At 33.6% G+C, this 142,067-nt stretch overlaps 1 protein-coding gene across 1 annotated transcript; it reads left to right on the top strand.

Moving 5' to 3' along the window:
* The first annotated feature begins 60,232 nt into the window (after positions 1-60,232).
* LOC135134845 (uncharacterized) lies at positions 60,233-132,669 on the top strand. The gene is made up of 2 exons (XM_064063699.1): positions 60,233-61,072; positions 132,029-132,669. The coding sequence occupies exons 1-2, from the start codon at positions 60,355-60,357 to the stop codon at positions 132,409-132,411; spliced, it is 1,101 nt and encodes a 366-aa protein (XP_063919769.1). The 5' UTR covers positions 60,233-60,354; the 3' UTR covers positions 132,412-132,669.
* The last annotated feature ends 9,398 nt before the right edge of the window (positions 132,670-142,067 follow it).

The raw sequence follows: 142,067 nt of genomic DNA, 5'->3' as shown, positions 1-142,067 counted from the left end.
CAATACATGATAGTCGACAAAACACATTTTCGTTGATTTTTCGTTCTCGGTTTCTTAGTATGTAGGATATCCTATATTTGAAAAATATACTAGGCAAACGGGAACGAAAATAGGACATATTGGGGAACCGAAGAATAAACGAAAATCTATTTTAGTACCCTAGTACACCATTTGTACGATGATCCAATTTTGTGGTCCCCTAGTATTATCCTATGAGCATAGGACATACCATATACTAAGGAACCGAAATCGAATATACATATATACATACTAGGGGACCACAAAATTGGATCAAAAATACGATTTCTCCAATTTTGTATTCCCTGAATATATCCTATGTTCGATATCAGTCCCGTAGTATTTGGTATATCCCATGTTCATAAAATATACTAGCAGACTAAAATCGAACATAGCATGTACTAGAAGACCACAAAATCGGATTATCGACCATCGATCATAGTAGGGAACCAAAAGTCCGATTTCTCAAATTTTGTGATCTCCTAGTACATCCTATATCCTATGTTTGATTTCGTATTCATAGGATACACTAGCGGGCTGAATATGAGCGTAGGATATACTAGGTTACCACATAATTAGAAAAATTGGATTTTCAGTCCCCTGGTTTGATCGATATTCAATGTTCCGTTTTTTTGAACATAGGACATACCTATACTAGGGTACCACACACTCAGATACACGACCATAGAACCTACTAGGGGACCAAAAATCTGATTTTTCAAATTTCGTTGTTTCTTAGTATATTCTGCATTTGTGGGACCTACTAAGGTACCGAGAACGAATATAGGATAGTCGACCAAAACATATTTTGTTGATTTTTCGGTTGCCTAGTATATCCTATGTTCGTTCTCGGTCCCCTTGTGTATAGGCTATCCTATATTTATAGAATATACTAGGCAACCGAAAACAAACATAGGATATATTGGGGAACCGAAAAATCAACGAAAATATATTTTAGTATCCTAGTGTGTGTATGTATGATGACCCGATTTTGTAGTACCCTAGTATCTCCTATGAAGATAGAACATACCATATACTAGAGAACCGAAATCGAAAATGGAATATACATATTAGGGGACCACAAAATTTGATCAAAAATACGATTTCTCCAATTTTCTATTCCCCCAATATATCCTATGTTCTGTATCAGTCCCGTAGTATTTGGTATATCCCATGTTCATAAAATATACTAGCAGACTAAAATCGAACATAGCATGTACTAGAAGACCACAAAATCGGATTATCGACAATCAATCATACCAGGGAACCAAAACTCCGATTTCTCAAATTTTGTGATCTCCTAGTATATCCTATGTTTGATTTCGTATTCATAGAATACACTACAGGGCTGAATAGGAGCGTATGATATACTAGGGGACCACAAAATTAGAAAAATTGGATTTTCAGTCCCCTGATTTGATCGATATTCAATGATCCGTTTTTTTGAACATAGGACATACCTATACTAGGGTACCACAAATTCAGATATTCGAACATAGAACCTACTAGGGGACCAAAAATCTGATTTTTCAAATTTCGTGGTCTCATAGTGTACTCTACATTTATAGGACCCACTAAGGTAGCGAGAACGAGAATCTATTTTAATACCCTAGTATGCCATTTGTGCGGTGAACCGATTTTGTAGTCCCTTAGTATATCCTACGAAGGGACTACCATATACTAAGGAACCGAAATCTAAAATGGAATATCTAATATTCATAGGATATACTAAAGAACTGAAACCGAGCATAAGATATAGTAGGGAACCACAAAATTTGAAAAATTGAGTTTTTGGTCCTCTGGTATGATTTATATTCGATAATCCGGTTTTATGGGCCCCTAGTATGTCTTTTGAATATAGGACATTAGGGTACCACAAATTCGGATACTCGACCATAGAACATACTATGAGACCAAAAATCCGATTTTTCAAATGTTGTTGTTTCCTAGTATATTTTACATTTATAGGACCTACTAAGGTACCGAGAACGAATATAGGATAGTCGACCGAATTACATTTTTCGGTTCCCTAGTATATCCTGTGTTCGCTCTCGGTCCCCTAGTATATATGCTATCCTATATTTATAAAATATACTAGACAATCGAGAACGAAAATAGGATATATTGGGGAATCGAAAAATCAACGAAAATCTATTTTAGTCCCCAAGTATATCCTATGAAGATAGGACATACCATATACTAAGGAACCGAAATCGAAAATTGGAATATACATACTAGGGGATCAGCCGACATAGGAAATACAAGGGGACCAAAAATATGATTCTTCCAATTTTGTAGTCCTCGCATATATCCTATGTTCGATGTCAGTCCCGTAGTATAGGTATAGTATATAGGCCATGTTCATAAGATATCTTAACAGACTGAAAGCGAACATAGAATATACTAGGGGACCAAGAAATCGAATTATCGACTATCGATCATACTAGGGAACTATACTCTAAATTTGATTTCAGTCCCATAAAATATAGAATATCTATCTAATATTCATAAGGCATACTAGGGGGCTGAATGTTAGAGTAGGATATAGTAGGGGACCACAAAATTTGAAAAATTGAATTTTTGATCCCCTAGTATGATCGATATTCGAAGATCCGTTTTGTGGACCCCTAGTATATCTTATCAACATGGGAGACACTATACTAGAGTACCACAAAATCCAACCATCAAACATAGAATATACAACGAGACCGAAAATTCGATTTGTCAAATTTTGTGGTCCATCATGTTCGATTTTGGTCCCTAAATATACTATGGAACCACAAATAAACATAAGGGACGAAAAATTCGATTTTCAGAATCTGCGGTCCCTTGATATGTCCTATGTTCAATTTGGTCCCCTAGGATGTCTTATGTTCTCGATGACTTGAATTTTATGAAGCCCTAGTATGTTCTAGATCACTATATCCATTAAAATAGGCGAAAACCAAAGCCGCTTAATCTGTTATCTATTGTGATTCTTTTTAGTGGTCCTAAAAAGAATCAATTTGCTTTTTCTTCTTTTATTGAACTAGGGTTGTCTCGAATTGAATCGGCTGCCCTTAATTTGATTTGATTTGATTCAACCTGACTCGACCTGACTCAGCTTGGCTTGATTCGGCTTGGTTCGGCTTCTTTTGACTGACCTGAGCTTAGTTTGACTTGTCTTGGCTTGGTTTTATATTGCTCGATTTGGCTCGGTTATACGAGTTGACCTAACTTAACTTTTTTTTTGCTAAAACCCTGAACATTTTTATATATATTTTTTTATAGATAATCATACTAAAAAAACTATATATGGAAACACTGTCTATTTTAATGTATGTATCGACATTAAAACAAAGAACAACTCTGTTGTTAGTAGGTGCTAAATGACTCGCCATTTATTTCGTGACAATAATGAAACACAGGTTTTCTGTGGAACTGGAATTGTATGACACATTAACGTGTTGTAGACATCAAAATTAGGTTCAATTTTGCCAATGGATCTCATAACGAACTATTTTACGAAAAAATTAGTTTGGTTGCGGCAGTAACGATTCAAAGGCGCATCTTACAGTATTCTTTTTAAATAAAGTTGCTCAAAAAGACCGTGCACTTTTCCTCGACAATCGCCTCGTGTTTATATACAAGTATATAAACTTGGCACGCTGCAAATAATCCGTCTGTGTAGAGGCCATGGTGTTATTGCGACCGCCCTAATTAAACCATCCGTTTAACGCGTGTCATAACGCAAAATTATAAGATAATAAAAGTACCATGAACAACACATTTACTACTCCAAATCCAATATAGCACCGTACAGATTCGAAGCTCTGGATGGTTAATGGTCCGTTTTATTAGACAATCAAATTCCGAAATTCTCTTAGAAAAATAATCAAACAGTGGAACGTATATATATTATTTTTAACTGCTTTTTAAATGGTTATTGATGTAAACAGAGAGTGACGTACTTCCGGAGTTGTTTAGGCCATCAGAGCGACGGAAACGCAGCAGTCTTCCACTTCTTAAGAAAATACAGACGCTGGTGTTCGCCACGGAACGCTTTGTTGGATTTATAATTAAGACTCGACCGCGACACGTGTGCCACTTGCCGGAGGGTAATAGGGAGGAAAATTTACCGGCTTTTCCGGATCAAATCGAGCCGAAAACGAGGCATTGTTGGACCGGAGGACGAGAAAAGGGCTTAATTCGATGTAAAAATAAAACAGGAGCGGTGGGAATAATGGGCTCGTTGAGGATGAGTGGTGTCGGGTTTCCAAAGTAACGCACAGTGGAAAAAATTGGCAGCTGATGTCAGGATGAGAGTCACTTGAAAGAAAACGTTTTTTTTTTTAATTTCCACTAAATCTTACGTTTTTTAGTGTTGGTTTATTACATACCAGTTACCAATTATCATCGGTTCATTAATTAATGGGAATAGTGCGCAGTAAAAGCCGAATTTAATGTTATGCTATATAATTTTTGAAATTTCAAAATGGAGATCTAAGCTTGGTATGTTTCAATTATTATACTTTTCAAATTGTACTTCCTGTGAACAATCTGCAGTGATTTTATAATTCGTAAGGTCTGCTTTTACAGAGTGTATGTTTGTAGAGAGCTCCTGGTGGTATCGGACTCCTTTAATAGAAGCTTCCTGGAGAAATTGTATACCTCCATAGGTATGTATTTAAAATTGCCCTGTGCAGGAACTAAAATTAAGACAGGACGAAGTATAAAAGCTTCGTTTTAGTGCATTCCTCTCCGGAGAAAAGAAGAATGACCCCGTTCGATCGCATAAAATTTCTGGCCACTTATCACTCCAGAACTACAATACAATAAATCAGAATGTAGCAATAAAGTATAATTTTAATCAATTCCAGCTAAATTATACCCTCACTCGACCCACTGACGTCAGAATAAATGTAGTTCGCCCATGATTTACCAAAATTATCGTCTTATTAAGTGGCAACGTAATATTTGGAAGCTCTCTCCACTTAAAAAAGTATCGTATCCCGTCCACTTAAGCCGTCGAAAATAGTTATTTTATAAACAAGTCGGCTTAAGTACGTGCACTTGAACAAAGTGGGCCACTTCTTTGCATATGGTTATTATAATTCATTGGCGTCCAAACATTGTACCTAGTTTACGTGAGTAGGAATCACCTCGACGAACGATGCCTGACTCTTAATTTATAAATATTTTCCATACGAAAATATTTCGATAGTTTATTATTTCGGCAGGACGTCGAAAAACGCCGGAAATTGGAATAGAGGCACTAATTCGTGCCCATTTAACCGGAGAATAAAGAACACGAGGCGACCGAATAAATTGATTCCGCAATTTCGTCGGATGCGACCCCACGACTCTCTCTTCCACAAAGTATAGACAGAATGGCATTTGATTGGCCAACAAAAAAGTTTGCTCAAGTTATCTACCGCTGCGAGGAGGGGGTGAGGGGCGAGGCGGGACGTGGAAAGAGCGGATGATCGGGAAAAGGAAATTTTACACGGAGAAATAAGTGGCGCAGAAGAACTTCCATTGAACCAAATAAGTACATTTCAATATTAAATACACATTTTTTTTTACTAAATGAGGATAAAATAAATTATAGTTCGTCAGAGAAAGATAAAGTATTGGGTCCTTTACTTTGGTAAAATCGTACCTTGTAGCAAGACCAAGAGCAGACACTGCAAGCATAGGCACCGAGTGATCGGATTTATCATTTAAGTTTTTATGTTTGGCTGTTTAGACTATAATTTTATGGGTTTTCTACAGAAATAGCTGGAAGCAGTGACACAGATGGAATTAACTAGACAGAATTCAGATCAAGAATAAGATACTGAAGTTGTTAAATCTGAAAATGTGCTGATGTGGTAAAACTAAAAATTAATCATCATAATATAACGATTTTTTTCGGAACTGAGGAATAGATCAGAAATTTTGATACTGACAGAACGAGTTAAATTTTATTTAAAAAAAAATGTCAATGGACACCTGCGACCTAGTTACACACTTGGATTTTTTTGCGATAATCTGAACATCTAGGGTAAAAACTCAAGGTGGATTCATAAACCACAAGTACAGGAGTAATGTTGTTTTAGAAACTTTCCCATGCAAAATTTTGTGGTAATTGGATTTTTTTTTCCCGTTTCTTATATTTTTATGTTCATATGCTGGTCACCTTGTAATATTATTGCGACAAAATTTGGACTAAAATAGACAGAAAAAAATCCGAAATCTATAAAACTAACATTAAATAAAACAGTTAGGTGCACACAAAATTTATAGAAAGTTTTCCTTATTTTAATGCTCGCTTTGAATTTTTATTGTTAAAGCTTCATTTTATGTCGAATTTAGGCAGAATATCTTTTTATCACCAATACAAAATTCGCTATAAATTTTTGAGAAACTGTCTTGGATAGAATTTTCGGTTTATCAGATTATCCCCAATTTGAGTTTGAGTTGAGAATGCAACGATCAAATACATAAAAAATCCATGGCTGTCTTTGATCCCGTTTTGGTTGCTCATTCTGTATAGCTTTATTAAATTTTGAAGTGTCAGGGCAAGTCTTAAGACCTCTATTTGACCCAAGCTACAGGAAATTTTTGTGTACGACAAAGTAATTGTCAGTGGATCGTATTTATTAAAAAGTTATACACAGGGTGGTGGCTTTATTTGATCAACTGGTGTCAACTCAAAAATAGTAAAAGACAAAATGTGTTCTTATAAGTGAACATACTTTATGTCTTTTACGCTCTTTGATAGCTTCGGTGACTTATAAACCGCATTATCGAAAAAAAGTCGTCTAGCAGACCATGGAATTTATTTTTTAAATAATGATCTCAGCTATTTGACACCTCATTTGACAGTTATTTTACCGTAAGTGTCAAAGTGACCAGGGAAAGCACTGATGTTACCAACATAACTTTTTTTACATGAACTTCCAAAGCTTGCTAGATGATTTTTACTTTCCGAGCGTAGTCCGTCGGCCGTCTTCTTATACGTTTTTTCGACCTTTCATGACCCCTACAGTACAAAGGAATAGGTCTACCGTTTCCGTCTGTCTGCCGTCCCGGATTTTTATTAGACAGATAATCTCCGAAAGTACTGAGTCGATTGTTGTCAAATTTTGTATTTATATTAGGAATATCATGTATGGTAAAACGCTTACCAAAATTTGTCTAATCATCCCCACCAATAATAAAAAATAATGACATCACTTCAAAATCGTACATAGTAAATGGGTTTTAAATTATATAAAAGAACATAGTCCTACGCATGTAGTTTATGACTCCGTCTTGAGTAATTACCTGAAACGTCCAGATTTTTGGAAAACAAAAATCCGAATAAATTCTATCCAAAATGTGCAAAATATGATGAGTTTTTAGTTGTGATTTATCATTGCACTCATATTTTTTAGATTAGAGGATATTTCATTTGCCAAAATTAGTTTTATCTTAGCAATTACTAGCCCCGCCCACCCACCCCCTGTTTCCTCAGAGGATTATATCATTTGCCAAAATCAGTCTTATCTTAGCAAATACTAGCATTTTAGCAAATCACATACCTTTTAAGAAAATAGGGGGCGGGTGGGCGGGGTTAGCACTTGCTAAGATAAGATTTATTTTGGCAAATAACATAATCTCTGAGAAAATAGGGGGCGGGTGGGCGGGGCTAGTACGTACTAAGATAAGACTTATTTTGGCAAATGACATATCCTTTGAGAAAATAGGGGGCGGATGGGCGGGGCTAGTACTTGATAAAGTAAGACTGATTTGGTCTCTATTAATCTTGTACAAATTTGTTAATTTTAAAAGGTGTTAAATTGCAAATTTCCATAGTAACGAGTTAAATTCCTAAATCTGATTGGGTGTTTATTTTTTCTGTTTCATTATACTTCAGGAGCAAAAGTTCTGTTGAAACAACTTGAAGATTTTTCTTTGACAGAATTTTCGTCTTGTCAGATTATTATCGTCAACTTTGTAAGTTTTAGTTGAAAATGCACCAATCAGAGACAAACTTTCAAAAATTCATTACTGTCTTTGATCGTGTTTTTTATTGCTCTCCATATAATATCATTAATTTTTGTATTGTCAGGGGAAGTCTTAAGACCTCTGTGTCGTCCATGCTACAGGAAATTTTCGTCTACGACAAAGTAATTGTCAGTGGATCGTATTTATTAAAATATTATATACAGGGTGGTGGCTTCATTTGTTCAACTGGTGTCAACTCAAAAATAGTAAAAGACATAAAATGTGTTTTTATAAGTGAACATACTTTATGTCTTTTACGGTCTTTGATGGCTTCGGTGACTTAAATACCGCATTATTGAAAAAAAGTCGTCTAGAAGACCATGGAATTTATTTTTTAAATAATGTTTCAGCTATTTGACACCTCATTTGTCAGTTATTTTACCATAAGTGTCAAAGGGACCAGAGAAAGCGTTGATATTACCAACATAATTTTTTTTACATGAAGTTCCAAAGCTTGATAGACAATTTTTTTCTCATGTAATAATTGTATGAAAATTTCGAGGGCAAGACTTTGTCAAGTTACGATATCAATTATGGTCCTTATTGTGGAACAGTCACATTGTAAATTAAAAATTGGAATGCCTAAGGTAAAAAATTAAGGCTGATTCAAAAACCACAAAGACTATGCCTTTTTAGAAATTTTTTGTTTTTATGTTCATATGCAAGTCATCTTGCAGTATTATTGCGACAAAATTTAAACTAAAATACTTAGGAAAAAATCCGAAATCTATAATACTATCAGTAAATAATACAGTTAGACCTACACAAAACTTATAAAACGTGTTCCTTATTTTAATATTCGTTTTGTATTTTTGTTTTTAAAGTTTTGTTTTGTGTCGAATTTACGCAGACTATCTTTATATCACTAATAAAAAGTGGGATCAAAGCCAGCTATGATTTTTTGAACTGTCTTGTATACCTATATATTTGGGCTTGTCAGATTATCGTCAAAGTGAAAGTCTGAGCTGAAAAATAATCAAAGACATACTTTAAAAATTCCATGGTTGTCTTTGATCTCGTTCCTTCTGTACGGCTTCAGTAATTTTTGTAGTCTTAAGTTCTCTATGTCGTAGACTATCTTTTTATCACCAATAAAAAATGCGATCAAAGCCAGCTATGATTTTTTGAAGAACTGTCTTGTATACCTATATATTTCGGCTTGTCAGATTATCGTCAAAGTGAAAGTCTGAGCTGAAAAATAATCAAAGACATACTTTAAAAATTCCATGGTTGTCTTTGATCTCGTTCCTTTTGTATGGCTTCAGTAATTTTTGCAGACGTAAGTTCTCTATGTCGTTCAAGCTACAGGAAATTTTTGCCTACAACAAAGTAATGTGAGTGGATCGTACTTATTCAATAATTATATACCCTGTATGGTCAATATATGCATCAACTAGTGTCAACGAAAAAATAGTCTTTTATGCTGTTTGACAGCTTCAGTAATTATGACAATTTCTATATAGTGTGGTGGCGCCATTTATTATTAGTCAGCTACTAAGCCAGGAAATCTATTTTTTAAATAATAATGTTAGTATTGCATTTACTTAACACTTTGTTCAGCAGTTATTTGACCGTAACTATCAAAGTAACCAAGAAACATGTTAGTCTGACCAACATAATTTTTTTAACATTAAATTTCAAAGCTTGCTAGAGGACTTTTTTTCTCGATTCTTGAGGTAGTTGTACAATTAATTTCAAAAATTTTCGATGGTAGGGTTTCAAGTGAAGATATTAATTTTGCTTTTTATTGTGGACACTATAACACATTTTTGCATAATTTAACCAAAAAAAATCATTTAAGCATTTTTAAGGAAAAATATAAAATATAAGAAAATTATCAAAATATCATTTATAAACGCATTCATAACTGTTAAATAGGTAGGCAACCAATAATTCAGGTTGAATTAAAGATTGCAATCAACTTCATGGAGGCGCTAAATTCTTATTAAATATGGATTAACAGATTTTCCAAAGCCAGCTTGATGTATGATATTTTATAATCTTGTGTAAGTGATTTCATAAAAGTTTTGTGTTACTCCGCCACATACAGGGTGTTAAAAAAACTGCGCATCATCTCTATAACACGTTGTTCAGGACCACTTATGGAACCGAGAAAAAATAATTCAAACATCTTTTTGTCCAAATGTAGTTTTTTTTTTAATTCCACCATATTAATAATTCACTACTTTGTGCAAGGTATATGAAATCGAGTGCACTATCATTATTCAAAATAATTTTGGAGGCATCCTGTCTTTATTTATTTTATAACATCTCAAAAAAAAAAAAAAATTGTTGAGGATGTCTAGCTCGATATTTTGTTTTTGTAAATGAACGTCAAACTAACGTAAAGAATGTTTTAATAATTTTTCTCCAACTTAGACTTGTGAATTTTATCATGTATCGTTGAGTTGGTGCACAATTTTTTGAACATCCTGTAGATTATCAGACGGAGAATTTGAATTTGAAGCTACAGATAACCATGAATTTAAAATCCGACTAAAAAATGTGCCGAAACTTGCAGATCATAACGACTTAGAGGGTATTAAAATTGCTACAGTGTGTATAAAAAAAGATATGGTTCCTGGCTGCAACTTACTAAGGTCTAGTCTACATAAAAATGTTTAGCAATATTTCAAAAATTTCTCCTGTTGTATTAGTTAATTTACATTTAAATCTGATAAATTAATTACCTATATATATTGAATGAAATAAAAAAGGGGTTGAACGCTCTTCTTCGTGTCTCGTCGGTCCTGATAGTAACATAGTGCGTACCCATAGCCGTCGGATAATCGTGCTCAAAGCTCTTCCACTCATCTAATTTTATTCTTCCTTCTCTTTTTGCGAAACTACCCGAACAAGTCCTCTTCCACCCTGCTCTCGAGCTATCGAAGTTGTGGCGAACTCAAGAGTCCCTTGATTGAAGCGTTTTCAAATAAAATCGGTCGCGTTCGACGAGCGCTATTACGCCCTGTTAGAAGCTGTGGTTACGGCAAATTGATCGTGATTCAAAAGAAAATACGATTGGCCGAATTCTTCTCCGCTCTTTTTCCTCACTCATTAAGTAATTTGGAAATTAGGACCTCACCCGGACATTGTGACCGGAATTTTTGATATTTTTTTCCCCGTTCACTCCAAACTCGTTATTACTGATTTCTTCCGATTAACTTGTACCACTTCTAATGAAAGCAATTTTTGTTCGGGGAATTATTAGTGGCCACAACGCACGAAACGATGTTTATATAAAAGCTGACTTAAGCTCAAAATACGGGAGAGTCTGTTCCTTGAAACCTGAATATAACTCAATATACACTCCCGCTTTTAATGTTACTTAAACATATAAACATTCTTTAGCATTCTGTTCGGTACACTGGTAAAAAGTGCTGGCGCGCGTGAGCGGTTGTTTGGAAGGTGAGCTAGTGTGTGTTAAAAGGTGGAGGTGTTAACGTTCATCTAACAATAATTAAAAGAGAGGCAAAATAAACGATTTAATAATTTATTTTGTGTACTTGGATGGGGAGCCGACTGACACTGATGACCACCGCACCACGCTTTTATCCGGCTGATTACAAAAATTGGATTTCTGGGCCGAGTGCACACTCGACCTACGAACTTTTCTAAAAGTTATTAAATTCGTCGAAAAAAATCTGCTCAAGCCAGTGTTTGAGAACTATTAATTCCTGTTCATTTTATGGTAACCTATATTTTATTTCTTCATTTTTATCAATTATATTTTTGCTTTGTTAATATATAAATTTTTTTAATACTCCTAATTTGTTGTGATTTTATTTTGATAGAACTACATGCTGCGCCATTTTTGTGACCTTTTCTAACCGCAATTTTCAAATCTTCGTTGTGAAGTTCCGTTAAAATATAATTTATAACATCACCGGCGTAAGACACAGTGCGTGCTTTACCTATAACTCTATAGTTTAAATGTAGTCTAGATATAGGTTTCAAAGTTGGCCTGTATATACTTAGGTATTTCGTAAGACTAGGTTGACCTTAAATTTTCAAAAGATTTTAAAAAATATCGAAACTGCATATTAATTTCCGATCAAAATTTACAATATATAGTTAGTTTCATTGATTTTGCTTATATTTCTTCAACAACTTGTGTTGGTAGATAAAAATACGGTGAAATTAAAAAAAAAACTTTAAAAACTTTTATTACCTACATTTGGAAAAACGGATTTTTTAAATTATTTTTTCTCACCTCCATAAATGGTCCTAAACAACAAGTCATAGAGTTAATGCATCATTTTTTGAACACCCTGTATATGGCGGAGTAACAGAGCCCCTATTTTCTCAGAGGATATCATTTGCCAAAATCAGTCTTATCTTACCAGGTACTAGCCCCACCCACCCGCCCCTTGTTTTTCAGAGGATATACCATTTGCCAAAATAAGACTTATGTTAGCAAGTACTACCCCCGCCCACCCGCCCTTTATTTCCTGAGAGGGTAGTACTTTCTAGTACTTGCGAAGATAAGTCTTAACATATCCTCTGAGAAAATAGAGGCGGGTGGGCGCTGCCAGTACTTGCTTAGATAAGACTGATTTTGGCAAACGGCATACCCTCTGAGAAAATAGAGGGCGGGTGGGCGGGGCTATTACTCGCCAAGGTATGACTGATTTTGGCAAATGCTGTGCCCTCTGAGAAAATAGAGAGGAGGCAAAGAAAGGTATATTACAATTATTCTATTCGGTTTTAAATTTTATCTAAAAATTCTGGATGTCTAGGGTGAAAATTCGACGCCGAGTACAACAGTATCTCGTTTTATGAAATTCAAAAAACTTTTAATTATAAATTTTGGAGATGACGTCATTAAATTGTTGGTGGGGATAATTAGCCAAATTTTGGTTAGTATTTAACCATCTGAATCAAAGATAGCTATGGATTTTTGAAAGTTTGTCTTCGATCATTGCATTTTAAACCCAAACTGCCAAAACTGATGGCAAGCGGCCAAGACGAAAATAATATCAAAGACAAATGTTCAAAAATCCATAGTTGATTTTGACCACTTTTTCCTATTATTCTCTTGGTACAAAGACGATACTAGACGAATTTGACATATTCATGAATTAAATAAAGCTATGACAACAAAAATCAAAACAAACATTAAATAATGAAAATATTCTACTTAAATTTTCGGTGCATTTAACTTTATTAGTTAAAATAATATTCTTGTTGATTTCGAATTTTTTAGGTATTTTGTCTACAGTAATATAACAACTAACATAGATGAACATAGAAATGGGAAAATAGTATGAGCGAGCGGAGCGAGCGTTTTTTACGAAATAATTTTCTGGCAAGCGCAGCAAGCTGTATTGACTGAATACAACCTCCACAGCAATAATATGCATAATAACATCAACAAATTTTACAGTTTCAAAACAGAGTATTTATCATGTATAGAGAAACTTTTTAAATACTAAAATTTGTCTAATTATCCCCTGCAACCGTTTGATGACGTTACCTGAAAATTTTACATGTTGAATGCTATTTAAATTTTTTAAATAACACTCTTGTACTTTTGGTTTAAGAAACCGTCTTGTTTTTTTACCCTAGAAAAATGTATAAAAACATTTTAAACCGACTTGAGAATAACGTTAACCAACTACTCAGTAGGTGTCACGGGTTCGATTCCATCATGGGCTACTTTTTTTTTCTTACATTGTGACTGGTACACAATAAGAAGCAATTGATATTGTAACTTGAAATTTTTTGCCCTTGAAATTTTCTAAAATTAATGATACAACTACCACATGATCGCGAAAAAGTCTTCTAGCAAGTTTTGAAATTTAATGTTAAAAAAAATATGTTGGCTGCATCAACGTGTCTGCAAAAATTAATAATAATATAGGGAGAGCAATAAAAAATACAATCAAAAGCAGACATGGACTTTTTGAAAGTTTATCTTTGCTCGTTGTATTTTTTATCCAAAATTTCAAATTGATGGTGATCTGACAAGACAAAAATATATCAAAGACAAATCTTCAAATAAAGTGAATAAAATAAAGCTGTAACAACAAAAATCAAAACAAACATTCGATAATGAAAATAATTTGGTGCATATCAAACTTTATTATTTAATAATATTTTTATTGATTTCGGATTTTTTTAGGTGTAGTGGCACAATAATACGTGGTAGTAAGCGAGGAAAGATAAGCTCCTCCGTAGTCTAGTGGTAAGGACACCCGCCCGGCAAGCGGTAAACGTGCGGTTCGATTCCCAACGGAGAAGCAACATTTTTCTTCGCTTACCTACATAGGTATTTGGTTTAAAGTAATATTACATCTAGGATATGAACATAGAAATATAAGAAATGAGAAAGTAGTATGAGCGAGCGGAGCGAGCGTTTTTACGAAATGTGCTAATTTTCTGGCGAGCGCAGCGAGCTGTGTTGACTGAATACAACCTCCACGCAAATGAGTAATATCAACAGGTTGCATAATTTTAATGCAGACTTACTTAGTAGTTATCATGTTTTTTCGCATAGTAATATCAACAGGTTGCATAATTTTAATGCAGACTTACTTAGTAGTTATCATGTTTTTTCTTTCTCTTTAAAATAGTCTATTTTCAACGATACAATCAGATCTCAAACTCAAACATGTTTCACTTGGTAATTTCTTGTAGAGAAATATGGACTTCGTAATTAAGCCCCGCCCCCCCGTCTCACCACGAATAAAAAGCTTGATCACAAGAGAAGGGGGCGGGTGGGTGGGGCATAATATTTGGCTTCTTTGTTTTAATATATACATTTTTCTTGCAACAACATGATCCTTAAATTATGGTCATTTCTTGTAGAGAACTATGAGTCTTCTAAATAAGCTCCGCCCCCCGTCTAACGACAAATAAAAAAATAATCGCCTAATTGAGATGGGGGCGGTCGGGCGTGGCTTATATTTAGCCTTTTTTTTCTTAATGTACGTACTCTTGTTTTACAACAAAATATTTCAAGCATGTCTACAATATTAAATTTTTGTAGACAAATATGGACTTTGAGATTAAGGTCCGCCCCTCGATCTAACAACAAATGAAAAAAGATCGAGTCGGGTGGGTCGAGCTTCTTTTTCTTGACATAAAACATGCTTTAAGCATTAGTAAGGTTTTGCAGAAAAGAAAAACGGATTTTACAATTAAGCTCCGCCCCTAGCTCACGACGACTAAAAAATTCATTGAGAAAGGATCGAGTGGGCGGGGCTTATATTTTGCCTTTTTTTAAATACATAGTCTTTTCAAAACAAGAAACATAAAACATGTTTAGAATGGTAAATTTTTGCCAACTAATGTGGATTTTGCAATTAAGCTCTGCCCCTCAGTCTGGCAACAAATGAAAAATTCATCAAAATTGAGCCAGGGGCGGGTGGGCGGGGCCTAATCATTGGCTTCTTTTCTTAATGTAAGTATATAGTTTTCTTTCAACAACACGATACATGAAACATAATTCTAATCCCAAATTCACCATTTGAAATTTTAAGTATTTTATTGTTGAAGCAAGACTATGTATATTACGAAAAAAATCAAGGGATAAACCCCACCCACCCGCCCCACTTCAATTGTAATTAATTTTTTTATTCGTCGTGAGACGGGGGGCGGTGCTTAAGTGCAGAGTTCATATTCCTCTACAAGAAATCATCATGTGAAATATATTTTAAGTATCGTGATATTGAAAAAAAAAAATTATACATACTAAGAAAAAAACTCAAAAATTAGGCCCCACCCACCCGCCCGATCTCAGTTGTGACGAAGTTTTTATTCGTTATGAGATCGAGTCCGTATGTTTGAGGGATAATTGTATTGTAAAAAATAGACTATTTTGAGAAAAAATCGGGGATGAATATTCTTATTCCTTCAAAAGCAAAGGGAGATCAAGAGAAGAAAAAAAAACTATACAAAAATAAATGTTTTACTATTCAAAACCCCAGTTTTCTGCAAATTTGTAGCGTAGATTTGTAGATCTGGCAACACTGATCCCCACCAACACTTTGATGACGTTACTTCAAAATATTTGCTGAATGGTATTAAATTTTCTAAAACAACATACTCCTGTACTTTAGGTTTATGAATACGCCTTGATTTTTACCCTAGGTATACAGAATTGAGATTGTCTAAAATTAATTATACTGGTGTCACATGATCGAAAAAAAAATCACCTAGCAAGCTTTGAAATTTAATGTTAACAAACTATGTTGTCAACACTAACGCTTTCTTTGGTCAGATTATCGTCAAATAATTGTCAAGTGTTAAATAACCAGCAGTTTTACATTATTATGTAAAAAATAAATTACATGGCCTCCTAGATCACTTTTTTTTTAGAGCATATAGTATTTAAGTTACCGAAACTATCAAAGAACAAAATGAATACCTCAATGATCTCCATCCGAGGCCGTCAACACGCTTTGTTTTCGAATTATCTTGTCAAAGTCTATGTTCCACAATTTTTAGTGAAATTTTAGGCAACTTTCTTAGAAGCTCTATTTTTCAAAATGATATTTTATGAAAATTTTGTGTTTTTTTCGAGCACAGATTTTTTACAGATTTCAATTTAAAGAATTTATTTTTGGTTTCATTTTTTAGAAAGTTCCAACCAATTTATGACATTTTTTTAAATGTTTTAAAAATATAAACTTAAAAACTAATACCTCGAAAATTTTAGTCGGGGGTCATTACCGCGCTATGTTTTTCGAATTACCTCGTTGATATCCAGATAATCCAGAATTTTTGGTGGATTTTTAGGCAATTTTTCCAAAAGTTCAGTTTTCCAATATGAAATTTTTTTATTTTCGATTTCATCTCTTCGAAAATTTCTACTACTTTTCCAGAATCACCAAACTACTACATGACAATTTTTAAAAATATTATTATTATTATTTTTTAATGAATATCGCCATAATCTTTCTTCTTCTTAATATGAGGTTTTTTGAAAATTTTGACTTTTTCCGTGCACCGTCTAAAATTATCCAAGGGATTTCTTGAAGATGTCAAGGTTCTAAATTTACTTTCGGCTTCATTTCTCCGAAAATTTCTAATATTTTTCAAGAATCGCAAAATTAAATAAGGCTATGGTGATCATTAAAAATGGTTATCATTAAAAATAAAATTCGCAAAATTAGATTTTTTGATTTTTCGGAAAAGTTGGATATGGAATTTTGTTGTTTTTTTAATTTAACATCTTTCATATTTTTTACGATTTCCATGCCACCACCACCACCCTGTATATCATTTTTGAATAAATACAAATTACTCACCATTATTTTGTCGAAGGCAAAAATTTGGTGACTTGGATCACAATAATCACAGAAATTAATTAAATTGTACAGATATATGTAGTAATAAAAACACGGCCAAAGACAGCTATCGATTTCTGAAAGTTTGTCTTTAATATTTAACTCAAACTTTCAAATTGAAGGTAATCAAGCAAGACGAAAATTCAGTATATCAAAGACAAATCTTTAAAAATCCGTGGCTGTCTTTGGTCGGATTTTTTATTGCTATCTTGGTATAGAGGTGTTACGAAATCAATGATTCTTAAGAAAGATATACTGCGAGATTTCGACATGTCCTTATATACCGGGTGTCTGGAAAATAGCTACTTTTATTAAAAAATTCTTATGACATAGATTACGAAAAAAACGTAATTTTATAAGAGTAAAATTGGCAACACTGCACGCACCTAATGCTTGAATAAGCTCCGGCTTAGTACTTGCTAAGATAAAACTGATTTTGGCAGATGACATACCCTCTAAGAAAAGAGAGGGTGGGTGGGCGGGGTTAATACCTGCTAAGATAAGACTGATTTTTATCAAATGAGATACTTTATAAGAAAAAAGAGGGTGGGTGGGCGAGGCTAGTACCTGCTAAAATAAGACCGATTTTAGTCAATTTTCTGGCGAACGTAACGAGCCGTATAATTTTTTTTATTAATTAATTTATTTTTTATATTAATTTTTTAACATTAACCTTGTAAATAATCCCCTACAACATTGGTGCTACTTTCTAGTTTTCTTAATTTTTAAAAATTTGATTCTATATTTTATTTTATAATTAATAGAGCTTTGAATAAAAAAATTCCAGAATTTTTAGGCATCCATAAACTTAAAATAAACGTAGGTACTCATAAAAAATAAAAGAAGTCAAACCTTTAAACGTTGACATACATAGTTAATTGTAGTTATCTACAATGCTACTGCGGTTTTGCTGAATTTATAGGAGGTCGTAATTTTAAAGAATTCTCAAAATCAAAGTTTTAACGTTGCATTTATACAGAAACCGAAAAAATGAAAAATGTGAAAACAATTTTAATTTATTGCGAAAATTGGTATTGAATATTGATATGTGCGCAAAAACAACGAAGTGTTAAATTGCTTTGACAAGTCATCGAAACCACATAACATTTCCAAATCGAAATAACCATCATCTCCACGCTCCCATCGCCCGAAAAAAGCCCCGCTTTCCCAACAACAGCGTACAGTAGCAGAGACAGATGACTGACGGATTGTTTTTACTGCATTATAAACAAACGATTGCATTACCGCTCACGATCCACTCTCTATCTATCTCGCTCTGTTCCGATTCCGGCTAATTCACCCACACCGTTCCACCAACGAGTGAATAAAATGTATTATTAGGTTAATATAGTGTTTAATGGGCCTGGATGTGGTGGATTGTTTGGGCGGTTTGAAATGACCGCGCTCTGTATAAACATATAATGGGAGCGCACAGCGCTGTCCAAAATTAAATCGTTCGTGTTGAGGATGTCGTAGAACAGAAAAAGTGACACGTTTTGACAAACCGTCGCGATTTGTTTGAAGGGAGAATGCGAAATTGAGTAGATATGTGCACGTGTTTTCGAGAGAATTCTACTTTTTATTTCTTGTTTGTTTTTTCGTCGAGAGCGTTGGTTGCTGGTAATTTTTTAAGCGAAATTTATTTATTCATCCTCTGTAAAGAGCAGGTGACGTCATCGACGTAAATCTAGTTTAACGCAGTGTTTGACACAATGTAAAATTTTTTATTTTGTACCTATTATACTGAGCTGTGTTGCTCTAATTTCCATTTAATTTCTTATTTACTCGAACTTGTGCTAAAAGCATTTCAAACAATTTGATTTAAATGGATTTTACGAGGACGTGAATTATTTTTGTTTCTTGCAGCAATCTGCACTAATTTATTAGTCAATTATTGTGTCGTATTTTGATCATGCATATTTTTATTTTAATAATTTAATGAAAAATATAACGTACTATTGTGTTTACGAAAATAAAACGTTCTGAACCTCCGAATCTGAAAACTAGCAGAACTGGTGGTAAAAAATGGTGACTGAGGCGACATCTGTAGGTATTTACAGGTTTCTAAACCGTTCTGTACAGAAAGGTCTTTGGTCGAAAATTTTTTTATAAAATACTTCCTGACGTCTTTTTATATATTGTGTCTACTAATCTGCGTACAAATTATCCGCACTGGTTAACACATATTGATTAGGAATTGAGAAGTTTGACTTCTAGTCACGAGAGGTCGCTCTCCAGAAATCGGTCTCTTCAGGATAATAGAACACTGTAACTTAGTTGGCAAAATTACAGAATAAGTTTGGATTCAAAATAAAAACATTTCTTTTTTTTAATTAACCCTCGGATGCCCAAGCTATTTTTTTTTACATAGACACCTAAGCTGGGTCAAATTTGACCCACCCTAATTTTGCTTTAGATTTTATTATTTCAAGTTCCAATTGCCTATTTATTATGTATTAATGAAAAAAAGGTCACAAACAAAAGTTTTTGTCATTAATATCAATAAAAGAAATATTTGTTTATAAAAAACAACAGTTAGTATTTAAGACAACATACCAATAAAACACTTAAAATTCGATAGTTTTATTGTGTACAGTTTTGATAGATTTTTAACAAATCTATTGTTATTTGTGTCTTGCAACAAAAAATGACGCATTGTCGGCATTTGTCAGAATATTTGTTAGCATTACCGACATAAAGCCCACATTTTTCTCTTTTTTCGTTTCTGGATTCTATATCCTTGTAACTATTTTGGTATCAACTACAGTGCCAATTACCATTTATACACCTCGAGGAACACAATTAAATCCATTATCCACCCGTCTTTGAATGCGAGGCTTCACTAGCTGAAGACCGAGCTCTTTGAGAAATTATCGTCTTCTTCAAGAAACACTTGGTCTGTAAACTGAGTTTTACATTTTATATATATAATGTATGCATTAATGGCCGCAAGATTTAGGAAATTCATAAACCAAACAAAAGGCCATCTTTTTGTTTATCTATTACATGACTACTCATTTAACAGCTTGTTAAAACATCTATAAGTTGAAGACCCAAAGTCGGTCAAAATTGACCCACTGCAACAAAAATGTGATAACTATCATGTAACTAAAATCAAGTGGCGGAAAGTATTCACATATTGTTGACAACACCAAAACAGGCAAAAAATAAAATCCAGGAAAAAAAATTTAAGAGATTGAAGAAAAGAATCACAAAAAAGTGGTTCGTGCAGGCTTGGGCATCCGAGCATCATTCAACGCAAAAAAAAATAAATAAACACGGCAGTTTTCGACAATCTCAAATAGTCAGTGGTTAATTCTGATCAGATCTCACTGCTACTGAATGTTTTCGTTTAAATAAATTAATGTAATAAATTGCTCACTATTTTTTAACTACGTTCTAATATTTTGTATGTAAAAAATTAAGGCAGTAGTTTTTTTTATTGTATGTCTCTCCCAGAAAAATTAATTGGACAAGTCATTAACAATTTTAATTTATTATGGTCACACTGTGAGATTCCATTATCAAATTTGGGCCACAAATAATTAAAACCACCTGTAAATAAAGGCGACAAAATATTAATTGCCACAGTAAAAAAAACAACAAGAAATATAATGAAATAAAAAGAAAAATATACCGGGTGTCTGGAAGATGGCGGGTTTACTCTCCACTACGCTCTTAATAATCAACTGGTGAGTCTGGGAAATATAATAAAAAAATTCCATCTCACATTTTGTAGTCAGTGTTGCCAGATCTACCGATTTACGCTACAAATTTACAGAAAAGTCATGTTGTGAATGCTAAAACTTTTATTTTTGTATAGTTTTTTTCTTCTTTCGATCTCCTTTTGCTTTTGAGAGAATAAAAATAGTCTATTTTCTACAATACGATCATGCCTAAAACATACGGATTTTGCAATTGAGCTCCGCCCCTCGATCTCATAACGAATAAAAACTTCATCCGAACTGAGATCGGGCGGGTGGGTGGGGCCTAATTTTTGATTGTTTTTCTTAGTATGTTTAGTTTTTTTTTAATATCACGATACTTAAAACATATTTCACATGGTAATTTCTTGTTGGAAAATATGAATTCTGCATTTAAGCCTGGCCCACCCCTAAAAATCCGCCAAAAATTCTGGATTATCTGGATATCGACTAGGTAATTCGAAAAACATAGCACGTTAATGACCCCCGACTAAAATTTTCGAGGTATTAGTTTTTAAGTTTATATTTTTAAAACATTTAAAAAATGTTGGAACTTTCTAAAAATGAAACCAAAAATAAATTCTTTAAATTGAAATCTGTAAAAAATCTGTCTCGAAAAAACACAAAATGGAGATCATTGAGGTATTCATTTTTTCTTTGATAGTTTCGGTAACTATATCATCTAGGAGGCCATGTAATTTATTGTTAACATAATGATGTCGGCACTGTGGTTATTCAACACTTGACAATTATTTGACGATAATCTGACCAAAGAAAGCGTTGGTGTTGACAACATAATTTTTTAACATTTAATTTCAAAGCTTGCTAGGTGACTTTTTTCTCGATCATGTGATACCAGTATAATTAATTTTAGAAAATTTCAATTCTGTATACCTAGGGTAAAAATCAAGGCGTATTCATAGACCTAAAGTACAGGAATATGTTGTTTTAGAAAATTTAATAGCATTCAGCCAATATTTTGAGGTAAAAAAAAACCTGAAACTGAAAAATTCCTCGAAAATTGTTTAGACAGAACTTCTTCTATTAGTTCCCATTCGCACTCTACCAAAGAAAATACAATTAACTCCGCCCACCCACCCCGCCTCTATTTCAGCGATTCATTTTATCTAATCCGAATGAAAGGTATAGTTCTCAACTAAACAGTGTTAAAATACTGAGAGCAGCGTGTGTGGGCGGAGCTAATACTTGCTAAGATAACACTGATTTTGGCAAATAACATACCTTCCAAGAAAATAACGGGTGGGTGGGCGGGGCTAATACTTGCTAAGATAAGATTGATTTTGGTAGATGACATATCCCCTAAGAAAATAAAAGGTAAGTGGGCGGGGCTGAAACTTGATAACATAGAACTGAACACTTGAACAGTATTTAGAGTAATCACTGGAATGAAGAGGGGGTGAATAGGCGGGGCTATTTATTGCTTGCTTATAAAATACTCTGTTGAAAAAAGTTAAACTTAGCCCCACCCACCCACCCGTTCCCTCGTTTTTTTCTTCTGAAATAAGAAATAAATCTTATAGCAAATAGTATATCAAAAAAATTACGTTTAGCGCTTTTTCTACGTTCGATTAGTTCCCATTCGCACTCTACCAAAGAACATAAAATTTCAAAGTGTTGGTGCGGATCAGTGTTGCCAGATCTAACGATTTCCGCTACAAATTTACAGAAAACGCAGGTTGTGAATACTAAAACATTTATTTTTGTATAGTTTTTTCTTCTCTCGATTTCCCTTTGCTTTTGAGGGAATAAGAATATTCATCCCCGATTTTTTCTCAAAATAGTCTATTTTTTACAATACGATCATCCCTCAAACATATGGACTTTGCAATTAAGCTCCGCCCCTCGATCTCATAACGAATAAAAACTTCGTCACAAACTGAGATCGGGCGGGTGGGTGGGGCCTAATTTTTTATTTTTTTTCTTATTATGTATAATTTTTTTTCAATATCACGATACTTAAAACATATTTCACATTATGATTTCTTGTAGGGAAATATCAAATGGTGAATTTACGATTAGATTGTTTCAAGTATCGTGTTGCTGAAGACTATATACATTATGAAAACAAATTTTTCATTTGTTGTCAGATTGAGGGGCAGAGCTTAATTCCAAATTCCACATTAGTCGACAAAAAATTGTTTTGAAAAGACGACTACGTATATTAAAAAAAATGGCAAAACATAAACCCCGCCCACCCGATCCTTTCTCAATTATGACGAATTTTTGTGGTCGTGAGCTGGAGGCGGAGCTTAATTGTAAAATCCCTTTTTTTCTGCAAAAACTTATAAAGTAAACCATGTTTTAAGTGCTGTGTTGTCGAGAGAAAACTATATATATCAAGAAAAAGAAGCCGCAATGTTAAAGCTCCACCCACCCGACTAGATCTTTTTTCATTTGTTGTTAGATGGAGAGGCGGAGCTTAATTTCAAAGTTCATATTTACTATTTTAAACATGCTTGAAATATTAAGAAAAAAAGGCTAAATATAAGCTACGCCCGACCGCCCCCATCTCAATTAGCCCATTATTTTTTTATTCGTCGTTAGACGGGGGGCGGAGGTTATTTATAAAGCTCATATTTGTCTACAAGAAATTATCATGTTAAACATAATTTAAGTATCATGTTGTTGCAACAAAACTGTATATATTAAAAACAAGAAGCCAAATATTATGCCCCACCCGCCCGCCCCCGTCTCTTGTGATGAATTTTTTTATTCGTCGTAAAACGGGGGGGGGGGCAGAGCTTAATTACGAAGTCCATATTTCTATGCAAGAAATTATCAAGTGAAACATGTTTGAGTTTGAGATCTGATTGTATTCTGCATTTTTTGAATTACCAGTTTAAATTTTTTAATTTTTAGATTTTGCACTTTTGAATTTTTAGAGTTTTTAATATTTCGTTGCTTCACCTTTTAGATTGCTTCTTCCTATTATTATTCCTAGATTTCTCAATCTAACTATAAAATCGAAAAATTGAAAAATTCAAGAGTTGATAAAAGTTTGAAGAACTTAAAGCAAATTCGAGAAATTGGAAAATCGGAAAACTAAAGAATATTTATAAAGTCAAAAATGGGTGCTATTAAAAAAAAGATCAGTCAACACAATATAAATAAACGCGGTGGAAACAACTAAAAATTAATTATCAAAGAAAAATAGACCTAAAAATTACCAAACCAAAAAATTAAAAGTTCTAAAAATTGTAAAATTGAAAATTATAAACTGAAAACTAGAAAACCTAAAATCGGAAAACTGTAAAGTCGCAAAATTGAAGAAACAAAAATCCAAAAACCGAATAAACGATCTAGAAATCAACAAATTGAGATAACTGCAAAATCGAAAAATTGTAAATTAAAAAATTTAAAAATCAAATATTGATAAATCAAAATTTTGAAAAAGTGTTCTTGAAAAATTAAGTTCTGCTTCTTTGCCAAAACACAACTGGATAGTTTTAATTCACCCTCAAATAAAGACGTAGCCTCAAAAAATCAATAGTGGACTTACCTGGAGCCAGAAAATTGTCTTTAAATATTATCAGGAGCCTCAAAAATTACAGACGGTGCTAATGGATTTTTTTATTTGATAATAAGGCTAAACTTTATATCTATTTCCTAACCTAAGATGTTAGGACTAAAATAAACCGAAAACTTCGACTGAAAGTTTGAGATTATCCACGAGACAGCTGCATTAAAATTTACCAATATAAAAGTATATTTTTGCGCTAGCTACTTACAAAACGAAGAAAGTAATTCTAACTAGAAACTTCAAATAATTACCGCACCTCTCTCTAAAAACATAAACCTTTTAAAAGATAAAAAAGCAATTAAAATTGAAATCAAACACTCCAGCTGAAGAGCTACCGTGAGAAGAAATATAATCAGCAATGAATATATTCCATTTTAAGATCCCTCATATCCATAAATTTGGATTAACAGGAAAGCTCTTGCTTGCTACTTATTTAAACTTAATGGATTTGTAATAAGCACACATCCACAATTTCCAATCAAAACGATTCAATTATATGCAAAACGCAGCAATATCAATTACATCTTCCGTTAGAAAAAAGATTCAATCATACATCGTACCCACAGTTGCCCACGTACACAATAATTTAAATGAATTATTAGAGCTCAGATTAATAATTATTGTAATGACACCTATAATTATTAATTAGTTCAGGTACGCAATCACGTGGAGTGTGCCTTGTGCTGCTTACAAAAGAATTTTAATTTACCTCCAGAGACGAGAATGCCGTAGCGTGTGTATTGCTGGTTGCCTGCTTGTCCAGAAGCGCGTAACGTGTGTATTATTATAATTTTGTTTTATAATAATTATGGTAATACATGATTTATTTTTATTTTACGTTATTCTGAAAATTAATAACCTGAAAAAATTAAGACACAACATGTATTACTGCTTCGTGTATTGTTAGTTGCCTATACTTTCAGGATCAAGGAACAAAATATGTATTTGCGGCTTCTCTAATTTTTTTCTGACAACGAGTAATGCACTTTTAGAAATGTATTTTTATTTTTGAGTGTTTTTCATAAGGTGTTAAATTTTGCGTTGTATATTTATAAGTTCGCCTTGAATTCCTCATCTTTCTCTCTATCTAATTCGCCAATCTCTAAGTGCGCCTAATAAATAACCGTTAAGATTAAAAAGACATTGAAATTTGCTAATTTAAACCTCCGGACAGCTGCTTGGATGGAATCCAGAATAAACGAGGCCCTCCTTATTAACTCGCATATGGCACATACGGTACCATGCGTAGGTATAGCATCCCACAAGCACTTTTGAAACATTTTAATCGAAACGTTACATCTACACGTCATCTAGTTACAAAGCATGCTAAAATTATGCTGTTTACAACGTTGAAAACCGCCAACCAACGACAAAAATCTCTCTTCGCCATGCTTGTCTGCCTCCAAACGTAATTTGTCAGGCTCATTATTGTTGGGTTTAATTACTAAACGAGTACTTTTCCTATGATACGTCTCTATAAATCATTTAAAGCAAGCGACAGGGTCTCGACAACTGACGGATATTTGTCTAATTAAAACAGCGGCGGCGGTGAGACAAGGGCGACGGTTTCCCATCTGGCCACAATTAGCTATTGGAAAAGGCGATTAGCGACTTCTTGGTATAAAGGAGGATAATGATTGCCGGGTTGAGGATTTATTGCATAATTTGGATAAATTGGCGAGACGAAGCTCATTGGCAAATCAATTTGCTTTCAAATGTCAGGAAGCTGAGATAATTGGGCAAAAAGTGGAGAAGAGGACGCGAAAAAGCGGCAAAGAGCGCGGTGGTCTGGAGTGGGTAATTAACTTAGTTTAAAAGCAGTGTTTAACTGGAGATTTTTTGCCGGTTTATAACTGCGCCGATAACCGAAAGTTCGATACAGAAATTCTAACGGATTTTCACGTTTTGAAACCCCCAAGTGAGCAAGTCTAACCATCAAAGAACAAATTCGATACACCAAAACCTCCTACAACTTTCTTTTCGAGTTCTCTTCCTGTATCAATTAGTTCATGTTGGGTTTTCGTAAAATGAAATTCAAAAGTGTAAGTGTTTTAAAAATTGTTTAGGCATCGTCTAATAATAATTTGTGCCTTTTTTTTTTAAATTTCCAAAGTCAAATCGTTTTTAAAGGACAAGTAAGTTTAAGAAATGGACGACACACAAAGGCGTTTTTCAAATAGAAAACGGTCAATTGTTTTGTAAAGCCTGTGGGAAAATTGTAAGTATCAATTATTATTAATGTTGCACAATTCAAATGGAAAAACTAGTTGTGAAATTAATTTCAAAAATTCGCATAAACTTACATCAGTCTTTGAAAAATAAATAAATAAGTAAAATGTGCTGTTGTTGCCATGTTCTTTAACATGAAAATACTGACATGCATAAAACAAATTTTACTAAAGATATACTAGACCAACTGGGAATATTACCTGCAGACTCAGGCAACGAAAATATTGGAAAAAACCCAGAATGTAAAAGTGGCACATTTTATCAACGAGTCGTTAGGTAATTCTATTAATTACTAAAAAAAAAGCCATTTTCCTCGGATCGAATTAAATTAACTTGGACTTGCATTAGTGTTCAAATTCGTAAGATCAATCAGATTGGTTATATTTACCAATGCACGGTTGCGAGCTTGTATTAACATTGTTGCACACATAGTAAGATACAAACGCAAAATGTAGCCCCGCCCACCCACCCGCCCTATATCAGTTATTTTTATTCGCTTGCAAAATCGTTATTTCTTTAAGAGAAATTAAAAACATGTTTTTGAGTATTATGTTGTTCAAAGAATAGGTACTATGTATGTATATAAAGAAAAAATTAATTCGTTGCTAGACCTAGAGGCGGAGTCTAATTGCAAAAGCTATATTTCCTTGCAAAAATGCACCAATTTAGCCACGTTTCAAGTTTCTTATTGGGAAAAGATAGCCAAGTGTATTTAGAAGAAAAAAGGCAAAATATAAGCCCCGCCCACCCGCCCTATCTCAATTTTTTTTATTCATCGAAAGCCCAGCGGGCGGAGCTTAATTGTAAAATCCTTATTTTTCCTACGAGAAATTAAAAATATGTTTTGTACAAAGAATACCATATATATTAAGAAAAATTAAAGCCAAAAATTAAGCCCTAACCATACCTGACCTGATCTAAATACGTAGTAATGAAGTTTTCATTCGTTGCCAGACCTAGGAGCGGAGCCTAATTGCAAAAGTCATATTTCCTTACAAAAATTTACCATTTTAAACGTGTGTTAAGTTTATAAGGATAAGAAAAATCATCACAATTGAGGTAGGGCGGGTGGGCGGGCTTAAGTTTTACCTTTTTGTTTTAATATGTGTAGACTTCTTATTACAACATGAAACTTAAAACATGTTTAAAATGGAAAATTTGTATAAGGAAATATCGATTTTGCAATTTGGCTGTGCTCCATAAGTGTATATTTCCTTGCAAAAATGTACCATTTAACCAAGTTTCTTGTTTTGAAAAGATGACTACACATATTAAGAAAAAAATTCAAAATGTAGCCCCGCCCACCCACCCTCTCTCAATTGTGATGATTTTTTTTATTCATTGTGAGCCAAGGGGGCGGAGCTTAACTGCAAAATCCTTATTTCTCTACGAGAAATTAAAAACATGTTTTTGAGTAGGTACGTATCGTGTTGTTCAAAGAATACTACGTATATTAAGAAAAAATTAAAGTCAAAGATTAAGCCCTACCCATACCTGGCCTGATCTAAATACTTACGTAATAATGAAGTTTTCATTGGTTGCCAGTTGTAGGGGTTGAGCCTAATTGCAAAAGCTATATTTCCCTACAAAATTTACCATTTTAAACGTGTTTTAAGTTTCTAAGGATAAAAAAAATCGGCACAATTGAGATCGGGTGGGTGGGCGGGGTTTATATTTTGCCTTCTTTGCTTAAAGTAGTAGTATTTTCTGAACAACACGATAGTCAAAAAACATGTTTTAAATTTATTGTAAAGAAATAAGTATTTTGCAGTTAAGTTCAGCCCCCTTGCTTCACGGCGAATAAAAAAATCATCACAATTGAGACAGGGCGGGTGGGCGGGCTTAGATTTTGTCATTCTGTTTTAATATATGTGGACTTCTTTTCACAACATGAAACTTAAAACATATTTAAAATGGAAAATTTGTGTAAGGAAATACCGATTTTACAATTAGGCTCCGCGCCATAATTTCAAAATCCATATTTCCTTACAAAAATGTACCATTTTAACCATGTTTTAAGTTTCTTGTTGTGAAAAGATGGTTATGTGTATTAAGAAAAAGAGGCAAAATATAAGCCCCGCCCACCCGCCCTATCTCAATTGTGAAAATCCTTATTTTCTACGAGAAATTACTATGTAAAATATATTCTTAAGTAATCCTGTTATGCAAAGAAAACTAAATGTATTTATTAAAAAAGAAAACCAAAAGAGAAGCCCCATCCAACCGTCTCGATCTCAATCGTGATCAATTTTTCACTCATTGTTAGACCGAGGGGCGGAGCGTAATTGCAAAATCGATATTTCCCGATACAAATTTACCATTTTAAACATGTTTTAAGTTTCTTGATGTGAAAAAATGGCTATGTATATTAAGGAAAAAAAGACAAAATATAAGCCCCGCCCACCCACCCTGTCTCAATTGTGATGAATTTTTCATTCGTTGTCAGACCGAGGAGCGGAGCGTAATTCCAAAATACAAATATACCATTTTAAACATGTTATAAGTTTCTTGTTGTGAAAAGATGAATAAATATTTATTTTTTTTTTTTGGAATTTAAATTTTATTTTGTCAAATGTCGAATTTAACATTAAAAAAACTCTAAACTGGCCCCGCCCACCTCTTTTTCTTTTTCCTCAGTCATTTTATTGGAAGACGACTTGGTTTTGCACTGATAATTAATGGAATATAAACAGAAAGGGTAAAACTAATCCCTTCCACTCCACTTTTAAATTTCATTGGCTTATTTTATTTACTGTGAGATGAAGATTGAATTTTACTTTGACAAATGTTTGAATCTACAATTATTGAAACAAATTTCAAAGTGGCCCCGCCTACCCACTCAACCATCCAATTGAGATGGGGTGGGTGGGCGGGGTTTATATTTTGCCTTTTTGTTCTTAATATGCATAGTATTCTTTGCATAACACGATACTCAAAAACATGTTTTTAATTTCTTGTAAAAAAAGAAAAATTTTGCAGTTAAGCTCCGCCCTCTTGGTTCACCGTGAATAAAAAAATCATCACAATTAAGATAGGGTGGGCGGGCGGGTTAACATTTTGACTTTTTGTTTTAATACATATATGCAGACATCTTTTCAAAACATGAAACTTAGAACATGTTTAAAATGGAAAATTTGTATTTGTATTTTAAACATGTTTTAAGTTTCTTATTGTGAAAAGATGGCTTTGTACATTAAGAAAAAAAGACAAAATGTATACTCTTAGTTTTTTTTTTTAAACTATCATTCTTGCAGTAAATTTTGTTTTGCTGTTGCAGGATGTTGGAAATTGTATTGAGCGATAAGTAGAATTTTTCCTAATTTCTTTCTTGATGACTTCCAAAACATTACCAGTGCAAAAATTATTTTTCTTTAAATAATCTCTCAAATTACAAAATATTTGCTCTACTAAAATTGCTATTTGGAACGCGTTTTCTGAAGCGTAATGTAAAGCACCAGTTTTATATTCTTTTAATGCCACAAATTTTGCATAATTTTCATTACAATTCTTCTTAGAGACAAAAGCAACAATACATTTTTTGTAAAAATTTTGATTTTTTGTCAAGCTTGTAGCAACGTAACTTGTGCAACTGTACAAAGCATTTTTTCTCTCGAAGAAAGTTCTTTTTTCTTCAAATTCCAATTTCTAGGTAAAGCTAAATTTTAAAAGTTTTAAGTCATATTTAAGTTGAATGGCCGAATTTGGGAAAATACATTTTGTTAACAATCTTGAGAAAATCTCGATGTTAATAAATATGACTATTTTGTTTCGTTGAAAAACAAGTTTTGCAGAGCATAACCCCGCCCACCCACCCTATCTCAATTGGGATGATTTTTTTTATTCGTTATGAGCCAAAAACCTTATTTCTCTACGACAAATTAAAAACATCTTTTTGAATATCGTGTTGTTCAAAGAATACTGTGTATATTAAGAAAAAATTAAAGTCAAAGTTTAAGCCCTATACATACTTGACCTGATCTAAATATGTATATCGTAATGACGTTTTCATTCGTTGTTATATCTAGGGGCGGAGCCTAATTGCAAAAGCCATATTTCCCTACAAAAATTTACCATTTTAAATGTGTTTTAAGTTTCTAAAGATTAAAAAAATCATGACAATTGGGATGGGGTGGGCTGTGTAAAAAAATGATGGCAGCTATGTAAAATATGAGTGTTTCGGTGAAGAAATTATTTAATGGCTTAATATTAGTGGGCATCATTATCTCTATCAAAATTTGATTTTCGTGGAATTAGTGCTGTCAACCAGAAAAATGTCCCCCCCCCCTCTTACTTCAGGGAATTTTCCTTCAGGTTGGTAGCACTGAACACCACTGCAGTTTGATTGGTTGAAAACCCAACCTCAACGGCAACGTAACTTAATTCATGTAACATGTTTGGCTCACGCCTTAAGTTTAGTAGCTGAAGTTATTCGGAATCAATATGAAGATGGATCAAAGCCTTCCGGGAAGCCTTACCGGATTATCCATTGCCTCCAGAACCTGTTCTGACAAGAAGGGGTTCATGGATCGAAGCGGCATTTTATTATTGAGATCATTTTAACTACATAAAAAAGGTTCGTTTATTGATATTCATGATTTTGTTGTGTAATTTTAAATTAAATGAAACATTTTAGGTTATTATGGAATTTGACTCTACAGTGTCGAAATGCATCGCCGATGCTCAAAACTATTTGCTACAAAAGCAGCTCGAACATAATTTGGCTTATACAAAAACCCATTTTACTATCTTAAAAACAAGTATAACTAGATTAGAGACCATTGGGCTGACCTTGAGTCAGTCTGTTGATAGATATATTAGAGCAATTGTATAAACGATTGGAAGATACCCCGAGGGGAGTAGATGATGTTGAGATCCTTCTATAGGTATAAAAATGTCTTAACAAACAAAAGGAAAAATTTTTCTGTCGAAAATTTAGAAAAATATCTAATTTGTTATGCAAATTTTAAAATGCCTATTTTGCAATTTTTTGAGCCTATTTTAGGGCCTATGTTGTCTTTTTTTTCTAGCCCAAAGTCCGTTCTTTACTATATAGTAAATGTATAGTTTTGGAAATTTCATTGTACAATAGCAAGAAATATTTAGAACTTAAGTTGTCGCGTGCCGGTAATCCCCAGATGTTAGAAAGCATGACCATTATTTTATGAGTACAGATACCTGCTAAATGTTCTCAGACAAATTCGAGTGAACTGGTGTGATCCATAAATATTTCTTACCATTGTACTACTGTCCGTCTCGTTATCGTCAATAAAATTTTATGGGGTAGAATGAAATTTCCAAAACTATATATACTTGTGGTTTATTAATCCGCCATTATTTTTGCGTTTCTCCCAGTCTGCAACTAAAGCAACAGTGTATTTTTGTCGCGTATTTACCGTCTTCCAAGTGCCATCTTCCGCCATAAAACGTCTAACAATCCATCGTCGCAATATGCATTTGAGGTCACATGACAATATGCAATAAATGTTTCATTATTACCTTTTTACGACGAACATAACTTTTAACTTAAGTATAAAATTATCGGTTGTGCAAAACAAGTAATGACTCGAAACCTCATAAAGAAATTTTTCCTCCAGCAAACAACCAACGCGAATCGACACCACCCTTGTAAACCAAAAGACGCAACCTTTCAACGTCCAAAACCATCCCACCTGCTCTGTCCACTTTTCAATTAGTTATTCCTCAAATTAAATTAGTCACACCTCCGATGCTCTAATGGTCCCAGTATTTCGTGAGCAATTAACCGGACCCACCACAAAAAATCCCCATAAAACCCAATAAAATTATCATTCTGAAAATTTTTTCCCTACACCGAATCGCAATTAACAAATCAATAAACCGAATTTAATTTAATTCTGTACATAAAGGAATTAACACCAGCGGCTCGCACAAAGCTTTCCAATCTAGGCAATAAAGCCGCATTATAAAACTAAAGCCCCCTACTTGTTAGCATTCTCTGTAATTACCCCCCCTCTCCCCCTCCAAGACGACCGTCCGTCTCGCTCTGCCCTCGCGCTCGCGCCTCCTCCCTCTCGCTCTTCTCGTTCGATGGGCGATTCCTTTATTTAATGGAACACCCAGATCGAATTGGCGGCGTCTTTGAACGACGATCGACCCACGTGACGTCATTATAAATTCGGTATCGCGCGCACCGCAACGCTATCTAGGTGGGCCATGCTTACGCAAGGAAAAAATCGACGAGGATTTCGGCCGATTTATTACGGAATTTGTTTATGATGTGACAATTGGACCGGCGGGTGCCGACAAAGGGCCGAAACGTTGGAAGCAGTAACGAGGGTAAACATCTAATCACGACGGAAGGGTTAAGGGTGATTTTTTGTCAAGAAATTGGCTTGATGGCGAAATGGCTTGTTTGTCAAATTGGTACTTTAGTGGATGGTGGATAAACATTTTTGGTTTTATGGGACGGCTGGGGCGTTATACGAGGAGGTCCTTGAAAAATATATAGTAAATAAATCTGAGAGGAGTGAGAGGGTTTGGAACGACAAAATGGACGGTAATGGGGTTTAGCCATGATCTGGAATTGTATGTTAATATTTGTGTAGGGAAAAATCGAACACCTACAACATTTATTATTTTGTTGGTGGACGATTCCTCCAGGAATTATTTTTCTGGAGGAAATAGTATTTTTGCTATTTTATTAAACGGAACTTTACGAATATTAAAAAGCCATTTCTGAAGTAATCGATAAAATAAATCGATGTACACTTTTTCCGCGATATCCTGTAGATCTACCCAAAAAAATATATTACTAAGGCACGGCACTTGCGTTCTTGACAAATAAAATCGATTAAGGTAAAAGTATCCGGTGTAATCATCGGCTGCTAATCACCATATAATTATCTTTCATAATAATTTATTGGAGCAGGCAAGATAAAATATATTGATAAGGAGCATTAGCATTTAATTATTATCTATCAGAATGTTATTATACTGAGAAAGATTGCAGAAGAATTTTGTATTTTGTTGGATATTCAAAAGATTGACTAAAAAAATATATACATATAATCCCAAAAACTAATACTACCTCTAATAATTTTTTTCTCAGTGTAAAGTTGCAAGTTCAAGGACTTTCAAACATAATGACACATTACACACACAGTACACCTAGAAGATTTTGCCTGCCACATGATTACTCCTGTCACCACCCCCTCCCCCGTCACGTCACCCTCCACACCCTATCAATCCAATTTCGGGCACAATACAGTCGCCGAGATCACAAGAAGGCTTACGTCGGAAATGAGTGACATACGAGCATCGCTAAACAGCTGAGCAGACAGGATAGCCACGCACTCCATGGCCGATTTAACGTAACAAATGAGTGTCGTCTCTTCTTAGCCGACTGTGTCTGTGTACGGCACCGCCGAGTTATTTCTTGTTTTTGGACCAATTAGTTGAATTATTGTTTGAAGACATCGCGCTGATCGTCGGGATGTTGAGCACGTGTTTCATGGGTCCCATAGATACGACCAATGGTAATTACCGTCTGGGATATATATAACTAAGTGGAGCTAGATGTTTCTGGGTTTTTGACAGTATAGAAAATTTTCTTCCAGTGTGGTATAAGGAAGAAACACCAATTTCCAGTGTCCATAACTCCCACGACTTTTTTAAAAAAACTTCAAAAGAAATTTTAAGTTTGCAAATTTCTCAGCTGTCAACGCTGGCTAATTTATTGTTCCCTGTAGAGTAGGCTGTTAGACAAATTAAAATTTATATTTTTTTAGATAATTTACAGTTCGTAGAATATAGTGATTATTTTTAAAAAACACTTTGAAAAAGGTTCAACAACTTAAGTGCACTTAACACAATGTTCAAGAAAATCTTTTCTCAGTGTACTAATGTCCGGTTAGTGCTCATCAAGCAATTTCAGCTCTAACAAGCAAGCTAACTCTAAGCAAGAAGCCGTTCGATGGAACGACTAAAATCAACACTTCTTGCACCAGATCCGCTTCATGGGTTTTCTATAGGGCGAGTGTGCTCGCTTTAATAACATGTGAAGGAAGTGCACCCATTGATTGTCGCTAGGTAATTTCTAACATCCAACGATCTTGTTCTTTGGCTCCTTTTTCCGTGAACGCTCTCGGTGATGATCAATCTATTCGAGTTGATTAAGTGATTTACTAAGAATTTATGTAATTCTGTTCCAGCTATTGTGTTCTAAAAACGTGTTCTGGCTTTTGAAACGCGTCTTAATTATTTCTGCACATTGTGGCCTTTTGTGGGTGAAATTGGGAGTAACGTGTAGTGTGGGGGGCGCTGTTAGATGGGTTTTAGTTTAATTATCGAATTTCAAGGTTGTCAAAAGTGTTGAAGTGCAAAAACGTGCGGGTTAGTAGCAATTAGCCAAATGGAGCGGATTAAAAATTTCCAGGAATTGTAGCAGGTGTTATTTAAATGTTTTTCTATAATAACAATGTCGTCAGAATCTGTGCACTATGTGATTATGATCCCATAAACACATCCATTGTATTGTTTAGTTTATCGTTCTAGAGCTACAAATTTATCGTATTTTAAACCGCTTGTCTATGTAGGTAATCTATACAAATAAATTAAATCGCGCATTACCATTTTTCTCCACTTTGACAGTATAATACATATGTAACAATTACAAAACCAGACCTGGCATAATTAAGAAATTTCCATAGAAAGAAACAAGACAACACGATTAATCACCGCAGAATTATTAACAAATGTCCCACGACAAACCTAATAATAATAGATCGCTCCAGTCATTAACAAAAGTCAAATTTACCTAATAACATTAGACTTGCAAATAACCAAATAAGGAGAAACGAAAATCAGAAGCGCCCTCGCACTATTTCGCCATTATTAAAATTCGTGAGAAGGGACAATCAAAGAACGGCGTTATTTGAACGTGTTTCGTATTAAAATGAGAATGATATAGCGTGAAACGGAGCAGTAAAGGCTACTAAAGGCCATTACCGACACCGTTCCTAAGAGGTACCCCGAGTATTTGGATAAAATTAAACTAAACACCAAAATCACACTCGTAACATCGCCACGCTTCCAGATATTCGAAAACGTGCTTTATAAGAGAAATTAATTAATTTAGCGTAAAATTTGAAGGTATGTGTAATCGGGTTTTCAATATTTATGCGATTATTTACAATTACAGTGAGAATTAAGTGTGAACATATTTAATTTCCATTAAATTAGTGTTAAATCAGATTAATTTTTGCATAAACTTACAACTACTTGCATATGTGCGATTTGCGTACAACTTAATAATTCGTGGATGAGTTATTGCTTCTGCGTTTCCAAGTTGCTGTTGCGTATCTAAGCTCTTTATTACTTATAAACATACATGTATCAAAAAAGCGTAACGATGTTACGTTTACGGAGTTAAAATTGTTGCGAATTTCAGGATCAATTTTATATGTAAAAGTTCTGTTGTAATTAACAAACAATAGACAGTGTCGTCATTAAGGCACGATTTCATTAGTTCGGTATTCGGTGACCAGTCCGCCAAGCTATAAATTATGCAGACTATTTTTACGACCACCGATTAACATAGAATGCTTTAGTTTCGAAATGTTTACAAAAATGTCGCAAAACAGGTCTGCAATAGTTTTGTTTGGTGGAGAAATTTAAACGAATTAATGTAATCGCACCTTTAGAACCACATTTAAACAAAACAATTGTGGAATAAATTTGAAAGCTTTAGTTGTCAAAGATGATTCAAATAACAATATTTTTTTGTTCAGGTAATGATGAAAATTGTTATTTTTTTCAGGTTCCCTGTAAGAAAGAAACGGATTAGCGAGGTCGTGAGTTAGAAGATTTCAAGTAAACGAAAAGTTTTTAAAAGAATTTATGTTATTACATCTTGTAAAACTTTTATGACTTAAGCGACTTAACCCAAACCACCTTTATAAGTCAGACTGGCTATTGTAAGCTTTGTGGACCCAAACCGCAAGGATTATTACTATCCATTGTTGGCATAATGGAGCTGTGAACTGAGTTACGTAATACAATAGCCAGTTTGACTTGTAAGGGTGCTTTGGCTTAAGCCGCTTAAGTCATAACAGTTTTACAAATGAAATGTGTATGTCAAATGAAATTGATCCTGAAAAATTGTAGAATTCAGCACGACGGCGCAACAGCGCACCACCGTTTAATTAGGTCCCACACAAACCATATCTACCCACCTCGATCACCTGATTCGACACCTTTAGATTATTATTTGTTCCAGGATTTGAAAAACAGTATTTTTAAACAATTAGTAGATACAATTGAAGACCTAAAAGTGAGAATCATACAAGAGTGTGAAAGTGTTTCGCCGGAAGTTCTTACTCGAGTATTTGAGAATACGAAACGCCGAGTCAATTTATGTATAGAAGTTGGGGTCAGCACTTCCCAAAATTGTTGTAAATTCAGTTAAATAGGTTACTTATCATAAATAATGATTCATTTAAATCGAACGAGGGTTTAGTTTAAGAACAAAAGTGAATTACTGTTGAATTCATTAAAAATTGTTTTATTTAAATTAAAAACTTTGTCAAATTAGGATCTACTTTCGCCAAAATCAAAAAATCACTCAGTATTAGGACATTATTTAATTTGCAAAAATACAAACACCAAATTTAAAAAATTTGTTAAAATGGGTTTGGAAAATAACAAAAAAAAACTGACGTTGGATAATCAGGGTTCTCGATTGAGCTAAAAACAGTGATGTTTACAGAATTTCGTTCCATAGACGTTCGCTCGTGGAATGTAAGAATCTTATATTTCTGAAAATTATTTTAGTTTGAATCTCTGTTTTAAGAGTTCGTTTTTATATTACAAACTTTATGAAATTTTCTTTTTTAAAATTTCTCGTACTAATTCCAACAATTTTTGATCTTTGTGATATTTTATATATTTTTTACGTACATATATAGATTTTACGTGGTTTTTGCTGGTAAGAATACTATCTTGCTCGCTTTAAATAATGTTTGTTTGTTATTAAGTTGACATTTTACAGTTCGGAAAATACAAAAAGGAAGGTTTCCTACATTTCTTCAAAGAATATTAAACGGATTTTTTTTTTAATACTAGAAAATATATCAAAAATTCTTAAATTTGTGCTATAGTAATAATATTTTAATTTTTATAATTAGTTTCTAATAGAGCATAACAAAACATGAATATTATGTATTTGTGCAACTGATGAATAAAAAGTTTTCAGATTCAGCTATGGAAATATTTTTCATTTCTTTGATTAAACCAAACGCGTCGAAATTCAAACTTGTCAAATGGGTATTTCAACAGACAATTCTAGAAAACGGTTGGAGCTATCAAAGAAATGAGGAAGGAAGTGACTTCTACCTCTCGAAATCGACAAGAAAATGTTTTTAGTTCAGTTTTTCAAATTTTATCTTTGGAAAAGTTGTCTAAAAATCCACAAAAAATTCTGAGGTATTTACATCCCGACGTGCTGATTCCAAAAATATAGCGCGTTTTTGTTCATGGAACATTGTCGAAATTTTCCGTTTTAAAGTCAAATTTTTTAAAAATTCCAAAAATTTCGATGTCTCAACGACCAATTCTGAAAAAACGGTTAGTGTTATCAAAGAAACGAGGCCGGAAGTGACTTCTATAGCTCGAAATGTACAAGAAAATGTATTTAGTTAAGTTTCAAAAATGATCAAAAATTGAAATCGAAATCGAAATTTGAAGTAGGAGAAAAATCTTACCTTTGAAAAAGTAAAAAATTCTGGAGTAAGTATACCTACCTATAGATCTCCACCTCATTCCAAAAATATAGCGTGTTTATGTTCATGAAATAACATTGTCGAAATTTTTATTTAGCAACATTTTCGAAATGTTCGGGATTAAAGTAAAATTTTTTCAAAATTCAAATATTTCCGTAAATATTTCAACCGCTGATTTTGAAAAAACGATTGCATTTATCAAAGAAACGACGCCGGAAGTGATTTCTACAGGTCTAAATGTACAAGAAAAAGTTAAATTTCAAAAATGGTCAAAAACTGGTCGAAATTTGAAGTAGGGGCGAGTATTGGAAAAATTTCACCTACGAAAAAGTTGTCTAAAAATCCACGAAAAATTCTGGGGTTTATAGATCTCGACGTGCTGATTCCAAAAATATGGCGTGTTTATGTTCATCGAGACACAATGTCGAGATTTTCCGTTTCAAACTCAAATTTTTCAAAATTCCAAAAGTTTCGATATTTCAACGGATTATTCTGGAAAAACCGTTGGAGCTATCAGATATCGACGTGCTGATATACAACGAATAACATTTTCGAAATTTTCATGGAGCAATATTTTCGAAAATTTTTCGGGATTAAAGTCAAATTTTTAAAAAATTCAAATATTCAACGGCCGATTCTGGGAAAATGGCTGGCGTTATCAAAGAAACGAGGCCGGAAGTGACTTCTACAGCTGGAAATCTACAAGAAAATGTATTTAGTAAAGTTTCGAAAATGGTCAAAATTTGGACAAAATTTGAGGGAAGTGTGGAGTATTGGAAACATTTCACCTTTGAATAAGTTGATTAAAAATCCACAAAAAATTCTTGGGTATATAGACCTTGACAACCTGATTCCAAAAATATAGTGTGTTTATATTCATGGAACACTTTAGAAATGTTCAGTTTTAAAGTAAAATTTTTTAAAAATTCCAATAGTTTCGATACTTCAACGGCTGATTCTGGAAAAACGGTTGAAGTTATCAAAAAAATGAGATCGGAAGTAACTTCTACAGCTTGAAATCTACAAGAAAATGTATTTAGTTAACTTTGGAAAATAGTCAAAAATGGGCCGAAATTTAATTTTCAAAAAGTTACCTAAAAATCCACAAAAAATTCTGACGCATATAGGTCTAGACGTGCTGAATTAAAAAATATAGCGTGTTAATGATTATCAGGCAACATTGTCGAAATTACTCGAAATTTTCTGTTTTAAAGTCAAAATTTTTAAAAATTACAAAAGTTTTGATATTTCAACAGACGATCCTGGAAAAGCGGTTGGAGTTATCAAAGAAACGAGACCGGAAGTGGCTTCTACAGCTTGAAATCTGCAAGAAAATGCTTTTAGTTATGTTTCGAAAATGGCCAAAAATGGATCGAACTTTGAAGTATTGGAAAAACGTAATTTTTGAAAAAGATATCTAAAAATCCACAAAAATTTCTGGCGTGGGTATATAGATGTCGACGTTCTGATTCGAAAAATATAGCGTGTTTGTATCCATCGAGCAACAAATTTCTCCGTTTTAAAGTCATTTTTTTTTTAAATTCCAAAAGTTTCATTAATTCAACGGACGATTCTGGAAAAACGGTTGAAGTTATCAAAGAAACAAGGCCGGAGGTGATTTCTAAAACTCGAAGTCTAAAAGAAAATGTATTTCAAAATGGTCAAAAATGGGTCGAAATTTAAAGAAGAGAGAGAAGATTCGAAAAATTTCACCTTAGAAAAAGTTGTCTAAAAGTACACAAAAAAATTCTGCGGTATATAGATCTCGACGTGCTGATTTTAGAACTATAGCGTGTTTATTTTCATCGAGCAACATTGTCGAAATTTTCCGTTTTAAGGTCAAGTTTTTTAAAAATTTAAAATGTTTCGATAGTTCAACAGCCGATTATGGAAAGACGGTTGGAGTTATCAGAGAAATGAGGCCAGGAGTGACTTTTACAACTCGAAATGTACAGAAAAGTGTAATTTAGTTAACCTTTGAAAATGCTCATAAATTGGTCGAAATTCGAAGAAGGAAAAATTTGATTTTTGAATAATGAAAGCCGTCTAACAATCCACAAATAATTCTGGAGTATACCCCAGATGTGCTGATTCCAAAAATATAACGTCTTTATGTTTAACGAGAAACATTGTCGAAATTTTCCGGTTTAAAGTCAAATTTTTTAAAAATTCCAAAAATTTTGATGTTTCATAGGCCGATTTTGGAAAAATGCTTAGAGTCATAGAAGTAACTTATACAGTTCGAAATCTACAAGAAAATGTATTGAGTTAATCTTCGAAAATGGTCAAAAATTTGTCGAAATTTGAAGAAGAAAAAATTTAATTTTTGAAAAAATTGTCTAAAAATCCATATCAATTTCTGGAGTATATGGATCCCACCATGTTGATTCCAAAAATATAGCGTATTTTTATTCATCAACCAACATTTTTTAGAAATTCCAAAAGTTTCGATATTTAACCGCTGATTCTGTAAAAATGGTTGGAATTATCAAAGAAACGAGGCCGGAAGTGACTTCTACAGCTCGAAATTGACAAGAAAATGTATTTAGTAAAGTTTCGAAAATGATAAAAAATTGATGAAAAATTTCATCATTAAAATAGTTGTCTAAAAATCCACAAAAAATTCTAGGGTATAGGTAAGTGTGTTTAGATTTATGGAACAGTCGAAATTTTCATAAAGCAACATTTTCGAGATGTTCTGGATTAAAGTCAAATTTTTTAAAAATTCAAAAATTTTGATATTTCAACGGCCGATTTTGAAATAACGTTGGCGTCTTACTTATAAAAGAAACAAGGCCAGAAATGACTTCTACAGCTTGAAATCTACAAGAAAATGTGTTTAGTTGTTTCGAAAATAGTCAAAAATTGTTCGAAATTTGACTTTTTCAAAAATTTAATTTTTGAAAGAGTTGTCTAAAAATACACAAAAAATTCTGGGGAATGTAGACCTCAACCTGCTGATTCCAAAAATATAGCGTGTTTGTATTCATCGAACATTTTCGAAATTTTCTGTTTTAAAGTGAGATTTTTTAAAAATTCCAAAAATTGGATTCGGCAATGAAAATATTTTTCATTTCGTTGATTAAACCAAACGCGTCGAAATTCAAACTACTCAAATTAAATTTAAAATAAGGTTCTGTTTGTTTTCCGACTCATGATTGAAGGGTTGTCTAGGGTAAAGGGGCAAAAACTACAAAAAATTCATTTTAATATTTCCAATTTCTTGGCACTCACATTTGGGGGGTTTAATCAAAGAAATGAAAATGATGTAGGTATAGCCTACCCAAATCTGAAAATTTCTTAATCACCCTTTATAAACAGCGATTTTGTTTGTGCTTCACTAATGTATTTTTATTTTTAAGAATTCCATCATCAGGTCCTTGAATAGAAAATTGTAGGAATTTGAAGAAATTTTTTTAATAAAGTTTTCGAGCAATGTGTTGTAAAAATCCAGAAAAATATTTTAAAGAAGAAATAGCTAAAGGAAGTTGGATGGATGAACAAACGAAATGTAAATGAAAGAAATGAGGAAATCAATGAATGCAATAAAGAGAACAAAACGAAGAAAAAAAGACAGGAAGGAATCCAAAAAACCACAAAAATTCAAGAACGTTGTAACCAAATGTTACACTTAATGAACAATGGACCAAAAAAAAGAACACTATTACACAGCAAAATGATTGTATCTGAAGCTAAGGCTTAGAAAATGTCTGCAAAATTATCTCAATTATGATGAAGTGAGAGAAGAATACACAGAAAGTCTGAATTCCTCAAGTAAGGAAAATAAACTAAAGTACGTGTATCACACTCTACCTTACCCCACCTTCCCCTAGAAATTCCTGCAGCACCGTATTGATGACACTACCACACTAAACATTTCCAGCGAAAAATCCTCCGTTCGTCCATAATTAACATTAATCCCGAAAACGCAGCATCATTTCAAAAAAACCGCGAAACGGCACATCAAACGCGCCGAAGCCTCATTGTGTGTTTTTCAGAGCGTTTTTTCCTGAAATTGCCTCCATTTCGCGTGCGACATCCTGCCTTGTTTCTCATCGCAATTTTCGCGGTCGCTGCCCGGAAAAATGCCCGGATTTAGGAAGGTTGCATTTCCGGCGTATTAAATAAACAAAATTGGAATCGCGAGATTGGTTTCGTGGTTAATGATCGGAAAAATGCCGCCCGGGCCGTTTATAAAATCATTTAGAATAGTAATTTTTCGTAATACGAAAGGCCACCTACGCTGCTGTTAATGTCTCAATTATCTCACTTCCTAAGTTCGGACGAAATTATAGTGTAATTTTTTGGGCCGAGGGGCGGGTGCTCGGGCCCATTTCGGAAACAATTCCGACACGGAAACACGAAATTTTGTACTAATTGTTTCGGGTGTTGTTTCGGAATGTCATTATGGGGAGGGTGGTGGGTTTCGACGAAAGTGAATATTATAGGTGGCATCTGCCAAAGGACTAGATAAAATTGCGTTTTTAAACCCAGTGAACGCCACATTTTTTCTATAGTTATTAACTGAGTTTCACGTTCGTAGTTTTTATATTCTTTTAATTCGTTTCATCGAAATTGAATAGTCTTCCGAAAATCGCATGACCGCCCCGAAATGCCCTTAAATAAATTATAATCAAGGACCCTAATGTAAACTAATTTCGTGTCATTAGCGCAGTTTTTTCCTTATCACCGACATTGCGTCATGTCTTACACTATTATTACGCGCCGCCAAAGTCCACTTTATAATATACATAGATCGTTAGTTTCTGTATTATATTAGAATCGTTTTGGTAATGGATAGACATCGAATTTCATTATCCGATCAATTCGCTGATAAAACCGTTTGTACCAATTCATTTGATAGTCAAACAGATAATTTATTTAGGGGTGGAATCGAGTCTTGTGGCTTTTTCTCTTCTGCGTAAATCTTATTATGCGATCTGACAGTGGCCTTTAATTCGACCTTTGAGATGATTGTTGCACGAATATACAGAGCGAAATTACACATCTCCCTGCATAATTCGTCGGTAATATCCAGCCATCAAACAAACAAATTGCATGTATATTGCCTATCCGCTCGACTCGTACAAAACTAAAATCCCTAAATTATGCCGTAATTTGTACAAATACATATGTAGATCAGATAAAACAAATTGATGGTGCAGTCACACTCGACGCTTGTTGGACGAGTGGTGATAGTAAATGAGGCGAATATCCTTCTGGGTGACTGTGGGGTTTAATAAATGACTGGAGGCCGTATCGGGGGATGTAATATTAAATGTTCGATTCATACTGTTATTATAATAGATTGAGGACTCGTAATTATCGGTGTTTGTTGCCCAATGACAATTCTTGATGGCGGAAGGGAGCAGGGGCCATTGCGGTTACCCTCGACGATGGAGGGAGGGCTCACCCTGATGGGTTTACTTAATGCAGACGATTAAAACTGTTATAAAAAAAATAAAACTCTTGGATTAACTAATTAACCATCCTGACATTAATTAAAATTGAATACCTGAACAAATTACCCAGCAGCAAATTTTGTAAATGAGATAGCTACATAGTATACGACATTCCCTTTTAACACATTCCCAAGTGCTGTTAGACCACCATAACACAACCTCCCATAAAAAGCAGACACCAATTAATATTTTCTTTATGTATCCTTCCACCTGACAATTAACAAATTAAACGCTTCCTCCGTCACTCTAAACCTTGCCTCGAACTCAACACATGTCTAATCTTCGCGTCGAACAAAATCAAACCGAAATAACCGCAACACCCAGAGCCCCAGCGGGCCGTAATTGCCGAAAATTAAGCCGCTTCCTGCAGTCGACAGTTGGAAATCCGTCTAAATATAAAAATAAATGACACAAACAATTAGATACGGAGATGTTGACAGAGCTCAGTGAGACTCTTATACAAAACACGTACCCAGCCCTTATACCGGGTGTCACTCGCCAACAATATCTCTATTAGGCCATTGTGCAGCCAGTCTATTAACTTGTATTTAGGTGTCGCTTTTGTGAACGCGCACCCCACATTTCAAATCTGTTTTTAAAAAGCCGCCGGAGTATTGGAACAGATTGGCAACGGGAAGGGTTTGTTTACTTTTAATTTATAGGTGGAGGAAGTGGACAAAACAATTTGTTTTTTTTTTATTGCTTCATTTAATATCGGGAAATTTCATGGCACTACTTTAATAGTATTTTACATTTTGAATAATTAGGTAATTCTTATTTTGGGGCTTTGTTTACTGCGCGTCCAGGATTAAAATATGTTCCAAATGATTGCAACATAGTAAAATGTCACTCAAAATCTTGTCACTAAAGAGCGGAAAATCTCTTTTTCTGGGTAAACCATCAAATAATAAATTTTATTGCACAACTAAGTACGTATGTATTTTTTAAAACAATTAAAACACCCGTTTACAGACACCGACACAAGTTGTCTCTTGCTTTTCTAGGAAGAGCTTTGATGTGTTAAATACACCAATCCCTCCTGCAATTTTTTCTTTTTGTATGAGCGGATTTAAGTTGATTACAACAAAAATCTACCATTTCAAACATGTTTTAAGTTTTTTGTTGTCGAAATACGTCTTCACAATACATATTAAGAAAAATAGGGAAAATATAGTCCCGCCCACCCACCCTATCTTAATTGTTATGATTTTTTTTATTCGTTGTGGGTTAAGGGGGCGAAGCTGGACTACAAAATCCTTATTTCTGTACGAGAAATTAAAAACATGTTGTTCAAAGAATGTTATGTATATTAAGAAAAAATTAAAGCCAAAGATTAAGCCTTCTCATACCTAATCTAAATATGTAGTAATGAGGTTTTCATTCATTGGCAGATCTAGGGGCGGAGTCTAATTGCAAAAGCCATATTTTCCTACAAAAATTTACCATTTTAAACGTGTTTTAAGTTTCTAAGGATAAAAAAAAAATCATCACAAGTGAGATGGGGTAGGAGGGCGGGGTTTATATTTTGCCTTTTTTTCTTAATATGCCTATTATTCTTGGAACAACACTATTCTCAAAAACATGCTTTTAATTTCTTGTAAAGAAATAAGTATTTTGCAGTTAAGCTCCGCCCTCTTGATTCACGGTGAATAAAAAAAATCATCACAATTGAGATAGGGTGGGTGGGCGGGCTTCCATTTTTCCTTTTTGTTTTAATATTTTTAATACTTAATAAACTTAACAATAAAACATTGTGCTTATTTTTGGAGAGAAACTGCAAAAATGATATTCCTGAGGAATCAACTTTAAGAAAAAATTATCTGTTCCAAGTTTACGATGACGTGTGAACTTTCTATCATCAGGTGCTTGACTAGAAAATTGAAGGAATTTGATGAACATTTTTAAATAACGTTTTCCAACATTTGGTTGAAAAAATTCATTTTAAAGAAGAAATAGCTAAAGGTAGTTAGACGGAGAAACAAACCAAATATAAAAAAAAAAGAAATCATCATTGAAAGCAGCAACATTTTCAGAGAACATAGTATTCTTTGAATATCACTATACCTACTACTCAAAAAAATGTTTTTAATTTCTTGTAAAGAAATAAGTGTTTTTCATTTTAAAGAATAAATAGCTAAAGGTAGTTGGACGGAGGAACAAACCAAATATAGAAAAAAGAAATCATCATTGATTGCAGCAAAATTTTAAGAGAACACAGTATTCTTTGAATAACACTATACTCAAAAACGTGTTTTTAATTTCTTGTAAAGAAATATAAGTATTTTGTAGTTAAGCTGCGCCCTCTTGATTCACGGCGAAAAAAAAAATCATCACAATTGAGGTAGGATGGGTGGGCGGGCTTACATTTTGCCTTTTTGTTTTAATACTTTTAATACTTAATAAACTTAACAACAAAACATTGCGCTTATTTTTGGAGAGAAACTGCAACTAAGAAAAAATTATCTGTCCCAAGTTTACAATGAAAGTTCACACAATACGTAAGTATTGTGTGAACTTTCCATCATCAGGTGCTTGATTAGAAAATTGAAGAACATTTTTAAATAACGTTTTCCAGCATTTCGTTGAAAAAATTCATTTTAACGAAGAAATAACTAAAGGACGGAGGACCAAATCAAATATAGAAAAAAGAAATCATCATTGAATGCAGCAAAATTTTCAGAGAACATAGTATTTTTTGAACAACAGTATACTCAAAAACATGTTTTTAATTTCTTTGTAAAGAAATAAGTATTTTGCACTTAAGCTCCGCCCTCTTGATTCACGGCGAATAAAAAAAATCATCACAATTGAGGTAGGGTGGGTGGGTGGTCTTATATTTCGCCTTTTTGTTTTAATACTTTTAATACTTACTTAATATACTTAACAACAAAACATTGCGCTTATTTTTGGAGAGAAACTGCAAAAATAATATTCCTGAGGAATAGAGATGTACCGACTATAGTCGGCTTTGTTAAAACCGGTTAAAATTGGTTTAATCGACCGAAAATTGGCGTCAAAGTGTAGATAATCTTCCGCTAGTTACGATTCTGAAATCGCCGTCACGATATCTGGTCCAATAAACACGCAAAGCGAATTCAAAATTTCCAAAAATTTTCCAAAAAAATGGTTAAAACTGGTTAAATTGCCCTAAATTGTGTTATTCTTTATTTTTGTACTGAGTTACTACAAAAAATTAAATGTTAAAATTATCCAAACAAATTTAACACATTTTTTGGAAAACAAAGAAACTTTAGTTATTCCTTTTATTAAAATAAAACAGGTTTTAAGGTAGTCAGAGAAAAAGAAAAAAAAACCCACTGTCTGTTGCATTTATAAACCGATTTTTGCAAAACGGAACAGTCGGCCGACTATAGTCGGTACATCTCTACTGAAGAATCAACTTTAAGAAAAAATTATCTATAGCAAGTTTACGATGACGTAAGTATTGTGTGAACTTTCCATCATCAGGTGCTTGACTAGAAAACTGAAGGAATTTCAAGAACATTTTTAAATAACGTTTTCCAGCATTTCGTTAAAAAAATTCATTTTATAGAAGAAACAGGTGAAGGTAGTTGGACGGAGGACCAAACCAAATATAGAAAAAAGAAATCATCATTGAACGCAGCAAAATTTTCAGAGAACACAGTATTCTTTGAATAACACTATACTCAAAAACATGTTTTTAATTCCTTGTAAAGAAATATGTATAAGTATTTTGTAGTTAAGCTGCGCCCTCTTGATTCATGGCCAATAAAGAAATCATCACAATTGAGATAGGGTGGGTGAGTGGGCTTATATTTTGCCTTTTTGTTTTAATACTTTTAATACTTAATAAACTTAACAAAAAAACATTGCCTTTATTTTTAGAGAGAAACTGCAAAAATAATATTCCTGAGGAATCAGCTTTAAGAAAAAATTATTTGTTTCAAGTTTTAGATGACGTAAGTATTGTGTGATTGCATATGAACTTAAGATTGGGAACATTCTAATTTTTGCTATTTTATTTATTTAGTTATTTCACATTGTATGCTTTTCTAGGTGATAATAATAGAGTTAGAACAGATATTGGGGTTCACAATATTTGGACAGCAGTAGATGAAACTACAAATTCTAATACGTTGCAATCCTTGTAGTGGGAAAATTATCTGTAGAGGCGGCTGGTACATACACCACATTTACTGGTATCGAAAATATTGGAAAAATGTAATAGTAGTACGTTTTAACAATGAGTCGTTAGGTTATTAATTATTAAAAAAAAAACATTTTCGCGCACTGATTTAAATTAACTTCGACTTGCAACGGTGTTTAACTATACAGGGCTTTTATAAATGATTCTAAGGGCGTAGTTGGCCATGGATTTCTAAAATCCCGCTTCGGTGAAATTATGCCCGTGGTTAGGGTAAATGTGTACAAGAGTACGCACTTAGTGTAAAACTGTCAACAACTTTTTAATTTTTTTGGATAGATAAATTTTATGATATGGGTTCGTTATATACATGTTTAGAGATCAGATATATTTAATTGTACGCCCCAACACCACTATATTTTAAGAGTAATTTCAATTTTTGTCAAGATGTGTAAATGCGCACTGTTAGACAGTTCATTGCACAAGAGTGCGCATTTGAACGCTTATGAGTACGCATTACATTTTATGAAAAAATATTTGTTTCTAAGGTGAAAATAAATGGGAATAAGTGACTACAGACTACACATAAAACGGGAGACCTATTTCTTCGTACTCTAGGGGTCTTGAAAAGACGAGAAAACGTAAAAATAGAGAGTCGGTCGACGGACTCGATTACAACACGCTCAGGAAGTAAAAATAAAAAAAAAATCACCATAACCACCACCCCACAACTCGAGAAGCAGTACAAAGTAGTAGAGTTAAATAATTCATTACCGTATGATATGTATCTCCAAGACTATTAGACTACATATTGCAAGCAATGCGCACGCTTATACAATACCTCGCTGCGCACTCTTGTACATTTGTACATAACCTAATGTTTTCAAAGTTAAAAGCTTTTGATGGACAGAAAGTGTAAAACTGTTAGTGTATAACGACACCTTAAAAGTTACAACTAATGAAAATTATTACTGTAAAATAAAAGAACTGGTACGTACCTTACAAAAAACTAAAACCATGAGCGGTAAAAATTACATCCACACAACGTGTGAATCGTCAGTACGACCAAACTATAAACTATATTCAGGTCACTTTTGCACCTTTATCTCAGGTTTAACATTAAATTCTGAATGGTATAACTTCATCTTACCCAGATGGCACTAATAAGCAGAAATCATCAGTGCGTACTCTTATACATATGCGCACTCTTGTACACATTTACCCTATGCATCATTATGACAGTTCTCACTTGTCACATTAATGTCTAATGTCATTTGTAACCTGTCATTTAAAGTCGTCGTTTTTATTGTTTTAATATTTTTCAAGTGCGTATTACAGTAATTCTCGTTGATCCAAGTTCAAAACAACAAAACAGTAATTTTCAGAACTCTTGGTGGTTGCGTACGAACATTTTGTGTTGGTGCTAGGAAGCGAAGACTGTGAAAATGGTTTATTCTGTTGAACAAGACACTTTCATTGTTATGTGTTGTTATCGCAATGGGACTTCGTAAACGAAGAGTATGTGTATTCTGTAACCGCTTGTAAGCAAGAATATCTGGCCAAATATCGTGATTTAATAACTCAAGAAACATCGTTAAAGGCCCACATTAGAATGTGATTAACAGATTTGACTTCAACTGAGGATATTGTTGATGATTTGAGACGACTTGAGCAGAATTGAACAATTGAACAACGGATCCAAAGTATTGACGAAAGGATGCTACAGAACATTTTTGAAATTAAAAAGAGAGTGAAGATGTGCCTTGAACAGAACGATGAACATTTTCAACATTTACTGTGATGTTTAACCGCAATAAATTTGTTTCTTTTTATCGTCATGAATCAATTTTATTTTTTTAAAAACATATGAAGCGCTAAGGCAACCAGTGATACACATGTGTGTGTTCCATGTGTGATCTTTGTCATGCGGCCTTGGGCAGTTGGTACGGATTTCCGTACAGCTAAATCTGAGAGGCGGCACGTTTACATGACCTACTGCGATCCTATAATCATTTATAGAAACCCTGTATATATTTACCAATGCACAGTTGCAAAATTCCATTAAGATTGTTGCACAATTAGGGCAAACTTTCAATTTTGCTAAGTGGTAAGGTGAGTAATCTGACGTAAGCTGAACTTAAATTTGGTCTGTGACCCAATTTCTGAAATGATAATATTATTTCAAATATAATATTTAATACAGGTATATTACGGCCAACGGGAATCAAATACGAAAACCTAAAACTTCTACTGACGGATTCAAGTAACTTGTTTGGCTGGCGCTTTAAGTTTAGTAGCTGAACGGAACTAATAATGATCCCGACTATGGTGAAAATTGCCATAAGTCTGATCTACTTCCAGAAATTTTAAAGGTAATGGAAGAAGAGTTTAAAAAAAATGGTCAAGAGCGAAGATGAAATAGCCCACATTGAAAGACAAACAGTCTTTCAATGGATGGAAGAAAGAAGAAAATTATGAACTGCCTCAATTTTGCTAGAGTTTGCAAACGAAAGAAAAACTCTAATTGTTCAAAATTAGTTCAATACATATTGTATAAGTCACAAAACATAAAAGCTAGGTCACTTGGTCATGGAAAACATTTCGTATTGCAAAAGTCGAACTTTAGTTGAAAGAAAAACTGTTGGATATTGAATCCTGTGGTTTGTTTATTGACTCCAGACGGTCTGGTAAGAGCAGATCAAATTGTAGAGATTAAATGTCTTTATGCGGCTTACAGATTACAACTAACGCCCGAAGAAGCTACCAAAAAAAGAAAATAACTTTCTAGCGGCAAAACAAATCTGGCGAAATCATTATTAACAAAAAGAACGACTGGTATTACCAAATTCAAGGACAACTTCACATTACCAGGAAAAAAGAATGTATTTTAGGTGTGTGGACTGGACCACAGAAAATGAAAGTGGAGTATATTTCAAGAGATGAGGAATTTTGGAAAATTCAGATGGAACCAAAGTTAACGAGTTTTATACAAAGTGTCTTCTACCAGAGCTTGTAGACCCACGCCGTATTAATATTAGAAATATGTATATATTTATAATGCAGCTCAGAATGCGTTGGATCCATAAATTATTCTTACCATAGGGGTGGTGAGGTGGACGTTTTTGTGACATGCGTTTAGAAGTGAGTAGGTGTTGACAACAAGGGCAAGTTGTCCGTTCTCAAGGACGAACTCTTAACTTTAGTAGGTGAAGTTATCCGGAATAAATATGAAGATGTCAATGGTTTAATTTCCAACGTAAATAAAGTATTTTTTAAGGCTCGTTTGAGGATCCAAGCCGTCCGGGAAGCTTTCCCGGATTGTTCATTGCCTCCAGAACCTGATCTGACAAGATAGCGTTCATGGATTGAAACGTCAATATATTAATGCGATCATTTTGACGATATAAAAAGGGTTTGTTTATTGCTATTCATAATTTTGTTGTGTAATTCTAAATTAAATGAAACATTTTAGGTTATTACAGAATTTGACTCCAGGACTCCAGTGTCGAAATTCATTTCCGATTGTCAATACTATTTCAAACAAATAAATTGGCTTATATAAAAACCCATTTTACCATATTTAAAAACAAGTATAACTACATTAGAGACCACTAGGCTGACCTTCAGTCACTCTATGGATATAGTAAAACAATTGTATGGACGATTGGAAGATACCCCGGGGAGAGTAGGTGAAGGTGTACCAAGAGCTTAAAATTGTCAGCAAAGTATTACAAGCCGAAAATGTAAAAAAAGATTTAAAAATGAAACCCATTGAAATTTCCAATTATAAATATTTTGCTTTAATATCGGGCGATGTTGAGAGATCCTTCTCTAGGTATAAAAATGTCCTAACAGACAAAAGGAAAAATTGTTCTGCCGAAAATTTAGAAAAATATTTAATTTGTTGTGCAAATTTTAATGAAGATTAGGATCGCTGATTATGTAAAATAATAAAATAAATATACAGGCTTTTAAAAACCAATTGTACAAATCAATTGAAATTAGGTACAGAGTACAAGAAGTTGTGCTCTAATTATTCGTCAAAAAAAAAATTTTTTTTGCTTCATTTGTTTTCGAGATGGAAGCTCAACTTGATTTTTTTTTTATACCGGGTCTCTGAAAATTGACGGAGTAACTCTCCACTGTACTCTTAATAATCAACTGGTGAGTCTGGGAAAAATAATAAAAAAAAATCCTTCTCACATTGGTAGAGTTATAATGATTATAAAATTGGTTCTTTTGCTACGTGTAACAGCTAAACAACACATTCATATCACAATAACTTGTCGTGACCATGTTTAAGTACCATTTCAGTCAGCATGTACAAAGATATGGTTGTGTGTTGTATGTTTGCCTGATATAAAGCGAAGCATTCATTAGCAAAAATCGAGTAAGCAGTTAAAAATGTTTGACGTATAAAAAATTATCAAAGTTTTCAAAACCCTTGATCTTTTGAGCTTTTAGTATTTTATTTTTTACGAATTTGAAAAAGTCTTGAGTGCTGCAATGTTTGGGTACCCATGGTATATGATTTTGGGAGCCCATGGAGACTTAGTTTTGTAAATTATCTACAAGAATTTTGGGGGACTTTGGTGTTTTATTTTTGGAAAATTCTGACCTGACCTGTTTTGAATTAATTTTGGGACCCCGTTGGTCTTTTTTTTGAAAAATTTAAAACAATCTTTAGGTTCTCAGCATACCTGTTTGGAAAGAATTTGAAAGTTGTTTGAAGCCTCTAGTGTCTTTACTTACAATAATTTAATTAAATGTCTTAGAGGATACGTCATTTGCCAAAATCAACCTTATCTTAGAAGGTACTAACCCCGCCCACCCACCTTCTCTTTCCTTAAAAATTGGTCTTATGTTAGCAGCTACTAGCCCCGCCCACCCACCCTCTCTTTTCTTAAAGGATATGTTATTTGCCAAAATCAGTTTTATCTAAGCAGGTTACTAGCCCCGCCCACCCACCCTCTCTTTTGTTAGGGGATATGTTATTTGCCAAAATCAGTTTTACCTTAGCAGGTACTAGTCCCACCCACCCACCCTCTCTTTTTTTAAAGGGCATTTCATTTACCAAAATCAGTTTTATCTTAGCAAGTACAGATGACTAACTTTTACAAAATTATTAAAATTTGGTAATTGAGGAACAATTCTCTAAGTCTAAGCACTATATGTTCCCGCAACAGCCTTAGGTATGCCTCAGAATTTAAATTTCCGTCAATAAAACTGTTTGAACTGATTTTCTACTAACATTGTGATTCGGCGCTAATTGTTGCACTGACGTTTCGGGATTTTCTGTTGTGTCTAGGAAGACATTAAGGGCATTTTCATCATTTGTAGCATGTTTTGGCCTGCCAGGTTTTGGACGTTCTTCAGTTTCAAGTAGATGTTATTTTAAAATTATTTTCAAAGGTATATAACTATGACATCTTTCTTTTTTCATTTAATCTTATTTAAAATAATTAATTTTGCCACTACAATCACAAGTGAAATTACCTCACTTGTGCTTTTTCTAAACTGTATATAGATATATTAAATTACGGAAAATTATCATGCGTGCTAATTTCACCCGTTTTCCAAACTTTCTCTATCCGTTACTTAAATTACAGCTTAAATTACAGATATTTTGAGCTTTTGTGCGTGAAGCAACCGTTAAGTGTGAAACCTAGAACACAAATAACACACTTCTAAGCCAAATAATCCAACTTTGCATCTGTCGCACTTTCAAATACGACATGCAAACCAACACATTCATCCAACAATCGAATTCCTCGGTGCCACACAGAATTATTTAATTAAATTAAAAGTGCATTATAATTTCCACAAAGCTTATAAAATCGGCGATCAAGCCCCCATTGTGTTCCCGTAAAAATCTCAACGTGCTAAATGTCTGTCCATTAAGCCTCAATTAAACCGTACCCATCCATAATTACCAAGGTTGGCAATCACTTGGTGGATTTTTCCTGAAAAAGCCCTCAATTTACATAAGCCGAGAAGGAGGTGCTTGCGTGGGTATGCGAATGTTGTAGAGGACGTGTCAGGTCATTAAGCTCATGAGACGTGTCGAAATCGGCTTTTCGGTTCATCCTCCACAATATTTTTCCACGTCGACTTTGGTGGCAGCTGCACAGACAATAAAAGGTGTCTTGCTTAATTATACACGGCCCTTCGGACCTCACACTATGATCACGCCCTGGAACGGCCCTAATACCTTACAGGGCGTTATTTATGCGGCCGATTTCGGAGTCATCAGTTGGCAAGCCGGGAGATGTGACGTCTACATTCAAGGGTTATTGATGAGGGTAGCGGGCAGAAAGGGATGATAAATAGGGCATGTATATTCGAATAATGAGAGGTAACACATAAGTAGTGAGAAAGTAAGGCTCATCAATTTTTTCGTTTGGGTCACTTTATTAAATTGTGACACAACGAACACAGGGGGAGATTTTTACAAATACCATAATAAAACTACTTCAGTTTCTGAAGAACTAAAGTAGTTATTTCCATTTTCAGTACTTACCTATAGTTTAATTTAGTTTAAGAGAAATATAGTTTTAAGTTTGACGAACATAAAATTAGATAAACACTAAGATAAGTAAGTTAAGTAAAAAAATAATAATTTTACTTACCGGTTGCTTAAATGAAAAATTCATCAATTTTATTTCAATAAATATTAAGACGTATGTCTATATTAAACCGTAAACTTAACCTCACTTTTTCATATAATAAAATTAACACTTTTCAATAACTCTGTCAAATGTCAGTTATACACAGTACTATGGACTAATAAAACACATAGATACGTTTTTCGTTTTTCGTCACGTCTTCTTCTATCAAAAAAATTACGTCAACTCGATCACTTTTTCAATTGAACGCCCCTTATAATTTTTTCTACTTAATTTAACTTACTAATTTACTTCGCAAAGAAAGCTTTCATATATTTTTTTGTATTTAAACTGAATGAAAAAATATTTGGACAAAGTTCTCAAGATAGACAAAATTGCTTAACAAAACAATTTTGGCAAAAAGTAGGTCGGAACTTGAACTTAAAAATGGCAACTAAGCTCAATTTAGGTTATGTTAAAACGCGAGATTGTAGGCAACTCATCACAACGTAAGTTGTATGCTCTAAGAACCGACCTACGTAATTTGGTGACGTAACGGGCAGAGAAAATTATATCAGAAATTTGAAACATCGCCTGGTATTTTATTCGAAAAAATTACTTTCAAACATGTAAATTTTATTTAAGTTTTTTTATCTGTATAATTCGTTCCAACTAGAGGTCATCTTAAGTTTTCAAAAAATGTTTTTCGTATGCTGTTTTATAGGTTACCTACGTAATGTCGGCGGTACTTGTAGAATCTAAGAAATAGTGAAAGAAGATTTGCTAATAGATAGACCACATACCTATGAGACCACCTGTACCTAGAAAAATTAATACTTAAGTATTAATTAATAATTAACTGTTAATTTTAAGAGATAGAATAAGATTATAATCAACATTAATGGAAAATAAATAATGTGAATAAACTACAGAAAAATTTGTATTGACTTTTTATTTCCCAAGCTTCTATGTTAGCTTTTGATAGGTGATGTTTTCTCGACATATCATAACTTCTGGAGCGTGAAAAATAGGTCTCCCATTTCTATTGTCTGCTGTTTATCGTTTATTTGTCAGTCGTTTGTCCTATATCATCTGTTTGTTACACAAAAACTACGAAACTACTGGACTGATTGTTGTGAAATTTTTGAACAATTTAAACGCTCTATCTCAAAATTTTGCTAGCTAAATCCTATTTAAATCTAATCTTTAAATTTATCTAATAGGTAGATCCTGATTTTTGGAAAAAACCCAAAAACATTTTACAATTCAACTAGAAATTACAAAATATCTCCTTTGAAATCTTGCCAACGTTTTAAGGTTATCGTAAATACTTACATAAAACTCGCTAATCTGTTTATCTCCTCCAAAAATCTGATGACGTCATCTCAAAATTTTGCTACATCAATTCTATCTAAAATGTGAAAAATAATATGAGGCTATAGACTTGTATTTTATCAATGCATTTATATTTTTTAGAAATGCTTATACAGAATGTCTCAAAAAAAAAATGAATGAGCAGTTTATTTGATTCATTAAATCAAAAACGACTTCGTATTTTTTTGAAATTTTAGAAATGTAATACAGTTATTAGTAGGTATTATAGTGTCTATAGTGTCGTATTAAACATTAAAAAATATAATAATAAACACAATCAAGGTAGATTCATAAATCACAAGTACACATTATAATTATATAAAAAGTTAAATAAGGCGATTTTAAAACACGTACTATTAAACATTTTCAAATGTTAATTTTGCCGTTTCCAAATTTAAATGTATCAAAAATACACAAGAATTTTTTACCGAATATAATATGCTACAAATTTGTTAACATTTTTATACCCTTTGTACCTATGTATTTTTTTTTTTGGTCTTTTTAATTTTTTCCTAGTAAACCCTTTTCATTTTTTTTTGATGATTTCGTTTTCACACTTCTGATTTTTCAAATTTCTGCGACCTACAAAAAATCCCACATTTGTTTTTTTTATAAGAAAGGCAAATTTGGATGACGTTCAAGTACTAATTTTCAACGAAGGTGATAATCAAGATTCAAACAATATCTGATACTCCATTAGGTATAAAATAAAAGAAAAAATGAACCGTCGACCTTCGTCGTAGCGATTATTCCGCAAAATCCACCTTCTCATTTACGAATTACGTTTCAATTGTGTCAAATTCGTCGACCTCTTCTACAAAGGCTTAAATTACAGGCCGCACTAAACTAAACCCGATTACTCCTAATGCGTCCCTGTGCCGCTATCACTCTCCCGAAAATTACGTAATTATTGTCGCCACAAAGCAACAATTTCTATCGTTTTAAACAATCGCCCATTAAAAGTAAATAAAATATAATTCAGCACGTTTATTACAATTTTATCGCTCGTTCTAAATCGCGCCGCCATTAAATCCTAACTTTCCTAATAATAGTAATAACAACAATAATTATATTCCCAGAGTACCATAGGTAAACCAGAATTTACATATTTATGGTTACGATAAGCGCTTTTCACCATTGCCCAATTATTTCCATGATAATTCAATTTTAACTGCCTCAAAATACCCACATGGTAGAACAGTGACAGTCGCCCCCTGCATTTTTCGGATTGTTTGATTGTGGGGCTCATTGTTTAAATATTATAATGACGACCTCCGAGATAAATAACCGCCATTAGCATTATTTGGTTTTTTAGACACAAGAGAGCGTGTGTGGTATTAAAATGTCCCATTCATTACTGTTAAATATGCGATCATGGTGGTGGTAATTATATATTTATGCGAAATGAATCTAGGGTAGATGGGACATAATTTATCATATGTGCTATCAACGCTTTCTATGGTGGAGGGACAAAAAGATGATGAGGGGTGCTGTGAGAAATGATGGCTGTTTTATTGGGACGTGCTGGGATACCTACATAAAAAAAATATTTATTTTTGTGAAAGAATTGAAAAATATATATTAGTCCTCAGACTGATAAATATATTCTAGAGGATCTTCATTACTCACCAGTACTTTCACTTTAAGGACTTGTTCTAATGAATAAAGTTATAAATTTTTCATTAAATAGATGCCTTAAGCCATAATCAAGACATCGTACGCCGACCTTCCAGTTTAAGACGTTATTCTGATTTTAATAACATTTGACTTCCTTCGCCTTCGTGCTTCCGAAGTACAGGTTATACAAGTCTTAATTAATGGAACATTTTATACTTAGGAAGAATATTTACTCTATAATTTGAATAATTTATGGTGTATGTAAAACCATAAAATTGATCATCATGAAAATTATTATTTTAACTATAATTAAAGTTATTTTTTGTGGAAAATAGGTGAATAACGTTAATTATAAAAGGTGTAAAAGCAAGATCTTTAGTTTAAAGTAAAATCTTCTCAACAAAAAAATCTATCAGCCACTTGCAGCACCTGTTATCAATTGCTAACGGTGGAAACGTTTAGAACGCGTCTAACTCCACAGGAATGAGGCCTATTTTTTAAGACAAATTTGATTACAGATTTTTTGAACAAATGTATCGAAAGTATGAATTTGTGTCTATTTTAGAGACCATTGTTTCTCTGAAAGACACAAAGGTTCTATGAATCCGACGTATCCATAATCCATATTTCCAAACTTTATGTGACAGCAATACAGTTCTAGACAACTAGTAGTGGATATTTAGAATTTAGAATGAGTCATCAAACAGAATAGGGGTGGGTGGGTGGGGCCAATTTTGACTTTGTTTTAAATCTTACATACAGTAAATAAAATAAGTCAATGAAAGGAGGTGGGCGGAGCTGAAATTCGCTTTTTCTACAGTCTTATAAGCAAGCAGTAGCCCCGCCCAATCACCCACTACTTTTCTAGAAAATATAGCATCTGCCAAAATCAGTCTTTTCTTAGCAAAAAAAAAACATTTACAACCTTATCTATTATTTTTCAAAAAAAGCTTAAGATGTGTGCACCAGATGATTTTAAGATGATGTCATACATTTTTTAAAAGGGATGAATATAAAATGCATTTTCAAAATTTGTCTATTAGTTTAAGGGGAGCACACCAATTTGGTCAGAGTTTTACCACTTTTACGATAATATTAAAGAACCGGAAAATAAGCTGCGTTTTCGTATTCTACTACAATCTTTGCGGATACAAAAAATCTTGCAATAAAAGTTCGACAAAATAACTTTATTACAATATTTACTTTGATTATTATTTGGAAAGTGCCGACACGTCACAATTAAATAAAGCCACTCTTATTATGTTATCTACAAATTAAATAGTAGTTGACATTAATAGATATTGTTAAAAGCAATATTTTATAAGCGTAATATTTGTAAAATAACTAATGAATTTTACAAATGTGGAATTTAATTTGTAAAACATGTTTCACTGTGGCCTAGTTCTCATTACATTTAAATTCAGATAGATATATCACTTATTACTTATTACCATGTTTAATATGGTTTTTGTTACACTTATAAATGTGAAATATAAAATAAAATACTTATCTTAGGTTCGAAAAAGATGATGAAAATAAACAATCCGTAAATATAGTGGCAATGGGATAAGACTGTTACCAAAAAAGCTGTTACATGACAACTACTTAACGTAATTCCTTACCTACTTAAATACCACGTCAAATAAATAATAAAAAATCAAATTAAAATTAGTTGAATAATGTTCAAAAAATTTCAGGTTTGCAGTTGGCCGAAATTTTAGCAACTCTGTTCGATAAAAATCGGTTTCTTCAAATTTACCTTTCTCCTTCAATAAAAAAATCTTCACGAGGACTAGATACCAAAAAACCTAATTACCACAGAATATCAGGAAATGTTGCAACAACTCCGGTGATTTATAGCCCCGAAAGGATGTCTTTGAATGCACAATCTTTTCCACCATCTGATTTATAGCCATCACTTAACTCTCCCGTTCCAAACCTGAGACAAAGAAACAGAAAAAAAATCCCTGACTGATGGCAGTATTAATATATCTGTCATTTTTTAAATTACGAAAGCCTTGGCAATTTGCCACATTTTTCCCTACCGCGCTCATCCCATGCACCCAATTAATTAGTCCCATCACCATCTGCTCCACTCCGATCCCATCTCGCCGCCTCTGATCCCAAATTTCCATAAAGTTATCCGAATTTATGAAAGCAGCCATGTCTCCTTCACCCATAAACCAAAATAATTTACATTAAGCACATGCTAAATCTTCCCCTAAAACAAAATCCCATTTATCTCCAGAGAAACAAATGATATAAACGGTTTTATACAAATTAGACACTTGATTGGTAGGCCGTGACAAGAGCCGAAATCCCCCACGCCACGCCCCCGTCCAATCAGCTCGTCCGTCGGCATTTTTACAAAGAGCCTCGCTCTTCCTGCCCGCTCGCCATTGGGGCGCATTTTAAACGGTAGGCGTGGCCGGCTAAAGAGCCAGTGTTGACTAGATTGGCAACTAGACGTTCACTTGTTACCAGATCTGTTAAAGATAGGAAGGTTTAACACGTGTCGGGTCCGATCCGCTAACGAGAGGGTTCATTCGAGAAAAAAGTGGTTCCGTAGATAAAATGGCGGCGAAAAATCGAAAGTGAACATGTGTGTGCGACTCGATGGACCAGTGGTGTAAAATGCAAGATAGCGAGTCCCTATCGCCCAAAAGTACCACCAACCAGATGTCCCCGTACCTAGGTTCCAAGTACGAGAGCCCCATTTCGTCGCGGACGCCCAGTCCGGCCCTAGAGGGCCCCAAGTTCGTCTCGGACGACGAAATCAGCGTGGGCTGCCCCAGCCCCGTGCGCTCGAGGGAGTCCAGTCCCGGATACGTCGGCTGCAGGTGCCCGGACGCGGACCCGGACCCGGAGGAGTACTTCAAGCCCTTGAAGAAGCTCAAAATGCTCGAAACGGAGCGCAGAATCTCTCCGACGGTAGAAATCGAGGAGCGGACGGACGGAGTCAAGAGCTTCTCCATCGTGGATATCCTCAACCACAAGCCCTCCAAGGCGCAGAACGCGCGGATCGTAAGGCCGTGGGACATAGACCCTGATGTTGAGGCACAGCAAAGGCTCGAAACGTTTCACAGGCATCTCAAAGTGCAGCAGTTGGCGTTGTTGAGGCCGGAATTCGCGACTTTTAATGCGAGCTACACGTCGGAAACAGGAAGTGATAGGTCCTCGAGTGTCGCGAGCGATTGTTGTTCGCCGGATATTGTGCCAGCGGCGGCGCAGAGGCACAGACAACAGGGGAAGCAGCCGGGGGCGACGCCACTGGATGCGCTCTTCCAGATGACGTCGAAGACGTTTGATTCGAGCTCAGGGGAGACTAGTGCTGGTGAGTAGAATTTTTGTGAAGTCAAATTACACCAAGAAAAAGAGTTGTTGCAAAAACACGCTGTATTGGAACGTCAAAAAACCAAATAGAATTGTGTTATTGTTTGTTTGTTTTTTTATTCATTGTGGAATTAATTTTTAATAAGAACGATGATAATCGAAAAGTAAATTATTGTGTTACTGTCTATAATAAGCAAAAAATTAAATTAAATATTCACACGGGATGGTGATTAAAATAAATGAGAACAGTAGTTTCCTCATGGTTTTTTCCATATATGAGACTTCAGTTAGATTTTGGTTTAAAATATTAAAAATGTTTACTAACGATATGAGTTTATCTTTTGGGATTTTTTTTGTGTCCAATTAATCAATTAGTCTTCGCTACTAGACTATATCTAATTGGATCTATTGTTATTTAATTGGTGTGTTTGAATAACAAACGATTTAAGTAACACACCTAATTCTGTATAGAAACACAATAACAAAAAAATGTTTTAAAGCTCCAACTGTAAGAATATCTACTTTGTATGTCTTGTATTATTGAGCATGTATATTATTATCACACTTTATTAATATTAATTTAATCTCGCAATAATTATATTCCATAATTTCAAAATATGTACACATTGTAATTTTAAAAAATACGTGTTGTAAATTATATGTATTTACGTATAACAAGTGGAAAATTAATATTTTAAAGAGTACAGTAATTTTTATGTCAATACTGTATATTTTTATTATTGTGTTCCAGAAGTTTTATATACAAAACATTTGTCAAAATATCGTAGTTGTTTTCAAAAATACAAAAAAGCGATTTGAACCACTGTTCACATTCAAACCTGCCTCCACCTGCGTCTACAACATAATGTAAATTTTTCAAATGTAACTAATATTTGAAAGCAAAATAAATGCTCCGGAACAAGTTATACTTTCTCAGAATTGTACGTAACAGCTATATATGTATAGGAGAGACGAATTCATTAAAAAATAGTAATGGGAAGCGTTTTATCTTTTTAGCTTATCAAGCCACAAAAAATTTTTGAAACCACTAGTCATTCTGTTCTCATTTAATTTAAATTAACTGTCTGCTGATATTTGCTTTAACCATTTTCGCGGAATTTTTGAAAGTGGTAAACAATGAGAAAGGTATCAAGCTTTAACACAAAACCAGACGAAAAAAAAAAAGGTTTTGGTTAGGCTTTAAAACTTCAGTTGAAATTTTTGACAGTGCGGTATACAAGTTCTATCAGTGTATTTGGTTGAAATTAAGAATGATAAATGCGTTCTGGTATTACAATATTGTTGAAAAGAAATTACTTTTAAATCTAAAATCCAGAGTTGATCATTTAATTATACATAGTTGAAAACTTAAGACTTATCTCCCATTTATTTCAAGTTTTAGAACCACTGGATCTTCTATTCTTAGCATAATAATCCATACAAAAATTTTTAATCACTTGTCTTCTAACATCTGCTGCAGTTATTGTGAAGAAATTTTTTAACGTCGTCAAAGAACGTGTTCTATGCTGTACGTTCTGTACTCTTATACTGTGCGATCAAAAAATGTGTTGTTATAGCTTGAGTAGGTTTTGACGTTAGATAGCTATTTTTGATGTAGGTAATTGACATACAAAAATAGGTGCAAAATGTAGAGCCAACTGTAAACATAAAATTTTCTTCAAAATTACCTTACATTTGCAGCTTATATCATTTTTTGCCATTTTTTTTTCTGCCTGGGGGTATACATTATTGTCTTTTAAATGATACGTATACGCAAATTTTTTTCTACAACTTGAACAACCCGGAATTTGAAGAATGAAAAAAAATTACGAGCAATTAGCAGATAAGTGTTGTTCATTATCATATACACCAAAAAATTCTACAAAGAAAAATTCTCGAACGTCGAGAACCTGTATTTTAGTTGTGGTTCAGGCTATTACCAAATTAAAAAAAACTTTACATAGCAAACCGTAATAAACCATGAAAAACAAATTTAAATTCTTGGTCAAGTATACAACAGAATAATTTTGAGCATGCAATTAAAACAACGGACTCTAGGCATCCCATAGTTCACTAAAATATAGTTGTAAATCTTTAGAGTGACTAAGGAGTGAATATAAACAACGAAGTTACCGAATCTCCGTATATTTATGCTTTCGAAGAGATATATTATTGTTTCAAAAAACAAAACTAAATCATGTCATGTCCAATAAATAAATCTAACCTTTAACGTTTCGACTTATTATTAATGCAGACTAGAACTGGAATCGAACCTCACACAAAAAAATCTCCCAGTAGCTACGAACATCATCAGGATCATTAATATACTTTAATACCTATATGTCACAAACAAGCAGCAATTTTAAATGAATGATTAAACATTTAAGTATGTCTAACCATTTACCACTGCTGCCAAAACAAACAGTTTCACGATCGATACAGTTTGATTATTTGCATAGGCAACGGTAGCGCCTAGGCAATCAACCACTGAACTACTTTTCACATTTTGAAACATTTTATCGATTTTGCACAAACATTTGTTCGTGTTGTTATTGTGAATTGTGTAATCGCTACCACATTAAGAATGTGTAAATATATACAAGAGCTTTGTTCTGCCGTCGCTTACAAACAATGCCTCGACGATTTTTAACTCACTGGATTCAATAGTATCACTGGATAATTTAAAAGTGATATTAGCATAGCAGAAAAACGTTATTAAAATATCGTTTTTTAACATCGACGGAAACAGCAGAGTCATGTTTTAATTGCTTTTGTCTGTGGCTGGTCTAGTCCGAGAGATCAATTAGGAAGCCGCCAAATTCCCTCATTTTTATTTGGGTTTTTAGAGGAGTGCCATTAAAGGATCTTAATTAGAAATTTCAATGCGGTGACGTTTAAAAAAGAAAAATCGAAATCTTTCTGCTAATTCGTAACCGGTTAAACATACAATGTTTTTTCGGTAATTTGTCGTAGGTAAGCATTAACGCTTTTGGACATGTCCTTTTTACATATTTATGTTTTATTTATGCTTTATCGTAAACCACGCCTTTCAAGTCAACCTTTAAAGTCCGTATAATTGAGGTTTTACGCAAAAACATTTGGTTAATAATATATTATTTAAAAACCCCTACAGCACTGTTCGCAAATTTGGTGTTCCAGTGCTACAAGAAATCATCTGAGTCGAATAAATCTTCAAGTGAAAATAGCGAGTTTTACTTTAGTATAATTTTGTTGTAGTTTTTCATTTTCAGGGTTTTATGTCTTATAATTGTCATTCGTTTATTCTCAGAGAAACGACTTTCTTTTGTTTTCGACAATGTTTTTGAATTTGTTGTAGTCATATGACTAAGAAACGGTCATAATTTTACATAAATTTATGATACAACCTTTAAAACTCAATTGTTTTGCACTGGAAAAAGTTTCATTCATTTATTTCTGGGATTATACAGAGCCCAAATCTAAAACATATACAGAGAAAAATGTCACAGTACCTACGTCATGACATTCATGTAATCTTAAAAAAAATACTCGCTTGAAATTCGTTTTTTATATTTTCAACAACTGAACAAAGTAGATTTTTGATATTGGAAATTTCATATGTGTAAATAAGTATAGGTATGTATGTTAAAATTCTACTGTTTGTTTAAAAATTCAAAATTCGGGTTTAAATTTTAAATAAGTACATAATAAAACGCTACCGGTTAAAAATATATGTGAATAAAATAAAAATCGGAAGTATAGTGAAAACAAATACTTGGACAGGTAAGTTTTCTATAGAATTAATTTTAAGAATAAATCTGAAACACATCCTATGAAGTTATTACAATAAGCCTAATTATTTCAAAAGAAAAAAAATTATATAAAGTTATTTAGACGCATTTTTCCTCTCTCCCAAAGGACACTTCGTTTTAAAGAAATCCAATTTCTTAGGCAAATATAGAGTGATGTTTTAAATTTCTGCTCTAGTTACCCATGACACTTGCTTATGTCATCAGTTTCAGTTTCACTGTTGATATAAACATTATAGGTAACTAAAACAGAAATTTAAAAAATCACCCGGTATAAAATTTAAGTCTTTCTATAAAAATACATCATCAGTTTTTTAATAGCGATAAATATAATATCAGATTTGGTACGTACAATGTAACACTAATAGCAACAATACTGTGTACCCAGAATATTGGAAAAATTAAGGAAACCGCTTTAGAATTAATCTATGAAACAATTCTACTAATTTTTTGGAACATCTTATATAAAAAAAATGATTTAAAGTTGTTTAGACAGAACGTCCCGAACACCTGAAGTCAAACATTCAACAAATTCAATAAAAAAGTTGACTAGGATGGGATTCCAACCCACTCGGCAGAGCTAAAGTTCAGCCACTAGCCCACAACGTACTGATTTCCCGCAAGACGGATATCGGTTCTATGAAACATGTGGCAAATATTCGGTGAACAATTTCGTAATCAAATAACAAATCAAGGCGGATTCATAAACGACCAGTTCAGGTGTAAGTTACTTTATAAAATTTAAACAATATTTACTACGCAAAATGTTGATGTGAATGGCCGATTTACCAGTTTTGTGATAGTCCTAAAGTATACCCAAAATTTCAGAGTCATCGGTTTTGAAATTCCTAAGTTCAATTGCAAATAATGTGTGTTGTATAATTTTAATTTTATTTGAAAGTTCAGCACACACAAAGGTAAAAATGTGGGTGAATTAATAAATCACAGCGTAGAAGCATATTACTTAGCAAAATTTTGAGCTGTCGTCATCGAATTTTTGGTGGGGATGATTAGGCAAATCTTGGTGTATTTTGTCATGCTAAAATGACACTAAAATTTCCTAACAATCAGTCTAGTAGTTTTCAAGATCACCGATCTCCAATATGCGACAAATAGACGACGGATATTCGGAAATGCTAATTTGACAGTCTAAAATAAAAATTTTCTGGAAATAATAAATGAACTCTTGCTTTCTTTAACCCCCAAAAAATGTTAATTCTCCTTTAAAAATGTTTCAGAAGTGCCTAAAAAAGCATTAGTTACATTTCAGGTGAAAATATTCGTTTTCATAATTGCGATTCTTATTCAAGTTGGCTCAAAAAAAAAACGATTATACAGGGTGGAATATTTTTAATACTTTTTTATTTTTTCTTTTTAATTTCCATCTTCCTGGAGTAGTTCTGACTATTAAACTTCCTTGTTGCACTGTGCAAATGCAAATATAATAAATTCAGTAATTATTAAGGATGTTGTGAGAGCATAATTATTGGTAATTATTCTTTATATTGTTATTATGATTTCTAGCACCGATATATATTCCGTTTTCAAAAAAAAAAAGACATTTGGGATTCTTTCTTGGTGGTCACAAAGGTGATATTTATAAGAAAATAATTGTTATTCAGGTGCCGCCTCTCCTTAAAACTTATCTGACGATCTGATACTAGTATGCACTGACATAATAAGGGCGTTCGTTGGTGTGAAAATTAACAACGCAGTCTGTATTCAAGATTAAATATATGTCGCAAGCATGGCAATTTTGTCGCTTATTGCACACCATATATGGTCCTCAATTCATCACCTTGCATTAAAATAACTTAAAAATTGGTGGTTATAAGTACACTTTTCGATTTTAAACTCCTTGTAAACAAGCCTTTGATGGACCAAAGTGTAAGTATATGAACGTTTTCAAAAAGGCGGCAAAACGCAAATTCACTTTCAGAGTCTATAATATACAAAGTAATTTATGTTTTCTTAACGTTTCACAGAATCCGATTTCTCGAAAAATAAACGATTTATAATCTCGAAGAAGTTGATTAGCTATGCTTTGGTCCAGCTGAGCCGGATGAAGAGCATCAGCGTGAAACCCTGGCAATCCCGTGTAAAAAAGCGATTGTAATTGCAGTGAATATTAACTGAACTGGTAGAATATCAGCAAAATTGCATCGATTTTTTACTGTGCTACTTCGTTTAAAGGCCCATAAATCTTACATCGGCGATCCGCTCCTCGGCCGCCACTCATCGAATTCTTGTCGTTTCCAAGGGCTCCTCGGCCCACGTCTCCGTTTAAAAATAAACCCGTTTTTAACCATCCTAGTCCAGTCCTTGTTATTATAAGTTATGTGTTTCGCGGCGCGTTTCCACCCGGCAATTATAAAGTACTTAGAAGTTTTCTGACACCTTGCTCGTGGGTCTTTTCGTTCTCTCCTAACGATTTCGCATTACATATGCAAATGATCGCTTTTCAGACTTTGATGTGTGTATTAGGAGCCGCTCGATACGCCAAAAATTTCCTTAGCACCGTTACACAAGTCGTGCTGGTCGCCGCCTCATTCGCCGTGATGGATGAATCTCCCGGATCATTACGAAGAAAGTTTGCCGCTTCCTATTGATCGGAGAGAGGACCTCACACGGCGGCCAGTTTTAATTTGAGGCTTTGAAACACCTGATTATTATTGACGGAGGTATTTTTATAATAGAAGTCGGTACTTTTTTTAAATGAAGTTGTTCCGCTGCTATTCGATACTTTTCTAATAAACTACATCGAATGTGCTCCACTTGTTCGATTTGGCAACCGGATTTATGGCTCCATTAAGTTTCAATAGGTCTCAAGTCGGGAATATCCGTGCCGTATCGATTATATAATTTGGCCCGAGGTGCCAATGCTGGGCTGTTTTTAGTTTCTCCCATAAATCTAAGCCACGGCGCTATTATTGAATTGTTCGATGAAATATTAAAAGTGCGATTGCAAAGATAAGTGTCCAACGATGCATAAAAAATGAGGATTTTATTAAGAAACGATTAAGCTTGATTGCTATCGCTGAACAATAGGAGAGCGAGAAGCAAATTGAAAAATCTCACCTGAGATTAATACGCGATTTTTATTCCGCGATATTCATTTATATTGTTTTTATTGACGTAAACTTCTGCATCCTGTGCAAAGGAAATTTCAAACGATTTATTTTTGAAGGGGATCAAAGTGTGTAGTAAAATCTATTAAAAACGTTATTACGAGTAAATATTGATAGAGAAATAGTCACTCTTCAGTTTAAAATTAAAACATAACCGTAAAATTCATTTAGGTTGTGTATACTTCGTATTTATGTTAGAGGTTGTTATTTTGGGGAATTATCGAAAAACTTGTGCTTTTTCAATTCGATTTTTTAAAATATTTATATTCGCTGTAAACTATGTCATGTTATTTACATGCGAGATCTAATTGATTTGTACCGCAATCACTGCGAGGTAATTGTTTTCCTAAAATCTTAATTTCAATTCAATATTAATTAAACTTAATTTCAAGGTGGACACCATCAATAATAATTAATAATTTTTCCATTTCGCTGTGTTAAAAAAGTTGAGTAAAATTATATTTTGTCAGTTTTCTAATTTTAAATAAAGTGGTTATGGGATCTGTTTATTAGCATATTTTATGAGAACTAGTCATAGCTATAAGTGGAAATAGCATCAGCCGATTTCGGTTATGTAGAACCAAACAAATAATTTCGAGCTAAAACTGAGCAAAAGGGGGCAAAAATGATTACTAAGTTAAGAGAGAAAAAAGTTTGGGAAAGGCTGCTTTATAACAGTAATAAAAACAGGTGTTCGAATAATACACCAAATAGGATATAATTAATTATGGTCAACTTTTATTTTTATTAATCCTGCTGGGATAATGAGGTTTCTACACTCTTTGTACGTAGAGTTCAAATTCGTGCTTCATATTTTTGACAAAGACATCGGATCCATAGTGACCAATAAAAAGTAGTTTTCTCTAATAGACATTCGAAAGTGTAAAGGACCACCCTTGTCACCTAGCACGCCAATTTTCCCCCACCTTCCTTAGTCGAAATTTCCCAAATACCATCTCCCGACCTTTGAAACGTCAATCTGATGGGCAAATTGCCGTGGTTAGTTAATAGATCGATAATAGAACCCAGGAAAGTGGCAATTAAACTAATTAGCCAACAACAATACCCCCGAAAAAACCCGATCAGATTACCCGGCAGCTTGTCAAATTAATGTCCTGCCATCACCAATTAAATCAAAGATCAATCCGAAGAATGCGTTCGAAACGTTGTCTTACAAGATTTTCGGATTACAAGCGTCCGTATCAGTGACTTAAGAATGTGATTAAGTTAAACTGGCGATACACGCGGAGAAAAAACGAAGGAAAGCGCCAGACTGTGACGTCGTCGAAGCGCGAGAGGACGATGCTGTTTCACATTCTCGCCGACGGTGTGCGGAGACTGTGGCCGTTCGGCCGCGGCACAGGCGCGGACCGTCACAGTCTCAGCGTTGGCAGGTATTTTTCGAGATCAAAGGTGCCGCGGATGCCCCGAGCGACGGTTCACACTAATTGGAGAGCTAGATGGTCAAAGAAGCCGATGGTACTGAATATTGAGCGTTTTCTGGCTAATTGAGTGACCAACAACTTTATATTATGCGGTATCACACACTCACCAAGACGATGGAGTTTTTGTTGTGGTGTTCTTGGACCGAGGAGCGACAATGAGAGGTCTGTTTTCGGTGCGGACGCGCTATTACATTGATTTAACACTCGAGAGCTAATTGGATATGAAGGAAAAACGGAAACCACCAAGGGAGCGGCGGCGAGGCGGCGGGAAAATGAAGGATTCGGATGATGCGATCTGAGCGATGAATGCACTCCAAGGAAAAAAATGACGTATCAAAAAAATTTCTTAAATTTCAGAAATAAATATCCACTGCAGTTCGTCGGTAAATCACAGACCACGAGTCAAAAATAAAAACACAACCACAAGCTCGACCTTTCTTTTACGACTTCACGACCTCCGTACCTTAATCGATTCCTCACTCACAAAACTCTTAAAATTCTAATGTAATGCATTCGAAAGAGCTCTAAAACTGCATCAGCTTATTAAACACCGACCATGAGTGGAAATTATCCTCACATTCTAATTTATGACTCGTCACTCCATCTAATAAATTTGTCAACAACGCATCTTTAAAAAATAAATTAATTCCGTCCAAACAGTTGTGACACAACATTTAAATTTCCACTGATGTAATTCTCAAATTCCCGCAGGTGTTCGTTCGCCCGTCCGATTCTTTCATGTCCTGATACATTTCCATCTCATAAATTGATCCAATTTTCAATTCAATTTCGGCACAGCCAAATCAGTATAGCAGAAATGAATCAGTTTTAGTTCATTTAGCCTTTCTTTGCTTTGTCAAGAAAGGCGCTGTTTGATTTGTGTCGATTTCTTAAATATTCATGTTAGTGATACAAAATATCGTGACATTTGCATGCTAAATCTAATTAGTTTTTGCCCCTATCACCTCAATTTAATTAATTGTTTACCGAAAATGATGGACTTTTAATAAAAATCAATCAGGAATCATTTTTTTTGTTAATTTGTTATTTTAAAACTTTGTGATGGATGAAACAATGTGCACATTTTGTATAAATTCCATCGGCGTCCGGTCGTATCGAACAACTTTATAAGAATGTCGCTAAATTGTCGGTTTCGCAGAAATCTGCCCATCCCGGCAAAAACCCCAGCAAAAAGCCCATCCCGGCGTGTTCCATCGATTACCATCAAACTACCATAGACACGTAAAGTACGTGTCGCGTTTAAAGTCAGTAGCGCGCCGCTCGGTACCACCATCATCACGTCTTGTGATTTTTTGTCGGCGTGATTTTAGCGTTCGGTAGCCGTACACGTAGCCCCAACCGCAATTATTTTTAAATTGTGAGAACGCGGTGGTTGTAACCGATCACAACCGTCTACCATTCCACCCGAGCGGTTACGTAACTTTCTCATGCGCCCGCACGTTCGCATTTTTCCCAGAGTGAAATGCGGCGGTTTTTCGAAAAAAAGGTCGCAGGATTGATGAAAAACTCAACGGTTTCTTGTTAACTTAAGCAGGTTGTGATTGAGCGTTCCGTGTCGGTGAGATTGTGAAACGGGTGTGCATATGCCGCTTTTATTTTTTTAAGTCGGATCGATTTGGAGGCTCCGCTGGAATTGAATTCAAAATTGATTCAATTTGTGGGATGGAGATTTAATGATATCAAAACATGGACGAATCGGATGGGTGAACACCTGCGGGAATTTGAGAATTACATTAGTGGAAATTTAAACGTTATGTCACGACGGTTTAGGCGGTGGAGTTTTTTTAGGTAACACATACAGTGTGGCCTAAAATAATTCCATTTCCTTCGCAGCACGAGAAAAAAATTCTACATTCCCATTTAGTTGAATTTTATTTCATGTTCTTTGTAGCACTCTAAATTGATATTTTACCGATTTCTTCTTTCTTTTTCTGTAATCGAGTCATTTTGTCATAAATTTTTTATTTTTATTTATTTATAAGTCGCCTGTCTATCTATTTACTCTCTGTCAGTTGCAAATTTTATTAAACAAAAACTGTCCGAAATCAATTGGACTAATTTCTGTGGAATTTTGGGATTTATATTTTTATGTAGATGTTTAAAAACTAAACAAGAATTGTTTGTTTATCTTCATCAAGAATTTGACTCTTATGTCATGATTTTGATAATCAAATATTGGGTGATTTGTTTTCAAAAAGTTTGCTTCTAAACTTATTTTTGAAAAATTCGAAAAAATGTTACCGCTACTGATATTTTGCTTTTGAAAGAATTTGGAAGAATCTTGGGACGTTTTTGTATTTTTTTTATAGATTCTAAAAACAATTTTGGGGGATTCCTGATTATTTTTGGAAGAATACAAAAGATCCTGGAGGTCCCAGTGTTTTTTTTTAATGTAAAAAATTCGTAGGGGCCATTGGTGTATTATGTACTAAAGAATTCTAAAAGATCCTGGGGATTCCTGATGGTGGTTTTGCAAGAGTTTTAAAGATCTTCGGGATCTTTGTCTTTTTTTAAAGAATGTCAAAATATTCAATGTCGTTATGTCGTATATTTAGAAGAACTCGAAAAATCTTGGAGAGTCTTGTTTTCTTTTTGGAAAAGTTTACAAAAACCTGGAGCTCTTAGTGTCTTTTTTTAAGAATGTGAAAAAATTATGGAGGGGGGGCTGGTGTCTTACATACGCAAGAATTCTGAAAAATCTTGGAGATTCTTGATGGTGATCTACATATTTTTGATCTTAAGAATCTTAGGGGTCGTGGTATTTTTTTAAAGAATGTGGAAATGTCTATATTTCCTGGTGTATGTATTTAACATGGTTTCAAAGAAATTTGAAAAAAAAAATGAATTCGAAAAGATTTTGGCCACCTGATAGTGTTTTGTTTTTAAAAAAACTTCCGAGTCCTAGTGCCTTTCTTTTCAAAAAATGTGAAAATATTTAAGGGTGTTGTGGTGTCCTATTTTTGAGAAAATTAGATTTTTTAAAAAAACTTGGGAGACTCTAATTTCTTTCTTTTAAAAGAGTGTGAAAAAGTTTTGGGGTCGATGATATATTATTATTATTGAAAGAAGTCGAAAAGATTTGGGGGTCTCTTGGCGTTTAGTATTTAAAATAGTTTTTCTTTTTAAAGAATTTTAAAAAATCGTGAATTGGAAAAGATCTTGGAGGTTCCTGATGGTGTTTTGTTTTTGAAAGAATCTTAGGGGTCTTCTTTTTTAAAGACTATGAAAATAGAATTAGTAAAGACTTTTACACAAACTTCGTCTCCCTGTTAGAATCTTTTTAAAGTATGTGAAAAAATCGTAGGATCTCTGGTGTATTGAAAGTAGTCTAAAAGATCTTGGGGGTTCCTTATGGTGTTTTGGTTTTGAAAGAGTTTTAAAGAATCTTAGAGATCCTAGTGTATTTTTTGTTAAATGTGTATATGAAAATACTTGGGGGGCAATGGTGGCTTATTTTTAGAAGAATTCGAAGAGGATTCGCTAGGAAAAGACTGTCCCAAAATTGTTAATGTGGAAGCCATAGAACACTGCGAAGTTGACCAAAGAAATCCCAAATGTGATAATCATATACATATCTAACAATAAAAAATATTCCTGTTCATTAAATAATGCTAAAAATATTTACAAATCGCTGTATTCTATATTTCCTAAATAAAGAACATAATATATTAAAATGTTTTTTATTTAAACGCACAAAAACTGTCAGGTGTGGGATTCGAACCCTCGCTTCCTTTGGAGCATCAGAGCTTAAATCTAACGCCTTAGACCGCTCGACTAATCTGACTATACTTAAATATTTTATTTATAATTGTATACTTCCTCCTAAGCACAAAGCGATGACAAACGTTCGATAAAAAGTAGTGGGGCTCCAAACTCAGGTCGAATGAGGTAAAACTGAGCTAGGAGTCCCACTATATAACTACTATCACGAGGTTTCCTGGTGTTTGTTTCTGAAAAAGTTCAAAACCTTATGACCTGGTAGTGTCTCTTTTTTTTAAAGAATATTTTATTTTTTTTAGTGTTTTGTATTTAAAAGAGTTTCAAAGAAATTTGGGGCCAAAAATCTTGAATTCGAATCGAAAAGGTCATGGAGATTCCTGATGGTGCTTTGATTTTAAAGTAATTTTAAGCATTCTGGTGTCTTTTTTTAAAGAATATAAAAATATCTAGCGGGTAGTGTCTTATTTTTAGAATAATTCAAAAAGATTAGAGTTTTCTGATTTTTGTTTATAGAAGTGTGTAATAAAGAACATGGGAACCCCTGGTGTACTTTGAGGGTTCCTAGTGTTTTGTATTTGAAAGAGTTTCAAAGATATTTGGGGGCCTCCAAGTATTTCGTACCATTTTTCTAGAATTTTCAGTATGAAATGTTAGTTTTTTGAATTATTAAAATTTTGTCATAAATGTGATTTTTCAAACATCTTGCTCTGGGATAATAACCACTCTTTATTTTTCGAGTCAGTACGTCGAAATCTGTTTCCTAGGGTTTTTTTTTAGATTTTTAGGCAACTTTTTCAAAAGCTTAAAATTTCAATGCAAGAAAATTTTGAGCTTTTCTCGAACTTTTTCGAAAATTACCTAGCATTTTTTTTGTAGACTGACCCCCAGAAGTTATTTTCGACTTCATTTCTTGTGAAATTCTTATCATTTTCCAGTAGAATCTTCAATATGAAATACGCAAATTTTTAGGAACTTCATTTAAAGCTAATTTTTCAAAAGTCTTGCTCCGGGACAATAACCACTATATTTGTCGAATCAGCACGTCGAGATCTATTTTCCAGGATTTTTTGTCGATTTTAGACAACTTTTTCAAAAGCTCAAAATTTCAGTGCATGAAAATTTCGAGCTTTTTTCGAGCTCCTGAGAAAATTATCTAAAGCATTTTTTTTAGACTTCTACCTCCAGAAGTTATTTTCGGCTTCATTTCTTGGGAAATTCCTACCGTTTTTCCAGAATCTTCAAATGAAATCCGCAAATTTTTAGCATATTTAAAAATTTCGTCTTTCAAACCTAATGTTTCAAAAATCTTGCTCCGGAACAGTAAATACGCGATATTCTTCGAAGAATACATCGAGATCTGACTCCCAGAATTTTTCGTTGATTTTTACTTAGAGAACTTTTTCAAAACCTCAATTTTTCAATACTCTCCCTTATGAAAATTTCGAGCTTTTTCGATTTACTTCGGAAATTACCTAAAGACATTTTTTTGTAGACCTCGATCTTCAGAAATTATTTTTGGCTTCATTTTTTGGAAATTCCTGCCATTTTTCTAGAATTTTCAGTATGAAATATGGCAATTTTTAGAATTTTCAAAAATTTTGTCAATCAAACCTAATTTTTCTAAAATCTTCCCCAGACAATAAATACGCTATATTTTTCGAATGAGCTCGTTGAGATATACATCCCTGAATTTTTCGTAGATTTTTAGACAACTTTTTCAAAAGTTCAAAATTTCAATAAATGAAAATTACGGGCTTTTTTCAAACTCTTTCGAAAATTACCAAAACCATTTTTTTTTTGTAGACTTCGACCTCCAGAAGTTATTTTCGGCTTCGTTTTTTGAGAACCTTGTACCATTTTACCAGAATTTTCAATACGAATTATGGTAAGTGTTAGAATTTTCAAAAATTTGTTTATTCAAACCTAATTTTTCAAAAATCGGTCTCGAAGGCAATAAATACGCTATATTTTTCGAATGAGCACGTCGAGATCTGCATCCCACCATTTTTCGTGAAGTTTTAGGGAACTTTTTCAAAAGCTCAATTTTTCATTACTCTCCTTTATGAAAATTTCCAGCTTTTTTCGACCGCACTGGAAAATTACCTAAAGAAATTTTTGTAGACTTTGACCTTCAGAAGTATTGTTAAAAATTTTGCCATACCAATTTAATTTTTCAAACTTTTGCTCCATATTTTTCGAACTGAGCAGGTAGAGATTTATTTCCCAGGATTTTGTGAATTTTTATACAACTTTTTCAAAAGCTTAAAACTTCAATACATGAAAATTTCTGGCTTTTTCGACCTCCTTCGAAAATTGCCTAAAGACATTTTTTTGTAGACTTTGATCTCCAGAAATTCTTTTCGGCTTCATTTATTTCTTATGAATGAAAATTTCGTCCTCTTTTCGACTAACTTCAAAAATTACCTAAAGACATTTTGGGTGTAGATTTTGACCTCCAGAAGTTACGTTCGGACTTATTTTTTTGAAATTTCCTACTTTCCTTTTAAAGAATTAAAAAAATCGTGAACTCGAATCTTAGGGTTCTTTGTGTTTTTTTTAAGAATATAAAAATACCCAGAAGCCAACGATGTCTTATTTTTAGAAGAATTCTAAGAGATGATAGGGTTTCCTGATATTTCGTTTTTGGAAACCTTTAAAAAAAAAATTGTCGAAAGTTGTTTCGACAGAACTTTCCTCGCTCCTAAATTACAGTGAAACATATCCAAGATTCTCGAGTGTTTATTTATCTTAATACATCGAATGAATGTCACGTAGAAATTAGTTTGATTTTAATTAATTCACAGTCGAACAAAATGATGTGAATATTATTTTTTTTTATTTTATTTTATTCGATTACAATTCTTGATTATAATTCTTATTTTATTATTATTATAAAAGCGAGTTTTTCACATTTTCGAGGAAATTTGGAATTTTTTTGCGAAAATTTGAACGTTTAACGAAAAAACCGAAAGCGGATTCGTACACTACAACTATAGAAGTATATTTTTATATAACATTAAAATTATTTTAAAATACAATTCAATGAAATGACGTCATCAAATTGTTGGTGGGGATGATTATCCAAATTTTGGATAGTATTTAACCATCTACATGATATTTATAACATACATACAAATTTTGACAACAATCAGTCCGGCAGTTTCGGAGATTACTTGTCTAATAAAAATGGAAACAGACACCAGACAGACAGACAGACAGACGGAAACCTGACACTACTTTTTTCGTACTGTGGGAATCATGAAACATCGAGAAAACATAAATGTGGCACTTCGTCCGATGGACTCGATTACTATACTTCCTTAGCTTACGCTCGGAAAATAAAAATAAAAAACTTGATAGCCCCTGGTACCTTTCTTCTTAAAAATGAGAAAAAATGTTGAGGATCTTTAACATTTTATTTAAAAAATATATATAAAAAAGATCTTGGGGGCTCATTGGGGGTGTTTTGCATTTAAAAGAGTTTCAAAAAAACTTGGAGGGAAGCTAATATCTTAATTTTTAAAGAATTAAAAAAAATCGTAAAGTCGAAAAGGTCTTGGAGGTTCCTAATGGTGATTTGTTTGGTTTTTTGATGATTTTTTTATTGGTCGTGAACCAGGGGGCGGAGCTTAATTGTATTTCCCTACAAAATTTTGCTATCTCAAACTTGTTTTCAGTTTCTTGTTATGAAAAGAAATTTACGTATACTAAAAGAAAAGCAAAATATGCATGAAACATCATCACAGTTGAGGTAGGTCGGATGGGCGGGGCTTATATTTTGCCGTTTTAAAAAATACACTTCTCTACGAAAATGTACCATTTTGACAATGTTTTAAGTTTATTGTTGTAGAAAGAAGATTTCGAATATTAATAAAGAAACAAAAATCAAAAGATAAGCCCCACCCACCCACCCCACTTCAATTGAGAAATTTCTTCTTTTTCAAGAATGTGAAAAAGTTGTAGAAAAGAATTAAGAAAGAATTCTAAAAGATCTTGGGGGTTTCTGATGAAAATTGAATTTCTCATTTTATTTTGCAAAATCATCCCAAAAATTATTATATCATCCGCTTCTTAAAAATCTTCCCTAAAATCAACTCCCAACGTAACTTATCCCAAAAATTCCAGTAATTCGTGTCACCCGGTAGTTAATTTCCCCCGAATAAGAAACCGACGTCTGGTTATAAATGCGAATTTCAATTACATTTCCTCCACCAACAGTGACAGTGTGATTACCAGACACGAACGACCCGAGAATATCGAACCTTATGTACACGTGAAAACAAAAGTAAGGCAAAAGTGTACTAAATCACTGCTTTAATTGACTGATATATTATTACTTTTCGTGATTTATCGACCGCTTGCGTTGCAGTGACCACTGAAAACTTGCACCACGTAAGTCTCTTACGTGGGTTCTCCGAACCCGGGACGGATGCCCAGAACACGCAACAGATCCTCGATAACGTCCGATATTCCTGCGCACGACCCTTAATTATTTTCGATGTAAATGGGGCTTAATTAGGTAATGATTTTCTGGTGGTGGGGAGAGGAGAGGGGGTAATTACGGGGCTCGGGATCGTAAAGTGAGAGAAGTCTACCGGAATCGGAAAGAGAGTGGAGAATATTTGCTAGAGGGTTTATGGAGTGTACATAATGGTAAAAGTAATAAGCACGTGCACAAAGAGTAATGATAAGGAACGGGGGCTTGTTATCAGTCATTAGTGACGTGAGGAACAATTTATTAACTTAATAATAGAAAGGGCGATCATTTTTAACTTCCGCGACAGGTAAATGGGTAGACTGAGGCGAAATTTTCGATGAAGATGTCAACGAGGTGGACGTTTTAAGGTCCCTTGATTATATAGTATTTAGCTGATTGTCTGTCAACCGGATGTATGTTACTACGACATTGTTTGCACGCACTTTTTTACAAAATAAGTATAACCCGACTGCTATTAAACGTCAGATTCATAATATTATACTCGTAGATCCTGGAGAAGTTTCTCGGTCGAATATATCTCTCGATAATTTTGGCTTGCAGATTGTGGACAAAGGTTACACGAGCTTCTGTTTCCATTATATTTGCTTAAAAGATGTCACGTTTATTCGTTCGTTTATAGCTTTATAATGTGGACACCACAGACTACAAAGGATTTTCTCTTGTAATTCGACCATAAAACTTTAATATGGCGAAGAATAGCTTATTTGGTCATGATGCCATAAAGCTGCTAAATGTTGCTCAAAGAATTGCTGTAGATGCGATGCATATCAAAGCAATAAAACCAGAGAATATAAACTTTTCATCACAAATGTGCAATAAATTAATTTAAACACAAACGAGTAACACGAAACATTGAACAATCGCCGATTTTTCATAATTTCAAGGAATTCACCACGGTGGAGATAAGATGATAGCCAGCGCTATAAAATATTCATAATTGTGGGTTACATAACACTAAAGTGGTGTGTCTAATGGATACTGCGGGTCCAGTCCAGTTATATCCACTCGACCGTTAGTAATTAATTATAATAATTACTTATAATTAATTTTCTCAGCGTTATAGCGTGTCAATTTTTCTCGAAATTAATGTGCGCTGCTTTCATTAGGTGTTTTTTTTAAACTTCTTGTGTTAAATTGGACATTTAAACTAATGCCGGCAAAAACCTACAGTTTTATTCAAGTCGCCCCTAGTGTTTCTCACCCCAATAATGACACACTGATACGTGCAATTAACAAAAGAGGGGTGAAAAATCGAAACGGCGCCCCTGCTAAGTCAATAAATTGGTGTTTGTGGTGATATGCGGTAATAATTTTCTTAACGTTCTGTGGAAAAAGAAAGTTTAAATTGCGTGTGTGGAAATAACGAACGCAGGTGAAATTAAAGTTTGAGTGAATGAACATGTCTTAAATTTAGTAATTAGTAACTTTTAAAACTACGTGGTTTATAAAAAACGAAATTATCAATGTTTTTTGATATGTATAATATTTAAGAATGTTCTGGAAGCAGTTTTATCAGGTAATATTTTTGTTAATAAATCGAACACTTAGAATTCTAAAAATCATCTCTCATATTTTGTTTTTGAAATATATGAGAAAATCTTGATATTTTGTTTTTAAAGTAGTTTCAAATAATCTTGTGGCCGCCTTTTGTCAAGCCTGTGGAATCTTCGGAATCCCTGGGGCTTTATTTTTGAAAGAATTAGAAAAGGTTTTGGAGGCTCTAAGTGCTTTGAGTTTGAAATATTCGCAGAGGATCCAAAAATTTTTTTTTTTTCAAAAAGTGTGAAAAACATTTTTGAAGCCCCTGATATTTTGTTTCAGAAAGAGTTTTAAATAATCTTGCGGGGCCCCATTTTTAAGAATTTGAAATGGGGAACGGTGGTGTTTTATAATATGATATAATATGAAAAATTTTGTGTCCTCGATATCTTATTTTTTGAAGAATATGTGAAAGTCTTGAGAGCCTTTGGTGTTTTTTTTTTTGTTGAAAGAGATTGAAGTAATCTTGTTCGCACCCTTTGTATTAATATGAAAAAAAAAATAGAAGCCTTTTTTTAAAAATGTGAAAAAATTTTGGGAATCGCTGATGTTTTATTTTTAAATTAATTAGAAAGTATCTTGGAGTCTTTCTAGTGTTTTGTTTTTGAAATAAATATTGGGGGTTCCTAATATTTATTTTTGAAAGAATATGAGAAATTCTTGAAAACTTCTAATGTCTTGTTTCTTTAATGTGAAAAAATTTTGGAAATCCCTGGTGTTTCATTTTTTAAAGAATTAGAAAAATCTTGGGGGCTCCTAGTGTTTTGTATTTGAAACAGTTTGAAAATAAAATAAGCTTAGGGGCTTCTGCTTTTCTTTTCAAGAACTTGAAAAAATTATTGGAGGTCCCTGATTTTTTATTTTGGAAAGAATATGAGAAAATCTTGAAGGAACCTAATATCTTGTTTTTGAAAGAGTTTGGAATAATCTTGCGCAATTTTTTTTTTTTTGATATGAAAAAATCTTGAAAATTCTTGGTGTTTTGTTTTTGAAAGAGTTTTAAATTGTCATGAGGTCTCCTGTCTTTCTTTTTAAGGGTATGAAAAAAATATTGGCAGTCCTTGATATTTTATTTTTGAAAAAACATGAGAAAATTGTGATATTTTGTTTTTAACAAAGTTTCTAATAATCTTGGAGGATACTCGTCTTTTAAGAGTTTCAAATAATCTTACCCTTCTAAAAAAAGAGAGGGTGGGTGGGGCTAGTACCTGCTAAGATAAGAGTGATTTGGCCAATGAGAAATCCTCTAAGAAAAGAGAGGGTGGGTGGGTGGGGTTAGTACCTGCTAAGATAAGAGTGATTTTGGCAAATGAGAAGCTGTAAAATTGTTCAGCTTTTTTTTTAATAAAACATCTAGGAATATCAGAATTATTATAAATAATAATTGATGGCTAATTTTTTCTTTAATTGGGATGATTTTTATTAAATTAAGATCTTCGGAATCCCTGATGTAACAGTGGCCTTTTATTTTTGAAATTGTTTGAAATAATCTCAGGCGCCCCAAATATCTTTTTTAAAAAATTTAAAAAAATGTTGGCGTCCCTGATTAACTTTTTTAAGATTATGTGAAGATCTAGAGAGCCTTTGAACGTTTTTGTTGAAAGAAATTGAAGTAATCTTGTTTGCAGCTTTTTTTTAATGTGAAAATATCTTGGGAATGAATTCCTGGTGTTTTATTTTTGAAATAATTAGAAAATATTTTGGAGTTTTCCTAGTGTTTTGTTTTTGAAAGAGTTTGAAAAAGTCTCGAGGGCTCCTAATGTCTTGTTTATTAGAAAGAATATGGAATAAATATTGGGGGGTCCCTAATATTTTATTTTTGAAAGAATATGAGAAATCTTGATAGCCTCTAATGTCTTGATTTTGAAAAAATTTGAAATTATCTTGTGGGGGCGATTTTTTTATGTGAAAAAGTTTTGCGAATCCCTGGTGTTTCATTTTTGAAAGAATTAGAAAAATCTTGGGGGCTCCTAGTGTTTTGCATTTGAAACAGTTTGAAAATAAGCTTAGGAGCTTCTGTTTTTCGTTTCAAGAACTTGAAAAAATTATTGGAGGTGCCTGATATTTTATTTTGGAAAGAATATGAGAAAATCTTGAAGGGACCTAATATCTTATTTTCGAAAGAATTTGGAATAATCTTGCGCAATTTTTTTTTTTAATATGAAAAAATCTTGAAAATTCTTGGTGTTTTGTTTTTGAAAGAGTTTTAAATTGTCATGAGGTCTCCTGTCTTTCGTTTTAAGGACATGAAAAAAATATTGGCGGACCTTGATATTTTATTTTTGAAAAAACATGAGAAAATCGTGATATTTTGTTTTTAACAAAGTTTCAAATAATTTTGGAGGATACTTGTCTTTTTTTTAAGAGTTTTAAATAATCTTTTTTAAGGATGTGGAAATAATACGTATATAGTACCCCTCTAAAAAAAGAGAGGGTGGGTGGAGCTAGTACCTGCTAAGACAAGAGTAATTTGGCAAATGAGAAATCCTCTAAGAAAAGAGAGGGTGGGTGGGCGGGGCTAGTACCTGCTAAGCTAAGAGTGATTTCGGCAAATGACAAACCCTCTAACAAAAGAGAGGGTGGGTGGGCGGGGCTAGTACCTGCTAAGATAAGAGTGATTTTGGCAAATGAAAAGCTATACAATTTTTCAGCTTTTTTTTAAATAAAACATCAAGGAATCTCAAAATTATTATAAATAATTGATGGTTAATTTTTTCTTTAATTAAGATGTTTTTTATTAAATTAAGATCTTCGGAATCCCTCTTGAAAAAACTTGGGGAACAGTGGCCTTTTATTTTTGAAACTGTTTGAAATAATTTCGGGCGCCCCAAATACCTTTTTTAAAAAATATATAAAAAAGTTGGCGTCCCTGATTATTAATTTTTTTAAGATTATGTGAAGATCTAGAGAGCCTTTGAACGTTTTTGTTGAAAGAAATTGAAGTAATCTTGCTTGTACCTTTTTTTTAACGTGAAAAACTCTTGGGAATGAATCCCTGGTGTTTTATTTTTGAAATAATTAGAAAATATTTTGGAGTCTTCCTAGTGTTTTGTTTTTAAAAGAACTTTAAAAAGTCTTAGAGGCTTCTGTCTTTCTTTTTAAGAAATTGAAAAAAATATTGGAGATCATTGATATTTTATTTATGAAAAAAAATATTGGAGATCATTGATATTTTATTTTTGAAAGAATATGAGGAACCTTGTCTTTGAAATAATTTGAAATAATCTTGAGCAAATCTTTTTTTTAATGTGAAAAAAGCTTGTGAATCTCTAGTGTTTTATTTTGCTTAATTTTTTTTTTTGAAAGAATTAGAGAAGATCTTGGAGGCTCCTAGTGTTATGTTTTTGAAAGAGTTTGAAATAATTTATATGAAAAAAGTCTTGGAAGCTTCTCAATTTTTGTTTTAAAACAGTTTCAAATAATCTGGTGGCTCTCTTTTTTTTTAAGAATGTATAAAAACTTGTAGACCACTCCCAATATCTTTTTTTTTTTTAAGAATATGAAAAGTTTTGGCGTCCCTGATATTTTATTTTTGAAAGAATATGAAAAAATGTTGAATGCCCCTAATGTCGTGTTTTTGAAAGAGTTCGAAATAATTTTGTGGGTATTTTATTTTAGTGTGAAAAAACCTTGGGAATTCCTGGTGTTTTATTTTTGGAAAAATTAGAAAAAATCTTGGAAACTCCGGCGAACGTCTTCAGCAACATTACTTGTTTTTGAAAGATTTTGTAATATTCTTGAGGGCTCCTAATGTCTTTTTGAAAGAATATGAAAACAATATTTGGACTCCCTGATTGAAAGAATATGAAAAAATCTTAAAAGCTCCTGGTATTTTGTTTTTAAAAGCATTTGAAAACAATTTGAAAAACTAACCAAAAATTTGTTTGTTCATTTCCATCAACAATTTTGACAGCTAAATTCTTTTTAAATTTTATCAAATAATGGGCTCTTATACTTGTACTTTATTAATCTGCTTTTAATCTGCTACCCTAGAGATTTGTTATCTTATCTTTTGTTAAAATATCCGTAAATCTCTTAATAACTTCAAAAAGTAGGAATAATATCATTTCCACAAAGACAAAATAAAAAGGTTCAAATTGAAATCCTTGAACTAAATAAATGGTATATTATTTGTACTAGGAGACAAACACAACTAGTCAAAAAATACATAATAACTACTGTATGGATAAAAAATGAAGCCATGGTTTTGGAAAAAAAAATTCTCATAAATTTTATCGCCTTTCATGAATTCCGGAGGCTTGTAACGAGTTGGCAATATCGTCTCGAAAAAAACACATTACTTATGAATTGTGAATTAACGCGAACTGACTAGACATTTTTTCGTTTTCTAAAAATTAAATAGTAGAGACCAGCTTTTACATTAAAAGCTTCATTAAATAATAACCTTTTATTCCAACACTTCTCGTCCCTCGACTCTAAAAGTGATAATAATTGCTCGCACTATCGCATGAACCAAAGGTAATTTGTATATAATTTACCGGTTTTATCCCATTGCACCATCATCGTTAGTGATTTTGCTGTGGCTTTGCCCCATATAATTAAAGGTAGCGATAGCGCGGCGAAGGTCTTCAGCAACATTACCGCGGAACTTTTGTGATTTATTTTAATTTCCAAGAAGTGGAAGGCGGGAACTGCCACCTTCCTCAACACATAACATAATTTATTAATATTATTTCTCACTCGTGAATCATGTAAAGCGAGCTCTTTTACCATTTTTAAGCCAGCGCTGATCACTGAACCTTGAAAATGCGGAAGGTGCAGCCTTTCAGGACAAAAATGGGACAGTGTTATGTTGCTACGGATTTTTCTATTTTGTGTCGCGTTTACGAACTAACAAAGCTTGCATAAAGTTTCTTAAGGTCTTAATTTTACTATCATTGTTCACTATTTTATAGATTTTCTTGGGTGTCTCTGCGGGTGCTTTTGGTGCTCTTTGCCCCACCACCGTGCATTTGAAGCCTGTGGTGTATTAAATTTGTTTCCATAAAATTACAAGCATGGAATGTCCTTTTAATAGGCGGCTTCTTTGATCTGACAGTATTGTGAATGGCTTCCTCATTAAAAAGTCATAAATGTGCAAAATGACACCAAACAAATACTTCAGATGTTGCGCTCCGCCGAACCTGGAGGTTCTACAGCGATAAAAATTCGTCTTACAAGCTGTTGTTTTACTGTTAATTTCTAAACATTATTTTGGTACTCAATTCAAAAAAGACAACAAGAGATAATAGAATAAGTGGATGAAGTAGGTGCTCGTGCAGCCAACCAAATGTCAGTCCTGCTGACGCGCTGCTGTCCATTAAGCTTCCTTTTCTGAGTACTCCGATTTCAATTACGCCGAGTCCAGTGAAGGTCTGCAACGCTTTCTTCTACAAGAAAATCTCTAGTAAATCATAAAAACCTCAACGAGCTACGGAATTACCACCGATGCACACCACAGAACACAGAATTCTTAATAGCCATCTTTGAAAAAAGTTAATTAATTACAGCGATTTGTTGCGGCTCCTATAATTTCCATTTATGAGACAATATTAATAAATATCTTTTGCACGTAGAGGAGGATCTTATCTCCGCCTATGTTTCTCGGAAATTAAAATAAATCAAAAAACCATCATTGTTTTTGAGCGAAGGCCGAGAATCAATGCAGCGTTTCGACTCATTCAAGAATGTCATTATTAATTTTTTGTGGAAAATGGTCGGAATGATGGTAGTATAACTGATTTCGTTTTAATGGCCCGGCCTACCGTCATTGGGTCGCCCGCGGCTGCAACCCCTGATGCCGTCTTTACGACGGGGGTTAGTCCCTACCAATTAATTGACATTAGAAACACTTTAGACGTTTTAGACGGTGGCCTCGGGCTGCCGAGTGAAATACTGAAGCCGTCAAGCAAAGCAAAAGGAGGGATTATGGCGTCTGGGTTTTATGGTACCACTAAAAATCGGACAGTTTTATTGGCGATTTATTGCTTGGTAGCATTGTCTTTGCTTGTGCTTTGTCTAATTGCCCTCTGAAGCAAGTTTACGGCGGCGACTTTCTAAATTTTTATCTTAAATGAGAATTAGATTTACGTTGTAAGGTGGGCTATTAATTGTGTGGATGATGGCGGACTTTTATTACACCCTGTAGCCGCGTCTCGGTTCTAAGTGTCTTAGCATGTGAGATGGGGTTAAGAATTCAATTTATGTCATCTTTTGCCAGAACAACTTTTTAGTATTTTAAATTTCGTTGGAGATATTCGTCGGGATCAAAATTGTATTGTTGGAAAAATTGTCCCTTGGATTGAAATTGTCTTTTTGAATTATTTGGGGTTCATTTTAGACAAATTACAGCTCTGGAATATGAAAATACAGATCTAGGTACTATTTCTCTTTATCTGTATTATAAAATTATCATGTACCTATGTTACAAAAAGGGTAATCAAAATTTGTCTGCTCATTCCCATAAAAAAATGATGACATCATTTTACTGAATAGGTACCTAAATCTGGCCTGAAATTTATACTGTGGCATGCTCTTTGTGTGTCATCGTTTAATAACGTATTATTATTTTCAGCTTTACGTGTTGGGGTTATCGCAAAAAATCTAAAACGAAATTTTAGCATTTATCTTAGAACCCACATAAAAGACTTATTTGAAATTATGTAAGAATACAGAACAGCAAGGACAGTTTATTTATTGACTCTCTCCAGGAACTTGTTGACGTCATATCAGAAAATTATTAATGCGTATAAACAAAAAAATACAGTGTGTCTCAATGATCTGACAGTGGAACAAATGGTGCATCGAGATTTTTCTATACATTCTTTAAGAACAAGATTTGATTTTAGAAACATTCGTTTTAGATTTCATTTTTTTTTAATCTTAAAAATTGACACATTTTAGTGGGCGATTCTGGAAAAATGGTAGGAGTTATCAAAGAAATGAGGCCGAAGGTAAACGAATTCTACAAAAAAAGGGTGGAAATTTTCATAAGGAATTAAAAAATTTTAGCTTATGAAAAAATTGTCTAAAAATCCACAAAAAAATTCTGGAATATACCTAAATCTTGAATTAGAAATATTCGATTTGAAGGTGTTATTTTTTAATTCTAAAATTTATCATTATCTTTGTGGTTTTCGAAAAAATTAACCCTAAAGTAACTTCTTGCTATAGATTCTACAAAAAATCTCTTAAAATAATCTTGTCGAAAAAAGGTCGAAATTTTCAAAGGAGTTTTGAAAATGTGTCGCTTTTCAAAAAGTTGTCAAAGTATCCGCAAAAAGTTCTGGGATATAGATATTATAGGTAATAGGTAATAGGTTTTATTGTGTCTTAAGAAATGATACATTTCAGCAATGTCAAGACAGTATGTCATATCGACAATAAATATTCACGTGGTACAAAACATACATGTGTATATGGACAGCATAACATTTAGCAAATATAAAAGATAGAAGCAGCACCCACTTCACATTATTTATTAAATACTGATTTAATTGACCTTATATCAGTATCATAAAGTGGGGCATTGGTAGTGACGCAATATTATCGGGTAGGCAGTTGTAAAACTGAGGACCATAGTAATTGATGGAGTTTCTACTTTTATTTATTCTCCGAAAGTCAAGGCAAATATCATCACCCTGTCTGGTGTTATAACAATGGTGGTCGCGATTTTTCGTGTAGCTTTCAATGCGCGTTTTCACATTTACTAAGCATTGGTATACATAGAGCGATGGAACTGTCAAGATTCCATGTTCTACGTAATATTGCCTCACATCTTCTCTATAATTCGCATTAGATATTATACGAATTGCTTTCCTCTGAAGTTTGAAAATTCTGGGAAGATGTGTTGTATGTCCCCAAGTCGCAAGAGCATACGCAAAATGGCTCTGGAATAGGCTGAAATATACTAATTTTTTAATGTTAAGTGACACTATACTACTGAGTTTACGTAATAGGTAAATTGTTTTTGCAAGTTTCTTGCTTAAGACATCAACATGAGCTTCCCAGCAGAGAGTTGTATCCAACGTTATGCCTAGAAATTTAGTGTGGTTAGGATTGTCTATGCCAATATATCGCGTGGAAAATATCATTGTAGATGTTTTGTCTTTGTTCAAATATAGGCCATTGCGATGAAACCAGTTCTGAGCATTTGATTGTGCAGCGGCCAGCTTTCCAGTCACAGTCGCTAATCTACGGTTAGCTGTGCTTAGGGTGGTATCATCAGCATATAATATTAGATTAACATCATCAACTGCTGCTGGTAGATTGTTGATATAAACTATAAACAGTAGGGGTCCCAAAATGGACCCTTGTGGAACGCCATACGTCGTTATTTGGCACTGTGACAAATGAGAATTATATAATATTGATATACTGATTTGAAAAACTGCGTGTTTATGGTCCCAGGGAATGATTTTAGAAATATTCGGATGATTTTGGCAAAATGGTAGGAGTTATCGAATAAACGAGACCGAAAGTAACTTCTGGAGGTCGAAGTCTACAAGAAAAATGTCGAAATTTTCACAAGAAATTGAAAAATTTTTGTTTTTAAAAAAAATTCTAAAATCCACAAAAACATCTGGCATATAAATCTTGACGTACTGCTTTAAAAAATACAAAAAATGTGTCGAGCTTATCAAGCAAAATTTTAGAAATATTTGGTTTGAATCTACAAAAAAAATCAACTTAGATGAAGGAATGAAAAATTTTTGCTTCTGAAAAAGTTGTCTAAAAAATCCACAAAAACTGCTGTAATAAAAAATATATTGAAGGTATTTTTTTAACCCGAAAATTTACAATTATCTTGTCAATTTTCCGATTTTTAAATTTTTCAATTTTTCAATTTCTCGATTAATGGATTTTTGGAAATATTAGATTTGAACGTAAATTTTTTTAATTCCGAAAATGTATCATTATCTTTTGGGCGATTTTGAAAAAATGGTATAGATTTTCAAAAAAATGAAGCCGTAAGTTCTTGAGGTCGAAATCTACAAAAAAATCTCTTTAGATAATTCTTGAAAATACCTAACCAAATAAAGTCAAAATTTTCAGCGTAAGGGATTGAAAAATGTTTGCCGTTGAAAAAGTTGTTTAAAAATCCGCAAAAAAATTCTGTACTTATTTGAAAAATATAATATGCTTATGATTCTCGAAATTTTAGAAACATTTGGTGTGAAGGTATTTTTTTTAATACTAAAATTCACAATATTCTGAAGGTGGACGAAAAATGTCGAAACTTTAATGAAAGATTGAAAACGTTTTTCTTTTGAAAAAGTTGTCTAAAAATCCACAAAAAATTGTGGGATACAGATATGGACCTGTTGGTTTAAAAAATATATTATGATCCTGGTGCAGAAATTTTGAAATATTGGGTTTGAAGGTATTTTTGAAATCCTAAAATTTACAATTATTTTTTCAATTTTTCGATTTTAAAATTGTTTAATTTTTCAATTTCTGGATTAATCGATTTTTCGATTTGGACGATTCTCGAAAAATGATAGAGGTCTTTGAAGGAATGAAGCCAAAAGTATTTTCCTAGGATCGATTCTACAAAAAATATCTTGAGATAATTTTTGAAAGGTGATCGAAAAAATATTGAAACTTTCAGAATTGGGGCGTACTGAAAATGTTTTGCTTTCGAAAAAATTCTCAAAAAACAGTAAAAAAATCTGGGAGAGTTACATATTGAGAGTACTAATTTGAAAAATATAGCGTGTTTGTAGTCCCAGAGAAAATGTTTGGAAATATTCCATTTGAAGTTAATTTTTCTTAAATCTTAAAATTCTGAAAAAATGGTAGAGGTTTTTAAAGAAATGAAGCCGAAAGCAACTTCTTAGGTCGAAATCTACAAGAAAATCTCTTTACATAATTTTTGAACACGGCTAAACAAAGTCATCATAAGGGATTGAAAAATTTTTGGTAATGAAAAAGTTTGGTCAAGAAAGGTCGAAATTTTCAGGAGCTGGGGAGCATTAAAAATGTTTCAGTTTTGAAAAAGGTATCTAAAAATCTACAAAAAAATCTAGTAAATATATAATATAGACCTTGACGTACTGAAAATATAGCGTGCTTGTGGTCCAGGAGCAAAATTTTAAGAATTTTTTTATAAGTTTGAAGGCATATATTTTTTTTATTTCTAAAATTTACCATATTCTATTACACGAATCTGGAAAAATGGTAGAGATTTTCAAAGAAATGGGACCAAAAATCGAAACTACGAAAAAATCTCTGTAGAATAATTTTTGAAATTCGGTCGAAATATTTATAATGGATTAAAAATGTTTGCTTTTAAAAAGTTGTATAAAAATCCATAAAAATTCTTATATATAGTATCTTAGCCTACTGATTTGAAAAATATAGCGTATTTATGGTCCTCGAGCAAAATTTTAGAAGTATAATCGGTTCGAATGTAATTTTTCTAATGAAATTTACAATAATTCAATAGGCGAGCGATTCTGAAAAAATAGTAAGAAGAAATGAAAATGAAATTAACTTCTAGGGGTCACAATCTACAAAAAAAATATCTTTAGATAATTATGAAGATGGTTGAAAAGAGGGTCGAAATAGGGGAGAAGCAGGTAGGTATTGAAAATTTGAGCTTTGGAAAAAGTTATCTGAAAATCTAAAAAATTCTGGGATATAACTAAGTCTCCCCGGCGCAAGATTTTTAAAAAATCCGATTTTTTTATTCCAGAAAATTACCATAATTCTGGAAAAGTGGTAGGAGTTTTTGAAAAAATGACGCCGAAAGTCACTTCTTGAAATCTAAATCTACAAAACAATTTCTTCAGGTAATTTTTGAAAGCGGTCGAAAAAAAGTAGACATTTTCATAAAGAGAATTGAAAATTTGAGTTTTTGAAAAAGTTGTCTAGTAATAGTAGTAGTAGTAATATACAAAAAATTCTGGGGTATAGATTTCGACAATATAGCGTGTTTATGGTCCATGGGCAAGATTTTAGAAATATTTGGTTTGAAACTGTTTTTTTTTTTAAATCATAAAAAAATGTGATAAGTATTAATTTACCAATCCTGGAAAAACGGTAGAAGTTTTCGAAGAAATAAGGTAAAAGGCAACTTCTAAAGGTCGAAATTTAAGAAAAAAAAATTGTACGAAATTTTCGCAGGTAGCTGTCGAAATTTTCAAAAAAAAGGATCATTTCAAAAATCAGATCTTCGTTAGTTGCAAAGAAGGAAGTTTGGAATTTTTCTATAACATGAATTTGAAAAAATCGAACAAAGTTTAAATTTATTTACGCAGGGCGATGCAATTTACAAAATGTCAGGTTTTTCGTCTTTTACAAATGGGACACCTGTATTTTAGTGCCGATCTTGGTTTAAACTAATATTTCTTTAAATACTGGTGGTTTGAAGTTCATTATTATAATGATAAATTACGGAAAAAAAATAGTCAAAATAAACCGAACCAGTTTTGGACATCAAAAATGAGTTTGCTTAGAGAAAAACTCGAGCTGTTATAAAATATAGGGTGTTCCATTTAAAAAATATGGGAAAACCGACAATTTAAAGTGTGTAACGTTCACATTAAATACCTGGTATATTTGAAAATAATGTTAAACTGCCCTATACACGTGTTCCATTAGGCTATAAAAAAATTGTTTAATAATGGAGTAAAAAAATTTAGCGTCAATAGGTGTAAAAATGAGATTTTTTTTCGATACATCGGCAGTAAACTTGTAATCGAGTCATTTTGGAACTTCTAATCACAAAGTGAACAAAAGTATTATATTTTTAATATTGACTTGACCTAACTTGACTTGATTGACCTGACCTGCCCTGACTTATACGAGATATACAAAATTTTCTTCTGCCGAATAGTCTTAAGTAATTGTCTGGGAATTATAAAAGAAGCAGGGGAAGTAAAGGAGGGAGAAAAGAACGAAGCAGCTACAAATCTTTAAAAAGAAAGAGTAGAATTAATTTCTGAAATAAATCCAATTCGCCCTAACTACACCTAACATGTCACCGCTCGTATTTTTTCTCTCCTTGTCGTCAATTTAGTGCCCGTCCATTTAATTTAGACAAACAGCGCCGATCACCGAAGCAATAAAACGTATTCTCAAACAAACAAATAACACCTAATCCAGATTAAAGTAGTTGTCAACGTAATAGTGACATATTGGCCATAGGGAGCACCACAGCCGGATAAATCACTCGACGCGGCGACATATTAGTCGGCCCCTTTGCCCCTCAAAAACCGAAAACAACCGCAGATTGAGTTACCAATTTGGCACTACGATCACCCGATCTTCGATTCAAACTTAGTAAACATGGTACAATTAGTAAGCGATACTAACTAGTGCTTAACTATGTCTGGTAAATATCAAATTGCAATTAGAAGAAAAGGCTCGCCTTGTTCCCGCACCGACGATAGTGTGTAACGAGGCCTTATCTAATAATAGCGATAGGGGAAAAATTAAAACACACGAGTGATTTATTTCTTAATGTGGGACTCGTTACTGCGGCAAATTGTTTTCGATATTACCGCTCAGTTATTATGATAATTTATTGGCTGGCTTGCTAAAGAGCTTTTTGCGCAATTTTGAGGCGTGCGGTTGATGAATGCAGCGGGAGGATCAAAGGGCACTGGGGCGGCTTAAGACGTTTGAGTAATCGACGAGGCGAGGGGTTTTTTTTTGTTCTTGCATTATAATACAACTGAGTTTCCGAGGAGAGTTTCAACGGTTTTGAGCGTCCTGAGGTGGCTTTTCGGGCTGTTTGTTGTGTTACCTTATTGAATGCGTGGATGTACTAAATTATGTATGAGGCTTCTACACGGTTTATTTTTACATCTTACAAAGAGACCACACGAAGTCGACACTCGACAAAGAATATCAGAGAGGCGACAGATTTGAAATTAACGATGCAGATTTTAGGCGACTTAATCAGAGAGGACGTTGAGGCGAAAACTGCTTTCAGTAATATAGCAAAAAATGGTCGGAAGATCAATTTGTTGGTAAGAATTCTGTTAGAAGTGTGACACATAATTTTTTTGCGAAACTTTACAAACGATTCAACAACACTAAGGGAATTTTCTCCCAAATTTTAGACTGTTACATCTTTAGTACTCTCTGGTGCTCAACCAGTTTTGACAATACAGGTATTCATTTGGCGATTCTTGCAGAAACTTGACACCACACAGAAGAAAAATAAATGGAAAACGGAATCTTGGGGGTCCCCAGTGTCTTTTTTATTAAAAATATGAAAAATATACGGAACCCTTGGTATTTTATTTTTGCAACAACTAAAACAGATCTTAGGAACTCCTAGTGTTTTGTGACTAAAAAAGTTGAGAGAGCTTAAACTAATTTTTTCTTAATGTGAACAAATTTTGGGGAACTCTAGTAATTTATTTTTTAAATAATTAGAAAAAATCTTATGCATTCCTAAGGTTTTTTTTAAGAGTTTGAAATGTGTAGATGTTTAAAAACTAACCAACAATTTTTGTTCATTTCGACTCACAAATAATTTGATGACGTTCTTGCAATTTTGACACGTAAATCCCATTTAAATTTCCCCAAAAAATATGCTTCTCTATTTGTGGTTTATTCATCCGCCCTAATTTTTACCTTTGACATCAATGCTTTAGGAAAAATATTCTAAATTTTACGTTGTACAATTTAACTCAGAAACTAAAAAAGAGACTGAGACTCTGAAATCTTGAAAACATTGTAAGATTATATATATCGTAAGCATTGTAAATCGTTAATCAGAATGTATCTGTTTATGCCCTCCAAAAACTTGATGACGTAATTTCAAAATCCTATCTAAAATGTGCAAAATATTAGAGATCAGCTGTGATTTATCAATGCACGCGTTATCTAATTTTCTCAGTTTGTGGTAACACATTTTTCAAAATTCGTATTTCTTCTTTGGAAAAATTGATAAAGTTTTCAAAACTTGTATCGACAAGTGTTGCGATAGAGTCGGTTTGGTTACTTTTATCTTATCTCGACGTTTTATGACTCCTAGAATACGAAAAATTAGGTCTTCCGTTTCCGTCTGTCTGTCGTCTGTATCTGTATTAGACAGATAATAATCGATCTAACGAACTAATTGTTGAAGAATTTTGGGCTTGGTAAATGCTATTTAAGTTTTATAACAAGAAATCATCTTGAATTTTTACTCTAAACATCCATATTTTCTCAAAAAAAAAAACCTTAATTAGTAAGGAGTTTACTAAAAATGCGACAAAAATTCAAAAGGTTATTCCATGAGTTATTTTAAGATTTTATGTAGGAAATCAAAATTTGTCAACTCTGTCAACACTTTGCTGATGGCACCTTAAAATTTTGCATGATAAATACTATTTAATTTTTATAAACAAATCCGCCTTGAGTTTTTATCCGAGGCATATAGATTTTTCAAAAAAACTATACAAGGTGTTCACTAAACTTATGACAAAAATTCAGGAGGTTTATTTCTTGGTTAAGTTTAAGATTTTTCTTTCGATGGTAAAATTTAAAGTTGCCTGATCATCCCCGCCAACATTTTACTGACGTCACTTTAAAATTTTGCATAATAAATGTGGTAAATCTTACAAAAATCCGCTTTGAATTTTTATCCTTCTTATCTAGATTTTTCCAAAAGAAAAACACAAACTATACAGAATGTTCACTAAACATATAGCAAAAATTCAGGTGGTTATTTCTTGGCTGATTTTAAGATTTTTTATCCTTGATGGATAGTAAAACTAAAATTTGTCGAATCATCGTCACCAACACTTTGCTGACCTCACTTCAAAATTTTGTATAGTATATCTTATAAAAAAAATCCGCCTGAATTTCTACTCCATGTACCTAGATTTTTCCAAATATATTATATATTATACAGAGTGTTCACTAAACATACAACAAAAATTCAGGAGATCATTTCTTGCCAGATTTTAAGATATTGATATTGTTCAGTCTTAACTTAGTAAATACTTGCCCCGCCCACCTGCCCTTTATTTTCTTAGAGGGTATATCATTTGCCAAAATCAGTGTTATCTTTACAAATAGTAGCCCCACCCACCCGCTCTTTATTTTCTTAGAAGTTATGCATTTGCCAAAATCAGTCGTATCTTAAGAAGTACTATCCCCTCCCACCCGCCCTGTATTTTCCTAGAGGGTCTATCATTTGCCGAAATCAGTCTTATCTTTACAAATACTAGCCCCACCCACCCCCCATTTATTTTCTTAGAAGTTATGTCATCTGCCAAAATCAATCTTATCTTTATAAATACTAGCCCCACCCACCCACCCTTTTTTTTCTTAGAAGGTATGTCATTTGCCAAAGTCAGTCTTATCTTTATAAACACTAGCCCCGCCCACCCACCCTTTCTTCTCTTAGAAGGTATGTCATTTGCCAAAGTCAGTCTTATCTTTATAAATACTAGCCCCGCCCACCCACCCTTTCTTTTCTTAGAAGGTATGTCATTTGCCAAAGTCAGTCGTATCTTAGGAAGTACTAACCCCGCCCACCCGCCCTGTATTTTCTTAGAGGGTCTATCATTTGCCGAAATCAGTCTTATCTTTACAAATACTAGCCCCACCCACTCGCCCTTTATTTTCTTAGAAGTTATGTCATCTGCCAAAATCAGTCTTATCTTTATAAATACTAGCCCCGCCCACCCACTCTTTCTTTTCTTAGAAGGTATATCATTTGCCAAAGTCAGTCGTATCTTAGGAAATACTAGCCCCGCCCACCCATTGTCCATTTTCATGAAGGGTATATCATTGGCCAAAATCAGTCTTATCTTTACAAATACTAGCCCCACCCACCCGCCTTTTATTTTCTTAGAGGATATACCATTTGCCAAAATCAGTCTTAGCTAGGCAAATACAAGCGCCGCCCACCCGCTCTCTCTCAACACTTTGCGGACGTTTATATTCTATAAAAAAAAAATATTTTTTTTTACCTTACTTATCTAGATTCTTCCCAAAAAGTCCATATTATACAGGGTGCTTGCTAAAAATTTGTTTAATCGTCCCCACCAACACTTTGGTAACGTTATCTCAACAGTTTGTTTCAATTCAAATTATACAGGGTGTTTACTGAACATACGGTAAAAATTCAGGGGGTTATTTCTTGGGCTATTTTAATATTATTGGTCCTTGAGTAGCAGTCTAATTATTCCCATCAACACTTTGCTGACGTCACTTCAAAATTTTGCGTGGTAAATGTTGTTTAAATTCTATTAAAAAATCCACCTTATATTTTTACCCTGAGCATCTGGATTTTGCAAAAAAAAGTCCACATTATACAGGATGCTTGCTAAATTTGTATCGAAAATTCAGGGAGGTTATTCCTTGGCTTACTCTAAGCGTCACCTCAAAATTTTGTACAATAAATGCGATTTAAATTTTATAAAAAATCTGCCTTGAATTTTTCCTTTGATATGCAGATTTTCCCAAAAAAAATACAAATTACACAGGGTGTTTACTAAACACATGGCAAAAATTCAGGGGATTATTTCTTGCGTTATTTTAAGATTTTTTGTCCTTGAATAGTTAAATCTAAATTTTATTAAAAAAATCTGCCTTGAATTTGTAATTTAGGCATCCAGAATTTCGACAAACAAAATCAAATTATACAGGTTGTTTACTAATTCCGGCACAAATTGTTTCGAAGATACAGGGCGTTACAAAAACTCTTGAAAATGACTATAAACATCTCGGAAGCATGCATTCATTCTTCTCCTTTTTGACTGACGAACTTTTTTCAAAATATTAGGGTTGTTTTTATTGTATTACATCCCCAATCATCCGATTTCGCAAATCTTTATTTTCCATTGGAGTAGTATCCAGTAATATTTTTCAAAGAACCCCATAAATAAAAATCCAAGGAATTTAAGTCTGGAATCGTTTAGTTGAAGTTTATTCCTATCACCCCGTATCTTCCAAACAAAAACTTAAAAAATCCAAAGAATAATACCTTGAAGTTTAAGCGCATGTTTAATAAACACCGTCTATAATAACATTTTATAATAATATAAGAGTAGCGAAATAGTGGCGGTATAATGGCCCAATGGTGAGACCGTTGTATTGGTAACACAAAAAAAGCAGAAGTCATAGGTTCGATCTCCTCGTGGGTCACCTTTTTTTCTTGCAGTGTGATCAGAAATGACGGAGTCTGTTGGCAATTCTGAAATTTGAATTGAAATTGTCAGCTGTCAAGATTGACAGATTGTTGACATTTTTAATTTCCAAAATGTCTCCAAAACATAACCTAAATTTATCGCGTGTCACGATTGACAAATCTGCCACACAATTACTTCCGTTATGCCAACATAAACGCAAGAGAAGTTCACATTTTTGTTTAAAAAGTACTGCCAACAGATTTTATTTTTTTTGAAAAGCAGGCTTTGTTCGTCTGTATTTCTAGGGCGAGAGAGGTTCTCTCTAAATATACTTGGATTTTTTTTTAAATTATAAAGGATGTTTGAAAGAAACGTAGTTTTCTCTAAGAATTACACCTGAAGAAGAAATAAATTATTTCGAAACGTTGTTAATACATATAGGTAGGCAATACTGGTAATTTGGGTTTTTAATGAGCACAAGCAAAAATTGTTAGGTGATTATTAATTTATTCTTTCAAATTTTTCCAAAATTTGTTGCTGTCATCTCAAAGCGATAAGTAAATAAGAAAAAAACACCAAAATTCAGAGCGATGTGACAAACGAGATTAAACAAAAGTCAAAAATAATTACTTAGATGCTTTCAAACACAGAAATAGCATATCCAGAAGATAGAGTTATTCCCGAAAATTGCTAATGTTATATTATTTTGAAACAAAAACAAGTCGAATATTATCAAACACGTGGAAAGAATGATTGCGAATTAGATCAACACAGTATTTTGAGACAGGTGAAAAAATAAGAAAATGCATTAGTAGCAAAATTGCTAAATAATTGTCCACAGCTCTCTTGCTAAAAAAATATGGCCACATCTTCACTGCAGTGAGAACCAGCCTTAAACGCCTAGCTCATAGTGTAAAACTTTGCTGTTTAATGGAACCAATATTGATCGTGCACTTAGGATAAGTGGAATGCGAGTGGTAATAGCTTTGTAACAGTATAATTGCACTAATAAGTGTAATTATTATTAAATAATGACATCGAACTAAAGTCTGTAATTATAAACCATTTGCGATTACTACAAGCAGCTTCGCAGTAACTACCTTTTAATTTTTTTAGCAATGAAGTTTCGTATCAGTGTGTAATTATTCATTTGAATTAATTATCGATTAAAAAAGTTTGTATAGACTTCTGACATCAACGTTGCATTATCTTCCTTGTGTTCACCCGATCAAAAAAAAATCGATAACCTCACCTCATGATTTATTTTTGCGCAGTAATTGATTTGAAATTTTTTCGAAAAACTGGTAAAATTACCAGGCCAAGGATTCGCTCGCTCGCTCCGTCCACGCAGTTTCTTTCTTGGCATTAAGAATTATCGAGCTTTTGTCATCGCGAACCGCAGCGCAGGTGTACCAACTGCTGCATGACAAATCAGCGATTCTTGACGTTCGACTTGGCACCACCTAATTACAATATCTCTCCTCGAGTGCATCCATTTAAAAAGATCACATTTTTCCGAGCTCGTTACCCATTTAACCATGTACGAAATCGGTCGCACCCGATTTACCCCGTCGAAATTTCTAACGCAAGCCGCCGAGCAAACATGGCTACCGCATTAAGGGCCTGGTTTATGTTGAGGCCGACTTATCTGGGATCAAATAGGAAAGGCCGCCGAACGTAGTTGGCTCTGTTTCACCTAAGCACACTAGATTATAGTTGTTGATAAACAAAAGCACGCCCAAGCGCATCAAGGAGGCCGCCGCGACATCTGCCTAATTATCATCCGACACGAACTGTCTGCACAATGGCGATTTTTTTTCTCGTTGGGCCAATCGGCGGTGGCCGTGAGCGGTGAGGAGCGGCGTTCACATGTCCTTGTGGCGTTCTTTTGATCTTTTGGACGGAATTAATCAAAAGGAGGTTAAGAAGTCGGTTAATGCTGAGCGGAGTGCTCATTTCCTGTTGTAATGTGGGCTTTGTCTGAATTGTTTAGGCACATGTCAGACCACCGAATAGGATTTTGTTGGTAGCGAGAGGTCTCGGCGGTCACTGGAGTCAAATGGAAGTGTGAAATTGAGGCCCATTCATACCAAGAGTGTGATGGGATGATTGATGCTTATCGGGTTCAATGATATGCGGAGGTTAAGGCGGTTTAAGCACTTGTTGGAGATAATAATGGTATTAGACGTATTAGATATGGTCCAAACTGAATAACCAAAAGTATGTTTTATTAATCTGGTTGAATTTGGAGGTTCCATAAGACGAGTTTTTATTAGCAATTATTTTTTCTTTTTTTCAGTTTGGTTATTTATTCAACTTTGTATCTTTTTCACGATATTTTTTGTCCAAGAGTTTCATTCATACAAGGTGCTAAAAATGGCGCAGCAACTCATCAGTACGTTATTACAAAATTCCTTACGTCAGTTTGACGTTCACTTGCAAAAACAGCGTACCGATTTAGACAGATAGGTCAAAAAAAGTGAAAAATTAGCCACTATTATTAGATCCCGAACAATTTTTAAGTTTTTTTATTATATACCGGGTATCTGGAAAATGACGGATGAACTACCGAGTAAGCAGTTAAAAATGTTTATCGTATCAAAAATTGTCTAAGTATTCAAAACCCTAAAATGTTGGCAGTTAATTTTAGGTCCCCTGGTGTTTTTCTTTCGGATAAATTTAAAGGAATTTGGTCTTTTGTTGCTGGATAAACTTGGAAAAATCTTTTGAGCTTTGAGAGTTTTATTTTTTACGAATTTGAAAAAGTCTTGAGTGCTACAGTGTTTTTTTTTTAATTCGGAAGACTCTTAGGTACCCATGGTGTATTATCTTGGGAGACCATGGAGATTTTTTTTGTAAATTAATTAAAACAATTTTGGTGGACTTTGGTGTTCTATTTTTAAAAATTCTGACCTGACCTGTTTTTGAATTAATTTTGGGACCCCATTTTTTTTTTGAAAAATTTAAAACAGTCTTGAAGTTCTAGGTATTCCTGTTTGGAAAGCATTTGAAAGTGCATTGAAGCATCTTGTGTCTTTTCTTATAATAATTTACTTAAATTTCTTACGTCATTTGCCAAAATCAGCTTTATCTTAGCAGGTACTAACCCCGCCCACCCACCCTCTCTTTTTTTAGAGGGTATGTCATTCGCCAATATCAGTTTTAACTTAGCAGATATTAGCCCCACCCACCCGCCCTCTCGTTTTTTAGAGGATATCTCATCTGCTAAAATCAGTCTTATCGTAGGAAGTAATAGGCCCACCCACCCACCCTCTCTCTTCATAGAGGGTAAATAATTTGCCAAAATCAGTTTTATCTTAGTAGGTACTAGCCCCGCCCACCCACCCTCTCTTTCCTTAGAGGTTATGCCATTGCCAAAATCAGTTTTATCTTAGAAAGTACTGATGACTAAATTTTACAAAAAAATGATCAAAATTTGGAAAATTTTCGAATTTACCTAAATTCCTAAGGCACAGAGTTGTATAATTTTTTGAGCATCTGTATTCGCTTAAATCATGTGGATTTATTTAAAAATATCAAAATCCGAAACAATGAATAGCCCCCACATCGGATAAAAATTTAACTGCGTTTTTCAAAACCGATATTTGGAGATTTTTGTGAAATCAGGATTATTTTTTATTTCAATATCGCACTTCGTCAAAAGGTATTAAAAAAAATAATATCTCTTTAAAAGTTAAAATAGTAGGAATGACGTCGAAAGTAGGTAATATAAATTTTAATGCAACAAATTTTGTACAGCATTTCACTTGTTTTTTTAATTTTATACCGTGATCACATAATTATAATTATTTACGTAGTTATTCCTTAAAATTTACTGAGATGACGTCATCGGCTTTTTGGTTAAGGGAATATATACATATACAGTGTGACATTAATCACTAATCATTGGGAAACACCCTGTATAGTAAATATCAGAAATAAAACTTACTGAAATAAGAGTAATATTAAATATTTATTCAATGATTTTTTTCAGATGACGTCATTGATGTTCTTGAAGGTATGAATAATAAATTTTAATTAATTTCCTAAATTTTCGTAAAATTTAATAACGTAAACTTAATTTCTTGTAAGGCAACTAGTATGCATAAAGTTTAAAATTTGAATCAGTGCTTATTTGAAATAGAATTTGCTAAATAATTTTTCGAATCAGATAAATCCGGGGATTCAGGTGAAAGTGGTCTTGAAAACCTAAAACTTGACGAACAGTTTGGTATAGTGTGCCAAGAAATATGTTGTCTTTATGATTTTGACTTTTCCAAGACCCTAGTTTTCCTTAAATTAGTACCGGAAAGATAAGCCGGTCCTGTTTAAGAGAAAGATCAGCCAAATAAAACAAAGACTCGTTATTTATTACGTCTGAAATGGTGTCATAAATTTCCATCCATTAGCATTCGTTGACAAGTGTAGTAATGGAGTCAAAATCGTAAAAAGACTATATTTCTTGACATGCTATAGTTTCGGGACTTTTTTCGTATTCTACAAGCCATGAGACACGAAGAAATCGTAAAATTAAGCATTCTATACCTATTTGTTTCCAAAAATACTTCCCTTAGCTATCGCTCCAAAACCAAAAAGGCTTCATTTTTAGTTATAATTGCAACTATGAATAAACAGTTTCTGTGATTTGTAGAATTATTATAATTATTAGAAATAAAAAAGAGTCAATTGCAATTGTTTTTAATTACACGGGTGTTTTGTAGTCAAGGAACAATACACAACTTGGTTGTTTCAAGTGGAATGCCCTATATATTTTTAATTATAAGATATTTTGACTGACCTCGTGTTAGGCTGTATTATCATAATTTTTTTTTAATTCTGATGCGACGTTGCCACGTTATTCGATTTTTTTTAAAATGTTCAACAATGAAAGGGTTCACAAAAAAGCGTAATAGAGTTATTTTTAAAATGTATGTTGCAATCGTTTGTGGAGAGATAATTAATTAAAGGTTGTTGTGGTACAAATAAAATTGAACCTTAATATAGAGAGTACTCATAAAAAAACACTAATTTTTAGAATTTTCAAACGTGGATTATTAAGTTTTTTTATACAAAACCCTCTATACTTTATTTCTGCATTTTATTGTAGTTCTAAATGGAAAAACTGAAAAATCGATATTTGAAAATTGAAACGGTTTAAATTTTTTATAAACACTCTATATGTTAAAAATTGATTTAATTGATACCACAACTAAATGAGTATCTCTGTTTATCTCACCATAAAATATGACAAGATATTTTCTTATATGCATTTCTAAAAAAATCATGAAAGTTGGAATAACGTGGCAACGTCGCTTCGGAATTTCAAAAATAAACTATGGCTAGAAAGCCTATTAAGAGATTAATGCACTATGTAAAAATAATAGGTATTCCATAAAAAAAGCTAAGTTGTGTTCCATACCTCAAAAACAAAACATTCTGTATAGAGAATAATTTTACTGTATGCTATTTAAAGAGCTGTAACTTCATTTTTATCCATCTTTTTCTCTAATAATTAATGATATATCAAGAACCGCGCGCTTAGTGATTCACCCTGTATATGTGTATTGAAATAAAAATTAGCAGCATGTTCCCAGTATTTTTGGAAAATTTGATAATAAACCATGTTGATATAAAAAAATTAACTGATTTTTTTATTTTATTTTTATTAGTACAATTTTGGTTAAAAGAATTTGTAAACACCTTGTGTAAATAATTTTAAACAGTGTAATTTTTAATAAAGTAAAAAATATATTTTACTTTGTTAAAAATGACATATTTTGAGCTATATTTATGGCTAAAATTTTCAGATGACGTCGTCAATTTTTTGAAGGTGATGATTGGACAAATTTTCCTCAGCGTTCTAGGATGTTCACTCAAAGTATATACAAAATTTCGGAACTACCGGTTTTCTATCTTTAGTTTCTAAGTTAAATTATAAAGTTTCGTTGTACAATTTTGATCTTTTTTTGGAACAATTTATAGTAGAAAGTCAAGAATAAGTTAATAAATGTCAGGTGTGGACAAACATTATTTTGCTCACTTAAAATTTACTTGGCAAAAATTTTGAGACGAGTCAGCAAATTTTTAGTGGCGATAATTGGACAAATCTTGTTAGTTAATCTTGCTTATGATACTCTTAAAATAAAAGCAAAATTTCACAATAATCTAATAAAATCGTTGATAGGTGAAAAAAAAAAACAGAAATAAGTACTAATAATCAAAAAGTATAAGAAAATAAGATTTCGAAATAAACAAATAAAAATTAAATGAGCTCGAAAGTTATTTTTCTCCGGAAAGCTTCAATAAAAATCCGTCATTCTTCAAAGCTAATATTGTCTAATGAGATCCATAAATCCCGTTGACAAATGCCACTGCCACCAAAACATGCCAACCCGAATGGATCTCAAGTGTGTCTGCCCGTCCTTCGACATTTCAGCCTGTCAAAATACTCTTCCCATCCCTAAAATACGTCCCCGCTCCGAAACTTTTCCTAATTTTCTTCCCGATCCCGACAATGCCCGCCATAATTAATCACAGGACTATTTTCGTTGGTCGATATTAATTAACGGAGATAATTAGCGCAAGAAAACGCCACGTCAGTTTACTTCATACAAACCGGGCGCTGTTTTTGTGCCCATCACCCAAGAAATTGGGATCGTTAAGTTTATTAAATAATTAATTAATTCGTGGTTATTGCCTGCCCGCAAAGAAAATCGACCGAGTTTCGAGAAGAAAAGCGAACAAAAACATTATTAATATTGTCACGGAGGTGTACATTTGCCAAGCCATATCTCAGCCTGTCATCCTAATTTACGGAACGAGTTTTACAAATTACGAGAGTTAAGCTCATTCAGCGAAACTCGTATATTTGGGATTTTTATGCGGTTATGTAACGAGATTCTCGTTAATTTCGACGACAGCTGAATTATGCTTCCACAAGAAATGCCCGATAGTTGCTGCTTATTTCCGGTAAGCGGCGAAACCACAAATTCTCGTTACGATTTTTACGAGATAAATGCGTGTCGGATAGATGAAATGGTATTTCGTAACGGGGAAAAACGACACGAAAGTCGCTGAAAAATCCACGCAACGAACCTACGAATAGAACGACTTTTTGCCACGAGTGTTAAAAATGGACAGATATACGCTTCCTGCTGCCATCAGCGACAAGGAATTGTTTTTATTTTTCGCCTACTGTTATAATGGCTATAGTTATTACCTGACGAGGCACATTAACGGCCGTTAAAACGTGCTATTTTACATATGTCTAGTTGAACTTGTAAAGCTTTTGAGTAATTAATTAATTGAGAATTGCTGTTGCCTCGGTGATTATGGAAAGATTACATTAGATCTTATTATGGCTTCCTGTTTTAATTAAATTTGCATTTACATGAAGTAGTCGCTCTAATTTAATAATGCGGTTGTCAAATTTTTTCTACATTCGACAAAGTAGATTTAATTAGGTATAACGCAGTACAATGGAAATAATTAACATACTACATTTGTTTTTTGTTTTACAGGATGGACGCCATAATTGTTTCGACTTTGGTTTATTTGCACTTCATACATACATTTATTACGTTATTATTTTTCGAAATATTTCAACATTAATGTATAGTGTAAGGTATTAAAATTGATATTTTTGCCCCACTACAAGACTGATGACGTCACGACAAAATTTATTAGCTAGAAAATAAAAAAAACGTCTTATATATCACCGCACACGAAGACTTTGCACAATAATACCTACTTTTAGAAATCAAGTTTAATTGTTTAATAATATTCTACGAGAGGAAATGTTTCACATATTTATAAGCTTGCGTGTTTAGAATGTCAAAATATTAACACCACCGGTTAAGAAATTAACTAGTCATTTAAAAAGCGTACAAAAAAAAGGCGGAGTTTGATATTGTTAAGAGCAAAATTATGGTTTTATCGCCACTGCCATCAGTAATCTGGACGATCTGTATCGTGGAGCGCCAAGTCCATTATGTATTCGTATGGAATGTATATTAAAAAAAAAAACCGAAAACACAACACCCTCGCATTTTCCCAAGAATTAAAAACCGATCTCCGCAACGAACAAAACGTTGCTAGTAGTATTTAATTCAATTATAATAGCCCCACGTTGTCCATTTAATAAATACCACAAGTTGACTCAATAATTGAAACGTATCCCACTTCCACCACCTGCCCTCCGAAAAAATCAACAACAATTATAATAACTCTCACATCCCATCAAGCAATAATAATACGATTCGAATGGAACCCACCTTGGTAGCAATTACACGAAACCCCCGAAATTAGTGAAACCATCATCGCAACACAATCGAAATGAAAGTTTGTGGGGTGTGATGTCATAATTAATAAATGAAAACTGCGGTGTACAAATTACATCCGTCGGCGGTGGTGTGCGGTCGACACGATGGAAAAAATAATAGATTAAGCAGCATTTGTTAAATAATAGAATTATTACATCAACGTGTTGTCTGGTTCGGTGGTAGCGTGAGAAGTTATTGTGAATAACCGAAAACCGTTTTGCTTTATTGTTCCATTGAATGAATCTATAAACTGCTCAAAGGTATGTTGCGGTTTGGTGTTAGTGTTTGGAAAATTGCTTAATTGGAGCAAGTACGTGGTAATGGCAGGTGGTTGGGCGGATTGGCCGCCGGGAATGGAAGAGAAGAGTCGGGATTTTTGGCAATAAGTGACACGGAACATGCAAAGAAGCGGTTACGTATTCAGAGGTAGAGGAATGTTTTGGTGTTTTGTAATTATAACTGATTGCGGCAGAAGTCAGGGCAGACCACCAAAATACCAACAATGAAGGAGAAAATCTAAACTAATTTAAGATTAGTAAAGGTTGTCTGGTTAGCGGCCGTACAAAAACTATCGGATGTCCGATGACACTTGTCTAAACATATCTGAAAGATCGATGATGTACAATAAAGATAAGGAAATGAACATTTCTTGAAAAGAGTTGCGTAATTTAGTTTAAAGTTGTTTCCAAATAATAATTTACAAAATATTCAAGGAATAACAATACTTGAATTCAATTATTGTAAGTAAATAGTGAATACATTGTTATGAAAGCTTTTTGAAAAATTTAAGTAAAAAATACATTTGTTGAAAGTCGAGTCTTTCAAATAGGTCTTCGTCCGCGTTCGACAAAAACCAGCCCATCTTACATTTTCCATTCTAGCAAAAAAACTAAAAACATTCCTAACGCAAACCTGGCATAGATGGAAAGAAGGCATTCTAAAGATCGGGGAAAAAAAAAAGATTCATATAAATAGCTCGTCTGGTTAAAACGTTATCGATTGTCAAAATCGACTCTTTCAAATAATTCTTCGTCCGCGTTCGACAAAAACTAGTCCATCTCACATTTTCCATTCTAGCAAAAAAAATAAAATAATTCGTAAATGCAAACCTGGTATAGATGGAAAGAAGACATTCTAAGGATCAGGAAAAAAAAATTGGTCTAAAGAGTTTAGACAGTACTTCCCTCGCTGTCGGAAACTTGACGACTGCATGCCTATTGTGTTTTTTTTCTCATTACATTTTTGTAGTGGGAATTTAAAAAAAAATTGCGATGACGTCATCAACATTTTTGCAAGGACACGTATATCAGTTGGGATAGATGTAGTGTAATACTAAGAATAAAATTATTATATTCTCAAATTTTCGGGAAAATGAATTGGGTCGTTTGAATATTGATTTGTAATAATCAATAAAATAACGAAACAATTTACTCACGTATACCTACGTATCAGAGGCAACTGAAAATCGTGTATGTATAAACATTGTTAATTTAAGATGACAGGCGTAACAGCATACGTGAGAGCCAAACACAGAAACTGTAAACAAAACGACCGTCGGTTTTATTGCTTCGACTTCCGCTTATTATATAAAACATTGGGTTTTATTTTAATTCTTGACGGTGAAATTCACAATTGGTTGATTATAAACATGTCTATTTCACATTCGCGGAATCAAGTGAACGCATAAAACAAATGCAGGTCTGTAATGTTAAAGTCGATGTAAATAAGCGTGCTACCCTTATGTTTCAACCGAGTTTTTCCTTTAACAAATTTTGTGTCTACCAAATTGGGTTGGTTGGGGTGTAATACTAATAATGTGTTGCCTTTAATTTAATCAATAAAATAAATTGACTTCATTAATTCTTTTGAACCACCTCTTAAGAAAATCTAAAAAATATGAATGGAATGATAAATCACAAGTACAAACTCATCATATTTTTTGCATTTTAGATAGGATTTATTCAGCATAATTTAAGGGTGACGTCATCAATTTTTTTAGGAGGGATGAACAAATACATTTTGAACAAAAGTTTACCATGCTTATAATAACTTTAAAATATTCCCAAGATTTCAAAGCATTCGGTTTTGTAATTCCTGATTAAATCGATAAAATAAATTCACGCCTTCATTAATTTTTTTGAGTCACCCTGCATATGCAAATCCAAAAATATGAATGGAATGATAAATCACAAGTACAGACTCATCATATTTTGTACATTTTAGATACGATTTATTCGGAAAACTTTTGAGCTGACGTCATCAGTTTTTTGTAGAAGATAACCAAATATATTTTGACTAAAAATTTATTATGCTCTTTATAACCTTAAAACATCTGCAAGATTTCAAAGCATTCGGTTTTGTAGTTCCTGATTAAATCAATAAAATAAATTTACGCATTCATTAATTTTTTTGAGTCACTCTGTATATGCAAATCCAAAAAATATGAATGGAGTGATAAATGACAAGTACAGGCTCATCATATTTTGTACATTTTAGATATGATTTATTCGGCAAACTTTCGAGCTGACGTCATCAAGTTTTTGGAGGGTATAAGCAAATATATTTTGACTAAACATTTATTATGCTCTTTATGACCTTAAAACATCTGCAAGATTTCAGAGCATTTCGGTTTTGTAGTTCCTGATTAAATCAATAAAATATATTTACGCATTCATTAATTTTTTTGAGTCACCCTGTATATGCAAATCCAAAAAATATGAATGGAGTGATAGATCACAAGTACAGACTCATCATATTTTGTACATTTTAGATATGATTTATTCCACAAACTTTTGAGCTGACGTCATCAAGTTTTTGGAGGGGATAAGCAAATATTTTTTGACTAAAGATTTATGATACTCTTTATAGCCTTAAAACATCTGCAACATTTCAAAGCATTCTGGTTAGCAGATTAAAAATTAAATTTCAAAATGTTGTTTTATAATTTTGATTTTTTTTCCAAAAATCTGGACGTTTCGGGTGAAAAGTCGATTCAGAGTTGTAAACTACATGTGTAGGACTATGTTATTTTATACAATTGAAAACCCATTTACTATGTACAATTTTGAAGTGACGTCATCGCTTTAGTGGTGGGGATGATTCGACAAATTTTGGTTAGCGTTTTACCATCTACATGATATTCTTAATATAAGTACAAAATTTCACAACAATCGGTCGAGTACTTTCGGAGATTATCTGTCTAATAAAAATCCGGGACAACAGACGGACAGACGGACAGACGGACAGACGGACAGACGGACAGACGGACGGACAGACGGACAGACGGACGGACAGACGGACAGACGGACAGACGGACGGACAGACGGACAGACGGACGGACAGACGGACAGACAGACGGAAATGGGAGACCTATTTCTTCGTCTTCTAGGGGTCATGAAAGATCGAGAAAACGTAAAAGTAGAGAGTCGGCCGACGGACTCGATTACAATACTTCCTTTGCTTACGCTCGGGAAGTAATACATACAAATAGCTAGTCTGGTTAAAAAGTTATCGATTGTCAAAATCGTCTCTTTCAAATAAGTCTTCGTCCGCGTTCGACAAAAACTAGTCCATCTCACATTTTCCATTCTAGCAAAAAAACTAACAGTATTCTTAATGCAAACCTGGTATAGATGGAAAGAAGACATTCTAAGGATCAGGAAAAAAGATTCATATAAATAGCTCGTCTGGTTAAAAAGTTATCGATTGTCAAAGTCGACTTTTTCAAATAGGTCTTCGTCCGCGTTCGATAAAAACGACCCCATCTCACATTATTTCGCAGAATTCGATTCCGCGGTCAAAGTCATCCTTACTTATAGTAGGTAAATGAATTTTGTATGGATGATATTTTTCCGGTTAGAGTATTTTTTGAACTGAGCTTCTACGAGTAGGTACTCGTATTGTGGTTTAATACCAAAATATTTTTAAACCTGGATGGAGAAGTTTGCTTTTCACTACAAACTGACAAAATCAGACTTATCTTAACAAGTACTAGCCCCGCCCACCCACCCTTTATTTTCTTAGAAAAATGGGTCATCTGCCAAAATCAGTCTTATTTTCTTAGAGGGTATGTCATTTGCAAAAATCAGTCGTATACTTGCCAAGATATGATTGATTTTGGCAGATGAAAATGAAGGGTGGGTGGGCGGGGCTAGTACCTTTCCTTAGAAAACTAGCTCATTTGTCAAAATAAGTCTTATTTTGGCAAATACTAGCCTAGACCACCCGCCTTTTATTTTCTTAGAGGGTAGGTTATTTAGCAAGTGCTAGCCCCACCCACCCGCCTTTTGTTTTCTTAGAGAGTAGATCATTTGCCAAAATCAGTCTTATCATAGCGAGTACTACTAAATTTTTCAGTTTTTCGATTTTTCAACTTTCGAATTTTTCAATTTGTCGCTTTTTAAATTTTCAACTTTTTGATTTCTCTGGGAAAGTGGAAAAACTTTCGATTTTTTAATTTTACAATTTTGGCAATTTTTCGATTTCTCAATTATTTGATTTTTAAAAAAATCGAGAAAATAGACGTATATTTTTTTTTATTTTAGATCTTTTATTTTTTGTCACCGAGTTTTTGGAATGGAGTAAAAAGTAAATTTGACCAGCGAATGCCATGTTTACCGTAACTTTAAAACAAAATTTTGTTTCTGTTTTTCAATTTTTGGATTTTTCGATTTTTCAAAATTTCGGTTCGAATAAAAAATGTCAAAATTGTAAAATTTAAACTTGAAAAATCAAAAGATTGGAATTAAAAACTGCTAAATTGTCAAACAACTTATTAAATGAAATATTCAAAAGTTAAAAAATCTAAAAACTAAAAAAAATTAAAACTGGAATTTCGAATTCGATTTTATAAGATTTTTTTTCAATTTTTCGATATTTCAGTTTTTGATTTTCCGATTTCTCATTTATCCAGTTTTTTGATTTTTCAGTTTTTTTATTTTTAGCAAGTACTAGCCCCGCCCACCCTCCCTTATTTTCTTAGAGGATGTGTCATTTTCCAAAATGAGTCTAATCTTGACAAGTACTAGCCCCGCCCACCCACCCTCATTTTCTTTGAAGATATGTCATTTGCAAAAATCAGTCGTATACTTGCCAAGATATGATTGATTTTGGCAGATGACCTATTCTTCTAAGAAAATAAAGGGTGGGTGGGTGGGGCTAGTATTTGTCAAGATAAGACTGATTTTGGCAGATGATCTATACTTTATTTTCTTAGAAGAGTAGGTCATTGGCCAAAATGAGTCTTATTTTTGGCAAATAATAGCCCAGCCTCCCCGCCTTTTGTTTTCTTAGAGAGTAGATTATTTGCTAAAATCAGTCTTATCGTAGCGAGTACTACTAAATTTTTCAGTTTTTCGATTTTTCAACTTTCGAATTTTTCAATTTCTCGCTTTTTAAATTTGCAAATTTTGATTTGTATTTCGATTTTTGATTTCTCTGGGAAAGTGAAAAAAACTTCCGATGTTTTAATTTTATGATTTTACAATTTTGGCAGTTTTTCGATTTCTCAATTATTTGATTTTTAAAATATCGAGAAAATAGAGGTTTCTTTTTTTAATTTTCGATTTTTTATTTTTTGTCACCGAGTTTTTGGAAGGGAGTAAAAAGTGATTTTGATCAGCGATTGCCATGTTTACCGTATCTTTAAAATATCTGAAAATTTTGTTTCTAATTTTCAATTTTTGGATTTTTCAATTTTTTTCGATTCGAATAAATTTGTTCTTTTAGTTAAAAAATCGAAAAATGACAAATCGTGAAAAGGAAAAATTTTAACTTGAGAACTTGAAAAATTAAAAATCAAAAAATATCAAAACTGTAAAATTAAAACTTGAAAAATCAAAAGATTGGAATTAAACACTGCTAGTTTTTGATTTTCCGATTAAACAGTTGTACAATTTTCCGATTTCTCATTTATCCAATTTTTCAATTTGTCATTCTTTGATTTTTTAGTTTTTTTATTTTTAGCAAATACTAGCCCCGCCCGTCCTCCCTTATTTTCTTAGAAAAATGGGTCATCTGCCAAAATCAGTCTTATCTTGACAAGTACTAGCCCCGCCCACCCACCCTTTATTTTCTTAGGAGAATGGATCATCTGCCAAAATCAGTCTTATCTTGACAATATATGATTGATTTTGGCAGATGACCTATTTTTCTAAGAAAATAAAGGGTGGGTGGGCGGGGCTAGTACCTTTCCTTGGAAGATCAAGTCATTTGTCAAAATAAGTCTTATTTTGGCAAATACTAGCCTAGCCCACCCTCCTTTTATTTTCTTAGAGGGTAGGTTATTTGGCAAGTACCTAGTACCATAGTGTAAAATTTCATTTTTGAAAAAGTTGTCTAAAATTCTGAAAAAATTCAGAGATATATATATCCCTACGTGCTGACTCCAAAAATATAGCATGTTTTGTTTGTGGTAACGGAGCAATATTTTCGGAAAATTCGGTGTGAAAATCGAATTTTTTGAAATGTTTGAAAATTGCGATATTTCAGTGGACGATTCTGGAAAAACTGTGTAAGTTATCGAAGAAATGAAGCCAGAAGTGACTTCTGCGACCCAAAATCTACATGGAAATATTCAGTTAAATTTCGAAAATCGTCGAGAATGGGTCCAAATTTGCATAAGGGAGGTAATACGAATACATAATGGGAAATTTCATTTTTGAAAAGTCATCTAACAATTCTGATTAAATTCAGGGATATACGAGAGATTATCATCCTGACATTGGGTGTCCAATATGAAAAAACTTAACGGAGAAAACTATAAAGGGTATGTCATCAAAACCATGTGGAATTCTACCACGAAAAAGTTGCAAAAAAATGTTTCTGAATCGTTTTTGATCCTTAGATTTTCATATATATTTTTATAGTTATAAAACTGAAAACATGTGTAAAATGGTAAATTTTATCGCCCATACTTTTCTAAAAATGTACACTTTTAAACATGTTTGCAATTTCTTGTCGTAAAAAGAAATCTATGTAAACATATTAAAAAAAGAAAGAATAATACAAACCCCACCCACCCGCCCCTGTCGCGATTGTGATAACTGTTTTCATTCGTCGTGAGCTGAAAGGCGGAACTTAATTGCAAATTCTCTACAAGAAACCACCATGTGAAACATGTTTTTAAGTAGCATGTTCTTGAAAAAAAACTGCATATGTCAAGAAAAAAGACGTCAAAAATTAAGCCCCGGCCACCCAATCTCAAATGTGATGAATTTTTCATTCGCTGTCAGATCGAGAGGCGGAAGAAAGAAAACAGAATTCAAATGGCTCGAATGTGACAACTTTATTAAAATGTCAAAATTATGGAACTTGGATCAGCCAGAAGGTTTCCAGAAACGATTTTTTCGTATCGTGTCCTTTGAGCTGGCCCGGAGAGGTGGCGAAGTTATGCATCGTATGACGTATTATTCGTACATAATTCTTCAACATAACAAAAATTCAGTGTCAAATTTAAGACCCGAAGGATCTTCCAGTTCATCATAACTCAAAATAATACAAATTTTAGCTTAGCAATTCCTTTCAGTTCCTGTTCAAGTCCAATTAGATTTCGTTGAAAATAAAAACTTTTCTGGCTAAACGAATAGCTGTTATGTAATTACAGTCGATAAAACTTCTCGATAAGTCTTCCTAAACAACAGAAACCCCAATTACGCTCGAAAAATTGTTAGGAATTAATACTAAGTATGTTGAAATTAAAATTGTAACCAAATCTATTTTTAGTAATCATTTGTTTAAAATCTAGAGGGAACATATTGCAATAACGGATTCATTCAGTGTCTAATATAAATTTTCTTGTTGTTTCATAACTTATAGAATACAAAAATGTAAGTTTTCTCTTTTCGTTTTTCTGTCGTCTGCTGGAAATTTGTTACAGGTAATCTAACACCATGAATTAAAGTTTATCTATTCTTCCTTTCCTCCATTAGTTTAATAATGCAGCCTTAATTTTAGTTTCAAGTTAGAGGCAGTTGTGGAAGACCGAGTGTTTAATTTTAAACAAGTTTGACGCCATTAAAGTTTTAGTCAACAACATGCCATTAAAATCAAACTTAAGTCCTAAGTTTGTTTTAGTTTTCGCTAATACGTTTCCTTATTTTCCAATTTTTCACAAAAATCATCTCGAATTATTATGACAGTCAGATGAAAATTTTGGCAAAATTGGACGTCATTTTCAAAAAATCCATTTTATTTTGTCAGTTTTTTCAAAAAACGCACACTTCCTTAATGACATTTTCCCTCTTTTCAATTTCTCCCTCACCCATTAGTTTTTCGTCACCCTCCCATTACATGTCTTCTACCTAGCAATTCTCAAGTGGCTTACAAGGAAGCCCCAAGTACCTCTTCGACGACACTCCTCGCAAGTCCTGTCAACAGAAAACCCGAACTCTCAAATCCGAGTATTCCCGTTACACCAAACAACTTGGCACTAATTACCAAGTAAAATTAGCCCATTACAAACCGAAAACTCAAACCCCACCCTCTTAAACGCCACAGACAGATATTTCCTTCGTCACATCATCTCCGATGCACATGTCGACTGAATATTTTTGTCAGTTTATTAAACGGCGTTAAAACGGTAAATTATGAATTAGACGCTTTGAAATTAACTAGATTTAGTGCGGCCGCTATTTCGAGCTAGCATATTTCTATTAAAATTCCATGGGAGTTCACCAGCCCACCATGAAATAGAGAAATTATTGTCTTGTAATAATTAGTCGCTTATAAAGATTTGAAGCCGTGCGTTGTCGGGTGCGAATTGTTCGAATTGCCAACAGATGTATTTTAATGGTGGTAAATGCCAGCGGTGAAAGAAAAATGAGCTGCTGTGACAGAATGCGTGTTATTCGAACTGCCCAAATTCCCTAAACCAAACAAATGTGGCGTTTGCGTTAAATAAAATTAATCTCTTCCTAGAGATGGGTGGCGCCTGCCATGTGCGGTTATTTCTAACGCGATTTATGGACGTGCTGAAAATTCGAAAATGGAACGATTTCCATCGATTCTTTCTACGACCACATGTAGCGAAACTGTGGTCGTGGAAAAATGATTACATATTTTTATGATCTTTTACTTAATTTCTCACTTTATCGGCAATTTTGTACATTAGCAGTCACATCACGTTTCGACTACTGGAATCTTCACGCACTAATGACTCGTCTTCAATTAATTTAAATACGAAAAACGCTGACCTATTTCAAAACCAAATTAGCAAATTATGTAAACGTAGCAATTTTATGATCAAATTATAGAGAATTGAATTAGGAATCAGCATTATGGCCCGAAGCGAGATTTTCATGCTTATTAAACCAAAACACGGTCTAAATTGGCTGCCACGATGAGAAGATACAAAATATTCATATCCTCTCGACTAATAGCATACAATATAAGGATGTCGATGATAAATTCTTCAAATATGGCACTGAGAAACGATTTAATTAAGAAAATTTATCGATGTAGAGTGAAAGTTGTAGTAATTGTATCCACACATTATTATTAATAGTCTGATCGAGACAACCGAAAAATTGAACACACCGTTAAATACAAATTCGTTTTTCTGACTTTATGTTTCAACATGAGAAACGCCTTTCATTTTAATTTTTTCTCTTTGATAAGTATATTGCTTTAGAAGGGTACCGCTAAGCCTGGAGGAGCCAAAGATGTAAACAAAATTACGTTATTAAATTAATTTGTGCCTTATTTCTGCAACAGATTAGGTTTTTCGAACTGGACTGTGAAGGTTTTTCATTTCTACCAGGCCTTTCTACTCAGTTAATTACATATTTGTTCCTATAAAATTTGGTCCAAAGATATTTTGATAGAACTTCCCTCGCTTCTGAAGTACAGTAAAACAAATATCTACTATTTCTCTGAAAAATTATAAAATTTGATTTTGCGGAATTTTACTTTTTCTTGATAACCTTTGTGGAGTAAACACAATATAGAAGCTACTAGTCACGTGTAATAGAAAAAAAGACAATTGGGAGCCCCCAGAAAATTTAAAATTCTTAACAAAAGTCACTTGGGGCCCCTGAGAAGGTTTCGCTTTCTTTTAAAAAAAACTGTAGGGACCTCCAAGAAGGTTTCACATTCTTAAAAAAGATATTTGGCGCCCCTGAGAAGGTTTTATATTTTTAAAAACAACAATTGGGACCCCTGAGAAGGTTTCACATTAAAAAAAAAGACATTTGACGCCCGCGAGAAGGTTTTACATTTTTAAAAATAACAATTGGGTCCCCTGAGAAGGTTTCACATTCTAAAAAAAACATTTAGGGGCCCGAGAAGGTTTTACATTTTCAAAAAAGGCAGTTGGAACCCCCGAGAAGGTTTGGCATTTAAAAAAAAAACAGTTGAGACCCCCGAGAAGGTTTCACATTAAAAAAAAAGACGTTTGGCGCCCCCGAGAAGGTTTGACATTTTTAAAAATGACAGTTGGGACCCCAGAGAAGGTTTTACATTCTAAAAAAAAAAAACATTTAAGGGCCCCGAGAAGGTTTTACATTGTCAAAAAAGTCAGTTGGGACCCCCGAGAAGGTTCACATTAAAAAAAAAACATTTGGCGCCCCTGAGAAGGTTTTACATTTTCAAAAAAGTCAGTTGGGGCCCCCGAGATGGTTTCACATTAAAAAAAAACATTTGGCGCCCCCGAGAAGGTTTTACATTTTCAAAAAAGTCAGTTGGGGCTACCGAGAAGGTTTTACATTTTTAAAAATGACAGTTGTGACCCCTGAGAAGGTTTCAGATTAAAAAAAAAAGACATTTGGAGCTCCCGAGAAGGTTTTACAATTTTAAAAATGGCAGTTGGGACCCCTGAGAAGGTTTCACATTAAAAAAAAAGACGTTTGGCGTCCCCGAGAAGATTTGACATTTTTAAAAATGACAGTTGGGACCCCTGAGAAGGTTTTACATTCTAAAAAAAAACATTTAGGGGCCCCGAGAAGGTTTTACATTTTCAAAAAAGTCAGTTGGGCCCCCGAGAAGGTTTTACATTAAAAAAAAAACATTTGGCGCCCCTGAGAAGGTTTTACATTTTCAAAAAAGTCAGTTGGGGCCCCCGAGAAAGTTTCACATTAAAAAAAAACATTTGGCGCCCCCGAGAAGGTTTTACATTTTCAAAAAAGTCAGTTGGGGCCCCCGAGAAGGTTTTACATTTTTAAAAATGACAGTTGGGACCCCTGAGAAAGTTTCAGATTAAAAAAAAGACATTTGGAGCCCCCGAGAAGGATTTACAATTTTAAAAATGGCAGTTGGGACCCCTGAGAAGGTTTCACATTAAAAAAAAAGACGTTTGGCGCCCCCGAGAAGATTTGACATTTTTAAAAATGACAGTTGGGACACCTGAGAAGGTTTTACATTCTAAAAAAAAACATTTAGGGGCCCCGAGAAGGTTTTACATTTTCAAAAAAGTCAGTTGGGCCCCCGAGAAGGTTTCACATTAAAAAAAAACATTTGGCGCCCCCGAGAAGGTTTTACATTTTCAAAAAAGTCAGTTGGGACTTCCGAGAAGGTTTCACATTAAAAAAAAACAATTGGCACCCCCGAGAAGGTTTGATATATCTAAAAAAGACAGTTGGGATCCCCGAGAAGGTTTCATATTCCTAAAAAAGAAGTTTGACGCCCCCGAGAAGGTTTGATATTTTTAAAAAAAGACAGTTGGGACCCGCGAAACGGTTTCACATTCTAAAAAAAGGCCATTCGGGGCCCTCGAGAGGGTTTTTCATTTTAAAAAAAGGCCATTTGGGGCCCCCGAGAAGGTTTGACATTTTCAAAAAAGTCATTTGGGACTTCCGAGAAGGTTTCACATTAAAAAAAAACATTTGGTACTCCCGGGGAAGTTTGACATTTCTAAAAAAGACAGTTGGGATCCCCGAGAAGGTTTCACATTCCTAAGAAAGAGGTTTGACGTCCCCGAGAAGGTTTGATATTTTTAAAAAAGACAGTTGGGACTCCCGAAACGGTTTCACATTAAAAAAAGACATTTGGACGCTCCTAAGAAGCTTTCACATTAACAATAGACATTTGACGCCCCCGAGAATGTTTTACATTTTTAACAAAGACAGTTGGGACCCCCGAAACGATTTCGCATTCTAAAAAAGGCCATTTGGGGCCCACGAGAAAGTTTTATATTTTTAACAAAGACAGTTGGGGCCCCCAGGAAGGTTTCATATTCTAGAAAAAAGCCATTTGGGGCCCCCGAGAAACTTTTACATATTTGAAAAAGACAGTTGGGACCCTCGAGAAGGTTTCACATTAAAAGAGAACACTTGGGGCCCCCGAGAAGGTTTGACATTTTTAAAAGACAGCTGCGATCCCCAAGAAGGTTTCACATTCATAAAAAAGACAATTGGCGTCCTCAAGAAGATTTTACATTTTTTAAAAATTGGTCGACAGAACTTTCCTCCCCCATACAGCTTATTAAATCCAGCTCTTTCAAAAATTTAAAACATTTGATTTTGAAAATTTTGTTGTTTTTTTATGGCAACCATTATAAGCTAAAATAAAAATATATATCTAATGTTTAAGTAAAGATAAAGAAATGTGCTAACCGCTTGTTACAAGTGAGTTTTTATAATATAAAATTTTGTATTGTTGGCATCCACAATTTGGCAAGGACGCATGAATCAATTTGGATAGATGAATTGTAATACTAATAATAAAAGTATTGTATTATTATTATTCTTGAATAGTGATTTATAAATCAATAAAATAACGTAACAATTTAATCACGTTTGCCTTATGTAATAACAGACGTGCGATTGAAAATTGAACTGAAAATAATTTATGATACCTGTAACTTAAGACAAATACACCTATCAACCTGTAGGCGTGAGAGTGAAACAGAAATTAAACCAAAAGATGTCTTCTACGAATTGCAATAACCGGATCACAATGCCGACGGTCCAGACTTTTTTATTGCTTTGACTTCCACTTACTGAATAAAACACTGCATTTTATTTTGATTTTCGATATTGTAATTTACATTTCGTTAATTATAACTTGTCTAGATCTAGGGGAGACTCAGCATCTCCTAGTCTCTCCCTAACTATGGCCTTGTCTAGGGGTTATGAAATATCTAAAAGATATGAAACAAACAAATTGCCCGATGGACTCTATTACAGTACGTTACATACGTAGTTGAAAGTGTTTATGTTTATACATCGGAAGAATGTCACGTAGAAATTAGTTTGATTTGAATGAGCTCGTCTCCTCAAAACAGAGGATCAAAACTATTAAGTAGTAAGCTACAATCTACAAAATGCTCTGAATATCATTATTAAAATTGTTATTAAATAAAGACGTTTGTATTTTCACATTTTCGGGGATGAATTAAAAGTAAAAATTCATCACATTTTGCAAATTTTGGGTAGAATTTCTTCGGCAAATTTCAAAATTAAATTGCAAAATGTTGTTTTATAATTTTGATTTTTTTTTCTGATAAAAACTCAACACGGAGTCATAAACTACATATATAGGACTATGTTATTTTATGCAATGGAAAACCCATTTAATATGTACAATTTTGAAGTGACGTCATTATTGGTGAGGATGATTAGACAAATTGTTGTTAGCGTTTTACCATTTATATGATATAACATGATACAACAATCGGCGCAGTACTTTCGGAGATTATCTGTCTAATAAAATTATCCGGAGACGGCAGACAGATGGACAGACGGGCAGACAGACGTGCAGACGGAAACGAGAGACTATCTCTTCGTACTCTAGGGGTCATGAAAGGTCGACAAAACGCAAAAGTAGAGACTCGGCCAACGGAGTAAAAATTATAACTGTGTCACTGTAAGAGCGAATTACGAATTTTGTTGAAAAAGAATTTGAAATAATAAATTTCGTGTTATTGTGTTTAAAAATAAATAAGGAAGCCATTCGTTTTATAAATTTTGAAATAATTGGTGTTGGATACAAATTCTTGCCATAATTTTTTCAACACTCAATTCATTACGGGCAATAAAAATCCGCGATAATGAAACAGTAGCGAAAATAAACTTACGTATTTTATTTTTTAATTTACAAGTGTTTGAACTTTACGTGTCATGTTTATTAATTTTTCCCGAAACTTTTAAAAATTCTACAGTTTCAAGGCGATTTTCGCACACACGTGCAAAAATAGTCTTGACACATCGTAGATACACATTTATTAGCCAATTATGAAAATAAATTCGACAAAAACTGTTTTGAAACAGGTTAAAAGAGCACCATAAATTTTACCTTTTTTTCCTAGTCGCTGCGACATTAAAATAGAATAAAATGCTTCCAGCGAATGTCGACACTTTAATATAATTTCAAAATTGATAATAATTTACAGTTTTAAAATATACATAAATAGACTTGATTTCACAAAAAATCCACGAAAAAATAAATCTGCATTGTGAATAACATTAAATATGCCGTTTTCGCCTCATCACTCTATGAAATGACTGTAAAATAATTTATGCGGGATCATTTATTTCAATTACGTGACTGTACATGTGAACGAAACCTACGGCGACGCTGTCAATTAAATCACCATTTACATAACACTAATATGTCAAAAAATCTCTGCTGGAAAAACAAGTCATAAATTAATTAATTAATAAAGTGAAATGGCAGAAGCGTGAAGGCTGATGGCGCAAAAATAGGGCGCAGTTGAACAGAAGCGTAACGAGGAATTTTAAGCCCACAAAGAATTTTCAGTTCGATTTATCTCCAATTTTTTCAGAGTTGGCAGACTGCTTGAGCATAAAATTTTCACTAGTTTATTGGTACGTGACGGCCCGGACAAGAAACTATTTAAATAAATACTAAAAATTGTTTAAGAATTCTCAATCTATTTGTGTTAAAGCGTGCCGCCCCCGCCACCCCCATTACCCTGCGTAAATCTGCAACTCCGCAAAGTCCTCTTCTCCTTTCCAGCAATTAAAATAGTTGCATCGCAATCCGTCTGAATTGTTTGTCCAGTCCGGTCTTCCGGAACCGGCACCGCCGCCAACAGACAAAGAGACTCCGGAGGGAGAGGGCGTTGGAGCGCTAACGCTAACAATAACTCTGCGGGGTTGACAGTGTCGTAATAAATACGGTCGCACCCGCTCGGCTATTTTCCACCCGATTTACTTCTGATGAGAAAATGAGCATTCCGCCCAGGCACGGGTGCGAGAAAACTCACTGACGTCATAAATCGTCCGGGCGCGGGGCAAAGGGCATTAAGTTACGGTTTGCGTTCGCAAAGGAGACAAAACAGGGCTGGGACATCCCTTATTCATTAAAGGGATCGCCGTTTTATTCGCACAAGAGGATTGCGGGGCGTAAGTGGCGCGGGGGCGTGAGGTCGGCGGCAATTGGGGGCAGATGGAAAGATAGAAGAAGTCGGGAAAGTGGAGGGTTTTAGGGAATTTTGGAGAGGTGGTGTGGAACTATATAAGTAGGGTTGTAACTTATTGGCACTGGAATTCTAACTTTAGTGATATAGTGAGATTTTAAACAAGATATATAACAAGATGGATAATATAATTAGAAAATTTGGTCGAAGGTTATTTAGACAGAAGTTTCTTCGCCCCTAAAGTACAGCCCAACAAATCCCCCTTTTTTGAAAAATTGTAAAAATTATTTGCGATTTTTGTTTTCGATAACCTTTATAAAATTAAAAACAGTTTTGAATTTTTAAATTTTGCAACTTTTGAATTTTTCCGTTTTTAGATTTTGCACTTCCTCGATTTAAAATTTGTCGAGTTTTATATTTTTAATTTTTCAATTTTTTGTTTTTATAATTTCATTTTTTTCAATTTTCCCCACCAACAATTCGATGAATTCAACTCCAAAATTTACAACAGTAAATTTGTTTTTACTTTTATAAAATAAGATACTCTTGCACTTGTGGTGAATGAATCCATGTTGAATACTACATACTCCATATCTACATTATTAAAAAAAAAAAAAATCAAAACTGTGCAACATTTTGTATTTTAACTTTTAAATTGCAAAAACTGAATGCTCTGAAATCTTACGAACGTTTTAAGTTTATCGTAAGCATGGTAAATTGTTAATCAAAATTTATTCGTTTATCCCCTCCAAAAGAATTGATGACGTTATTTCAAAATTTTGGCGAATAAACCCATTCTGAAGTATGGAAAATATTATGAATGCATTAATAGACTTGTTGGTCTCTTAATGCATTCATAATTTTCAGAATTACATATACAGGGTGAGTCAAAAAAATTCATGAATGAGGCAGTTTATTGTAATCAATACCATAAACTGCCTTATTCATGAATTTCATGAAAAAATTAAGAACAACTCACTCCATTTCTGCGAAAATTTGGGAATACAGTACTATTATTATTAGTACCACACTGCATCTACCCCAAAGTGATATACGTGTCCTTGCAAAAATTATTTTAACTTATCATAAATGTTTTCACAAGAAAATTTACAAAATCTAATTTTATAATTCTTCGAAAAATCTGGATTTATTTACCTTGATCAAGTTTTTGATATCACAATTTTTCGTTTTTTCTTTTTCTTTAATTTTCAATTTTCAATTTTTCAATGTCTCAGTTTCAAAATTCTTCGTTTCTCTAGCTTTAATTCTTTAAAATTTTCGATTTCTCGACTTCCAAATTTTTCAGTTTTGATTTTCTTCAATTTTTCGATTTGCAATTTTTCAATTTTGTAATTTTTCGATATAACAATTTTTAATTTTTCGATTTTTCAGTTTCTCATTTTTAATTTTTCGATTTATCATTTTTCGTTTCCTCGGTTTGTCAAGTTCATGATTTTTATTTTTCATTTCCTATTTTTTAATTTTCATTTTCCCAGTTCTACATCAGAATTTTTAGTTTTTTCATTTCCTTTATTTTTTAAATGTTGTTTTCGGTTTTATAATTTCTTGTTTATACAATCCTTCAAATTTTCAGTCTTTGATTTTTCAATTCCTCCATTTTCCAATTTTTAAATTTTTGAAAATTGCAATTTCTGCATTCTCCAATGATCCGATTTCCGATTTCTTTAGTTTTTAATATTTTGATTTTGCAATATTTCATTTTTTCGATTGTAGAGTTTTTAGATTTTTAAGTTTCTCAATTTTTTATCTTTCGATAACAATTTTTCGTTTCACCCTTGTTAGAAGTTCTCGATTTTCAATTTTGCAAAATCAAATGTTATAATTTTTCAAAAAATCTTGATTTAATTAAGTACCTCCGACCAATTTCTTGATATCACAATTTTTCGTTTTACTTTTTTCTTTCATTTTCAATTTTCCTTTTTTCAATGTCTCGGTTTTAAAATTATTCGTTTTTGCAGCTTCACTTTTTTCTATTTTTCAATTCTTCAACTTCCAAATTTTTCAATTTTGTAATTTTTCGATATAACAATTTTTCATTTTTCGGTTTTTCAGTTTCTCAATTTTTCATTTTTCGATTTATCATTTTTCGTTTCCTCGGTTTGTCAAGTTCATGATTTTTATTTTTCATTTTCAATTTTTTAATTTTGATTTTCTCGATTTCTTCAGCTCAATTTTTAGTGTTTTCATTTCCTTTATTTTTTGAATGTTTGTTTCGATTTTATAATTTTTCATTGATGCAATTCTTCAAATTTTTAGTCTTTGATTTTTCAATTCCTCGATTTTCCAATTTTAAAATTTTTGGAATTTGCAATTTTTTGATTACTAAATTACCCGATTTTCCGATTTCTTTTATTTTCAATATTTCGATTTTACAAAATTTCGTTCGATTGTGGAGTTTTTCGATTTTTAAGTTTCTCAGTTTTTATCTTCCGCCTTCAATTTTTCGTTTCTTGCCTTTTTGAAGTTCTTGATTTTCAATTTTGCGAAAGCAAATCTTATAATTTTTCGAAAATTCTGGGTTTATTTGGACCTATTTTTTGATATCCCAATTTTTCATTTTTCGATTTTTCAATTTCTCAATTTTTAATTTTTCGATTTTTCAATTTTTCGTTTCCTCAATTTTTCAATTCCGTTTTTTTAATTTTCATTTTCTCGGTTTTATATCACAATTTTCTGTTTTTTCACTTCCTTTTTTTTTCAATATTTCTTTCGATTTTATAATTTTTCGGTAATTAAATTCTTCAAATTTTCAATCTTTGATTATTCAACTCCTCAATTTTCCTATTTTTAAATTTTGCAAATTTTGGATTTCTCAATTATCCGATTTTCTGATTTCTTCATTTTTTAATTTTTCGATTTTACAATATTCTTCAATTTTTGAAGTTCTTAATTTTCAATTTTTAGATTTTTCAGAGTGTTCATTTCATACTTTTTCGTTTTTTCTTTTTTGATTTTTCAATTTTACAATTTTGAAATTTTTCTATATTTATACATGATTGAAAAGTCGAAAAACTGAAAAAACGAAAAATTGTAACATTGAAAAATTGCAAATCGAACAACTAAAGAAAGGAAAAATCGAAACATCGATAAACTAAACATGGAGAACTTAAAAATCGAAAAAAATTAATGAATCGAAAAATTGGAAAATCCAAAAATTGTAGAATCGAAAAATTATAGAATTGTTAAAATTGTAAAGTCGAAAAACTGCAACAATGAAAGATCAACTCATTAATAAATTAAATAGGTATTGCGAACTTGATAAATTAAAAATCGAAAATTTGAACAATCGAATAAATAAAAAACAATTAAAATCAATAATTTAAAAATGAAAAATCTAGAAATTGAAAAATCTAAACTTGAAAAAACGAAGAATTAAAAAATCTGAACGTTGAAAAATCGAAAAATTGAAGAATTTCGTATTGAAAAAAGAAAAATTATAAAATCAGAACGTTGAAAAACCGAAAATTGGAAAAATTAAGAAAGAAAAAATTGTAAATCGAAAAATTGAAGAAATCAAAAGCTAAAAAATCTAAAAATTGAAAAATTACAAATTGAAAACTTGTGATTTTGCAAAAATACACAAATTGCACATTCTAACAATTGAAACTTCCTAAAATTGTAAAAGCAGAAAACTGAAAAATTTAAAAGTGAACACTCGAAAAGATACACATTATAAAATTGAAGAAACAAAACATTAACCTTGAAAAATTGCAAATCTAAAAATTGAAGAAACGAAAATCGAAATATTGAAAAACAAAAAATCGAGGAAAAATTCAATCGATGAAAAATTAAAGACAGAAAAAATGAAAAATTGAAGAATTGAAAAATTCAAGTCAAAAAAGCTGCGGGAGTGTTATTTACATCACTTTATAGACGAAAAACAAAAATCGCAAAATCAAATTTTACAATTTTTCAAAGAAGTGGGCTATATTTTAGGTGCTAGGAAGCTCTGTCTTCGACCAATTTTTCCTTTCCCATTAATAAGTCAGACTTCGATATCATATCCAATGTTATAGTTTCTGTTTTGAAATAGTGAACCTACTAAATGACTTCTGACGGGTCTATTTAGGTACCGAGTATCCACAAAACTCCTCAAGATGAAAGAAAAAATTTATGGCTTGTTTGGGTAATTTGCTTGAAAGAATCAAGGCATGGAGTGTGAACAGGATCATAAATTAAACGATCTGACATCGCGTAAATGATCACTATTTAAGAACCAGAACTATACTTTTAATATGCGATGGTTATCAAAATACCTTGTTTATATTCGTTTGTTTGATTGCTGAGAATATAAATTCCTTCCTTAAAAAAATCTATTTTCGTTCTCAGAAAATAATTATTTTTCCGGTTTTAGTCACTTTTAGATTACTATCTGATTATTATTGTTAGACAGAAGGATCTTATATCCATCGCAATAAGGCTTCTTCAGAGCCAGTAGATAATTAATTCTTGTTACGGCAGTGTTTCTACTGTAATGAAATTTCTAGTACACCTGTTGGCTGAGAATCTCATCAAGTTTTAAGTAAAAAAAAATTGTAGAAAAATTTTCGCTGTTTGTGTGGTACGAAGTAGAGTTTTCCCTTTATCTTTATATAACCCCTACACGTTCTCCCCTAATTAAATTAAAAAACGGATGTAGGGGATTTTAGAGGTTTTTTATTGTTGATCTAGAGATAGCCACCCTGTTGGCAACACTGGATTACAAATGTTATTGACGAATCAAAAACAACAAAAGCTACAAACCCAGATTTGCGCTCTGAGGAACCCCCGAAGTAAATTTATTAGTCGAGTGTTTTCAATTACGGCGTGTAACTGGGAGTAATTTTTCGGCGGAGAATCGTCTTGTTCGATCGATCGTGTGCGAGATATGTCATTTGTCAAATAGCTGTTGCTCAGAGGACCTAACGCAAATCGGGTCGGTAGTTAGGGTGACAATATGTTGACTTAATACGTATTAATGGTGTCGTGGGGTGGACGTCAGGAATGCGTCCAATAAACTAGTGCTAATGTACTGGATAATGTTAGACGCGGTTCTTTATTGGGGACTTTTATTAGTAATAAAGTCTTGTGATTATTATGTTTTCGTTTGTTAAGCCAGCGCTTATGATTTATGCATTTTAATATGCGTAATTGCGCGTCGGTACCTTTTGACTGCCGCTTTTTTCCCCCGATAATATTAGAGCAACAAACCTGTCAGAAAACGGAGCAATAAAAGTATCAAGACGAGAAGCAGAAATGTATGTTATTTTAAATACTTCTGTCAACTGTTAACTCCGATTTAATACATTAAATCAAAGCGACAGAGCTCGTTAAAAATAACATCGTTTCACCGCTTCCCAGTCTATTAAATTTAATCTTAGACTTTGACGGGTCGCCGGTGCTGCGGAGCTGACAAATGCTCGAGAAACAGAAAAAGAGGGTTTAGTGCTAATAAAACCACCAAGAGGATATTACATCAGATCGGACGGATCTGTTCGCTTTGATTTTTTTTTCGGTTTACGTTTCTGCTATTCGAAGAGTGTTCGGTAGTACCCCGTCATAAAAGAGGGCGCGGCGCCCACGTTAAAACACTTTTCGTGTTTAGAAAGGAGCAATAAACTAAACACACTGATAGCCAATATTTGTCCATTGTAAAAATAATGAATGTAATAAAAGTTTACTATGACGACATCCAATTATCTACATGTGGCCGCACGTGGGGGGCGGGGGGCATTCACCTCTTATTAATAATTAACACAACTCTCTTCCACTGCATCGATCTAGATATGATCAATTTTTTGTTTTTTTTGACGCACGTTCGATATCGATTTTTTACTTTCTGCTCGTAAGCTAAACTTGGTTTCCGTCAGTCCGACAATGTTTTAAAATTTAACTTTGTTGAACGCGTTTTTCAAATTGTTGAGTGTGGTTAATTATTCAGTCCTCTCTTTTGCCTTGAAGAGACAAAATCAAATTTCAGTTCCTTTTAACCGCTGATGCTTGTTATCCGAACGTGCTGAAAGCCCAATTTTTCCGAAGTTTAAACATAAATAGTCGAAGTTAAACATGTACTGCGAAACTGAGAATATCAGAATTTTGCCCGTTGGATCTGCTTTAAATATATTTTATATTGTCCACACTTGTATGGACTGTGGGGCATACAATTTGATTGATAAGTTAAATAGGAAAATATAAAACGGCTGTTATTATCAATTAATAGACGAAATTGTGTGATGTAAACAAATACAAAAATATATCTATTCAATAAAAACAACTTATTTTTTCATGACCGCACATCCTCGCAAAATGAAAGTCTCTCGTTTTGCCATGAACACTTGTTTTATTGATAAATCAATCAGAGGACGATTTTTTATTAAATATTCAACTGAATTCATTATTTTTATTTAAAATCAAACAATTTCACTCGAGCAGAATGGAAGTGAACTCCGTAGTTGAATTATTGCTAGCGGTCACTGTTTCAAATGTGACCGCAAATACAGCGACTAAAGGCGTGGTTTCCATGGCAACGGTGCAAACAAAAAGTCTGAATGACTCATAATTGGGTCTCCGTTTTTATTGAGCCCTTACCAACGATACAACACTTTAGATGTAAGTTTTGATACACAAACTTGTCTGTATTTTGCTAAATATTACCTTTATTTTTAAAGATGAAAAGGTTCTGTTGGTCATGCATTTGGTGTATGTCAAATGCAACATTATAATGTAAAAAAGAGCTGTGTTTATTTTGGTAATAATAATTCTTTGTTTCTAAAGAAATTAAAAAAGACTTTGTTTAAAATATCGGTGTGGAGACAATATTGCCTTGGAAATTAAACCAATTGCCCCAATTCAAAGAAAAGAGAAGAGCCTAATTTAAAAGGGGAAGAAGAAGAAACAACGTAATAAATACGTGAAATCTGAGGGAATTTTTAAAATCCGAGGAGGGAGGGTTTTTAATTGCCCGAGGGCCACCAATCGACAATTATGCCCGTGGTACATACAAAGTTTTATTCTATTTTAGTTTCTAAAAAAAAGTAACATAGTTGGCTATTATTTTGATGTTGTTCTGGATACCAAGTTGTTTATTTGTGAAATAATTTGATTTTCAAAATGCAAACTAAAGAAGCGGAAAACTTTTATTCAAAATAAATTTTAGAAGAATTTGAAGTCAGGGAATGATTTGGTGAAATATTATGTTCCCAACTATTCTAAAATAAAACAAAAATACTTAAAAAAAACCGGTAACACAGCTATTAGCTGCTAAGATAAGACTGATTTTGGCAAATGAGATCCGCTTTAAGAAAAGAGAGGGCGGGTGGGCGGGGCAAGTATCTGCTAAGATAAGATCGATTTTGGCAAATGACATATCCTCTAAGAAAAGGGAGGGTCGGTGGGCGGGGCTAGTACCTGGTAAGATAAGACTGATACTTATTTGTTTTGATTAATTGCAAGGAAAGTTCAATATTATATCAACAATTTATTATAAAGTGTTATATTTGTTGTAATAACAATAATTTTTCATCAAAAAGTACATTTTTTCTTTATTTAAAAAATATCTTTTTTTTAGAAATGGGACACTTATTTTTGAATAAAATTTATTTTCAAATTGGACACTTAATTTGAGACAGGGGGAGTAATATTTTACAGAGAAGCAGAATTTGTCAAACTACTCTTCAAGGGAGACTGAAAAACTTTTTTTAAGAATGTGAAACCTTCTAGGGGGTCCTAACTTTTTTTAAACATCTGAAACCTCGCCGGCCCTAACTGTTGTAAAATCTTCGAGGGCCCCAAATGTCTTTTCTTTAACAAGCTAAAACTTTCTCGGGGCCCCCACCAGTCTTTGTTTTAATGTGAAACCTTCTCAGGGACCCCAACTGATTTTTTAAGAATGTGAAACCTTCTAAGGGGCTCCAACATTTTTTTTTAAGAATGTGAAACCTTCTAGGGGCCCGAGCTTTGTTTTTAAATGTGAAACCTTCTCGGGGCCCCCAACTGGTTTTATTTCATGTGAAACCTTTTGAGGGGCTCCAACAATTTTTTTTAAGAATGTGAAACTTTCTCGGAGCCCCCAACTGCCTTTTATTTAATGTGAAACCTCCTCAGGGACCCAAACTGTTTTTCTTTAAGAATGTGAAACCGTCATGGGAGTCCCAACTGCTTTTTTTTAAGAATGTGAAACCTTCTCAGGGGCGCCAACGGTTTTTTTTAAAGGATGTGAAACCTCCTCAGGTGTCCCAACTGTTTTTTTTTTAATGTGAAACCTTTTCGGTATCCCCAACTGTCTATTATTTAATGCGAAACCTTCTCAGGGGTCCCAATTCTTTTTTTTTTAATGTGAAACCTTCTCGGGGCTCCCAACTGTCTATTATTTAATGTGAAACCTTCTCAGGGGCCTCATTTGTTTTTCTTTAAGAATGTGAAACCTTCTCGGGATCCCTAGCTGTCTCTTTTTTTCATGTGAAGCCTTCTCAGGAGAAGCCAACGTACTTTTTAAAGGATGTGAAACCTTCTCCGGGGTCCCAACTGTTTGTTTTTAATACGAAACCTTCTCAGGGGCGCCAACGTTTTTTTTTAAAGGATGTGAAACATTCTCAGGGGTCCCAGTTGTTTTTTTTAATGTGAAACCTTCTCTGGGCCCCCAACTGTCTATTATTTAATGTGAAACCTTCTCAGGAGCCTCAACTGTTTTTCTTTAAGAATGTGAAACCTTTCCAGGGGTCCCTATTGCTTTTTTTTTAAGAGTGTGGAACCGTCAAGGGGGTCCCAACTGCTTTTCTTTTAAGAATGTGAAACCTTCTCAAGGGTCCTAACTGTTTTGTTTTTAATATGAAACTTTCTCGGGGACCCCAACTGTCTTTTTTTAATGTGAAACCTTCTCAGCGGCGCCAACGGTTTTTTTAAAGGATGTGAAACCTTCTCAGGGGTCCCTATTGTTTTTCTTTTAAGAGTATGAAACCGTCAAGGTGGTCCCAACTGCTTTTCTTTTAAGAATGTGAAACCTTCTCAGGGGCGCCAACGGTTTTTTTAAAGGATGTGAAACCATCTCAGGGGTCCCAACTGTTTGTTTTTAATGCGAAACCTTCTCAGGGGTCCCAGTTGTTTTTTTTTTAATGTGAAACCTTCTCGGGGCCCCCAACTGTCTATTATTTAATGTGAAACCTTCTCAGGGGCCTCAACTGTTTTTTTTAATGTGAAATCTTCTCGGGGCCCCCAACTGTCTTTTTTTAATGTGAAACCTTCTCAGCGGCGCCAACGGTTTTTTTAAAGGATGTGAAACCTTCTCAGGGGTCCCTATTGTTTTTTTTTTTAAGAGTGTGAAACCGTCAAGGTGGTCCCAACTGCTTTTCTTTTAAGAATGTGAAACCTTCTCAGGGGTCCTAACTGTTTTGTTTTTAATATGAAACTTTCTCGGGGACCCCAACTGTCTTTTTTTAATGTGAATCCTTCTCAGGGGCTCCAACTGTTTTTTTTAAGGATGTGAAATCTTCTCAGGGGTCCCAATTGTTTTTTTTTAATGTGAAACCTTCTCGGGGCCCCCAACTGTCTATTATTTAATGTGAAACCTTCTCAGGGGCCCCAACTGTTTTTATTTAAGAATGTGAAACCTTCTCGGAAGCTCCAACTGTTTTTTTTTTAAGAATGTGTAATTTTCCCGGGAACCCCAACTATCTTTTTAAAAATTGTGAAACCTTCTCGGGACCCCAATTGTGTTTTTTAAATAAAATGTAAATTTCTTTTTTTCTCTTAGGTACACTGTGATATATTTAAACTTGATTTATTTTTTTTAATATATAAAGTTTTCTTTCAACAACATAATAGTTAAACATGTTTTCAATTTCGTGTTTGGAAAAAAAGACTTCGTACATTAAGAAAAAAAATGGCAAAATAGAAGCCCCGCCCACCCACCCCTTCTCAATTGTGATGAATTTTTTATTCATCGTGAGCTGAAGTGTGAAGGTTAGTTGCAAAATCCTCATTTCTCTACAAGAAATTATCATATGAAATATGTTTTTAAAAAGGTAGAATTTTCTAGAGAAATATTGATGTTACAATTAAACTCCGCCTATCGGTCTGACAACGAATGAAAAACGCATCACAAATGAGAGCGGGGCGGATGGGTGGGGCTTTATCTTTGTTTGTTTATTTATTTATTTATTTTTTTAATATATAAAGTTTTCTTTCAACAACAGGATATATCACATTGTTTTTACTCCATAGAGATTATCACAAAAAAGTAAAATTTCCCAGAATCAAATTTTATAATTTTTTAAAGAAGCAGTATTTGGACTGTACTTCAGAGACGGGGGAAGTTCTCCCGAAATAACTTTTGACCATTTTTTTTGCCAGATGACAACTCTAACTTCATTCGCTCCACCCATTTCAAAGTCACTAGTGTAGTGGTGCCCAAACTTTTTTAAAAAACAGACGTTTAATAACAATCTATCCGGAAAAGCACGCAAGTTTTCAAAGAATTCACACAACAATAAGCTAAAACCTAGAAAAATGGAGCTGTCACTGATAACCCGATGTCATTTCCACTCACCTTTGTTCCCATTGTGTAAAAACCTCAAGCCTCCACGCAAAATAAATTCGATTTCACTTATTTGCATGAATTTTCTCCTAGTTTTCCACTTTTAACGTCCCCAAGGACCTACTTTCTCAAGTTAACTCACCCCTGTCCAAACCCGCACCACGTCCCAAATTTCCGGGGCATACCTAAGCCGGGTCAAATTTATCTGGCCATTACTTTCCGGGAATTCGACGACCATACGTCTAAATCACCAATTGCCGTTGATGTGTCCTCTCCGCTTTTGTCCTCCAAGTCCATTTTGTTTCGCGCTGGCATACAACAAAAATCCACTTTCACACTCGAACTGTTTTATTATGAGAACATTTACGAGGCCGTTTTCAGAAACGTGGGGAATTTATTTCCGGAGCTTCGACAACAATTCGATTAGACGACAACGTTTAGTCAGGTGCCGATGGAATTACGTTCTGCAAACGACCGCGATGGGAATATACAGGATGTCGTCACGCCAAATCGAAGGAAGAGAAAAGAAAGCTGTCAATTTTGTTTATATATTGTTGTCAGTAGTGATGATGAATTATTAAGGCGATTATTGCTGCGTTTAGCGTAGCAACGGCCTTAAAAAACGATGTATAACTTTTAGTAGTTTCATTTCCTTGTTGGTCCCTTTCCGTGTGGTCCATCAGCAGCACCTCAACCACTATCCGATTACAAGCGTCTCGTTAGCAGCCCGTGGAATGTAATCCAAAGAAAAAAAATACTCTTACTTGGGCTTTCGTGATGGCTGTATAATACCAGGAAAAATCCTTGAACCCGTCGGTCCGTGTGAATCCGTCTCCGATCGACATAATTAGAGGTGTAAAAACGTCCATCAGGGCATCAGCACCATTTAGACAAATGGTCGTAGTGTTCGGAAACCATCCGAAGAATTCCCAAAAAATTCAATATTAAGTACAAGATTACAGTTTAAAACATTAAGTCATAGTCACACTGCTGTAGGTGAAACCGAGTCGAAGGTGCAGTCGTTCGAACGGAATAAGTGACGGTTGGAACCCTTTAATCAGAATGAACACCGCGATGGTCCAATGTCGGCATCGGCCCTCAAAGGCACCGTATTAGTCACACCTGCCAGTTACTACCAGCTAGCCAACAGGCCCCGGTCAGCCAAACAGAATGATTTGGCGATATCATTAATAATAATAATACTCCTGCTCGAACCACTTGTCTTTATTCATTTGCATTATTACAACGGGCTGAGAGCAGTCTTCGGAAATTATTGCCCACACACGTCACGGCAAGAAGAAGAGGGGAAGCGCCGCGGTTTAAAAAAATCGCACCGCCTCACTCCAACCGCCAACAATATTTCCTGTAATAACGCACACCAAAAAAAAACACATCAAAACATAAAATAGACATTTCAGTACTGTCGACTCAACAATAGAAACTTGCAGCGCTTCCCCTCTTCTTCATTCAACCCGACTTATAGACATATAAACAAAAAACACTAGTGTTTTTGCAACAAATCTAATTCTTTTTTTAATTTTCGACACTTTTTAAGTATTTTTTCGTTTCCAGACGGCCAGAACCACCTCAACCTCTTCAACAACCGGCAGCAACCCAAGAAGAAGCGGAAATCGCGGACGGCCTTCACCAACCACCAGATCTTCGAACTGGAGAAAAGGTTCCTCTACCAAAAATACCTCAGTCCGGCCGATCGGGACGAAATCGCGTCCAGTCTGGGCCTGACCAACGCGCAAGTGATCACGTGGTTCCAGAACCGACGGGCCAAGCTCAAGCGGGACATGGAAGAACTGAAGAAGGACGTGGAAAGTGCGAAACTCCTCACCGCGCATAAAAGTTTCCTCGAGAACGTGCAGGATTTGGGCATTTTGAAGAAAAAAGCGGTGATTAGTGAGGACGACTGTCCGAAAAATTTGGTCGTGACGTCGGATAAGTAGTTGGTTAGTGTTTAGGGTAGCGGAACATTGATGACTGGTGAAACTGGTCGAGTGTAAATAATGTAAATAGACTGATTGTGTTTGTAAAAGTTGTAAGATATCATGGTAATGATGTAATTAGGTAATTTATTGATTTTGCGTCTTTTCGACGGGTATTTGCAATATTTTAATATACCTACTGTGTATTATAGAGAGCTTTAGTACTTACTTCGATTGTCCTAGCGTCAATGTGGATGAAAATAAAGTATTCGAAACGTCGGAACGTGTGTTTTATTCACGATTTTTGGAAAGCAGTGACAGTCCTCGGTAAAAATAAATTAGTGAAGAAAAATATAAATGGGCGGAGAAGAGGCGGAGTAGAACAATGTGGGAAGTAGGCGGAGCTCCCATTGTCCAATCGTAACACGTTAAGAAACCAATCATTCATTATTTATTAAATACTTAGATATTTCATTTGCATAACAAGTAACACGAAATCCAGGTGCGAAATTTCACTAAATTTTGAAGCACCTAACGCATTAAATAGAATAAGATTTCACAAATCTCGCCAATCCCCGTCCAGGTAACTCGAACCTACCGACAAAGAGCCCGAGATTGATGATCCAGTAGTTCTCCATTAGCGTGGTAGGAATTTATTGTTATAGTCTGTAGGATTTTAATTTCAGTTTCCATTTCACGTTTCCACTTGCATATACATCAGCTGTCATTTCCGGCTGTCACTGGTGATTATCTTTGCAATTGCTTCTGATATGAAGCAATTTGACGTCGGAAGGGCAAAAAATTCAGCTAATATCTAAATACGGTTCTGTCAAAAAGGAGCGGTTTCCGTTCGCTCTTGCGCTCTTATTACTTGTGCTAATAATAATTGCTAACGACTTCCTATCACGTGCTGCATCAGTAATAGATTAGTTGTTGGGGCAATTAAAACGACTGCAAAACATTTTAAATCCAACGTTTTGCATAAAATGCGCGATAAGCGCTAGAGGCATTAAGATAGAATTGTCAAATGGTGATAACGCGTGACGTCACGAAAGTCAGGTCGTGACCAATGCGCATAGTACAGGAGATAATTAGCACCGTGTCAGATATTAATAAGCAATTGCATAAAAAACGTTCTTTCGTGTCTGTCCATCTTGAGTGACAGGTCGGGAACAACCCTCAACAGCCACAAAAAATTTATTACAACCCCCACTACGCACTTCATGACGACATGACTAATATCCCGCATTGCCTTGACCTTTGGTGACGTCACACGTACACAGCGAATAATAAATATCAGTGTCTCCACACAAGAATCTTTGAGCAACACTTCATTTCCATCTATTAAATCAAATCGGCAATAACTTAGTCGGTTGCCGCCCTTTATGCAAATGCAGAATTGAAATTCGTCTGAGTGCCAACACTTTGTTTGACATAATGTGACATTTTTGCTAGGGGTCGGAGCCCTTTTGTGGTTCCGAAATCGCGTCAGTAGGTGTTCGCGGCAACCGAAATTAGAGAGCGGCTCGAGGGTATAATTTGAAACGATCAACTCGTGCCCATTTGTCTAGTTATGTCGTTATCTGGACTAATGACAGGCTCCCATCTCTAATTGCGATATAAGACACCGCCAAAGGTGAGACCACCCTTAACCCGTCGTCGTTTAAGACGGAACAGGGGGAAAAAATTTGATTGGGACACATGCTGGGAGTGGACATGAGAGAGAAAAAATTGGGGGTTTTATTAGGTATAATCATAGTGCCTTTACACTATTTTTGGCTATTTTATAATTCGAATAAATTGTCGGAATGACAGGGTAGGCTCAAATGACAGAAAAAAGCTACTTTAATGATGGGTTAAACCTAAAAAAACACTTACATTTTTTATTGTGGCACCTTCTGCCAAAACCTTGACTTACATACACGGAATTCTAGAAAGATTTAAGAGCAAAATTTTGCCTTCATCTAATTTTGTTTTTTTTTTAATTTGAATGAATCAGAAATAATCCTCTTGTGTGTTATTATTTCGCTCGCCTTCCCGGGCACAATAAAACCTCTTTAATACCACTCATCGGCTACAATCCTCGAAATAAACTTGGAAAAGAAATTAAATACACTCGTTAACACTAATTATGCGCGATATAAATTAGCATTTTAATGAAAAACAAAACTAGTTATGTTTTTGTCGGTATCCGAACGTACTTAAATTTTAAAATATATCCGCACGTAACCGGTAGACCAAACATAAATTTCCACTTAACTCGGCTCCTTTTTTAATAAATTTAATTAAAAAGCGGGAGCTAATCGTAATTTATGAAAATCAACGAACGTTTTTACGACTCCCTCTCATCATCCCGCTCCGAATTTTTAATTTTCCCACACGTCACGTGACGCGGATTTATATGCGCGCAGCGCGACATGGGCAGGACAGTGGCGTCTCGTCAGGCTAAGAACAGATTTCTTTTTTATAATTTATTACGTGAATAAAACAATTTAGTTTTTAGTGTGTACATCCCTTTTCGAATTAAAAAAAAAAAACACCAGAGATCCCTAAGAATTTTTCGAATTTTCTCAGAAATAGAATGTCAGGAATTTTTTTTTAAAATAGAACCATAAAAGCCCTCAAGAATTTTTCACATTTTTTTGAAAAATGACACTAGAAATTCCGAAGTTTTTCTAATAAAAAAAATAAATAAATGAAACATCAGAGGCCGCCAAGATTTTTCAAATTACTTATTGAAGAAAAATAATACACTAGGAATCTCCAAGATTTTTTCAAACATTTTCAAAAGCAAAACACTAGAAATCTTCAAGATATTTTTGACTAGGAGTCCGCAAGATCTTTCGATTTTTTTATAAAATAAAACACCAGATTTTCCGAAATTTGTTGACACTCTTCAAAACATGACACTAGGATTCTCTAAGTTTCCTTCAAAATCTTCGAAAACAAAAGAGCAGGAGTACCTACTCAAGATCTTTCCGGATTCTTAAAAAAATAAAACATCAAGACTTTTTGACATTAAAACAAATACCTACTCTAGCTTTCTAAAAAAAACACCAGGAGCCACCAAAGGAATTTTTCACAATATTTCCAAAAAAAAAGACACATGGGGTTCTCAAGACCTTTTCAAGCTTTTTCAAAAACAACACAACGAGAAGCCCTCAAGATTTTTTTTATTTAAAAAAATAAAACACAAGTGTTCCCGAATGCTTTTGAAATTTTTCGAAAAAAATGCATTAGTATTCTCCTAGTCATCTTCAAACTCTTCAAAAACTTCAATCTTTGCCAAGAAAGACTGATTTTGGCTAATGAGATCCTTCTAAGAAAATAGAGGGCGGGTGGGCGGGGTTCGTACCAGCTAAGATAAAACTGATTTTCGCAAATGACATATCCTCTAAGAAAATGAAGGGCAGAGGGTATATCATTTGCCACAATCAGTCTTATCTTGTCAAATATTGGCCCCGCCCACCCACCCTTTATTTTCTTCGTAGGTATGTCATTTGTCAAAATCAGTCTTATTTTAACAAGTACCCTTTCAAATTCTGTAAAAAGTAAAACACCAAAAGTCCACAAAAATGTTTCGCGTTCTTTAAAAAAAAGACTAAGAATCCCAAAACTTCTTTCAAACACTTTAAAAAATAAAACACTAGAGGCTCCCAGGATTTTTTCACACTATTTCCAAAGAAAAGCTACGAGTTCATAAGATTGTTTTCAAACTTTTTCAAAAACAAAACACGAAAAGCTCTCAAGATCTTTTTAATCTTCAAAAAATAAAACACCAAGGTCTCCGAAATTTGTTGAAATTCTTCAAAAAATGACATTAGGTTCCTTCAAGTTTTCTTCAAACTGTTCAAAACAGACCACCAAGAGCCGTTAAGATCCTTTCGAATTCTTTAAAAAATAAAACACCATGGAGCCTCGTGTTTTGTTCAGTTCACATTTTTTCAAAAAAAAAAAAAAAATGTGTAACAATTCTTTTAAAAACAGAACCCCAGTAGCCCTCAAGATCTTTTCGTATTCTTAAAAAAATAACACACCCAGATTTTTTGACATTAAAAGAAATACACTAGATTTTCTACAACTTCTACAAAAAAAAAACACCAGGAGCTCCCAAAATACATTTTCACAATATTAAAAAAAAAGACACAAGGAGTTCTCAAGATTTTTTCAAACTCTTTCAAAAACAAAACACGAAAAGCCCTCAAGATCTTTTTGTATTAAAAAAAAAATAAAACACTAGTGTTCTCGACCTTTTTTGAAATTTATCGAAAAAATGCATTAGGATTCTCCAAGCGTTCAATAAACTCTTCAAAAACAGAGCACTAGGAGCCCTTAAGAACCTTTCAAATTATTTAAAAAAAAAACACCAAAAGTCCACGAAAAGTTTTCACGTTCTTTAAAAAAAGTTTCTAGGAATCCCAAAACTTCTTTCAAACGCTTTAAAAAATAGAACAGTAGAGGCTCCCAGGATTTTTCCACATTATTTCCAAAGAAACGGCACAAGGAGTTAACAAGATTTTTTTCAAACTTTATCAAAAACAAAACACCATGGGGCCTTGAAGATCTCTTCGATATTTTTTTTAAATAAAACATCAAGAGACCTCAAAAACTTCTTCTGAATATTTAAAAAAAGATACTAGGGATACCGCAGCTGCTTTCAAACTCTTTAAAAAATAAAACACTAGAGCCTTCCACGATTTTTTCATGAAATTAAAAAAAAAGACGTCAAGAATTTCCCAGAATTTTTCAAATTGTTTCAAAAACAGAACACAAGAAGCCCTAAAGATCTTTTTAAATTTTTTATTAAATAAAATACCAGGGTCTCCGAAATTTGTTGAGATTCTTCAAAAAAAGTACTATGATACTCCAAGATTTCTTCAAAGTCTTCAAAAACGCAGCACCAGGAGCCTTCAAGATCTTTTCGAATTATTAAAAGAATAAAACTTCAAGAGTCTCCAAGATTTGTTCAAGTTTATAAGAAAGACACAGAGGTCTTCGACTTTCTATTAAATTCTTCAAAAACAAGAGAACATGAGCCCTCAAGATCTTTTCAAATTCAAAAATAATCATAACAATACAACGTAAGCCCCCACGATTTGTATAGATTCTTTAGAAAAAGACGCTAAAAATTCTCAACAATTTTTCAAACTCTTTCAAAAACGGAACATTAGGGGATTTCAAGATTTTTTTGTATTCTTTAAAATGTAAAACACTCAGAGGCCTTAAGAATGTTTCCATTATTAAAGAAAGACACTAAAAGCCCCCAAGAATTTTTCGAACTCTTTCAAAAATAGATTATCTCAAAACTTCAATATCTTTTTGGATTTTTTAAAAACTAAAACACCCAAAACTCTTTAAACAAGGACACTAGGGATCCCAAAGTTTCTTTCAAAAGCTTTTAAAAATGAAACACCAGAGGCTTTCAGTATTTTTTTCATATTATTTCCAAAAAAAGACAGAGTAAAGAGTTTTTCGAATTTTTTGAAAAACTAAGCCCGAGAAGCCCTCAAGATATTTTTTAAATAAAAAAAAGACCTGGGTTCCAAAAATTTGTTAACATATTTCAAAGAATGACACTAGGATTCTCCAAGTTTTCTTTAAATTCTTCAAAGAGAAAACCAGGAGCCCTCAAGATCTTTTTGAATTCTTTAAAAAGTAAAACACTCAGAGATCTTAAAAATGTTTCCTTTATTAAAAAAAAGACACTAAAAGCCCCCAAGAATTTTTCGAGCTGTTTCAAAAACAAAATCTCCCGAAACTTCAAGATCTTTTCGGATTCTTTAAAACACCAAAAACTCTCTTTAAAAAGGGACACTAGGGATCCCGAAGTTTCTTTCAAAAACTTTAAAATAAAAAAACCCAGAGGCCTTCAGGATTTTTTCATATTACATGTTTCCAAAAAAAAGACAGAGTAAAGAGTTTTTTAATTTTTTCCAAAAACTAAACACGAGAAGCCCTCAAGATATTTTTTTAAATAAAAAAAAGACCTGGGTTCCCAAAATTTGTTGACATACTTAAAAAAAAAAAGATATTTTCGAATTCTTTAAAACACCGTGGGCCTCTGCGATTTGTCAAATTATTTAAAAAAGAGAGTCCTCAAGAATTTTTAAAAATTTTTCAAAAGCAGCACACCAGGACCCTTCCAGATCTTACTTTCAAAATTTTGTTTTTAAAAAGACACTAACATTCTCCAAGTGTCCTTCAAACTCTTCAAAAACAGAACACCAAGAGTTTCCAAGATTTGTTCACATTTGTAGATACAAAAAAGGCACTAGAGGTTTTCGAACTTCCTTCAAATTTTTCAAAAACAAGACACTAGGATTGCTCAAGATGTTTTCAAATTCTTTTAAAAATAAAACAGTATGGGCCTTCAGGAATTTCGAGGTTCCTTTCAAATTCGGTCCCCATGATGTTTTCACATTATTTCCAAATAAAAAGTCACTTGGAGTTCCGTAGATTCAAGACTTTTTCAAACACTTGAGAAAGCAGAATAGTAGAAGCCCTCAAGATCTTATTGAATTAAAAAAAACAAACAAAAAAAAAGACGTTGAGGTCCCATGGTTTTTCCAAATTCTGTATTCAAATTTAATATTTATAACCAAGTAGCCATTTGAAACATCTACAGGGTGAAAACACATCATCACTGTCACCAATATCAAAATTATAGTTTTATAAAGTACGACAACAAACAATAATAATAATATTAGCAATGAATATCGGGGGCCCAAAATCCGCTCGAGTCCAACCTGGCCCGCGCCAGCCGCCACTGCGAGCCCATAAAGGCGATCTTTCGCGGCATTCCCTAATACCGGCCGACACTAATGGCCAATCATTTGCTAAATCGATAAATCAACGATCACTTACCGCGCTGGGAGATCGCGGGCGGCCGCGCCGTAGCCCCGAGTGACGTCACGGCCTTTCATTAGGCAAGTGGCTAGATTTATGTGGCGGCAACATCAAAGACGGCTAGGTGTGAGACCAATTGTTCCCGTGACAAAACACTGCTAGGTAATTTACGGTGCACTTTGAATGCTGGCTCGCCGAGATCGCGCTGATGCCATATAGACACTAAATTGCGGCGACCCGAGATCGCGATTTTTCGTTTAATGGCCCACAATGAGCCAGACTTTGTTGCAAGACTTTTCGAACTTTTTCGGACGTCATGTGCCCCTTTATTGGATCGTAAATTAGCGGTGGAAGGATGCTGCAAATGCCGTTTATTGCCGGGACTTGGGTGTAATTAGCGGTAGGAAGAGAGACTTCCTTTGGTGATGGTGTATATCTACTCTTAAGAAGTGGACGTGCAACAGTGCCAAGAGTGACAAGGTTTGTATTGTTAATGTTAGACAACACACAATACGTTGTGAGGGTAGACGAGTGGGGAAAAGTTGCACATTTGTTGTTGTTGTTAGTTGTAGATATTATTATTTAATCGAAGTAGGTTGAGTCTCCCAGTGTCAAAGTCGTCGACAGAATAATTACACTGTTCACTGGTTCATCCGGTGCATTAGCAACATGAATATAAAGTGTGAAATAGTTAGAGCTCGCATAGTGAGCAACACGTTGCATACATATATACAAAGGAAATGGAGCTCGCCGAGTTATTACCCATTATGTAAATTAACAGATCGTGTGAAGAGTGATGCAGAGGTCGTAGAATAATTGGTAAGACTATGATGTTTTTCTTTGTAACTGTTTAGAATACTGATAATTAATTATAATTATTATATCTATGTGTCAGTGTGCAAGATTTACCTAGCAAAATTTTGAGAACACAATTTTTAAACTCTTTCAGAAATGAAATAGAAGCATCTAAGACATTTTTCAATTATTTTCAAAATAAGACACCAGGGACCAACAAAATATATTTCAACATTCTTTCAAAAAAAAAATTCCAAACAAAACAGCAGAACCCAGGGCCGGCTCTAAGGGACCCGGCGCCCCGATGCAGCTTACTGTTCAGCGCCCTGTACGAAATTATAGCAAAAAAAAACAATACAATTTTCTATGCATATATTTTTGTAGAGACATACTTTTTATTAACTAGCATACATAAAATTATAATAAATCAGTTTTAAATATAAAAATATATAAATTACATATACAAAATAAAAACGCTAGAATTTAACTTTTCTGGATTTCATTGCAGCAAACTCGCCTAAAATACTGTTTGTGTCAATTTTCTCACATACGTCACTTTCAATAGCTATTAATGCCAGTCCTACTAACCTTTCTTGCGAAATAGTGGATCGTAGATAGGATTTAATTAATTTCAACCGTGAAAATGATCTTTCGCCGGTTACTACTGTGACCGGCAGGGTTAATAGTATTCTCAACGAAATCGTAAAATTTGGAAATATACTAAATAAATCGTTTGAGTATATATATTGTAATATGTGAAGTGGACTGCAGTTGTTTATTTCCAGTATTATATCTTTAAATATTTTTATTTCGTTATATAGTTCTGGAGCATTTATAACCCTTTCTTCGCCATCAGTTAAGGCAATTTGTAAATCGTTACAATTTTTTTTTAACATTTCCTCATCTAGTTCACAAAGTTCATTTAAATTTGCAAGAAACTGAAACTTTTGCGCATGACTCGTTAGAAGCTCAAATCTTTCATTTAAAGAATTGAGCACGGTATCCATAATCGGAAGGAAAAATGAAATTTTAAATTTTTGTTCTAAATTAACCGGGGGCTCATCGTGACCTTCATAATCGAACATACGTTTTTTACGCCTACGCAATGTGTTTTCTTTAAATTCTGGAGAAATTTCTAATTCGTTTGCTAATGTTTTTGCTGTTTCAAGAACAAGAGCAAAGTGTAGGTACGTCCGAACGAAATTCTTGAACAGATTTTATTAAATTTTGTAAAGTCTTTGTGGAATCATTCAGACTGATACTTGAATTTTGAAGCAGTTTACTTACGACATTGACCCGGCTTAAAATATCATGCCAAATTACTAGTGAACAAGCAAATTCGTAATTTTTAATTTTTAATGCTAAGGTTTTGGCTTCATATTTCGTATTATTGTCATTTTTATCATTTTCGTAAATGGCGATTAATGCATCTAAAACATCTCCAATATTATTTCTCAATGGATTAAGTGCGTCAATTCTGGATTCCCATCGGGTGTCTGACAAAGGTTTAAGTGTAATTTTTGTAAAGGTTTTTAGTACATCCCATCGCTTAGTTGAAGCACTAAAAAATTTATAAAGTTCCTGTATAATGCCAAAAAAACTTATTGTTTCAATGTTAACTTTAGCGGCATCACATACTACTAAATTTAAGGTATGTGCTGCACATGGAACAAAAAACGCGCGAGAGTTCATATTCAATATGAGCTTTGGAACTCCTTTGTGTTTACCACGCATGTTTGCCCCGTTATCATATCCCTGCCCACGCAAATCTTTAATATTTAGACTTAGTTTGTTTAATTTACTAATAATATACGTAGATAAACCTTCCCCGGTGGAATCAGTAACTTCTATGAAGCCAACAAAGTGTTCTTCAATTGAAATTTTGTTGTGTTCATCTTTATGGACAAATCTGATAATAATTGTCATTTGTTCAGTATGACTTATGTCAGGAGTGCAATCTAATATTATGGAAAAATATTTGGCATTGGTTATCATTTGGACAATAGAATTGACAATTTCTTTTGATATTATAGATA

This window comes from Zophobas morio, unplaced genomic scaffold (assembly GCF_036711695.1).
Source record: "Zophobas morio isolate AGI-343-1 ecotype UQ-CSIRO unplaced genomic scaffold, CSIRO_AGI_Zmor_V1 ptg000004l, whole genome shotgun sequence".
NCBI classification, from domain to species: Eukaryota; Metazoa; Arthropoda; class Insecta; order Coleoptera; family Tenebrionidae; genus Zophobas; species Zophobas morio.
The sequence above is the reverse complement of the archived record's forward strand: the minus strand, read 5'-3'. Positions and strand labels throughout refer to the sequence as shown.

What these genes read in the sequence shown, in the direction of transcription:
- LOC135134845 (XM_064063699.1), top strand. Translation starts at nt 60,355, where the DNA reads ATGGACCAGTGGTGTAAAATGCAAGATAGCGAGTCCCTATCGCCCAAA. An exon ending in CTCAGGGGAGACTAGTGCTG is followed by an intron (nt 61,073 to 132,028) that starts GTGAGTAGAATT and finishes TTTCGTTTCCAG; the next exon opens with ACGGCCAGAACCACCTCAAC.